General features: G+C 40.9%; 3 long non-coding RNA genes across 8 annotated transcripts; 2 read left to right on the top strand and 1 right to left on the bottom strand.

Annotated features, from left to right (window-relative positions):
* Positions 1 to 42,582: 42,582 nt before the first annotated feature.
* LOC115289470 lies at positions 42,583 to 83,883 on the top strand. The gene is made up of 3 exons (XR_003907645.1): positions 42,583 to 42,692; positions 83,441 to 83,511; positions 83,779 to 83,883. It is a non-coding gene; the product is annotated as an uncharacterized LOC115289470 (long non-coding RNA).
* A 2,232-nt stretch (positions 83,884 to 86,115) lies between these two features.
* On the bottom strand, positions 86,116 to 110,018 carry LOC115290526. Of its 5 annotated transcripts, none has more exons than XR_003908170.1 (7): positions 109,965 to 110,018; positions 107,018 to 107,185; positions 97,871 to 97,955; positions 96,212 to 96,296; positions 93,231 to 93,310; positions 91,827 to 91,940; positions 86,116 to 86,484 (listed from the first exon to the last, which is right to left on the bottom strand). It is a non-coding gene; the product is annotated as an uncharacterized LOC115290526 (long non-coding RNA). The 5 variants fall into 5 exon arrangements; XR_003908172.1 differs by having other exon boundaries at positions 96,212 to 96,262; XR_003908174.1 differs by lacking the exon at positions 96,212 to 96,296.
* On the top strand, positions 92,648 to 99,828 carry LOC115290525. 2 transcript variants are annotated; one of them, XR_003908168.1, is made up of 5 exons: positions 92,648 to 92,854; positions 95,487 to 95,645; positions 97,186 to 97,307; positions 97,747 to 97,858; positions 99,643 to 99,828. It is a non-coding gene; the product is annotated as an uncharacterized LOC115290525 (long non-coding RNA). The 2 variants fall into 2 exon arrangements; XR_003908169.1 differs by lacking the exon at positions 97,186 to 97,307.
* Positions 110,019 to 144,179: the final 34,161 nt, after the last annotated feature.

The raw sequence follows: 144,179 nt of genomic DNA, 5'->3' as shown, positions 1-144,179 counted from the left end.
CTGAAGGTGGGAACAGGTGCCCTGACCAATTCTAGCTCTAGAAAGGACCCAGTGATGACCCCACCTGGAAGATCCCAGGTGGTGATCCCTGGTGGCTGCCCCTGCTTCTCTGTCCCTATGGTTCAGAGGCGGCTCCTAGCTCCACTGCCCTTGTCCCTGCCCTCATCATGGCCCAGAAAAGACCGCGCAGTTTTTTGACTTCAGAAGCTGGAAGGCAGAGCGATGAGGGCTATCCTGCCAGTAGGAGTTGCTTAGACAGGCAGGTCCCCTGGCAAGCTTGCTGCTGAGTATGGATGCCAACAGCCCCCTGGGAAAGGTATGGGCATGGGTCAGACCTCTCACACACAAATCCAAAAAACGCTCTTACTTTGGTTGGCAGCATAGACATCCCTTGGTGTAGTGCAAGTTCAGCAAATTACTGGGGAGGTAGGTGCCTCTTTTATTCCAGTTAATCAGATTATATTGACTGATTAAATAGGATTTGTTAATAACATTCACTTATGAGCAGTGGAGAGCTTTATTAATAAGTCATTATGTTGGGGACTTTAAATACCCAGCATTCAAAAGCAATTCCAAATACTTTTGTATTGCAAACTTCTGGACTGTCTAAGAGCATAGCTTATACCTGGTGGGTTGCATTCCTACAGTGCTCAAAGACGTGGTTGAAAAAAAAACCAGAAAAATGTCCCAAGCCTTTACAAAGTAAGCCATTGCTTTGCTCTGAAAGGTATGTTTTTCCATTTTGCTTAGTGTTTTTTTCCAAACTGTTCCTTAGAAGAGTTGCAGTGCTAACTGGTTCTTGGTGAAGAATTGCATAATAAACAAAAGAGGCTCCACTGGGTGGTAGATGGATATGTGTGGTCTGTTCTCCTCATTTTAGAGACAGAAAACCTGAGGTACACAAGAAATGGTTTGCCTAACAGGCCCCTTCCTACAGAGAGGGAAGAGTTAAGGAACTGAATGAGTAGATTGGAGTCCAGAGGCCTCAACTCCTAGTCTTCCCCATGATTTTTCCAATTTAATCAATTCCTTAGATGTCCATGGCTGATGGTGGCAGCTGACTTGGGTGTGATTATTGGTCACAGGCTGTAAAGTCAGAAGGGGTTGGAGTCCTGGGTTTTCCATGTGATGAATTTGGCCTAACTTTGTGATTCAGTTTCCTCATGTGTCCCCACCTGATTGTGTTTTGGGATTAACTAAGCTATCACACATAAAGTGTTTAGGACAGAACCTGGCACATATTGGGAACTCAATAAATGGCAGTTAATATAACACGTACAGTTCCCATTGTGGCTGTGAGGAGGTGGGGCAGCAGGGAGGTATCCTTACCTAGAGTCCTGCCTTCAACAACTTCACTGTGTGATGGGTTAAGAACATGAACTCATAGAACAAACTTACAAGGGCACACGAACTTATAAGAGTCAGGGGTCAAATACTCAGAAGCATTCAAATCCAAGTAGGCTACTTAAGCAAGAGAAGTGGAAGGTGTAATGAGGCACGAGGGAGGCTGAGACACTGAAATGCAGGTCTGTTTAAAGACATCCAAATTCAATTGTATTTTTTATTTTTTAAAGTTTATTTATTTATTTTGAGAGAGGGAGAGAGAGAGGAAAAAAAGCATGAGAGGGGGCGGGGAAGAGAGAGAGAGAGAAAGAGAGAGAATCCCAAGCAGGCTCTGCACCATCAGTGGAGAGCCTAATGTGGGGCTTGAACTCACGAATGGTGAGATCATGACCTGAGCTGAAACCAAGAGTCAGTTGCCTAACCAACTGGGTCACCCAGATGCACCTCAAATTCAATTTTAAAAACACTCTATGGGGTATACCAATTACAGTTAAGGGCTATATCACTCCCAGAAGCTAATGTAATTTGTGAGTTTTGAAGTGAACAGGCAAACAGGATGAGTTAAAACCAATGAGAGAAGAACTGAAGAAACCATATTATGTCCAAAATGAAGGTGAAACCTCCTGCCCTTTGGACCTGGGATGGTCTACCCAGTCCCCATTGGGCAACCCAGATGACAACCCAAAGATGACACTGGGCACCTCTCCCCTTCCCCATGGTAGCCACCTGTACCCAAGGCCGCCTCTTGTTTTGTTTCCTCTTCCTTCCTCCATTTCTTCCTGACCTCCCTTCTTTTATCTCTCCTTGTCTTTTTTCCCCCAAATTTGTCATCTCCCTTTTCCTTACCCGAGGCCTGGCATGGTGCCCCTTGGTACATAGGGCCACTGTGAAGATTCAACAGTGACACTCTGGTTCATTGGTTTTTATACTAGACCACATGCATTGAAGAATATTCACATTTTATTTTATTATTTTTTAAATGTTTTTTAAAATGTTTATTTATTTTTGAAAGAGAGAGAGAGCATAAGTGGGGAAAGAACAGAGAGAGAGGGAAACAGAATCCCAAGGAGGCTCCAGGCTCTGACCTGGCAGCCCAGAGCCCAATGTGGAACTCAAATCTGCAAACCCTGAGTTCATGACCTGAGCCAATGTCTGACGTTTAACCGACTGAACCACACAGGTGCCCCTGAATATTCATATTTTAAAGTGTTAATTCTGGGGGTGCTGGGTGGCTCAGCTGGTTAAGCATTGGACTTTGGCTCAGGTCATGATCTCGCAGTTCATGGGTCTGAGCCCTGTGTTGGGCTTTGAGCTGACAGCTCGGAGCCTGTGGTCTACTTTAGATTCTGTGTCTCTCTGTCTGTCTCTGCCCCTCCCTTGCTTGTGCTCTGTCTCTTTCTCTCTCTTAAAAATAAATAAACATTAAAAAATAAATAAAGTGTTAATTCTGGGAAGAGATGTTAGCATAGCAAGGAGAAGGACAGAGTAGCAAAATACAAAACTTCAAGGTATAAAACCAGAGTGCCAATGAACTTAAATATTGAATCATCCCAGCGTTGACCAGAAACTAAATACTCAGAGACAAAAACTAATTTTCTGTATTCTAGAGAAGGCACCCAAGAAGTAATTTCTTGTCCTTAGCTGTTAGTCCATGATAAAGCCAAGTTTCTTATATTCTAATCTGCTACATTTCTCCAAATAGTCCATAAGATATTATTTGTTTGAGTTACATTGTCCACAAACATTGGTAAGAACTACACCCTGATCATCTGTCAGTGATATGGATCTTGACTAATTGAAGAACCAGAAGTTAAGGAAACAAGGCAGCATAGCGATAAAGAAAAGTAAGCAAATAGTCCAACAAGGAAAATAAGGAATATGAAGCACATGTTTCTGAGTATTAGTGTGAGTGAGGGGAAGTGAGGAACTGTGGGGAAAAGATAGAAGGCTGGTCAATTTTAAGTATAATATTAGAAATACAGCCCATGTGTGTTACATTAAGAATTTGGTCCAGGGACATTCTGACACAAGTTTAGTGTTAGAATGATTAGAGGGCAAATCTTGACTCTATCACTTACCTTTATAGTCTTAGATATGCTACTTACCTTCTTGTGCCTCAGTTTCTTCATTGGAAAAGTGAGCATGATAACATCATGAGGATCAACTGAGTTAAGTGTTAGTGAATTATTTATACCAGCACTTAGATGCAGTCTGGAAATGACAGCTATTTTTTTTTTTTTGGTAGGGCAGATAAAATCACACAATGTAGTAAACTTTGTTTAAATATGGTTTCCTATTGTGAGGTGTTCTCTCCTTCTCTGTCATTCAGTTGCATTCTGCTTCACTTTTTAGGAGAGACAGCTGAGTTTGGGGCATCATATCTTGTCCCCTTATCCTCCCCTTAGTTTATGCTCTTTGAATTTTTGTGGCAATAGTTGTTCCTTTTTTTTAATATATTTTAAAAAATCTAAATCCAAGGTAGTTAACATATAGGGTAGTAATAATTCTAGGAATAGAATCTAGTGATTCATTACTCATATATGATACCAAGTGCTCATCCCAACACATGCCCTCCTTAATACCCATCACCTATTTAGCCCATCCCCCTCCTAAGACCCCACAAACAACCCACAGTTTGTTCTCTGTATTTGAGTCTCTTATGGTTTGTCTCACTCTCTGTTTTTATATTATATTATTTTTGCTTCCTTTACCTTATGTTCATTTGTATCGTAAATCCCACATATGAATGAAATCATATGATATCTGTCTTTATTTGGCTGACTGATTTCACTTAGCATAATACACTCTGGTTTCATCCATGTTTTTGCAAATGGCAAGAATTTCATTCTTTTTGGTCACTGAGTAATACTCTATTGTATATATGTACATCTTCTTTATCCATTCATCAATTGATGGACATTTGGGCTCTTTCCATTCTTTGGCTGCAATAGTTGTTCCTGTTGTGACACCTCTTCCTTAAAATTATTCCCTGCGTCTAGGGGATACAGGCACCTATGTTTCTCTTCTTGAAACCTCAATAATGTGATAGTATTTTATATTACATAACCTCAACAGCAATGAAAAGATAAGGGCAACAAGTTTTGGAATCTGGTAAGCATATGGATAAGTTTTGACCAAGTTGGCTGACCTGTGGTTGTGGAATTCTACACCAGTAGTAGGGAGAACAGAAAAGCAGCCTACTTTTTTGGGACTTGGGAATCCATGATACAGTATCGATGGAACTGGGTTTGAAGGTGAAACTAGAAACATGAATATTGATTAAAGGTTCATTTAAGAGAGAAATTCAATTTCCAAATATCTTCTCCCACCCTGTGTAGCCCAAGGATGGCTCTTTACCTGTTCCACCAGAAGATGAGTATTGTTTTCTAGAGAGGCTAAAAAAAGGGGGTGGATGGCCTGAGGAATACCAGCCACAGTTGACAATGAGGATGTTATTTAAAAAGAAAAGAAAGGAGACTGATTTCCCAGCTCTCTTTCCTTCCTAAGCTTCTGGAATATTGACAGGCCTATAATCTCCAGGCAGGAGAGAAATTCCCAGAGAAATTTCCCAGAGAAATTCCAAGGCTTTACTCCTAAAGGGAATTTTTCTGGAAAATTTGATAAGCTCAAGAGTAAAGACCTAAAGATACTAATATCAGAGTTTCTCTATGGGAGTGGCCCAGCCGGACTATCTTACACTGAAGCAGACATCCAGTAAGCCCCATCCATGTGCTCAGAACTTCCAAGCAGAGTTTAAATACTTTGTTCTTGAATATGATTATATAACCAAAGGTTACTAGACAGTTGAAGTAAAACTTCAGAAATATAGATGGGGACCAAAACAAGCAAACCACCAAAAAAAACCCCTTGAAGAACTTGAAGAAACAAATGATATGAGAAAAAATTTACAAATATAGTTAATATTCCCAGAAAAAGCATTCATGAAAGAAGAACAGGATGCTATTTAAAAAAAGTCAAGAAAAACCATTAGAAGGGTTGGAAAATAAAGTTGTAGAAATATCTCAGAAAGTAGAACTCAAAGCAAAAGTGATGGAAAAAATAGAAAAGGTGAAACTAGAAAAGTAGAAGGGATGGAATGATCACTAATTTGAGAAATTTTCACAGAATGAAGCACCAGAACTGTGCTGGTGAAAAAAAAAATGCCATGTTAAGGTATATAATCATGAGTTTTTCAGACCACTGGAAATAAGAGAAGTTTCTATAGGCTTCCAGAGGAGAAAACCAAGCTGTGTACAAAGAATTGGAAATCTGAATGGCTTTGTGTTTCTCAACAATTCTGAAGTCTAGACAGAAGTGGATCATTGCTATCAAAATTCTGATGTAAAATTATTTCTAGTCAAATATCAATCAGTGAGAGGATAGCATAAAAACAACTTCTGGCTCACAAAATGTTTAATTCCTAAGCACTCTTTGTTGAACATCTCCTGGGAGAATTGTCAAGAAAAAGCATGATTTTAGGGAACAGAAGATCTAACAGGAAGGAACTCCTCTGGAGGTGAGATGGAGATATCGGTGTGAGGCAAGAAAACAGCTGGATCAGACTAGAGCAGTTGGAATTCCAGGAGAGATGGGTTCAGGATGAAAATGATGGAAGAGTTGGGGAAGCTGGGTGTCTCAGTTGGTCAGGCAGCCAACTCTTGCTTTCGGCTCAGGTCATGATCTCCTGGTTTTGAGCTGGAGCCCTGCCCTGGGCTCTGCACTGGGCATGGAGCCTGCTTAATATTCTCTCTCTGCCCCTCCCCTGTTCTCTCTCTAAAAAAAAGAAAGAAAGAAAGAAAGAAAGAAAGGAAGGAAGGAAGGAAGGAAGGAAGGAAGGAAGGAAGAAAGAAAGAAAGAAAGAAAGAAAGAAAGAAAGAAAGAAAGAAAGAAAGAAAGAAAGAAAGGAAGGAAGAAAGAAAGAAAAAGAAAGGAAAGAAAATGAATGGAAGAGTTTGATACAGCTGAATGTTCTGATTCAGGCAACTGAATGATTTGCCTAAGGTAGTGGAGAGGTACACACAGAACTAAGTAAACAAAGAAAAAATGATTGCTTCCAAGGAAAACAAAATTGTTCAGAAAAGTAATCAGAGAGTATTATTAAAACAATGTGATCACTGATTATTGATCTAACCAAAATTACACACACACACACACACACACACACACACTGATGGATAATGTGTTGAGAGGCTGCATGAGTATGTGGATGGGAGTGAGAAGGGCTAAATTCTCATCTTTCATGGTGGAAGGTCAAAGATGATTTAATCTGAAAAGATGATGAAGTAATCTCAAAAATCCGATTTAAAAAAACACTAAAAAATAGCATATAATTAAGCTATTAGAAATATGGAGGTAAATGGCAAGAGAATCTGCTAAGCAGATAAGAAAGTGGTTGCCTCTGGCAAGGGGAAAATGAGAGACAATGTGCCGACCCACAGCTGTTTTCCATAATCAGCCTCATAAAACTATTTCACTCCTTAAATGTACGCATGCATAACATGGATAGAAAGAAGCCAACAGAACCAAATGTGACTCTCACATGACCAGCTGTTATCTTTGACAATTTAATCTACACATGTTGCAATTTTACACATTACTCGCTGTAAATAATGCATTGTTTTTGCACAGGGTACCTGTGTCTCTTCTAATTGCGCTACCTTCCTCGATGGCATTTGCTTTTGGATGTGTTGGAAATTCAATTTGCAATTATATTTTAGTAACTTCTCTTGAGTCTCTCCATTAACATCAGCCGAAAGCTCATTTCTCTGTTTGGCTTTTCAGGAAATAGCTCATCTTTGGTCTGGCTTTACAGCGCTCCTTAACAGCTTCCATTTTTGATATGTTTCTGGGTCTGCAGGAGGCATATTTGTTCTTTTTGTTTTATACCTACATTTGTGTTATTGTTTGGTGGTGAAATGACACCTAAATAAACAGGATCAAAGGAAGAACTTGCAGATTGCCAAAAATTAAAAGTTTGTGTGTATGTTAATGAGAGGAAGTAAACTTGCAGGTAGTTGTCCTAAGAACAGTCAGAGATGAAGTTGAAGATTTTCACATAAAGAAGTCCATCCAAGCCTTATTTGTGACAGAAAAGTACCCCTAACGTCTACGTGGAGAGGATTATAATACATTCAAATGATGAGACTGTATATAGCGATTCGGTGACATATTAAAGAGTAAATCTATTACTTTGGAAACATATTTGTATTTATATCTAGCTAAGGGAAATAAATAGATCAGTAAACAAAGTAGTATGTATCAGCATATCACTTTTGTAAAAACAATAGTCTATCTATGTAAATATAAAAGTAAGGAAAGACATTTATTAAAATGCTGTTAGCTATCATTGCTGCTAGCAAGTGAGATTATAAGTAACCTTTACTTTGTTATGTTTTCCACTCTTTCCCCAGGAAGCATGAACACATTTTGTAATTAGGGAGAAAGTGCCATTAAAAAAAATCAAACAAAATGCATAGCTTGACTTATTTTTCTTGCCACTGAGAAGAATTAGCTTTGCTGGAATTGAGATTGTTGGAGAAAAACAGTAGAAATCCTTTTGATCGATGCTTTCTTTTCCGTGGTTCTGGGTTTGGAACGCTTAACATATTTTGGGGAGTTGTGTTATTTGTTCTGGCCATGTGAGTAGACTTGTTTCTTATCTTACCCTGGATTCCTCAGATTACTGCCATTTTAAAGTAGTTTGTAACCGTTGGCTACTCAAGCCATTTTAAGGTATCAGATTTAATAGATTTGCTATTTGACTTAAATCAAAGGTTCTCTAATTGGAGAGCTAGGTAACCTGCCAGTTCCTAGGCAGTTAGAAGATTAGACTCCCTATATGTTTTTCCCCTACATGCTTAGACAAGAAGCTTTTTGTTACCATATAAATCTTTAATGCTATACTTGAAGCAGCGATTACAAGGATACTGAAATTTGGTAAAACACTCACACCAGGCTCCAGAGGGGAGGGTGCAGAAGTGGTGTCTGTAACAGCAGTTGAAACAATGCCAGTGTAAGTGGGCTGGAAATGACAGCTGACACTTATAGAACTGTCATTAAGATGCCCATGTCCTGGACTGGCAGGAGAGTGGCCCAGGGGGGCCAGAGACAGGATGGTTCACTGAATTGTTACCTTTGATCTCCAATTTTATTTACTTTTATTTTTTTAAGCTAATTTATTTGTTTTTGAAAGAGAGAGAGAGCCTGAGCACAAGCAGGAGAGGAGCAGAGAGGGAGGGAGAGACAGAGAATCCCAAGCAGCCTCTGTGCTATCAGTGTAGAGCTCAACATGGGGCTTGAACTCATGAGCTGCAAGATCATGAACTGAGCCAAAGTTGAATGCTTAACTGACTGAGCCATCCAGCTACCCCAACCCCCAATTTTAGACAGAAAACTTTATGAGATAGAGGATGGTAGCTGGATCTTAGGGCTAAGCCATCTGAACCCTTTAAAAAATTCCCTTTGACACACAAGGCTGTGTTAGGCTTAGCCAAGCATCCATAGAAACACATATGCAATGACTTGAAATCAATTGAGAACTGACTCTCCCTTATGGGACAGTGGTATATCTGAAAGTTTAAAAACAGTTGCCACAGTGGTTTTTCACTCTCAATCTCATCAAAAGGGTTGTGTTTGTGGGGCCCCAGGAGAGGCACTCAGCAACAGACAGGCTCTCCAGAGCATACAACATGAGGAAGCATGTACAAAAATTGTGGAGACAAGTGAATCAAACTAGCCACAAGGCAAACACCAATAAGTATTTACATTGTGTAGCTACCAAGAGGATTAAGTGCTTGCAAAGAAAGAGTGGTGAGTGGAAGAAAATTCTTAGGACTGATGAACCACTCACAGTATACTGAAGAGTAAGTGCTGAGCTCTTGGGAAATGTGTGAATATCCGTGGTGTAGTGTTCCTATGTGGATGCATCTGACTCTTTCGGCCCTGTTAGTGTCTCTTCTGCTGTGTATGGAACTTGGTCCATTTATTCACCCTGTACGGAGCATAATCTCCATTGTCTGAGTGTCTCTTCTTCTGCCATCTAGTCCTGGATCCCTGATCTTGTGTCTCAAGTCATGGATGTTCATCACAAGATTAGAGAATTCCTTGGAAATTCAACATCAAATTGTGTCTTTGTATGTGACCCTCAAAGGGATACCCGACTCAAAAGAAAGTGAAGAGCTCCTGGTTTATAAGGGTGCTACACTTGGAATATAATTTTTAAATTTTTTTATGTTTATTTATTATTGAGACAAAGAGAAACAGAGCATGAGTGGGGCAGGGACAGAGAGAGAGGGAGACACAGAATCCAAAGCAGGCTCCAGGCTCTGAGTTGTCAGTGCAGAGCCTGACATGGGGCTCAAACCCACAAACTGTGAGACCATGACCTGAGCTGAAGTTGGTCACTTAGCCAACTGAGCCACCCAGGCACCCCTCACTTAGAATATAATTTTTGATTTGCTGCATATTAATATATAACATCCATTTATTGAAAATATACCCAGCACCATGTTTGGCACTTCACTGTATATTCATTTCATCACCATTCAATCTAGGGTGAGTTCATAATATCCTTAATGTTATCCTGGAGGTACCGTATTCACAGTGATGAAGTGACTCACCTAGGATCTCATCACTAATGTCAGAGTTGTGTTGTGGTGGGCCTCCCTCTCCCTTGGGATGCAATGGTTGGTCTTCCCCAGACGTCAGTACAGAGGGCCAGGCATGGCACAAAGCTGTCTTCATGGTCAGTGATCAAGATTTGCTGATTGCCTGACTGACAGCCCAGGATGGTGTATATCAAGTATGGGTGAGGGGAATATATCCATTAAAAGATTCAATCTCTGCAGGCTTTATGAAATGTAAGGCCCTCAAGAATCTCTACCATCCACCCAACTTTGCTCTCCCTCTTATTCAAAGGATCCCTAATAAAACTGGTATTAAAAAAAAGATGGCCTCTTATATTATTCAGGTGAAAGGGAGGAAGTTCTGACACATGCTACAACCTGGAGGAACCGTGAGAACGTCAGGCTAAGTGAAATAAGCCAGTCACAGAACACCCAATGCTATAAGATTCCACATATCTGAGGTACCTAGAGTTGTCAAACTCATCGGGACTGAAAGTATCAGGGTTGTTGTTGGGGGCTGGGGGTGGTCAGAACAGGGACTTATTTTTTCCTGGGCATAGAGTTTCAGTTTTGCAAGATGAAAAGAGTTCTGGAGATCAGTTGCACAATAGTGTGAATGTCCTAAGTGTTGCTGAAGTGTACACTCAAAAGTGGTTAAGATGGTAAATTTTGTTATATGTATTTAACCACAATTTAAAAATAGAAAAAAAATGCAGCTTGTGAGGTCACTAACAGCAAATTCTGTAGATGCATGGTTATGTGTGTCTGTTGATCGTTCACTCTACAGCAAGTGGGAGAGTAGAAAGAGCAAGTGCCCCAGAGGAATGGGGGTGAGTGTGAGGCCCTCCCAGATTGAGCCCTGGGCTGCCCTCCTGTCTACACCTCCGTTCCTGGTATACGCTTCATGCACTGCTGGAGAAGATAGCTTCCAATTGTCCTTGTCTTCAGGTTTGCAGTTCATCTGAGCAGAATGAGGAGCTGTTCATAATGAGACCCTCTACCAAATTCTGTTCAAGTCTCCCACTTTTTATCTTTAACTACATAGTGGCATCTGGGTGGCTCAGTCGGTTAAGCATCCAGCTTAGGCTCAGGTCATGATATGCAGTTGATGAATTCAAGCCCCAAATCAGGCTCAGTGCTGTAAGCTCAGAGCCTGCTTCAGATCCTCTGTCTTCCTCTCGCTCTCTCTCTCTCTCTCTCTCTCTCTCTCTCTCTCTGCCCTTCCCCTGCTTGCGTGCATGCCCTTCCCCCCTCAAAAAGAAACGTTTAGGAACAACAACAACAACAACAACAACAACAACAACCTAACAAAGCAAAAGCAGCAGATTTCCCCCAGCTAATGCATACAATGCACAGGCTCCGAGAAGGAATCCTGCCAGGTCCCCTCACTTTCAACACCAATAATGCTTGCTCCTTGATCCCAGAAGTCTTTCCAAAAGTCATCTGACCCATTGGCAGGCCAGGGCCCCTGGGAAACCTCGACCCAGAGAGGACCAGGCTCATCAAAATGAATCGCTGATTCTCAGAATTTAAAGCCCAAGGTTACAAGAGCCCCATGCGCAAGGCCACTCTGAATGAATTCACAGCTGCACTCGGGCAGCCCTGGAGCTTGGATGTGTCACAGCGGTGAACTGGTGGTTCTCCAACCCAAACAGATTTGTAACAGTGGCACAGGCGGCCAGGACTGCAAGAGCAGCATTTGTGTCCGACAAATGAGGCCTCTATTGGGACAAAGGGGGCTCTTAGGACTCATTCTGCTTTGGCTGCTTTATACCCAGCAAGAGCCAGGGGACTTCTTTTGTCAGCATCAGGAAACAAAAGTGATTCATTTCATCACGCACCCTCACCAGGGTCTTTGTGGTCAACCAATGCAGTGAGGCTTTGCAGCAGGCAACCCTTACTGAGGGCCTACTAAGGGCCAGGGATTATTCTAGGTACTGGGCACATGTTGCCTAACTTAATCCTCCCAACAATGCTATGATGTAGGGATTATCTGCACTTTTGTCATGTGGAAACAGAGATGTGAAGAGGGGAAGGTCGCCCAGCTAGTTAACAGCCGCAGAGCCAGCATTCATACTCAGGCCTGGCTCACTCTTGGCTGACCGCTGTCCTCAATATGTACCTGGTACTAATGTCTGATAGACCAAAGGTAGTCCCCTCCTCTAACCTGTCCCCTCCAGGGATATTGATCTGGAAGGCCTAGAACGTCCCTGATATTTGACAAATACTTAAAGCAAATGGAACACAACCCAAATGATATGTGAAGATTGAGATTGACAGAGACTGTCTTCTAAAAGTCACAGAAAATATGTCTACTCAATACAGGGATGTTTACAGAGGCTTTGTAAAAAGTGTTAGGTTAAAAAGGAATGGAGGTCAAAGTTTCTATCAATAATTGACTCATCAGAGTCCCCTACCTCTTATATATTGATCCTAGAAAGGCCAGAAGCTCCAGCTGAACACTTTCCTCATGGTTTCTGATTAGTTTCAATCTCTTGTTATAAACTTCACATGTTCAGTCAGCCTTCTCTAACCAGATGTACCAATTCAGCATTTGTGGCCTTGCCTAAAGAAGGGCCCAGGGCAACACTTGCTATTTCTTGTCTTTATGAGTCTGGCCCTTCTGACAGGAGTGAGGTGATAGCTCATGTGTGGTTTTGACTTGCATTTCCCTGTTATGGGATGTTGAGCATCTTTTCATGTCTCTGTTGGCCATCTGTATGTCTTCTTTGGAAAATGTCTATTCAATTTCCTCAACTATACTTCAATAAAAATTAAATTTGGAAAAATCTTAAAAAGAGAAAAGAAAGAACAAAAAGGAAAGAAAAAAGGAGGGGGAGGGGCCAGGGCACCAGGGCAGGTGACCTCTCTTTTCTTTATCATTTCATTATGAACCCAGAAAATGAGACAGCCTTCAGCACAGCTTGTCAGCATGTTAAAATGCCAAATGAGAAACTCTGGCACAGTGTGTATGAGTCCAGAATCCCCCTTCGCAAGTATGGCTTATTCTCTGTTGTGGTCCATCCATGCCAAATGGGATGTACTGCTAATTTACCAGTTCGTTGACTTCCATACACATACATCTCCCCTCTCACCAACCCCTGTGTCACCTTTTCCACTGACATTTGGGACAGAATCCAAACCCTGGCTTAGGGATCAGATATCTGGGTGCCCCAAGTTTCCAATTCTAGTTCTTTTCAGGGTTAGTGATGAGTAACCATGGCTAAACCTTTATCACCTCGCTTTTCTGTTCCTGGAGACAACTGGGTAGCAAGATCATAAACCAAAGGCTGAAGAGGCAAAAATTTAAGAAAAGAATGGAGAGAAGGGTGACTGGGAAGAGAGGAAAGAAAGAGTGGAATTTCTTCAAAGCTGAAGCAAAATCTATTCCCTGTGCATCAGTTCTCTTTTTTGCCCCAACAGATTTTCGTTGAGTACCTACTATTTGCTGAAATGCTAGATACTGAAGACCCAGTAGTGTATCAGTCAGGGTCCCAGCAGAAAGAAAGTACCCTTGGGAGTTAATGAAGGGACTATCTGCAAAGTTGTAGGTAGAGCTAAAGGAATGAACAGAAGATGAGGAGAACCCCAGGAAAGCAGTAACAGGAAGCTTACTACTGCTAATCCTAGAGAGGCAAGAGGAGGCAATGAGTAAAGGAATCGGGCCAAGAATGTAGCTATAGGAATGGGGCTTCTAGACAGCAACTCTGGCCTTTGATAGATGAATGCAGTTACTGCCAAATTTTGGCCCAGTGCTGAGGAATCTGGGGTATTAAGTACTCCCAAATATTGATGGACCCAAATGGAAGCCAGAAGGTAAGAGTCCAAAGATGCAGTATTTAGAGTTCTAATAATATGGTATAGTGCAGGGTGGATAATGGAGCTGGTTGGGGGGGGGGGGGGGGCAAGCAGAGACCATCCAGCATAAAGTGGTCAATGAGAATGAGATGTTCCAGGTCAAGAGCTACATATAGGAGCCTGGGTCCAAGCCTACCAAGATGTCAAGTCAAGGGCTCTTTGGTTATAACAATAAAGTCTCTATTTGCTGAAGTCCTCATTGCAGTAGAGCCTTCAGTTTAGCTTCTCAGGATCCAAGGATACAAGGTCAGTTGACTCTGGGTCCGGGGCCCTCCCTGGGCTGAGTCTGACAGCATCTGCCTCAGCCCTTTGACACTGGCTCTGCCTGATGGGTGAGAATCAACAGCCTTCCCTGAACTGAAATTCTCTATAACCACCATCTCCCCAACAAGCAAACAAGACAAAAGGGAAATTCTTTCATGAATAAAAAAGCAACAACTTTCAAGCCTGCATGGGGATTTACTATAGAAAATGGAAAGCTAATTTCAAAACATACTAATTTATTCATTAAAGCAGATCCCCCAAGGAGTCTCTCCCAAGCAGTACTTTGTTGTCACATTTTGTATTTCATGCACACGTGAAAGTCATAAAATCACAATGTTAAAGCCATCCTGTAAATCCTAGTCTTTTCAATTTCTTTCTGATATTCCCTACAATCAGTCTAATGCACTGAGATTTCTATGATTATCTCTACAAGATAGGCAAGCATGCAGAGTCCAGATACCGGTAGGTAGGGGTTGAGCCTTAGGAAGTGAACCCTGCCTCTTGATTTCTTCTTGCAGTCATGAGGGTCTCCTTTGGGAAATGCAGATGGTGAGAAAAACCAGAGGACACAAGGGTTTGGAAGGTTGACTTTTCTTCTGTTTAATGGAACGGAAAGTGAGATGAATTAGTAGAAAGAGCATTGGCTTTGGAGTGAGACATGGGTTTGAGTCTCACCTACATCTCTCACCATGGGCAAGTATCAAACAGTCTTTTGTTTCCATTTGCTCATTTATAAAATGGGGGTAGTAACAAATACCTCCTAGGGTCAGCTAAGGAGCAAATGGGATGAGGAATATGAAATATCTAATACAGAGTCTGCTACCCTTAGAACAGTTTCCTTCAAGAATTTGAGGTCCAGGGTCTTGGCAGAACACTAGCAATATGGAAGAGCCCCTGCCTGAGAAAGATGACTGGGGGCAGGGGTTGTGTTAGTTTCCTGGGGCTTCTGTAGCAAAGTTTCACAAACTGGGTGGCTTAACCAACATAAATTTTTTATCTCATGATTCTGGAGTCTGGAAGTCTGAAATCAAGGTGCCCATAGGGTTGGTTCCTTCTGAGAGGTATGAGGAAGAGTCCTAGTTTCCTGTGTTGTGGGAACTAGAGGAGAGATCTATGCAAGATCGTTGTCTGTCATGACTTTGGGCTTGAAATCTCCATAGGTCAAAGGCTGGAAGTTGGGAAGGAAAGCTAGGTAGGAACTAGGAAAGGGCAAGAGCAAATAGAAGCCTTTGAAGAAAATCTGAAATGCTCAAGAACAAACTGGCCCTCACATCTGTCTTTCACCACCTCTGGGGTTGATAATGTAGGAGGCCTACAGGAGGGTGGGTGCCTTTGCCTCAGAGCTGCACGTACACCTGGCCCTGCCCTTGGCGAAGCTGAAATATGAGAGCTGGTGGGAGCTGGAGAGAACTACAAGCCAAGAGCCAGATGTGAACTGTCACATCTGGGCCTATTCTGACTTTCAGACCATAAAATATATGGTGTCTTTCCTGCTCCTACCTTCCAAATATTAAGCAAACTTCTCTTGTGGGCAACCTCATTCTTGAACTCTTTGGAGAAGGGAATCAGGGAAATATTGTTTCATACTAGCTAAATTAACTCAGCGTGAGCTCATCACAGGGTTGTGTAGGCAGCGGAAACATGGAAAGTTCTGATGAAGGCAACTATTTGACAAAATTGATATTTTGAGGAAGATTAATTTTATATTGTATATGATAGTGGGTTGGAGGAAGATGAAAATGGAGACAGTGTAGTTAAAAGTTTATTGTAGTAGTCTGGGTATGAGATTATAGAGGCCTGAGAAAGAGCTGCAGGCGACAAAATGGAAATTAGGTGCTAGATTTAGAAATGTTCTAAAGGAAGAATTGATGGAGCTTGCTAAAGAATTGAAGAGTGAGGGCATGAATGCTTTTGAGGGATTGAGCCTGGGTGATGAGGAGGATTGTGGTCCTTAAAAGGAAATTATTTGTTTAAAAGCTATTCTATTTCTACAGACTAGTTATTTTATGCATTATAATATTCAGGGAATTTAAAAAGTTTTGGACATTTGAATAGTTTGTAACTGCAGAACAGCAAAGAAGTGAATGACTGCCTTAGAGTCCTGACAAAGAGGGAGCAGGAAACTCTACTGAGTTGTTAGTAAATTTGGCTGCCAACAATTTCTGTTTGGTAGAAGGTCGTTGAGCCCAGAGGTCCTCTGCAGAGGGCTGGCTATTCCTCCCTATTGTACATTAGACCCTAAGGAAAGGAAGGAAGAACTATTTATGGCGGGTGTTTTTGTCTTTAGAATAAAAGTTCTTAATCTGGATTTCTTAAACTTATTTGAATTTCAGGGAGCTTGTAAAGTTTCTGAAGTTTTCCACAAAAGTTCTCGTGTTTTGTGAGGACATGGAAGGACTGTGGCTTTCAGCAGATTTTCAACAAAATCTGATTTCCAAATAAGTGAAGAATCTTTGCATAGAGAGAGAGAGATGACTGAGTATAGTTACTGGCTCAATCCACACTCAGCTTTGTTCTATGTCCAGTGTTGCCCTAGTGCCTGGGACCTGTGGGCACATGGAGAGAGAAGGGGTAAAGGGAAGAGGATTCCAGACAGAGCAAGGAGCCAGATTCTGATAGTTCCCTCCTTTTCCTCTCCTATTAAGTGAAAACAGTATGATGGTTTGAGACAGAGGTCTCCTGATTTTGTAGTTGTTTCTTGTGCACCAGGTGCATAATCGGTGTGCACTAAGTACTTTTCGGGAAGCTAATTGATTGAGAACTGTTTCCAAAATTTCTGGTTGGTGGGGCGCCTGGGTGGCTCAGTTGGTAAAGTGTCCGGGTTCAGCTCAGGTCATGATCTCATGGTTTGTGGGTTCGAGCCCCGTGTTGGGCTCTGTGCTGACAGCTAGCTCAGAGCCTGGAGCCTGCTTCAGATTCTATATCTCCCTCTCTCTCTGACCCTCCCCTGCTCACGCTGTCTCTCTCTGTCTCTCAAAAATAAAAATTAAAAAAAAAAATTTCTGCTTGGGACTCAAACATGTAGACCATGTACAAGCTAGCAAACTGCTTTTTCTCAGATGTTGCTTCCTATAGCTGATTGTAATTCCCTGTGCCAAGCCTACTAATTAGCTCGTTTGCCTTGAGTCTACTGTATCCTAAGCTCTGACCAATTCCATAAATAGCAGGATAGTTCCAAAAGGACTGCAGTGCATGATTGCTACTTTTTGACTTCCCAGAATCTGAATCCACATCCTGGTTGTGGGGAGTCCCCCACTGTGGTAGCAGAGATGGGAGGCAGGCACCCCCTTCCCACAAAGGAAGCCAGAATAGAAGGACAATGTTTCCTCTCTCATCCTTCTGGCATCAGGATGAAGGCATATAGCTTGCTTACACCAGATGGATACTCCCACTAAGGACATCATCCTTGAATGAGGGACAGAGAAGCAGATAAATGATGGGATCCAATTCATACCCATGGCAGTTATGTGGCATCCAGTGGTGGGGACTATGTATGATTTGGTGGTCGTAGAGCCCTGGAAAGCTCATTTATACTCTCTGGATGACTTTACCAATCCTTCTATCCATGTTGTCAATGATCTGTTATCCTTCCAACAGATACCTTTTTGCATGAGTTAATCAGATTTTATTTCTGTTGCTTACAGTTAGGAACCCTGAGAGATATAGGGAAAGAAGAAAGATAGTCTCTCAAGCCCTTTAAATCACTTTTACTGGGCAACAGGGGTTGAAATAAAGGTCCCAGCCCTTGAAATGACTCCTGTGATGGTTAATTTTATCTTTCAACTTGACTGGGCCATGGAGTGCTCGGATATTTGGTCAAACATTATTGTGTCTGTGAGGGTGTTTTTGGTGAGATTAACTTTTAAATTGGTAGACTGAATGAAGCAGGTCATCCTCCATAATTGGGGTGGGCCTTGTCCAACAGAACAAAAAAGACTGAGACTCCCAAGGGTAAAAGGGAATTCTTCCTATCTGACAGCTTTTATACTGCAACATTGGATTTTTTCTTGTCTTTGAACTCAAACTACACCATTACCTCTCCTGGTTCTTGGAACTATAGACTTAGACTGTCATTAAACCTTTGGTTTTCCTGGATCTCCAGCTGCAAACTCACCCTGCAAATCTTGAGACTTGCCAGCCTCCATAACCACATGAGCTAATTCCTTATAATTAATCTCCTATCTCTTTTTCTATCTCTCTACCTCCTATTGGTTTTATTTCTCTGGAGAACCCTCATTAATGCAACCCCCCATTGGACTAACATGAAGACCTAACAGTCCAATCTAGGGGCACCTTCTGGTGGATAGGGTGTAAAATTCCAGATTGAGGTCTCCCCTCTGATAGGAAATGGGCCATTTGGGATAAAGTAGGGTTGTAGTTCTGGCCTTGTGGCAAAATGGTTTCTCTCTCTCTCTCTCTCTCTCTCTCTCTCTCTCTCTCTCTCTCTCTCTCTCTCTCTCTCTCAGAGGTACTATGTGGTAGAAGATTTTTGTGCAGATGTCTTCCTGAAAATTTGTACTGTTTAACAAGAAGTGTTTTCTCCTTTGGGCTTAAAGCATCTATATATTTTTATCCCTTCTTTTTGAAATAGATCTCTGAAAAAAATGACAAGTTCTAACTGTGTAAAAGAATATTTCAGAGACTCTCACAAAGAAAATAAAAATTACTTGAATATTTTAATTGCAGATATATCTTTCTAAACATAATGAGAGTTTATGTATGTAAACTCAGAGGATTGATGTCCAACAACATAAAAATGGTCCTTGGTTCTGCTCCATGGAGCTAATGGTCTATTGGAGAAGACTGACATTAATCAAAATGTGGCTCTATCTCCCACACATATGGACACATAGGGAAGCAGCTTCTAAAATGGATCTCTTCTTTCTAGCACTGCAAAATATTACTTCTCAAGTACTTATTAGGTCTTATAACACTGGGCAGCAGACCAAGATTAGTATTTTCTCTTATCTTCTAGATTTTTTTTTAAAGAATTTCAAATGTGTGTAAGATAGTAAGACTCTCAGTAATGTGATCTCCACACCTATATTCTGATTCACCCCAGGCCCCCTGTAGGTTTGTTTGTTCCTTTGTTGCAATGGTCCTGGCCAGCCAATTCAATATTGAGTAATGTGATCGGGGCCCCTGGGGCACTGTTCCCAGCTATGATCTGAGAAGGTGAGCTGTCTGTGAAGGTGCTCTGTGCATGTTCTGAACTTCTTCATCTGTAGCTAATGCTTACCAGCCACTGTTCTATGCTGCATGCAGGTCTCCAACTTCAGCCCAAAGCCGCACATCCAGAAGCCTCTATCAGACATAAAAATTAAGAGGGAAATCATTGGAACAAATAAAAATACATTCAAATAGGACAATGGGTCCCAATATAGACTTAATCCCAATTCTGAAAATTTTGAAAGTTAGCAATACCATCCTAGGGCAAAATAGTAAATTTTTTTTTTCATCAAATGATTAAAACTTATGGTGAGTTACATTCTCAAAACAAGAAGTCCTTCTATTACTAATTATGCTTCTAAAATGATCTGAAAAAAAACTACACTTCAGAGAGAAAGCATAAAGCATCAGGAATTGGGAAATTAGGATTCCAGGGCCAGTAATAATTTATTTTGTGCCCATAACCAATTTATATTTTTGGTAACTCATTTGTTTGGCCCCACTTCTAGAATGAGAGTACCCATTGTAGATATCACCATGTTACTTTTACCAGAGGTGATGACAATATATAGAAATTTGGAAATGATATTATGATAGCACTTGAAAACTAAAAGTTTTAAACCAAATAGTACTATTTGTTGTACCAGCAACATTTTTAGACAATTATTGAAACCTAGCTCTTATCCAGCATGTGACAGAGAACTCAAAATTGTTTTCTGCAAGGGTTCTAGTCTTTTTTGGATCCTTGATGGAAAATTGCCAAGTCCTCGGAGAGGCCACATATTCACTTGAATTTTAGATATAAGCGGGTCATTGTGGCTGTGTGTTCTTTTCTCTGGGAAAATACGAAAGTAAGGAATTTGGCCTACTATATAATTTTTTTTAAATCAGTATGGACTTAGAGTCAAAACCCAATTCCCACCATCTTATTGGCTGTATTATCTTGGACAGGTTATTATTTAATTTCTGAGTCCCAGTCTCTTCATAATAGAAATAAAAATACCTTCCTTAGAGATGGTAAGGAGGACTCACTGAAGTCATGTTTATAGATATCTGGTGGTCTGCCTGGCACGTACTGGCGCACAGCGCCTATTGGTTCCATTTTCCTTCCCTGTATGAATAATTTTTAACCCACACCCAAGACTCAAGCAAGGATAATAGAATTATTGGTCTATGTGTAGAATTAGGTGCAATATATGAATCTGTATCTTAAAAGAAAATGTGATCTCAAGTAAAAGTCTAATCATAGTAACATTCTAATATTGACCAAGAAAGAATAAAATTTGGATCACAGTCTATATTTCCAGAAATTCCAGAAGTTTCTAAAAATAAGGGTGGTGGGGGAGAGGTTACCTTTTGATTACATAGAACTAAAAGTTGGAAGCTACATATTTTTTCTGGTTTGTCCACCCCAGGTTTCACTGAACTGCCTGGTAGCCAGACAAAGTCTTTACTTTTCTTAAATTAGCTTCCCAATGGGGGAATGAGGAATTTATTTTATTTTTCTGGGCAGTCAGTGCCATGTGCTTAGAGATTCTTGGATGAAAGATGGAGTCCATCTGAAATATTGCTGTTGACAAAAGTAAATCAAACATCAAAACCTCCAATGCTCTGCTCATCACTTCCAGAAAAGCATTAGGGCATTTCTGGGGAAGTAGAACATGTAACCCAATGCAAATTATTTTCATAGGATAAAATATTATTTCACTGTGACTGTCACCCTTATTTTAGCATTTTACTTGGAAGACAGCCCTCAAACCTACTGACCAAAAATATCAATTGCTCTTTTTGGTTAGTTAAAAAATAAAAGAAGCAGAAATAAAGGCAAAAAATGACTCATGAAGAAAGACCACCGATTACCCTCCCAAATCTTACTTGAACTACAAAGATTATCAGAAATGTTTGGGTTTGTGGGACGTCAGATAAAACCACATAGTTCTCTTTTCTGGATATAGTTACTTCAAATATATAACTTCAGACTCTTCTCAGCAAAAAGCATAGAAAATGAAAAATGAAACTACAGCTTCTCTGTGTGTACCAGCCTCTACCTCCAACCCCACCCTAGCAGAGTGAAGGTCTTGCAAGCCAAGAAGACCCTATTGGAAGTGTCCATACCCACAGGAACACCACCTAGAGACTGCCCCACTCCCAAGACCTCAGGCATTTTGGAGCTAGGGGATGTTCTGCAGACCATCCCTCAGAGAAACATTGGATCACCACATCAGCATCGTGCTTCCCCAACTGTGGAGTCCACAATGAAGAAGATGGAAGACAAGCCCATGCTGGCATTGATCAAAGGATGACCAGGCCAACAAGTAGGAGAGCGAGCATGAAGAAGCTGGTGGTGAGGCAGTAGAAAGAAGATGGTAGACCAGTTTGAACTATATATATCACACTGGGTCTCATCAACAAAGGTAATAATGAACACAGCTGGCTGGTCCTAAATATTATGGATTTTTCCAACGGTGGAAGTGGGAGAGATGACGTCAACGTAGACGATACACTAAAATAAAGCTTAGCATGCTTAACAGACCTGAAATTTCTCATTGCTGGCCAAAGCGAGTGGCCGGAAACTTCAGGAGGAAACAAGAAAAAACTGGCTCAAGGTTCTTTTATGTATTCACTGTTACTTAGTTAACTGTAACCAGACTGTAACTTTCAAAGTCGCATCATTTATCCAGAGCTGATTGAGTGATAAGATAGCTAAAAAGTCACTGGAAAAAAGCAGTCCATGTGATCTGGGACCAGTGTAGGGAAGGCGAGAATGCCTGAAACTTTCTGGTCAAGTAGTGCTAGCAATAAAACACCAGGAGTCATCTGACCTGCTTTTTCCACAGTGAATTTCACTCCCGACAGAGAAAGGCAATACTGTGGGGTACCGACATCCTTCACTTCCCTCTATCATCCTTTTTTCTTTCAGGGCTAACATTTCAGAGCTCCCTTATTAAATCCCAGGCCCCGCGAGGTGTGCTTTATATGCATTACCTCATTTAATGCATTGTCACAGCCACCTTGTGAGGTAGGTGCTAGAATTCATTTCATTTTTAAAACAAGGAAACAAGGCATAGAGGAAATTAGGCCCTCACCACAAGGGGCCCAGGTAAAGGGACAGACCGAGGACTCCATCCCAGATCTGTTTTATTCCAGAGCTTGTGCTTTCAATCTCCAATTGTATCGCCTCCTACTCACTGCTTCTTAATTCTGAATTGAATAGAAATCTGATCCAAAGTAAATGAAAATAGAATGAAACAACTGTGAATGTGAACTTGAAGTGTAGTGCTGTTAGTGGGCTTAGGGGAGCAAGGGAGGAAGGAGGAGGTCTGTGAAAGATAATGCCTCAGTGATTTTCCACGATGATCTAAGAGGAATCAGAATTGTTAGAACAGTCACCATCAGAGAGGTGCCAGCAGCTGCAGAGTGAGCTATGAAAATCGGGGTCAGGACCTCGGACGCCAGGTACCCCAGGGAAGACACTCTCCTTTTCTCACTGACTGCTATCTCCCTCATTTACCTTCTTCTCCAGTTTTCGTTTAGCCATCTTGGCTGGTCCTCATCTTTGACTGCTGTCATGCAGACTCTCAGCTATCCTGTGCGTGGTGCAGGAGTGGCCCAGGACTTGCAGGCAGATAGCCTAACTTGGACAGATCTACCTTTGAATCCCTATGATGCCACTTAACTCACTGTGTGCCCTGGGGTTGGTGTCTAAATTTCTCTGAATTAGTCTCACTACCTATAAATGGCAACAGTAATACCAGCTTTACTGGGCTGTTGTAAGGATTAAAGAATATCATGGATGTAAAGCATTTAGCACAGGGCCTGGCACACTGTGTACTCTGAAATGATAGCCACTCTTATATAGAGCATTTTTCCTTTTAGTTACTGCTTGTCATATATTTTTTCTCTTCACTATAGAATTCCCTACTGAAGAATGGATTATTTGCCTTTGTGAAAAAGCATGATGCCATCTATGTATCAGTTGTTTATAACTGCATCACAAAGTATCATAGAAGGAGACATCGGTTCTCTGATTCCAATAGACCTAAAATAAAAATCAGTAACAAAAAGAAATATGGAAAATCCTCTAATATTTGGAAATTTAACAGTACATTTCTAAATAGCCCCTGTCTCAAAAAAGAAATCACAAGATACATTAGAAAATATCATGACCTAATTAAAAGGTGAGAGCAAACAATATCAAAAAATTAAAAAAATTTTTTTAAATGTCTTATTTATTTTTGATACGGAGAGAGACAGAACATGAGAGGGGGAGGGGCAGAGAGAGAAGGAGACACAGAACCAAAAGCAGGCTCCAGGCTCTGAGCTAGCTGTCAGCACAGAGCCTGACGCGGGACTCAAACCCACGAACGTGAGATCTGACTTGAGCCAAAGTTGGAGGCTTAACCGACTGAGCCACCCAGCCGCCCCCTAATGATGTCATTTTAACTCATTATCTCTTTGAAGGCCCAATCTCCAAATATATTGCATTTTGAGGTACCCGGGTTTAATACTTTAACATATGAGCTTATGTTAACTTAGAACATAAATTAATTGGGGGAAGGGATGGCACAATTCAGCCCATAGCAATCAATAAAGTATTTTTACCAAAAAAATCACACATCAAGTCAAGGAAGGACAGGACCCAGAGAAGCATGTTTAAAGTACCATGGAGGAATTTATTAGCAAAATCTAGGGAATAAAAAATTGTACAAGACACATAGCTGATTTCTTCAACAAATAATTGTCATAACAAGGCAAAAGAAAGGGCGGTGGACCCTAAAGCCTAAAAGAAACTTTATCCTCAACATCACTCATCATCAGGGAAATACAAATCAAAACCACAATGAGATACCTCCTTACACCTGCCAGAATGGCTAACATTAAGAATTCAGGCAACAACAGATGTTGGCGAGGATGCAGAGAACGAGGAACCCTTGTGCACTGTCGGTGGGAACACAAATTGGTGCAGCCATGCTGGAAAACAGTATGGACATTTCTCAGAACGCTGAAAATTAAACTACCCTATGACCCAGAAATTGTACTACTAGGTATTTACCCAAAGGATACAAAAATACTAATTCAAAGACACACATGCATTCCAGTATTCATAGCAGCACTATCAACAGTAGCCAAATTAGGGAAAGAGCCCAAATGTCCGTCGACTGTTGAATAGATAAAGAAGAGGTGATATATAGATAGATAGACAGATGTAGATATAGATATGTATATATAATGGAATATTAACCATCAAAAAGAACAAAATCTTGCCATTTGCAATGATATGGATGGAGTATCTTATGTAAATGAAGTAAGTCAATCAGAGAAAGACAAATATCGTATTTCACTCACATGTGGAATTTAAGAAACAAAACAGATGAACATAGGGGAAGGGGGAGAAAAAAAGAGAAAAAGGCAAACCATAAAAGATTCTTTACTATAGAAAACAAATTGGAAGTTGCTGGAGGGGAGGTGGGTGCAGGAGGGGCTAAATGGGTGATGGGGATTAAGGAGGGTACTTGTTGGGATGAGCTCTGGGTGTTATATGTAAGTGATGAGTCACTAAATTCTACTCATGAAACTAATATTACACTACATGTTAACTAATTAGAATTTAAATGAAAACTTAAAAAAACTTTAGGGACCTATCCACCAATGGATCTTAATTGGAACACACCAACTTCAAAAAAAAAACAAAAAACAAAACAACAACAACAGCACAGCATTATGAGACAAAGGGATTTAAACATCGTCTAGATTGTTAATGATATAAAGGGATTACTGATTACTGTCAAGTTTTTAGGTGTATTATAGCATTCTGGACTTTTCTTTTATAAGATCATTATCTTTTAGAGAGACCTGCTGAAATATTGACAAATAGTGGTAAGAGCTCTGGGACTTCAGTGTGATGTAGGGAGGGAGATAGGCATGATGACAGTTGGAATAAGATTGGCCCACTGGATGAAGGGCTTGTTATATTAATAATCTCACTATTTTGCATATACTTGAAACATCCTATTATAAAAAGGGTAAAATACATAGAAAACATTTTTCTATGTCATTAAATATTTTTCTACAACATGAAGTTTTCCATGTAGCATTCCATTGTATAGATGTATCGTTAACAACGAACTTTGCGTTCATTGACACAATTTCCATCGTCAAACTGTTAAGTTTTTGGCTTTTTTGGCTATTAAAGATATGTAAATCACTATACAATTCCATTTCTTGAGGTGCCTGGGTGGCTCAGTTGGTTAAAATTCTGACTTCAGCTCAGGTCATGCATGATCTCATGGTTCACAGGTTCAAGCCCTGCATCAGGTTTTGTGCTGACAGCGTGGAGCCTGCTTGTGATTCTCTGTCTCCTTCTCTCTCTCTCTCTCTCTCTCTCTCTCTGCCCCTCTCCTGTTCTCCCTCTCAAAATAAATAAATACGCTTTAAGAAAAAAAAAAAAGCTTTAAACAAAAAAAAAGAAGACCACAATTCTGTTTCTTTAGAATAGACTCCTATGCATGAAACTGGTAGGCCCAGAGTTAGGCTTGTATTTAAGGTGTTGGTTCCAGGTTTTCAAAATACCCTCCCTCAGTAACAGCCCTTTTGCTTTCTCCTTTTGTGACACGGTCCTGCCCTCCTCTCGCATTCCCCTGGCTAGCTGTAGAGGACCTACATGCCAGGCTCCAGAATTTATGCTGCTGGAGGGCAGTTCCAAAACCTCCTGAGGATCCCCTGGAAATCTTCCACATTTGCTTAATTTTTCTTTTCCTAAAATATGTTGTAAACATCATGCATTGGCTTTCATCTAGAACCTTCATCATGAGAATGGCAAATCAACAACCAACCAACCGAAAAGACTCTCTTGTTTGATGCAGTAAGAGGATAGGGAAGAATACAGAAGCCAAAAGGACCTTGCTTACATTCAGTATAAAGGGCTAAGGTGACTATACAAGAAATAAGACTAGATCATTAACAAGATCAGCAAGCATAAAACCTGGTGTCAGCCTAAATAAAGAGTAGGAGGGATTACACACCCTAGCTGAGGGAAAAAAAAAGTGAGAAACAAAATATCAAAATAATCTTCCCCAAGTCAGACGATGACTCAGCCACATGACCATGCTGGTTCACTCAGTTGGCTAGAGGTACCTTAAAGAGACAGATCTGAAGCCTCCTTTATACACCCTGCTTCCCTTGGTGTTTTCTGAGAATGCAAACGACCAGAAGAAGCTGGAATATCAGGGATTTTGGTGTCTTGTGGACCTGAGGTTAAAGCCCTGCTCCACCATTTATCATTAGCTGTGTGACCTTGGCTAAGCCACTTACCAACTTCAGACCTCATTTCATTTATTTGTAAATATGGATCATGAAACCTGCTTCATAAAGTAGTTGTGAGGTTATTGTAAATTGCTTAGCACAGTTCTGGGCACTTAGAAGAAATTCTGGAAATGCTAACTATATAAGGTGAACTGTTTTGCCTTTTATGTTTCCAAAGCATCCCAGATGGCATTAAAGTTGTATTACATTGTCTTATAATTATTTGTGTCTGTGACATTATCTCATTCATTTATCCTTGGGGGCACAAGTTTCACAAAACTTTCTGCTGACTGAATAAACCTCAAATTCCAGCGTCCACATCAGTTAATATCTAGTTATTGCCAAGTGACCTAGATATTACAAGTGAGCTTAAAAAGTTCAGTCATGTCCAGCTATTCAGCATCTAATTAATCAAGAAATGTTTTTGGCTTACTTATTTGGGAGGTAATATCCAAAAGTAGTGAAAAGTATGATCTTTGGGACCAGACAGACCAGGGTTTCACTCTTGGCTTTGCTCTTTCCCAGCTGTGTGATTTGGGGAAAGTTCCATAACCTTTATAAGTTTCAGGGTTTTTTCCTCCTCTAACAAGTAGGTCTAATAATAGTGCCTGCCTCACTTGGTTAGTGAAAAGATTGAACAGGATAAATGCAGCAAAGCATTTACAATATAGGATACTGGCATATAGTAAGTGAATGCACAGTAGTGTTATTTTGAAAAGATATTAACTGAAATATTACTATGGGAAGGAAATGAGGTAGGTGTTGTGAGAAATTAAAAAAGGAAGTATGGGGGCGCTTTGGTGGCTCAGTCAGTTAAGCATCCGGCTTCAGCTCAGGTCATGATCTCATGGCTCGTGGGTTCAAGCCCCGCATCAGGCTCTGTGCTGACAGCTAGCTCAGAGCCTGGAGCCTGCTTCAGATTCTGTGTCTCCCTCTCTCTCTCTGACCCTCCCCTGCTCACACTGTCTCTCTCTGTCTCTCAAAAAAAAAAAAAAAAAAAAAAGAAAGTATGTAACTTGGGTCTTGTCCTCAAAAAGATTGCATGCTTATTTGTAAAATAAAACAAATATGGGTAAATACAAGTCAGTCTCTGGTTAGGTGCTTACTAAATAGAATAGACAGAGAATTTTAAGTCCTGGGGCACTGATCAGTGAAGCAAATTTTTAACATCTCCTGCTCACTCTCTTCTTGGTTCTCATTCTTGATGACAGTCATTGAAGGTTGACCAGTCTTTCTTCCTCTTTCTTTGAATTTTTGGGATATAAAACCAAAGGTTTAGGTCAGTAGTTACAAGCTCAAATGCCGTCATGGGTCCATGACAAGAGACGCAAACACGGGAAGCAACAATAAATCATGATAGAGTAAATGCCAGGTCTAAGTATAAATCAAATTCATACATTTATTTTATTTTTTTAATTTGTTGAGAGAGAGAGAGAGTATCCTAAGCATGCTCTGCCCTGTCAGCCCAGAGCTGGACTCGGGGCTTGAACTCACGAACTGTGAGATCATGACCTGAGGCAAAATTAAAAGTCGGACACTTAACCCACTGAGCCACCCAGGAGCCCCACAAATTCATACATTAAAAAAAAAAAACAAACCACTGTGTTGGCTAAGCGCAATTTAACCTATAGGTCACTGCTTGGAATCTTTTGTATGGAGAGTTTCCAGTTTATCACATACTTTGAACATACTGGAAATAGCATAAAAAACTACTACTCCTGAATGACTGACATGTATTGAATGCTCACTGTGTGTCAGGTATTGTGCTAAGTACTTTACTCTTAATTCTCAAAGCAAGTAATGGACTACTATTATTTATTATTACAGATAAGGAAGCTGAGGTTCAGATGTCACATAACTTGTCCAAGGCCACAGAACTTAAGTGGTAGAGGCCAGACTTGACTCAGGTATTTTTGATTCCACGTTCTTGACTACTGTTCCACAAGAGGTGGATTTTGGTCAGAGAAGGCTTTAAGTAAGATTTGAGTTGTTAAAAGTAGGATGGGCAGGCAGAAAGAATTTTCTATGCCACATTTTCCTCTTCCATTCATACGTTTTTCTTTTTCTTGGTAAGAATAAAATATTACAACATCCTTTAAAATGACAACCAATTGAATTGAATATTCTGGTGAAGTTAAAACATGTAACACAATAATAATGTCCTAAAAAAGAACAAAAGTAAGATGAATGTGGCCTTGGTTGAAGCTTTCTGTGTGCATCCTGGAAGGATCCCAGGATGCTAACAAGTAGTGGGTATTTTCTGATCCTTTGCTTTGTTATTATGCACAACTCATTTGCCAGAAGTCACATAGAAAACATCACCTTCCAGGATGGAATTTGAAATTAAGGGTGTAAATATTTAGGTACTATCATTCTAGCTGTCTCTATGAGACTGACCACTGTAGTATCTAGGTGTATTTATAATGTTTCCAAGAATATTTTGCTAAGGCTTCTTGCACCAAAAGCAATATAAGAGAATTTTTGGTTTGAGTTTTCCAGGAGCAGACTTCTACATGGAAATATGCAGTTTGGCTCATTCAGATTTCACTCACTGAAAGGCAGGATCACACTATGTAATTCAAGCAAAAAGTCCCAACTATCTAGTTGATATTTGTAGTCAATTTTATGAGTTTCAGTTTAAAAAAAATCCTTCAGATGTTATTTACTTCCCAAGAACTATGCTTCCAATTCAGGTAGCTGCCATCATTGATTCACTAATTGCTAACCTTGCATTAAACAAAAAGCAACTTAGAGTAAGATATAAAGACAAGTATTTAACATTAATACTTACCATTGCTTCATCTAATAGTGGCTCTCTATGAGACCTACCTTGTTAGTTTACCTTAATTTTGTTTTTGAGTCAAAAGTCTTTGGAAGAAACATTCACCTTTGTCTCTAGCACTTTGGAACTCTAAAGCAATTAAGCTTTTTATTTCTCCATATCAGGTTAAAAACTTTGTCTCATGATTCGCAATTTGTTGAAGAGGAAATTTTATATTGATCTTTTGAACATTCCTACTTACTTTCGGGGTGTTAACACTTAACTCCTTCTCCGTTAGCTTCTTATAGGATAAACCTGTCTACCACTCCATCCAACTTGGCTTAGCTGTAAAGAGACCTTCTGGTTGTCTGCTTCTCTAACCCTCCCGACAGTGGTCATTTCTCTGATGGTCTCTGATGATAACTCATAACAGTTTTCTTCTCAGTTTCCTTCTCCAATGTATACATATTTATTTGGCTAGGACTACTAATTTAGGATTGTTTAATAATCTGTGTAAGCTTCCATATGTTTTAGGAAAGATCTCAAATGGGATAAAACCTTCTATCATTTCAAAATTTCTAAGTACATTTAAATAAACAATTTCTAAAGAGAGTTTTACAAGTGGTTTTCTTGTTACCTTTCTGACACATGTATGTGCATATGTATGTGTGTGTAAAACTAACTGTAGATATATGTACTAGGTGTGTCATAGTCTGATGTAGCCAGACCGAAAATAAAGAAATTAAGATGCCTGGAGAAACTTCTTTGATTTGGAAAAACCTTGACCTTTTCAGACTCACTTCTCATGGTTTTTCCATTGGCAGTGGTTAGAATTAAGATGGCATTAATAGTTGCCTGCACTGAATTACTTTTTAATTTCTTTTTTCCATGCTCTACATTCAGTGTTTATCAAGTGAATCTACTTTATATTGGGAGGAAAGTTCAATTTTTATATTCTGATGACAAACTATTTCAGGCTTTCTTGGGACTGCTAGTGTAGGATGTGAACCTCACCGCATTACATTAGGATCTTCCTTTTTCTCTCTTCTTTTAAGTATACGATTGAGGCACAGACCCCAAAGTAACAGAAGAGTTTCTTAAATCTCTGCACAAGCTCCCCAAATCAAGATGGAGTAATAGCTCCTTCTGTAATTTCTGCCAATTAATCCACCCCCACACCACAAACCAAAGATTCCACAATAAGTTAAAGAGCAGTGTTAGTGACTCAGATGGAATGATTTCACCCATATGGTCCTGCTGCAGTGGTTTTTCACATGCCACTGGTATTTCCCTTTGTACTAACAGTGACATTTACCTGGGGAAATTGATGGGGGAATAGATGACATTACTTTCCCAGCAACTCTGGCAGTCAGAGTCCATGGCCTCAGAAATGGAGGGAGCAAACCATGCCTCAGGGGATTGGAACCCATGAACTCATGATTTTCCCTGTCAGTGCCTTTCACTGGCTCCCCATACACACAGAATAGACCCCACAATATAGTGGGACAGTCAAGGCCTTCCCCAATCTGCACTAGTTTGTCCTTCAGCCTTCTTTACCTCAAAGCAAATAAACTGAATTATTCTAGTTCCCCACAAATGTCACATCCATGTCTTTGCTTCCATCTCTGGCTTGTGCTGTTGTTCCTCCCTGGATTGTCTTTCCCCTTTCTCAGCTCCAGAAAACCAGATCATATTCATCTTTTAAGGCCTATGAACCTTTTTCATATACCATCTCTTATTTTTCCAAAGATATGTACCTCCCTCAAACCACTGACCTCTTCTGCCTTATAATCAGATTATTTGTGTACATTTCCTGTAAGTTTTGAGTAGGAGACATCTGCTGCTTGTCTTTATGTGTTGGACTCTGTTTGGCAGTTTTTGCAGGGACTCAGTAACTGCTTATTGACATGAATCTCAAACCCAACATTTGAACTCAGGAGCTCTTTTCTCTGCACTCATCCCAGCCTCCTCCAGAATTTCCCACCCTGGTGATGGGTGCACCATTCACCTCATGCCAGAGTACTTAACATGGCTCTTTCCCCTCTGTTCTTCAGTCCCTTGACCTTCATCTAACCAATGACTGCATCCTGTCAACTCTACCCTTTGAAATGACCTTAGACTTGTACCCCTGTTCTTTCCTGCCATGGTTTGGTGACTTTGGATACCTCACCTGGAATACCACAGCACCTCCTAACTGATCAGTCAGTCTCCCTTTTGCCCTCCCCATCACTCCCACCCAAAGCCATTATTTTCCACAGCATATCCAGTGTGATGTCTCTAGAATGCAGACCTTATCATACCACTCTCTTGCTCATGATTCTCAGAATCTAGTTCAAACCCTTTAACATCTTGTATAAGATTTTTTAGAATCTGACCCCTTCTTTCCTTTACCATTTGTATATCTCTCCTCCTCGATCCCAAACCCAAACTCCACCTATATGGTTCCCATAGATTTCTTGGAAGGCTCTTTAGGATTTCTATAGATATTTGGTTCAAATTTATGTTTTAAATCTATTTCAACTATGTAAGAAACTATAATAAAAACATTCATCTAAATGTGTTAGATATCACAGCCCTGCATGTGGAGAGCCATCAGTACATTAATTTGGACCACAAGTTAATTCAGGGTGCACAGTCTACCTTCTTTGATATATACTTGAAATTCTGCTGTGTCATTAATTCAAAAAGTTGGTAGTTTTGCACAGGCTTGTTAAATTTTTTTTAAAGTAGGCCAAGTGAAAAACTCTGCTCAAATAAAATTCGTGCATGTGTATCATTACTATAGAGCACAATTAAATATCAAACAAGGCTGAGGCTCAGAGTCTTGGCACACATGTCAAAGTATCATATATTATTAGAGATATTTTAGCACTTAAGGTTGGGGTGTTTGCTGCTGACTTATCATGAGAAGAAATGCAATCCATCATTCAATATTATTGTAGTTAAACTTTGAAACTAAAATCTCTTCAACATCTTGCCTAAGTTCTTAGATTAGTTCATTTGAAGGTATACTATGATTGAAAGGAGGGCTGTTTAAAAAAAAGCATATGTTCCTTTTGCATCAACTTCTCTGTGTGAACTAGGATTTTCTAATTACTTGGAAATACATACATTTTTTTATTTTTTAATTAAAAAAATCTTTTTTACATTTTATTTATTTTTGAGAGACAGAGACAGAGCGTGAACAGGGGTGGGGCAGAGAGAGAAAGAGACACAGAATCTGAAGCAGGCTCCAGGCTTTGAGCTAGCGGTCAGCACAGAGCCCAACGCGGGGCTTGAACCCATGAACCGTGAGATCATGACCTGAGCCGAAGTTGGATGCTCAACCGACTGAGCCACCCAGATGCCCCCATAAAAAATTTTTAAAATGGCCCAAACATAACAATAGACAATTGAAATAATTTGAATGCAGAAATTGATCTGAAGGAAAGTGTAACACCCAATTTCAGATATTTATGTTCATCAAACTTATCTTGCTGGTTTTGTGATTTTTATTTTAAACATTTTTAAAAAATCTATTTATTTATTTTGAGAGAAAGAGCGAGCACACCGGCAGGGAGGGACAGAGAGAGAGGTAGAGATAGAGGATCCAAAGCAGGCTCTACACTGTCAGTGCAGAGCCCCATGGGGACTTGAACTCACAAACCATGAGGTCATGACCCGAACTGAAGTCAAGAGTTGGACACTTAAGTGACTGAGCTATCCAGGAGTCCTTCTTGTTGTTCTGTTCTTATTGATGGATAAGCATATACTAAAAATATAAATATTTACAATGTGTATTTGTAAAATATCATATATATCTGTTTATATAATTGAGCTTCAAAAAATATTTTTCAGTTAAAAAGACAGGTTCTAGTGCTTAAAAAAAGTGAAAACCATTAAAGGCCCAGTAAGACTGTTTCTCTTGATCTTAGTAAGGTATTCACAATATGTCCTCCTAAGCATTAGAGAAAAGAACGACCAGATGTCCATAGGCAAATTTTCGGTTCCAGCCAAGATCAACTCTATTCCAAATGGAGAACTGTCCTGTTGGAATATATGTTCTCAGGGCAAAGAACTAAAGTATGGCTGACTTCCTGAGGGAATGTCCCTCATCTTCAACCCATTTGCCCCCCACTTTTCTCAGGGTCATGTTTTTGAGAAGCCTCTTGGGGTTGAGAGTATGACCATACATATTCTTTCCTTTTGCTGTGCTTTCTTGGTCTCCACATCTCATAACACACACCCAACACTGTACTATTTCCTACTACTCCAAAGAACAGAATTTGCTCTGCAAAACTACTAAATTGCTACAGTGCCAGATAATGCCTTGCTATGTGTGTCTTTTCAATAAGAAGCCACCATACCTCAATGTGGGATTATATAATTTCTAGAACTTTAGACTCTTCCTTACCCAGTAAGGAAATATGTTAGCATTTATTGCTGTGGAAGTTTACCTCCCTTCAGAATACTGCATTAATGGCATGTTAGGTGTTTGTGATCAGCATGTTATATGCCAGTTGGACTGGTCATGTGCTGATATGGTCTAGCTGAACCCATAAAGCTTGGACGATGGTGATGCTAATTCCACTGGATTAAATTCCACCAAGAAGACAGGTGCATACAGCTGCCCAGAATGGCATTGAGAAATATGAGTTTGTCCTTGTCCTTTCGAACTCCATACTGGTTGGATTCCTGAGATCTTTAATTGTCACCCTGTGAACAGAGCTGGTCTTTGGCTTGGTGTTTATCAGCTCCAGAGCCGAGGAAATTGGGTTTTATCTCTTTCAGATTAGATCACTACAAGCCTCATTGGGTAAAGCTACTAGGAGGAGGGGGGGGGAGGGTACAGCACTTACTCCCTTTACTCGAAATGCTTCTGCAAAGCCCATACCCTTTATAGAACCAAGTCCCAGGACTTCCCCTCCCTCCCCCAACCCGGCACAGGATAACTAACTGGGGTTTTGTTTATTTACTTCTTCCAAGGGCTTTTTAATTAGTAAACCTTTCCCCTAACTAAAACGCTGATCTCTTTAAAGATAAAGCACTTTGGGCCTCAGGTTTCTACTTCTCTCTTTTCCATTTGCTTCAGGTTTTATTAACTCTGTAGCCAGGCTGAGGGTAGTGGTTTGTGGGATCAGGCATCTGGCCCACTGAGGAACTTGGTATCTTCCCCTGCCTGCCACAAGGTTCCACTCCATTCTTTTCTATGGAAGAAAGAGAGAGACAGAGACAGAAAGAGAAAGGAGGAAGGAAGAAAAGAAACAAGAAAAAGCCTCCCTAAACTCTGCAGTTGTTCTATATGATCCTGATTTTAGGTGGAAATCTTTCCTTTGGCTTGTGTTCTGGCTCAGTGTTGACAGTGTTCCATGGCTCAGAGGCCCCTTGGGGTGCAGAAGCAGGGCCCCAGGGATGCTGTCACAGGGGCACAAACTTCATCAAGCAAAGGTGACAAGTCTGTGGGCCTCTGACCCTCAACTTAGCTCCTTCTGAAAGGCTGTGGCACCTACTCACCAATTATTGTCCCTCCTCTAACGCCCTGTTCTTTGACCTCCAGTAACAAACAACTTCCTGATTACTGTAGCCGGGCCCCACCCGCTTCCCCTAGCCACGATGTCAACTAAGAACTGTGCAGGACCTTCATTGAAATTCACGGATCCACTGTGAAGTTACCTCCCTGGGCATATTTATCTTCAAGGCGAGCTGGCTGCTTTGGAGCACCTCGTGACTAACTGTTTCTTCTTTGCTTTTTTTTTTTTTTTTTTAACCCATGCAAGGGCTGAGAAAGGAAAATCCCATCCTTGCTACTTTTACAGTACTGGGTCAGTACATGGGGAAAATTGGGAGTCCTCAATAGGAAGTGGAAGAAATAAGATCACAGGATTTCTGAAACTCAAGTCAGCTGCATTCATGAGCAAATCAGCCGTCTTCTGGTTCTTGACCTCCTTTGGGCATTGTGAGGGCTGATGAGCTCATGCTTGTAAAGAGTGCAAGCCTTTAATTGAAGTATAATTAATAATCATCTGATAAGTGAATAACAATAATAATGATGATGTAATCCCCTTCCCCCACAGCTCCATTCCTGTTTCCTTGGGTAGTAACATTATGACATGATGTCCTAGTGTACTCAATTAGATGAATGACTGTAGGTGCAGACGAATCATCACAGCTATGTGCTTGCTGGCACAGCTCAGGGTTGGCCTGCCACTGAGAAAGCAGAGGGCACAGAACAATGCAGCAATGTTCTGTAAGTGTGCCGTTCAGATAATGGACAAGTTCAAGCTGTTTCATGACTCAGGTACTAAGAGAACCTACTCCTTTCTAACCTGGTGGCCCTTCCAAGCAGGAGAGCTGAGTCTGGAAGCCTTACTGGGAATGGCAGTTACTTATTTCTCTTGCTTCTCTGCCTTCTGCTTTCTACAGATCTCTGTATGCAGTGAGATGAATGAGTGAGTCTCTGAACAGGAGTGATATGAGTGGTTTTTCTACCAGCCTCTACACCAATGATTATCAGAGGGACATTTGGATTAGTCAACATGACCAAGATTTCTCTTGAGTACCTAATGGGATAAATGGAGAAGCAATGGGTTTTAGGAAAAAAAAAGAAACTTTTTAGTTCTTAGGCCTCTCACAGTTTAATCTATAAAAAAGAGCCCTTAGGAGCACCTGGGTGGTTCAGTTGGTTAAGTGTCCGACTTTGGCTCAGGTCATAATCTCAAAGTTCATGAGTTGGAGCTCTGCATTGGGCTCTAACAGTTTAATCTAAAAAAAAAAAAAAAAAAAAAGAAAAGTCTTTAAAGTAGACACCAAGCTTAAAAGAAGTGCTTAGAATGGGAAGGTGGGGGGGGGGGCATATGAAGGAGGCAATTCATCACCCACTTTTACCCTAAAGTCTTCTCAGGCTAGAAAGCTGAGGTCGGCAGAATGGAATCCCCAACTAGAAAAGATAATAACACCTTTCATTTGCAAACAATTTACAGTTTACAAAGCACTTTCACATAGCATGACCTCATCTGAGTCTCACAATATTCCTGTAAGGTTGGTTAAGTTTATAATCACCAGTTTATAGATGAGGAAACTGAGGTCCAAAGTGGTTCAGTGACTCATTCGCCCAGAAAGAAAGCAGCAGAGCCAGAGCCAAACCCATGTTTCTGACAAGATGCTAAGACTTCCTCCACAATGAGCCGATTCCACAATCTCTCTCTCCTGGGAAGATCCATATTGGGTTTATTCAACAAATAGATAATGAATGATCACCACTCTATGTTGGGTCCTGTGCTGGCTGTTGAGGAGACAGCAGTGAACATGACATACAAGATTGGTTTCATAACATTTACACCACTGTATTAGTTTCGTGCTGCCAGCATCTCTAGGCCGTGATATTCCTTCAAAGAGATCTACAGTAAGGTCCTTTTGCTGCAACAGTAAAAGTCTGATGTGGCTGATGTACAAAAGGAAATCTATTACAAAGATTGTGGGTGTCTCGGTGAATCTAATCAAATGTTAGTCCATCCCAAGCTTTGAGATGATGAAGAACCTTTCCAAAATTCCCAAGGTTGGAGAAGGGAACTTTTCAGGCATTTAGCAGCAGAATTGAGGGGATGCTTTTCTTCAGTCTGGCTCATGTTTTTCTGCTTTCAACTTCAAATCCCCAGCAGTGGGGATCTCACTGGCCCACCTTGGCCTAAGTCTCTACCCTTGAAACAACCCAACTCATGTGGGCAGACATAACTGTTGGAGAGCTCTCTGTGGGTCTCAGAGTACTTTCCAGGGTCAGGAAGCCACTGGAGGAGGCTGCCAAAAAAAGTGTTCAGTATAATATGCCCACCCCAGACTTTGGATGACCCCCCCCCCCGAGGATGAAGCAGAGAGGCAGGAATGAGTGCCCAAAACTCTGTCATCACCTTCCTGAGGCCCTTCTCTCTTAATTTTTCTATTTAAATTCTCAATATTTCAGAGAGAAATTTCTGTAAAAACCACAAATGAAATCATCTTTTATAAATATATTTTTTAATATTTATGGGGCGATATGTCTGGGATTTTTCTTTATTCCCAGAAAAACGAGGGGTGGGACTTGCTAAAACAAGAAACGTGTATGTTGATACTTGCTGAAGCTGCATGGTGGGGACATGGGGGTTCATTCGATTATTCTCTCTACTTTTCTCTATTTTTGAAAATATAAAGCAAGTTAGAAAAATGCAAAGGGATTATTCTGTGTCATCATATTCCTAACTTGAGCCTGTTTTAAATGCATGTATTTTTCTGTATAGATTTGGGGGGGGAACTCCCTCCTTGCTTCGTCATCTCCATTATTTGATGTTTCCTGAAGGATGGAATTATTTAATCAATTTTACAAGTAAGCATGGAGGGCTTCCTATAGGCTAGGTGGTCTCTCTTTCTTCTAGATAAGCTAAAAGCACCAGAAGTTTTGCAGCATTTGCTTGGGTATTTCTTTCACCATCAGTCTTTTGCATGGACGCCACAAAATTTTCTGGGGACTCTGATTTCTGAGATGGCTCTGCCGACCCTTCTGTGCTGCCTCTGCTGTCTTGGGACAACACTGGCCGAAGGAAAGATCAAAATAAGAGTTTGGGAAGCCCCTGGGGCATTTGCAGCTACTGCAAGGGGCCTTTCTCCCCTAGCATCTGATACCCAGCTCACCTTCAGACACTCACTGATAGCTCTGGGGTCAGGCCAGGTTCTAAAAAACATTCAGGAACAACCTTTATTTTGACCCAACAGGAAAGAAGAAAAAAGAGAGACAGCCCGATCTGGCCCTAGCTCAGGTGCAGTGGGCCAGGTCACGTGACTTGTAGCAGGTGCCCAGTTATATCTGTTTCCAGCAGTTCCATTAACACTTGGCAAGTTTCACTCACCTTCAGCATTTGTAACATGCAATTGTTGACACAACTAATATTACCTCATGCTCTTGGGCCTTTATGTGTTCCCTTGCCATTGTAGTCAGGACGCAGGATCTAGGGGGTTCATTTTCTCTCTATACCAATTTTGCAGGTGGCAGGGAGATGGTGGGGGCTGTCCTCTCCAGCCTTCCCACTAAAAAACATGATGCCCTCATTTTTCCTTTCTGGATTGATGTTAAGCACTTAAAGTAATTGCCTTGCAGGAAAAAAAAAAAAAAAGAGCCAAAGATGTACAGTCAGCCACACCATGGCCTCATATTTCAAAACCAGCCAGGCTTCTTTTTAAATGCTCCTTTACAGGGTGTGAAATCAGTCACGTTGGGTCCCCTGTGGCACGGGGGAGCCAGACTCTTGTCTTACTCTAGAAACATAGCCAATGACTTGATTCCTTCTCCTTCTTTAGCCACCCCCACCTACCCTCAGTCTTTCATCCTACAACTTCCCTGTTGGCTTCTCTTCAGTGGGCTTCCTCTTTCAAGTTGGCGGCTTGCTCTGTGATTCTCATCTGCTCTGTATAAGAAACCATAACCAGACCGTTAACAGTCCACTCTCCTCCCTCATGTCAGCCTGTCCCTTAACGTTGGCCTCTGCTTCCTATAGAGCAGTGATGTTCACTCTAGTTACTTTCTCAGAGTGAATCGGTTCCTGCGCCTTGGCCATTTTCTTTACACTCCCCTTTACTTGCTTCCCCCTTGAAATGCCTTCTTTTTTCTTAGAATGGCCCTGGCTTAATGCATACCCATGTTTACCTTCCCTCAAGCAACACTCTCCTTTACCCTGTACAGCACTATTGCAGAAGTGGGGAAATGACAAAGCTTTTGACTTTGTTCCTGCTAATCTATTGTACTAGAGGGTGGGGCTGGGAGGAAAGTAAAAATGAATCCTGTAGTTAGACAAATAAATAAACCAACAGCTAAACTAATGACATCCCATTGTTGGCTTGGAGTAACAGTTGGCAACTAAATGTTATAGTTTACTTCTACTTGGGGCTCACCCATTAATGGAGAAGGATTGAGGCTTATATTAAGAAATTGTAGGTGAGGAGGGGTGCGTGACAAAGGGGTAGGATAATCTATAAACCAGCCAGCCAGCCCTGGGCTGTACTACGTTCTGCTCACTTCCTGGCCCTGCGGAATCATTTCACTGCTGCTCAGGGTGAACCAGACCATGTTCTGAAAACCATTCCTTGCCTCTGTCTGTTCAGCAGTAGATTTCCTCTTTTTATGTGTGTGTGTTGTGATACCCTAGGGGGTGATGCTATGGTTATTATTGCTTCCTAGCCATCCTGCTTTGTAGAGAAAAATCAAAACACACCAGTTTGCCCCTCAGTCTGACCTGTTCATCCCTGCTTTGGTTTGCCCCGAGCCCTTTCCTATATGTACACACAAACTCATCCGCAATGTGGTGACCTGCCATCTCTGTGTACCTCCTGGCTAATAACTCAAAATCTGAATGTGATACCTCTTTTCTCCATGTCATGGATCAGAGTTTTTGATGGTTTGTCTTGTCAAGGTGCTTATAGCTGGTTCAGAATAATGACTATAAATAAGATTGTGCCAAGAAGATCTAGATACCAGGCTACAAAAAGCAGACTGCCATTTCCCTTTGGGGGATTTCTTGTTTCCCTAGAATAGTAAGCTCGGCTCTTAACTTGGAACAGTTATTGTCTGTTTCTTCAAAGACTGTTTGTCTTGTAGATTAGCTTTGATCTTTGTCTACAGTTAAAATGCTGGGAAGTACATGTGCACCTTGGTTCAGTTGGTTGAGCATCTGACTTTGGCTCAGGTCATGATCTCACTGCTTGTGGGTTCGAGCCCTGGGTCAGGATCTATGCTGACAACTCAGAACCTGAAGCCTGCTTTGGATTTGGTGTCCCCACCCACCCTTGCCTCTTCCCTGCTTGTATCCTGTCTCTCTCTCTCAAAAATAAATAAACATTAAAAAATTTTTTTCAATCGAACTATGTTGAGTGGAAGTATGAGAAAAGATACATGACGCAGAAGCCCGAGATATGGGTACCCTCCCAACTCCAATTGCCTAATCACAGGCCTTCGTAACTAGAGACCTCTAACCACCCAGTTATCCATTTCCTAGGCCGATATGCAGAGGGCATAGTTTAAAGGTAAATAAGGCAGATACCAATCCTGCCCTCATGGAAAATACAGTCTAGTGGGAAGACAGACTTAAATAAATAAGAATAAATAATGTAAGACTATCATTAATTATATAAGATATAAATGCAAAAAAAAAAAAAAAGGTGCTGTGCTGGTATACAGTATATCCCAGGCTGGAGCATTTGGGAAGATGATGTTTATGATTAGATGTCAAGGATGAGGGGAGGTGGTGGGAATCGTGGGCAGCAGGAGAGGGCACAGCCCATAGGTGGCCAAAGCACATAGTAGCAGTTGGGGTTGTATTTCATGGCAATTATGATCTCGGCAGAAATTTAACATCTTCAGATCCCTTGGGAGTTAATCATAAGTAAATTTGGCAAGTATGGGTCTAATTATTAGTGATACAACAGTAGCACTTATTAAATGCTTACTTATGTGTAGATCTTATTCTAAGTGTCGAAGGTCACCTCAGTGAGGCTGTCCCTGGGCACTCTAAAGAGCAATCCCCCACCTCCTATTTCCTTTACTGTTTTTATTTTCTCTTACAGTCCTTACTGCCATCTGACATTGTTTATTGTCTGTTTCTTGGGTTGGAATGTAACCTCCACGAGGGCAGACACTTTCGCCTGTTCTGTTCACTACTGTTTTCTCCAGAGCTTAAAACACTGCCTGGTATATACTTGGTGCTTGAGAAAATACATATTTGTTAAATGAATGAATGGCTATTATTCATTTAATCCACAGATTGTCTCTATCAAGTAGGTGCTATTTGCTTTACACTGTAGATGAGCAAATTGGCACAGAGAGATTAAATAATTTACCAAAGGTCACTTAGCCAGTGGAGTAGTAGAATCAAGATCTATGCCCAGGCTGTCTAACTGCAGGGTCTTGCACCACAGGCCCGTGTGCAAAATGGAAAGAGTTGTGAAAAGAATATGCCAATCTGATTTATACCTTTTCTCTGGTTAAATGGCATTCTGTTTAAAGCAATCCAATTCAGTACTGCAGTTCTAGATACGACTGATTTTATAAAACAGGGATCATTGAGTGGTATGTGAGGACAATCATTGGTTAAAGAAGTCTTGTGCCAACCCAGGGAATTTGCAATCCAGATAAGATAAGGAAGTACTGAGTCACACTTTCAGATCCTATAATATCATCTGAAGCCAGTGTTCCTGGAATATTCCTTACGACTGACGTCTTAGTAACTTAACCCAGTCTGGTTACTAGGGATGTGAAATATGGAAACATGACTTACTCTTTGACTTGTTCACTGAAACTAAAAGCTTAAAAGTGGCTGTTGTGTATGTATGTATGTGGGTGTATGTTTAAAAAACTAAGAGTTGGAGTACAGAAAATAAAAATCTACCCCATAAATCTGTACAGTAGACAACAAGTTCAGTCTGGATGTGACTTTTTCACCACATCTCTTTATCACTTTGGGCAGAAATTGTTACAGCCTCTGGAATATAAGACTTGGTCCTGAGGTTATTTTGAGTTTTTCGTCTGACCAATTATTTTTCAGGAATGCAGCTATCAATGGTTTGGTTTTTTCCTTGCCAAGAAGGATTTTAATTTTGTGTGTATGTATGAAGTTGTCAAAGAAAGGAATCTGGTTTTGATCTCAGAAACTTCATCATTTCCTTTCTGCCCACGTATCCCTGAATCACTTAGCACTCCCTAACCTCTTCTTCTAAGAAAGCTATTTAGGTGGTTTGGCATTTATTTTGTTATCTCTTTGACCATTTACCATGTCAGAATTGGTGAATAATTCTGTTTCTTTTCACACATCTGTTTTTTTTTTTTTTTTGTCTTTCTGGGTCCATCTCTTTGTGCCCTGTCTCTGCTCCTTTCTGTCTCAAACATACCATACAGTCCCCTGCACACACACATACACCAATTTAGATTTACAAGAACTTATGAATTTACAAAGAGAGGGTTGGACTGCCTCAGACTCCTTGAACTACACACTGAAAATCTGTACATCTTTTTATACATAAGTTATACCTCAAGAAGTAAAAGAAGTTTGTGTTTCCAGATTTACAGCACATCTAATGAGAGTTTAAGCAGTGGATTTACGTACTGGTCACCGCCCTACAGTATCTCGATTGGTATTAGTGTTGTGCGAAGACAATGCTTGTTGCTATGAGAAATGCCATAAGCAACCATTTTGCATAGGTTATGAATGCTCAAGTTTTAACTTTTATAATTTCCGTATGTACAGTTAGAGCCACTGGAGACCCATTACCACCACGAACTTGAAAACGCTGGAGCAGTTTCATTGCAGCAAGGAGCCATGTAGTAAAGAACGCATGAAGATCCCAGCAAACACCTTCTCAGGGGATGCCTAAGACAAGTAAGTCTCTCATCCTCAGAGTCCTTACCTGCAAAGGAGAATAACGCTTGCCCTGCTTTAGCCCAAATGTTGTTATGAGGATAATTACATTTAAGCCAATGAAGCATATATTTAGCGCCCACTCAACCAAGTTAAATTCTGTGGGCACAAAAGAAGGAAAAGACATGCTTCCTGCATTCATGGAACTTTTGGACGAGGATAGAAAGGAAGACCAGTACATATATATTTACAGTAGAAAGTATCACATCATCCTGGTGATGGCTGCAGTGAGAGCCAGACTCAAGTGAAAGAAACTTTAATTCTGGTGCACGCCATTGGGGAAGGCTTCATGGAAGCACAAACTTGTGAACAAGACCTTGAAGGAGGATGATTTGGAAGACTTTCCAGGTAGAGGGACAACAGGGACAGAGCACAGAGATAGGTCTCCATGACAATCAAATGAATCTGTGAACTGTAAAGCATGATTCAGTTATTAAATATTACTGGCAGCTCTTTCTGCCCTTGGGTCCTGTCCCTGTGCTTCAATAAAACCACCTTTTGTTCCACCAAAATAAATAAATAAATAAAATAAAACAAAATATTTCCTCTCCTGGGACCACTACTCACCTTTCCCAGCAGACCTGGCTTCTCTAGGTAATAAAATACCATGGGGATTCTAAGAAAAGGCCAGTTTGCCAGCTTCCAGGACTTTGGTGGTATGGGGGGGGGGGGCACAATTGACTTTGTGATATCCTCAGCTCTCGAAAGAGGTTATGATCCATCTCAAGTCCAGCTCAGAAGAATAAACACCAACCAAAGGTTAACAGTTAAATTCTCTTTCCATCTTTTATTTTTATTTAAAAAAAGTTTTTTAATGTTTATTTTTGAGAAAGCGCGAGAGATAGAGCATGAGTGAGGGAAGGACAGAGAGAGAGGGAGACACAGAATCTGAAGCAGGCTCTAGGCTCTGAGCTGTCAGCACAGAGCATGACGTGGGGCTCGAACCCACTAACCCCAAGATCATGACATGAGGTCATGACCCAAGCTGAAGTCAGATGCCCAACTGACTGAGCCACCCAGACACCCTTTTTCCATCTTTTAAGATTTACCCCCCAAGTCCCTCTCGGGTTGGCCTCCCCTCCCACCCCCACTCATCACTATATTAGCCCTCTCCCCTTAACGAGGATCAGAGCAGGCTCTGATTTAGCGCGCCACACTCAAACCCTATGGTGTTGATTTCTAGCTATGTTGTAGGAAGCACCTTCCTTTAATCTATATAAGACTTAAATTTTACATCAGTGAAATGGGGATGAAAATAATAGTACCCACTTCGTAGCATTGTTGAGAAGGTTAAGTGAAAAAAGTACCTGATATGTAACACTCAAAATGTTATGTATTATATTATCATCTGGAGTAGGCGTGGCTGTGGGCCAAATCCAGCCATGTCCATTTGTTTCTGTATGGTCCAAACAGTTTCTGGTGCAATAGTGGGGTGGCATAGTGTGATTGAGACTATATGCCCCACAAAGCTAAAATACTTACTGCCTGACCCATTGCAAAAGAAAGTTTGCTGACCTCTGACCTAGAAAGCCAAGAAAGAAAACCTGCTTATGTGATGTTTGCAACCAGTTAGATTTTGTCCTTGGTAGGCTTTACGTCCTTATTGGTGGTTCCTGGCATCTGATGATACATGGGATGCACTCCCCTGTAATGGAGAAGTACTCCTGGAGATCCCCGCATCTCAGTATTGTGGGCATTCCTGGGATCTGTTTATATCCTCTGGGAGCCCAGTATTAATAGACAAGAACTACATAGCAAATGTGGAGGAAGATGGGTAACAAGTCTCAGCTCCGATTAATGATGGCATAATCTCAAAGGGAAACTGCAAAATACTCTAAGGTGAAAGGGAAGTTAGTGTTACCGGGTGGCAATATAATCACTGAGCAGAGGGAAGCAACAACATGGAACAAGAGGCAAACCATGGTGAGTGGTTTGGAGTTTCTGCTGACCTCTTACTATGTGCCTTAAACTAAGAGCCCTGGAAAGTCCACTCTAATTCCATTTAAATCTCCCTCTCTCACAGAGAGAGAACATGCATATGGGTGTGTGCAAGCAGGGAAGGGGCAGAGAAAGAGGGAGAGAGAGAATCCTAAGCAGGATCCATGTTGGGCATGGAGCTTGGTCTCATGACTCTGAGATCGTGACCTGAACCAAAATCAAGATTCACTGAACTGACTGAGGCACCCAGGAGCCCCTAAATATCTCTTGTTAAATCACCTGCAACATCATTGCTATTATAAGATGTACAGAAACCTGAGTAGATTGGGATTATCCATCAAGAGCAGTATTTCTAGTGTTTCGTTATTTGGATATTGAGAAGAGCACTGGAAGTGATTCCAGAAAACATTGCCATGGTCAAGTATTTACTTGTCCACACTAGTGATCCAAAGGCATACATTCCTAAAATCATTGGCCAGGGGAATTGTCTCTTGTCAGTGAAAGAGGACTTTTCTTAATTGAATAACAATCAGATATTCACTAATTTAAAAAATTCATTAAAAACACCAACATCCATTGAGCTGTCCCTTTTCCTACGCACTGTAGTAAGTGCAGGGGTCAGCAAGAATGGACAGTCCTTGTAGCTTAATAACCTCAGGTCCAGCCTTCAAATACTCCTTAAGAATTCTGTTCTGAAAACATGTTCCTTTATTTTGTTACAGCCAGCCACAATGGTGAGGCTCTTCGATACCCTGTCCCATGCCACCCTCACTGTCCTTCCTCCCAGTGTTGACTGTGTCTCCTTCCAGTTTCCATTTACTCTTAGAGCTTCTTCCCTCAGTAAAGTGCAAATGACTATCAACAGTTGAGATTTTTCTTCCTGGAGAACTTACCTTGCAGTTCAATGTCCTCCCCATGGCACTTTTCCCTGCTAAACCTGGATTTGCTCTCAGAATCCATCTGTCATTACCCGTCAAGGCTGACAGTTAGATGACAACAACTCATTGTGGTTTAAGCCAAGGCTGAAATTTCAGGAATTGGATAGCAAGCATTAGGTTCATTTCTTTGGTGGGGAAAGAAGGGAATAAAGGCTTCATGTTGTTTTTTTTTTTCTCCAGAGCCCTGCAAGGAGAGATGATAGAGATAAGGCCTGCCCCTGTTATATGTAAGGTCTCAACCTAGCAAAGACATTGCCCAAGTGTGACAATTATCCTGCAAAAATGTTCTCTACCAAGAAGAAAATCAGAGATGTTCTTTACTGAAAACCTTGTCATTGTAGAAAGTGGGGATTTCTACATCTATAATGGCATTTATACCATTATAAAGGCACAGCCACTGAAAATACCCATAGTGCATGGGCAAGTCAGAGCACAAGCATTGTAGCTAGAGAAGGCCCCAGACATGCTTTAAGGTACCTAAGTGAACAGCTGGCCTCAAGAAGAAACCAATTGAATATTGTAGAGCAATCCTATGAGAAGCTCTATTCTAGAAAGTTCTACCATCTTAAGCACCATGTATAACAGCAGCTAAAATTTAAAGAAGAAAAACGAACACATTTATTAATGAGGATTCAATGTGTGGTTGTAGTGTTAAAAGGACTAATAGTTTAAATAATATCTTATAGCTTTAACAGTATTTAAGTGTGAAAATAGTTATTAAACTTGGGTACCTCTTGGGATATAATAGATTGTAAACATTTCCATATAGTTATAGAACTTCAAATTCAACATTATGCCCTCATGATAACACTAATAAATAAAATGCAGGAGAGCTTAGTTCAAATAGACACATTACTGGAGTTGAGAACAGAAGTATAAACACCTCCCTGACTAATAGGCATGCTCCATACAGATCTCTGTTGGCAAAGGACCCAAATGGTATAGTCTGGGCTCTCTCAAGAATCTCTCTCTCTCTTTTTTTTTTAATTACTTATTTATTTATTTATTTAATTTATTTTTATTTTTTGGGAGAGAGAGTGTGCAAATGAGGAACAGAAGCAGAGAATCCTATGGAGTGCAGAGAGAGAGAGAGAGAGAGGGATATAGAAGGCAGAGCCCAGGGTGGGCCTCAAGCTCACCCAAAGTGGGGCTCGAACCCACAAACCTTGAGCTTATGACCTGAGCCAAAGTCAGATGCTTAACCAACTGAGCCACCCATGTGCTCCAAGAAGCTCTCTATGATGCACTGGCTGTGAATGTCTGAAACTCTTCTACAGTGGTTAGAAAGTATTTGAATCGCTTGTCTACAGGTACATGAGCATGATTATATAGCTATCTTAATAATCTGCAGAAATATGCTCAAAGTTATATTTCTGCCTGACATCCCATTACCAATATAAAAATATCACCTACTGTTTTGGTCATTTTCATTAATAATTAACTAGAAGACTTTAAAATTCCTATTTCCCTCAAAGCTACATTTTTATAAGTGCTTGATTTTTTTTTTTCTCTCAATGATTTTGTAAAGGAGTTTTCAGGGTTTTTACCAAATATGTATCTTTTTATATAACTTATGAATGCACACAGACATAAAAGTATAAACAATTAAGAGCTCATAAAATACCACTATTATTATTATTTACTTTTTACCCCTATTATTTTTTTAAATTAGATTTTATTTTTTATCTTAAAAAACTTTTTTAATGTTTATTTATTTTTGAGAGAGAGAGAGAGAGAGAAAACAAGTGGGGGAGGGGCAGAGAAAGGGAGAGAGAGAATGAGAATCTGATAGCACAGAGCCTGTTGTGGGGCTCAAACCCATGAACCATGACATCATGACTTGAGCCAAAGTTAGACATTCAACTGACTGAGCCACCCAGGTGCCCCTTAAATTAAATTTTAAACATGGGCTTAACATTGTATATATACACAACCTTGTGGTTATCTTGACCAGCAAGATTGACCTTGAACTACTCCTTTAAGATATTGTCTCATTAGATGTCCCTCCTTAATATCTCATCGATAAAGAGTCAAACCTTCTGTAGTGTTTGGAATCATCTTTTCCCCAGATGCAGTTGCAGTGGAGTAAAGTAAATAGTAGGTTTGGAGGCTGGGTTTATGCCCCAACTCTGTCAACAACCCACAGTACCTGTTACTAAAAGGCCCTTTTGTGTAAGCTTTCAGAGTCTCAATGATGCCATCCTTAAAATGAAAATGAGAATATTTTTTCTTATAAAGTAGCTAATTTAATTTGAAAATATTTAATAACATAATCTTTGAGAAAAGCACTGGGTAAAAACTCTAACGTTAAATAAATACAAGACCTTGTAAGACATGCTGTCATGTTTTACCACACTATGATTTTATCAGTCCCTCTGGTTCTACCAATGCCAAACATTAATAGTCTTTGGTCACTGGAAGTGGACATCTTTTTTTTTTTTTTGGCTCATCCAAAAAAAAATTACAGCTTCTTCTGATGTTAGTAAAAAAATTTTCCATGGAGACACCTCTTTCTTACTTCTTAATCCATGTGACCAGAGAGGGCCCGCCAACATGATATAAGTGGCCAATCAGAGTACCAAAGCCCTCTAGATGCAGTGATTGGTTCAGGAATGATTCTTGAAACCAGTGTAAATAAAAACTTGATTCTGGAATTTACTGGGTAGGGACTCTCTTTCAACTAGAAGAAGAAAGGACATTAGGAAGTAAGTCTGGAAGTGGCCAATGGTTATCATACCACCAGGCAGACTGACTTATTGCAGCTACATATAAACTAACTATTGAAACTAACAGAAAGAACAGCAGGAGGTGAAGAAGAACACATCCTAGATTACATCATTAGAATCCCTGGATCCATCACCCCTGAAGTTTTAGTCGTATACTTTTTAGTTTATCCAGCCCATGGCTTTCTTTTTCACTTTAGACTTTGGAGTTGAATTTCTGTTACTTGCAGTGAAAAGAGCTTTGACTGATTCACTTACTTCTCACTATGAAGAAGATGCTCTATAAAGAATCCATGGCCAAGTTATGTATGACTCATGCTTCCATCAATAGACACAGAGTCCTAAATGCCAGTGATACTGTTGTGTGATGGCCTTCACCCTATCTTCTGTGTGTAACTAGACCACCTAATAGACTTTGAGCCTGGATCTTCAGGATCTAGGTTCTTGGTCAGCACCGCAGCCTACCTAAACCCAGCCAACAGGTGAGTCTGCTTTTTATGTAAGATTGACACCACAGCTTTTAACCCTAGGGCTAGGATATACTTCTCATAAATCCTTGTAGAATTTTTTCCGATGACTCAACTCCTCCCTGATTCATTTGAGATTTCTTACTGCCCACAGAAGCTTAAATACCACCTGAATTGAACCCTCCCCCAAATCCTCATTGGCTCTCTCGAATTTTGGTGCCTGGATTGGATTTGAGCTTGCTCTGAATTATTCCTGAATGTAACACCAAATTTGAACTCCTTACCGCCATCCTCCTCTACCAGAAAAAGACCAAACTTTCTCAGTTTTTCCTGGCTCTGGGACAACTCTTACTTACCCTGCTATCACTCTTTGGGAGGAATGAAAGCAATTTCATTTATAGATCTCTACACTTAGATATAGTGAGGCTATATCAGGATCTTGAATGCACTTTTTAAAACTAAATGAGGTTCTCAAGTTTTCATGTACTGAGTGCCTATCCCCATTGCCCCCAACCCTGAAAGCAGAACTCATGCTGGCCAGACTCTACTTTGGAAGCCAGCCAAAGGGGATCTCTGCAACAGATTGGTCCAGTCCCATTTATGGCAGAGTACTTGGGGTGCACATCACTCCAACAAAACAAGGCCTGTTCAGAGTCATTCAGCACATCCTCATGCTGGCCCTGTAAAAGCAGGAGGAATGGAAAATGCCCACTGAAGACAGGAGAGACAACATGCTCTGTACCTGGAATTGCCTCTGAACTTGTCCTAGAAGTGGATGTTGGGTGCAGATCAAGAGAACTTAGATGATTGTTGGTGAATTTGGGAAAATGGGTCCTTTGGCTAGACTACTCCACTCATTCTCAAGTTGGTGCACTAGTCTCATGTCATCTGAAGTGATGAATGCTAGATTCCCTGCTTGGATATGGGAATCTAAAGACAGAGCTCCCAGACCAAGTCTACTATAAAGCCAGGGAAAGTTGCCTAGGCTTGGGTAAATGCAGAGTGGTTTTGAACATATGGTAAGTGCTTGACAGATTCGTTATTCTGTAAAAGTTTATCATGCTCTTTTCATTTGTCTTCTTTTTTTTGTAATTCACTTTCAATTAACTTCTATATATGACACGTAGAATCCTAATAACAGACATCCTTAAAGGTGCACAATCCATGTCAGTGTACCTTAAGCTTTCCTTTCCTTTGAATAATATTTGTTGAATATATAATTTGTTGGGGCACCTGGGTGGCTCTGTCGGTTAAGCGTCTGGCTTCCGGCTTCGGCTCAGGTCATGATCTCACGGTTCGTGGGTTTGAGCCCCGCATCGGGCTCTGTCCTGACAGCTAGCTCAGAGCCTGGAGCCTGCTTCGGATTCTGTGTCTCCCTCGATCTCTGACCCTCCCCTGCTCACACTGTCTCTCTCTGTCTCTCAAAAATAAATAAAAGACATAAAAAAAAGAATATATAATTTGTTGAATATATAATATACACATTATATATAAATATGTACTATGTACAAAATTTGTTTCTTTGAGAGTTAAGTAAAACTTGACTCCATTTCAAAAAGTTGGTGATAAGGGCAGCAGGGATAAAGAATTTCAACAATTTAAGTTTAAGGTCCTGGGAAAAGTCCAAATGGAGAATATTTTCTGATTATGAGAAGTTAGCATTTTTATTTGATTATTTTGTACAGAGTCAGAAATACCCCGAGGGCAGTCAGGGAAGCGGGGTGACCACTCAGTAAAGAAAGCAGGGACACTATCCCAAGACTGTGAGGCACCACGTGCTCTGCCTGGCTCTCTGTGAAGGTGGCTCAGCTTTGGCGATGGTTATTTGGATGGTTATTCAGGCCCAGTTCTTGAATTTCAGCATATTTTGCTTCTGAAAAGACAAAAACCAATTATTGATAGTGATGCTGACCTCAGATATGCAGGTTATCTTGGTGAAATGATCTTTTTCAACTTTCTTATTGCCAGTTAAAGGTGACCCTTAACTTGTTGATATAAATTTAGTGAAAAAACAAAGCTAAACGCAAACCCAAGAAATAGATATCTTCCATGAATTTTGTTTTCAGTCACCCATGTGATTTTAATCCCCCTCATCCTTTTGGCCAGCCAAGCTCTCTCTTACCAAGAAGTCCTTCATAAGATCACTCCAACCTCCACTGGGCATCACTATGAGAGCGAGTTAGTTATGTAGTTAGCTGTGACCTACCACTCATCTTGTGTTTCCCAAGGGGACTCAGCCATATCTGGCTCAACAATCTACCTTGTGTTGGGTCAACAAGTGTTTTGAACAGAGGAGATGCTCAATAGCTGTACTATGGAACTTTGAATTTGAGCCGAACTAGACCTTGCAGCCATCAATTCATAATTAAAACAAGATTTAGATTAGAACTTTTTCCTTTCCAACCTCAGGGCCTTGCCTTTGAGAAGGGTCAGAAGCATTGAAGTCAGGGCTTCTGATATTTTAGGACATCCATAAATCATAGTCATATAGCTACCTTTTTTTTGAGGATCTGTTATGTTCCAGATAATGTACTGTACAAGTTAAAAACCTATTATTTAGTTACTTTGCCTCAAGCAAGAAGAGTGATTCCCTTTGCTAATTCCTTGGTTTAGACAGTGAAGATCCCTGATTTAATGAAGCTCACGTTCCTATGGAAAAAGAGAGATAACAAACAAGTAAACAAAGGTTATTTCAGATAGTGACTACACAGTGAAGGAATTACAACCAGGTTATGATGTAGTTAGCGCCGCTTTAAATATCAACGTCAGGGGAAATCTCTCCAAGGGGTTGACATTAGTGCTGAACCCGGAATGAGGTAAAAGAGACTGGTAATGTTAAGAGCATTCATGCACAAGGACCAGTTATGGGCAAAGCCCTGAAGAAGGTATGGACATATCACATTATTAAGTTATCTATGGATCTGTGTTCTATGCTAGAATCTGAGCAATATCCTAGTTCACCTACACACTTGGGAAGGACTATTCTTTTCTTGCTAGTGAATGGGCTTTCCACCCCCAGCGTGCCCCCAACTCAGCTGGGACACCCTATTATACCATAAGCACCTTCTCTATCCTTCAAGATATAGTCAAAACCCCACCTCTGCTTTACCATCTTCATGTTCAGTGAATTAATTTTGTGTTTGTTTTTTCCTGGTTTATTTTGCCATATGAAACATGGGGTTTCACATCTGCCTAGGCACCTCCTGGCACCTGTGAAGCTCAAACAATATCATTCATGCAACAGATTTCCTAAGCATCAACCTTGTGCTGGGCCAGGGCTGAGGCCTAGAACCAAGATGAACACAGGTTAGTAACTGCTCTGTGACACATATATGCTTTGATAATTAGACTTTCATTATAAATAACTCGTTCCAGCAACAGTGTGGAGGACTGATTAAAAAGCAACCAGTTTGGGGCACTGGGGTGGCTTTGTTGGTTAAGTGCCTGACTCTTGATTTTGGCTCATGTAATGATCTTGTGATTGTGAGATGGAGCCCCACAGGGGGCTTCCTGCTGGTGTGGAGCCTGCTTGGGAGTCTGTGTCTCACTCGCTCTCTTTGCCCCTCCCCTGCTCGTGCAAGCTCTTGCTCTCAAAAATAAACATTAAAAAAAGGCAACCAGACTGTATATAGGGAAACCAATAAGTATGTAATATGCGCATGAATGTGTGTATGTACATATGTGTGTACTGTATCATAGATAGCTGCCGTTCTTGTAGCATTAGCACCCATTCCCCCTTTTTTCCTGGAATGAATACCCTGTTTTCATTGATTACCCACCCCACACACCATTACCCCTGTTCCATGAAGTTGGGTGAGATTGGTTCCACCTGTAGGTTCCAAAGTGGCCATATCATAGGTCCTGGCCAATCAACCCAGGTAATCCTGATCTTTTGGTTAGGAAAAAAAATGAGAAAAGTTTTCTTACCTCTGGAGTGGTTGAAAAGCTAGGGTATAAGACTGGAGTTCTGGAAGGTATCTCACCACCATGGGGAGGAGCCTATGGAGAGTAGAGCCCCACACAAAGAAAATCCACCATGCGATATAAGGAGGAACTGCCATGATGAGCTCCTAGATCTAACTGGACACCCTTAGCAGTTAAATGAACCAAAAAATTACCTTTTCTGTTCAGGTTGAGTTGAGTTTTCTGCTATGTACAAGTCAAATATTCCTAAATAATATAGATGAGAAGCCTAAGGCACAATTATATTAGTTGCCAAGATCCCACAGCTAGTAAGCAGTTGTCTTTACTTTAAACCCAGGAAATCAGAGTGTCTGGGTGGCTCGGTTGGTTAGGCATCCAACTCTTGATCTCAGCTCAGGTGTCAATCTCAGGTTCATGAGCCCCACTTTGGGTTCTGCACTGGGTGTGAAGCCTACTTAAAGAAAAAAAAAAGAGACAGGAAATCAATCTCTAGACCTTTGCTCTAGATTGCCTCTTAGATCAGGGCAGGAAGGGAGAGAAGCAGATGGACTTGAGGAGAAATGTTTAGGTGGTTGGAGCTGTAGAACTTAGGGATAGGCTGAACATGGTGATTCAGGGAAACATGACTTATGTGTCAGGGAGATGATGGTGCCACTCACAGAGAAATAGGAAATACCAAACAGAGGACATATTTAGGGGTGGAGAAAAGTTGGAGGTGAGGTGTTGTGTTCTGGATATTTTGAGTATGAGCTGTCTATGGGGAATGCAAATAGAAATGACAGAACTGAAAAGTTCTAGGTTAGATTCACTCAGTCTTTTAACAAGTACTTATTGAAGGTCTGCTGTGTGGGAGGCCCTGACCTAGATTAACAGGATATATGGGAGAACCCAATAGTCATGGAAATTTTTTGGACTCATGAAACTTATATTTAAGCCTGAGTCGTCAGTGTATAAGTGATCTTTTAGGCGATATGGGTGAGTGAGGGTACCCAGCAATTGTATATAGGGTAAGAATAAATGAAAACTTAACTTCTGTATTTCAGTTTACTTGTCTACAACTACCCTCATAGGATTGTCACAAAAGTTAAACTTTTGGAACAATGCTGTACATAATGAGCCAACTGTATATCTTAGCTATGATGAGTGTGAGGATGTTGCTATTAATAATGAAGACATTGTAAAGAGCAAAGAAACTGGGGCAGGAAGTGTCAGAAGTTGGGGTAAATGCATAATTTAATTAAATTTAAATTTAAATGAATGTGCCAATTAGCTAGGTGCCAGGGATACACATACAAACACAAATGTGATGTTGCCTTTTTCCTCGATGAAGTTTATGTCCTTGTGACGATCTTTAGTGTCAACCAACTTCTTGCCTACACTGAGTTCTTACTCTTTGTACTTGTAGCCATTTCTTCACCAACAGACAAGAATTAGGCTAAACATGGAACTCAGCCATTATTCTTGATTTACATACACACTTACAAATGATATTAAGTTGAAGCCTTTGCAAGATGACTTGACTAAAAGCTTAGAGAGGCAGATGAGATCTACTTCAGTCATCCTTTCTCTGTCCACTCAGAATGCCTTCAAATGGATACTGTTTTTCTTCACCAAAGCAATACCACTCTCTTGAGCCTCTACCCCAGAGCTACTTTCAGAGCTGTATTTACACATCAGATGCTTTGAGGTTTCACTTTAGAGAGTCTGAATAAGTTCTTAGACAAGGGTTGTCTTCTTCCCTAGTCTCTACCTATATCTACTTAGATATAGATAGACTGTGGGTATATGTAAAATACTTATACAAAACTTACATATACATGCATTTTCAGTAAGAAAAACAGCATTATGCTCTACATATTTTTTGTTGTTGATTCTTGTTCAATTATAAATATATTTTAACATTTTCAGTGTTAATACCTCTAATCTAGAACATAATTTTTAATGACTACATATTACACTGTCTTATGCCTATAATGTACTTTTCTTTTTCTAATTTATTTTTTTAAATTATATCCAAGTTAGTTAGCATATAGTGCAACAATGATTTCAGGAGTAGATTCCTTAATGCCCCTTACTCATTTAGCCCATCCCCCCTCCCCCAATCCCTCCAGCACCCCTCTGTTTGTTATCCATATTTAAGAGTCTCTTATGTTTTGTTCCTCTTCCTGTTTTTATATTATTTTTGCTTCCCTTCCCTTATGTTCATCTGTTTTATATCTTAAAGTCCTCATATGAGTGAAGTCTTAGGATATTTGTCTTTCTCTGAGTGACTAATTTCACTTAGCCTAATACACTCTACTTCCATCCAGGTAGTTGCAAATGGCAAGATTTCATTCTTTTTGATCGCCGAGTAATACTCCATTATATATATATATATATATGTATACATACACACACACACACACACACACACACACACACACACCACATCTTCTTTATCCATTCATCCATTGGTGAAGATTTAGGCTCTTTCCATACTTTGGCTATTGTTGATAGTGCTGTTATAAACATTGGGGTGCATGTGCCCCTTTGAAACAGAATACCAGTATCCCTTGGATAAATACCTAGTAGTGTGATTGCTGGGTTGAAGCATATTTCTATTTTTAATTTTTTGAGGAACCTCCATACTATTTTCCAGAGTGGCTGCATCAGTTTACATTCCCACTAGCAATGCAAAAGAGATCCTTTTTCTCTGCATCCTTGCCAACATCTGTTGTTGCCTGAGTTGTTTCTTTTATCCATTCTGACAGGTGTGAGGGGGTATGTCAAGGTGGTTTTGATTTGTATTTCCCTAATGATGAGTGATGTTGAGCATTTTTTCATGTATCAGTTGGCCATCTGGGTATTTTCTTTCTAGAAGTGTGTATTCATGTCTTTGGCCCATTTCTTTACTGGATTATTTGTTTTTGGGGTGTTGAGTTCTTTATAGATTTTGGATACAAACCCATTATCTGATATGTCATTCACAAATATCTTCTCCCATTCTATCGGTTGCCTTTTAGTTTTGATGATTGTTTCCTTTGCTGTGCAGAAGCTTTTTATTTTGATGAGGATCCAATAGTTCAGTTTTGCCTTTGTTTCCCTTGCCTTTGGAGACGTATTGAGTAAGAAGTTGCTGCAGCCAATGTCAAAGAAGTTTTTGCTTGCTTTCTCCTCTAGCATTTTGATGGCTTCCTGTCTTACATTTAGGTTTTTCATCTATTTTGAGTTTATTTTTGTGTACGGTGTAAGAAAGTGGTCCAGGTTCATTTTTCTGCATGTAGCTGTCCAGTTTTCCCAGCACCACTTGCTGAAGAGACTGTCTTTATTCCACTGGATATTCTTTCCTGCTTTGTCAAAGATGAGTTGATCATACGTTTGTGGGTCCATTTCCGGGTTCTTTATTCTGTTCCATTGATCTGAGTGTCTGTTTTTGTTCTATATAATGTATTTTTCTTATGTAGTTTTGACATTTAAGTTGTTTTCCATGTTTCACTATCATAAATAATTCACTGGAAAGCATCCTTGGGTCTATATCGTGTGGTATATCTAACACTTATAACACCCTGGCACTTAGTAAATATACACTAAAATATTTGTTGAGTGGATGAGTGGACATGTCAACTCAATTTCCATTCTGGGCACTAGTGTTTATTTTCATACTCTGTATTATTTAAGTCCAGACTTTTCTTTTTAATAATAATGGGAGTTATCACAGGACTGTGCAAATTAATATCCTGGCTCCAAAATGTAGTTTCAGTTGACGTGATGCTAATGCAAAGTGAGAACTTCTTGGATTACTTTGTTTCCTTAATTCAAAAGCAATGAGTGTTAACTTTAGACAATTTGGAAAGTGCATATAAAGAAGAAACATGAAATCACCCATAATTATATATGTCACCTATATATGTATATATGTGTGTGTATATATGTATATATATTTCTTGTTAATCTTTTTTGTGTGCTAATATGTGGGGCTTTTTTTTTTTTTTTTACAAAAAAGGGGGGATAATAATGTACATACTGTTAAGTAACTGCTTTTTTTCACTTAATATATATAGATTGTGAATAACTCCTCATGTCATTAAATATAGTTTTCTTTTACATGGTTGCTATCAGGGTCTTAGGGATTACATTTTATGGATGAACTACAGTATTTTTAACTAATCTCTCATTGTGGGTGAAATGCCTAGTTTTTTTAATAAACCATGCAAAAAATTCTAAAATCTAATTAATTTGGTTTTTTTAGTTTTCAAATGTTGTAGTATAAATGAATATTAATTTTTTAAAAACCAGAGATATATACTATACTATATATTATAGTATAATTTTGGAAAGTAGATTAAAGAAAAAGTAGGTGGAACTTTTTCGTGTCTTTCTTGATATTATTTCTATGTGGTTTGAAAATTTTACCAACAATGTATTAATTTGATAATTAAAAAATAATAAAAAGTATTTTAAAATTTTATTATTTTTTTAATTAAAAAATTCTAGGGGGAACATTATGCTTTATATAATTTTTTGTTGTTGTCTGCTCTTGTCCAGTTATAAATATATTTCAGATATTTTCAGTGTCAATAACTCTGACCTAGAAATGACTTTTGGGGGGCACCTGGGGTGGCTCAGTCAGTTAAGTGTCCAACTTTGGCTCCTGTCATGATCTCACGGTTTGTGAATTCGAGTCCTGTGCCAGGCTCTGTGCTGGCAACTCAGAGCCTGGAGCCTGCCTCAGCTTCTGTGTCTCCCTCTCTCTCTCTGCTCCTCCCTTGCTCATGCTCATGCTCATGCTCATGCTCTGTCTCTCTCTCTCTCTCTTAAAAATAAATATACATTAAAAATATAAATTAAAAAAAAATTATAAAGTATGCCCCATACCCAATGTGGGGCTTGAACTTATGACTCTGAGATCAGGAGTTTCACGCTCTACCAAATGAGCCAGCCAGGTGCCTCTGTTTTTAAATTTTAATTTACACTCAACCCCCAGATCTTGGTTTCTAATACCATTTTCCAATAAAAGGAACCTGGGCTCCTTGAAAAAAAAAATGGCTAACTCTACGGCTAGAGCAGAGAGATTCAAGATGATTCTGGAGCATTTTGTCATGCCAGAGACTAAGAAAAAGCTCAAAAAACAAAAAATTGTGACATATCGAAGAGACACAGGTACTGACCTGAAATCTCTGAAAGTGGCCAAATCTGGAACAAATGAGATGTGGCCAAATGAGATGTAAAATAAATGGTATTGGGTTATAACCCAAAGTATAAAATAAATATCCATGAGTTTCTAATGTGATATAAATAATAATCATAGTAAATAATATAAATATAATATAAATAAGTGATTAAAGAAATGGGGGGTGGGGTAAATGACAACTTTTCCTTAAAGAAGTCCAAGTAATTTACATAGATCCCACCCAACCTCCAGGAAGCTGGAGCTTAACCAGTCAAAAGAAAAGAAAAACCCACATACTTTGGACATGGTGAGCTGTGTTTAGTGAGTGCAGTATAAGCAAATCTGAGAACAGTAACTTTACAGCGGCAAGCACTTCCTTGGCAGGGTGACCACAGTCAACATAACAGTGGTAAGTCATGTTGAGAGCTTGTTCCTTTGCTATGACATGATGAAAATGGCACTTTAGGGGTACCTGGGTGGCTCAGTTAAGTGTCCAACTTTGGCTCAGGTCATGATCTTGTGGTTTGTGAGTTTGAGCCCCACATTGGGCTCTGTACTGACAGCTAGGAGCCAGAGCCTGCTTCAGATTCTGTGTTTCCCTCTCTCTCTGCCCCTCCCCCACCTCTCAAAAATAAACAAACATTTTAAAAAATTTTAAAAAAGAGAGAAAAGAAAATGGCACTTCAGGTCTTGGTCTTCCTCACTGAAAAAACCCATGGTCCAGTCTGATCTTGAGAAAACATCAGACAAATCTGAACTGAGGGACTTTCCACAGAACGCCTGACCAGCACTCCTCAACTGATAATGTCATCAAAAACAAGACAAAGTCACAGCCCCAAGGAGGTTAAGGAGAAATGAGGGCTAAATGTGATGGGGCATCCTGAACTAGATCCTGAACAGAAGAACATTAGTGGGAAAAAACAGTGAAATATGAACAAAATCTAGAGCTGAGTTAGCAGTGTTGTACCAATGTTGGTGTCTTACTTTTGATAACTGGAGCACAGTTGTGTATGAATGATACATAAGGGAAACTCTATGAGGGTACACTGGTGCCTCTGCACTATCTTTCTAACTTTTTGGTAACTATAAAACTATTATAAAATAAAAAGTTATTTTAAAAAATTTAAGGGGCGCCTGGGTGGCTCAGTCCATTAAGCGTCCGGCTTTGGCTTAGGTCATGATCTCATGGTTCATGGGTTCAAGCCCAGCATCAGGCTCTGTGCTGACAGCTAGCTCAGAGCCTTGGAGCATGCTTCGGATTCTGTGTCTCCCTCTCTCTGACCCTCCCCTGTTCCCACTGTCTCTCTATGTCTCTCAAAAAATAAATGAAAACAAAAAACAAACAAAAAAAATTTAAAAATGCTTCCATCAACAAAAATGTCTATCACCAAGTATCTTGCATATTAAAAAACCACATTACTGGGCACCTGGGTGGCTCAGCTGATTAAGCGTCTGACTTTGGCTCCAGTCATGATCTCATAGTGAGATCAAGTCCTGTGTCAGGCTCTCTGCTGACAGTTCAGAGCCTGGAACCTGTAATAGGTTCTGTGCCTCCCTCTCTTTCTGACCCTCCACTTCTTGTGCTCCTCTCTCTTTCTCTCAACATTAAACATTAAGCATTAAAAAAATAAAATTACTGAATTACTTCTAACCCTTTAAATTATACGTAATCATGTTACTACAAACACCATGAGTTTGGGCACCTGGGTGGCTTAGTCAGTTAAGTGACTCACTGTGGCTCAGGTCATGATTTCACAGTTCATGAATTCGAGTCCCGCGTCGAGCTCAGTGCTGACAGCTCAGAGCCAGAAGCCTGCTTCAGATTCTGTGTCTCTCTCTCTTTCTACCTCTCCCCTGCTTGCACTCTGTCTCTCTCAAAAACAAATAAACATTAAAAAAATAATAATGAACACTATGAGTTAGAATCCTATTTTTAGGCCCACCCAGTCCAAACCCTATATTTTTTGTTCTTTTTTTACTAGGGCTACCTTAGACATGCCTGTGAGACATGGCTCTGTCTTTAATCCTGCCCTACCCCTGGGCCAGGGGCCCCATCTTCTGTCCTGGGTCTTAACCGCCTGGGGTCCCCACATGCTAGAATTAGCCTGGGTGGATTTTCTGGGCAGCCACTGATAACTTTGGATCTTTTGCCTTTCAGTCTATCTTCTCACAGTCAATCAGGTCTTGGTAAGGATAAGAGCTAGTTTTGTTAAGGATTTTAGACTATTCTAAGGGCAACAGGAAGCTTCTGAAGATTTTAAGTAAGAGAGATGCATAATCTGCAGAATATGAACGAAGAGGGAGTGAGGGAGGAAGAGGGACTCTTAGAGTGACTATTCTACAGTCCCTGAGGGGGACGTGGTGGGCTTCACCAGGGCGCTGGCTCTGCGGGTGAGGACTTCCGACACCAGGGCGGTGAATGATCACCCCACAGGTTCACATTCTCCTGGGGAGTTTATGCTGCAAATGCTTTCACATTCTTTGTCAATTAATGTTTACAACCCTGGGTAGAATTTCCATTTTGCAAATGAGAAAAACTGGAGCCATAGGAAATTAAGTGAATTGCTCAAGGCTAAGTAGCATAATTTTAACCCAAGCATTTTGATTCCAAATCCAATGGGCTTTCCAGTGCCCGGCAACAAGATTAAGGGGGAGATATATGTTAACGATTTGGTCTCTTGCTCTTGGGGTTAATGGCTTTCAAAATTACTGTACTTATAAGCTTAAAATACAGATTCCTGGGCCCAGCCCTCAGAGATGCCACTCGCTGTTTGTGGAGGGGGCCTGGCCTCCGTAGCACCCCTGGCGGGTGTAAGGAAAGGGGCTCGGCACACTCTGAAAACCAGAAATGCTTATTTTCCCAATTCCCATGGGCAGGTAACACTCACGGTGGCGGGGGGTGGAGGGACACACATGTTCTCCGAGTCCATGTTATGATGATTCAAAACTGGATATAGATTTTTTAAAACTATTATTTGGGCACTCATTCTTCTGAATGTGACTAGCATTAGCAAACCTGGCTTTGAAACTATTTTTGCTGTTTCATGACCACCTTGTTCTTTTTGTTCCTGTCCCTCAAGCCTCTCTAGTGATTGCCCTGTCCAGGCCGGTGGCTCCCCGGGCAGCAGGCCTCAGGCCACGACAGTGTGGCCACAACCCGCTTCTTCAGAGCAGAAGGCTTAGCCCTGCGTAACAGGATCAGAGCAGGGGGCTTCATGGCCACAGAGAGACGGGGAGGGAGAGGCTGGTGAGAGTATTTTCCCATCCTACGCAGTCTAGGCCAACTTCAGGTTGACTTGGGCGTGTCGTTTTTCCTTGAAAATAGTGAAATTGTCCATAACCACTCCCTTATTTGCCCTGAATAACAGATTTTCTTTCTATTTTGTTTAGATTTCTGCTACTTCCAAGATCAGATGTCCTTCTTTATGTAATTGCTTGTTTGTTACTATTTTATTTGAAGGTCATATAAGGCGGGAGGCTCACTATTTATGAATTTTATCTACTTTTCGATCATTACATGAGAATAAATACTCATGGCCTTGCATCTCAGGTTGCAAGAAAGGGACCCCCAGCTAGCACGGTGGAGGTGCTGTGAGAGCAAACCTGCAGGGCCCCCTCGGTGGTTTATTCACCCAGTTTTCCTTAGCCTCCACCGGCCCACCCTACGGTTCCTATCTCCTCACTTTTCACAGGAATGTTTTCCTGGAAGGCCGAGTCAACCCGGGGAAAACTATTCTGTCCATGTGGTGATTGCTTCTCAAGGTCTCCCCAGAGGCACGGCCTCAGCAAGGAGTGTGGGGGGACAGGTTTCCACTTTGCCCAAAGGAGCTCCAGGCCACCACCCATGCTAGTCGCCGAGCCCAGGGCGTGTGTCAGCTGAGCGGCCTCTGATGGGGAGACGAAGCATGGATGTTTATGCAGTGCCATTATGGACCAGACCCCACAGAGTTGCTTTGGTCAGTTACAAACACCTCCTTCTTTCAACCAGGTGGGACCCCATGTGCCATGCATCAGCTGTGGCTGTCTTGGTGGTTGGTACTCTTTGGGGTGCCCCCTCAGCCCTTGGGGAGCAAATGTCCCACAACCTGGCCTTGGCAGGGTTTCCTGATGGGATTTCCATCACAAGTGGATGGGAAGGATCACAAGTCCTGCTGGCTGTGTCCATTGCTGGGGGCACCTGGAAACTCTTCAGCAGGACACACACAACTGGTACAGCCCCACAGTTGTCCTTGCCCCCAACTTTGGTTTATCTCAGAACTGGTGCAAACTGAAAACCTCCTTCAGCAAGCTCCTCGGGGCAGGAAGTATTCCCACTTGCTCAAAGATACCCCTCACCTTAAAGGGGACCTCGAGGAGATCTTGTCTCTGTGTTTCCCTCTGAGGGGGTACATGCCCAGTCTCTGCACAGCAGCATGGCCAGGTGGAGCCGGCAAACTTTGTTCACTCCAGTGCAGTAACTTTGGACCTTTTTGAATAATCCGTCCTGATTCTGCTTGTGAGATAGAACAATAGTCCTCTCCATAGTCACTGCCTCACAAACAACCCCCCTGATGTTAGGAGGCCTGGACATGTCCTCCACATGGGTGTCCTTCAAGGAATGGTGAGACCTTCCTGTGCGTTTGTAACCCTTTCAGACAGTTGGCCCATAGAGAACAGGGAGGATTCAGGATTGGTCCAATCTGGTTTCTAAGGAGGACAGCCTAGAAACTATCTACTCAAGGTTTGGTGAAATTGGGGCTCATCTTCCATGGTGTTTAATCAGACAGCTGGAGGCATGGGATAGTTAGAGTGTCTGCGCAGAGAAGCATCCACAACAGGCAAGTGGCCTCACAGAGGCGGGGCCTGTATGGGCCTCACGGTGGAAGCAGGACCCCTCAGAGCAGCTGGGGGAAGGGAGGATGACAAGCTTCAGCCCTCCAGAGGGAATGCAGTAATCTGGCAAGGCGTGGGCAGATTGTCAGGCCCCAAGCCAGGCAGCTGTGGTTTGGGGCCAGGTTCCAGGGCCAGGAACTGGAGAGCCAAATGGGAGCTGAGCAGGCGCCCAGTCATATGGCAGACTTGGCCCATGGGGTAGGTTTAGACAGTAACACCCAGGCTGCAGGGCACCTGGGTGCCAAAGAGCTTTCCTCATACATGTGGGTCCTTGGCTTGGCATGGTAAAACTGATCAATCCCCTGCCCCCTGCTAGTGGCCAAAGACCCCGAATTATAAAACGATAAGCTTGAATAGAATCAGCTCAGCTATCCAGCAGGATAGAGTAAGTGTGCTGATGTCCTATGGTTATAGGGTTACCTTTATCCCCATCCCCCCCAGCAGATTCTTCCTTTGAGAGGCAGCCATTCCTATAAACTGAAACAGATGAGTTCTTGCAAAGATGCCGCATAGATTTTTTTATCTCTGAAATTCACACACAGAGAGACTATAGATGATAGATATGTACATCTATACATACCCACAGACACACTCATGCATACAGATAGTTCTTACATACATAGTAGATGCATCCCTAAAAAGTTGTATTTAAGTTCTGTTTTATAAATAATCCCTACTTAAAATTATCAAGGCAGCATCTCTTGATGGATCTGCCTGCTCTCTTTAATTAAATAATAGGACATATGCAGCCTAACTTTTTTTTTCCTTTTCTAGTTTTTTTTGCCAGGAAACTCAGAGCTGAACTTTATATTTAATTTCATTACTTCCTTAGTTTGCTAGAATCATTTTCTTCTCTGAACCCATTTTGTTATGTAACTTCTAGATATAGGACGTTGATGTAAGAACTTCATAGGCATTTATCAAATGTAATTTTCAATAACTTTAGAAGTGCATAATGAGTAAGGAATAAATAAATGGGTTGAGTCTTCTAGAATCTTAAAAATATGTACCAGGGAAGTTGGTCAACTGATGGATTACTAAACTCTGGACAAGCAGAACTCTACTGCAATGCACAATATCCTATTTTGGAACCCACCTGGATGCAGTTGGGCATGTGGAATTCACCCTCTGCAGTTGCGTGTGAAAGTGGGTACCTCTGTGTCAAGGGATTAACTGGAAAGACCTGTAACAGGAGGGGCCTGCCAGTCTCTGCATACGGGCGTGATTTGCCAACATCACTCACTTTGCACCTACTCTCTCAGCCATATTTGCAAACACACCTAGGAATGTTGGCTACATCCTCCCTAGGCAATTGGGACAAAGCTTTTGCAGTCCTTTATCTGACCTACTTGGTCAACAAGGCGCCTTGATTCAAAGATAGCAGGGAGGAAAAAGGCCTGCAGTGTCACTGAGTCCATTCCTGAGGGTGGGGCAGGAGGGGGAAGCAACCTGATCGGCCCCTGTCACCTCTGGGGAGAAGCAGGTGGTGAATTCTCCCCTTTATACCCAGAGCGAGCCTCGGCACTGGCCATCTTAGGAGTAACCAATTTAGTTTCTCATTCTGGCATCTCTCATTTACTTATCGTCATCCTTACTGTGTTCTTGGAGATAATGTGCTGAAGCAGGAATGTGTGTTCAGAAAATCTTTCACAAACACGTATGGGGCCAGTAGCTGATGTACTACTCCCCAGCTCTGCTTGGTAGAGGCTGGCATCTGGAAGGTTCTGCTGATCCTCTGTGCTGTGGGGTGAGTGGGATGCACAGTCCTGCCCCTAGGAGACTGAGAAGATGAGCCACTCTCTAGGCCAGTTTTCCAGGGCAGGGAGCCACTGGTGTGGAGTGAATGGCATTAAGGATCCCCTGGGTGCTTGAGGCAGAGTATGGACAGATGGAAGGTATCTCCCCTCTGAAGCAGCTCCTCGGGCACAGAATATCATTCTCAGGCCTCATTTCATAGGTCATAATGGAAAAGTCCTAGGGAAACCTGGAATTGTCCTCAAATAAGTGACAAGAGGGAAGGGATTCACCTTATTCTGTGCAAGTTTTGAGGGGCTGAACTCTAGGACCTATGAACACAAGTTAGAAGGAGACCGAACTGGGTTCAAAATGAGGAAGGTTTGAGGGGCACCTGGGTGGTTCAGTTGGTTAAGCAGCCGACTTCGGCTCAGTTCATGATATCACAATTCTTGAGTTCAAGCCCCACATTGGGCTGTCTGCTGTCAGCAGAGAACCTGCCTCAGATCCTCTCTCTCTCCCTCTCTCTGCCTCTCCCCCCACTCCTCTTTCAAAAATAAACATTTAAAAAAGTGGATTGGATCTATCCACAGATAAATTGATAGAGAAAATATGGTGAATACACGCAGTAGAATATCATTCATTCTCAAGATGGAAGGAAATTCTGAGGCTCACCTCAGCATGGATGAACCTTGAGGATATTGCCAAGCAGGAGATGAAGGGTTTGGTGCGTGGGTGGTGGTGATGGTTGTGCGGCAAGTGAATGCACTTCATGCACCGAGCTGCACTACTTGCAAATAGTTAAAAGGGTAAATTTTATGTAATGTCTATTTTATCAAAATAAAAAATTAAGTAAACACCATAGGAGATTAAAGGACCTTGTGACAGTGCATGAAAAGTGGCTATTAGCAAGCTCGTCACATTAGCATGAGTGTGCACCCCTGGTAAGTGCCACTGCTTTAGTTTTGGGTGGAACAGCCCCCAAAACGACAATCTAGTATGGAGAGGAAGAGGCTAATTACTCAGAGTTTTACAGACAGTTAGACAACAGAGGCAGGAAGGCAAGTTTCCTTAGGAAAAGGACTCATTTGCCTTCCTCTTGCATGCATGTGTGAAATGGCAGTGGTGAGGTACCCATTAGCTGTTGGGATATAGCAACAGGCACTGTGATGTGGAAGAAAGATTCTTTCTAGACATTTTAGGTTTTAGTTTTGTAGTTATTTCACTTCTTGAAGCTCACTTTCTATATCTGTAAAATGGGAATAACCTATTTTTTGCAGAAATGGAAAAGTTTTCTCTGAAAGTACCACATAATGTTCATTATTATTGGTCTCCCTGCAATATTCATTTTTTTAATGTTTTACATTTAAGACACATTTTACCATGATTTGTCTGTCAGTGATGTGGTTCTTGCCAAATTCATCTTAGCAACCGGGGGATGGAGTTGATACTGCAAAACACATTATGCTAATTCTTACTGACAAGGCAATATAACCCTATGCTATTTTGAACATGCTGGGGTGTTTTACAAAAGGAAGGGTGATTATTTGTTTTGGTTTCATTGAGACCTCCCTAGGGGTCCATCTGCGGCAAGACTGAGATGTGACCCCTTGACTAGGAGACTCTTGGCCCCACTGCATGGCCCACTTAACTATCCTCCAGCTCTCACCCAAGTGCCTAGATCAGAGACCCTTCTGGAAGAAGTCCAAGAGATACCTCATCAGCATTCTGCACCTCTGTCAAAGGACAACTGGGAGAGGAGGCCAAAGCCAACCAGGGGAAATGAAGGCAGCAATGCTTTTTCCTAATCCGTCCATCAGCACTGAGGCTGTGGGGTCTTCCTCTCGCCTAGCCACCCTGATATGTGCCTGTCTGTAGTTCCCAGGGCTTGACCTGATAGACTGGTAGACAAGAGGGAAACCCCACAAAGACTCAAGGAACAGAAACACTGCAAAATGTGAAATAACCACTATGCCTTATTAAGAGCACTTTGGGGCACAGAAAGGGAAATTCTGGTCTGTGTTCAAGTCAGCATGAAGTGCCTCTGCGCATTTTTCCACCCCCATTGAGGGACATTTGGCACCACTTGAAAGTGTCAAGACCTCAGAAGCTGCAGTTGTCCAACCTTGGTCCTCCAGTGTTCCAGGTGGACTTGGGATTTTGCCTGATCCTGAGGCTCAGCTGTCTCAGATGGGGTAATGGCAGCTTGTGGGGAGAGGGGTCTACATTGTAAGCTACCAATTGTCTTGACATGAGCCTCACCATTTTCCCTATACTTCAATCCCATCTTGGCGTTTGATATGAAAGATTGCCTAAACCCACTGGTGACCATAACCCAATTAAAACTAATTTAGGTAAAAATGGGAAATTACAGGCCTTGGAAAATCTAAGGGTGAATCTAGGTAGCTGACACTCAAAGAGCCCATATTGTGTCCTCATGACAGTATTTTGTGCTCTCTTTTTTCTATGTGGCTTCCATTGTCACTTTCCCTCCCTGGTAGCAGAGATGGCCACCATGATCTCCAACTTTTTACCAGCTTCACAGCTTCAGAGCATAGAGACAGTACCTTTTAATAAACCATTCCATTGTCAGATGATTTTCTAAACACTGGTGAAACACCAAAAATAAGATTTAGTTCCTGCCTTCAAGCTTCTTGCTTGAAGTGAATGGGTTAAGCTTATGAGATCACTGGAGTTTGACTGGTTTATAAAAAAGAAGAAAATATAATAATTTTGAAACTGGATGTATCTATATGTGAAGCCACTAGAGAGAATTTTGGAGAATCAAGGAACTAAGTGAATGCCACCAAGTGCCTAAAGTTGAGGAGTAGGGGCTCCAAGACATGGAAGAAGAAAAAAAGAACATTTGAGAGAATTCTTGCCTTTCACAACTTTGATTAATAGATTATTTCCAACAACTATAATCAGTTTCTGATTTCCAGATAATCATGATTTGTGGTGACCTAAACATGAAAATAGTGATCACCACATAAAGTGTATATGAATGAATTGGTGAGAGTCAACCTGAGACACCAAGGGTTTGACTCCACCTTCTTTTAAGGATCTGGCAGGTGTCAGGAAGGGGATAGGAGCCTGCTAGAGAGAGAGAAAACATGTTTCTCTGACCACAGACATTCCCTGTTGGAGGTCAAAGACTTCTGCATCATGGCCAAGATGGAGTAACAGGGAATGAATTCAGCCTCCTGCCTTCAATAACTGGAATACTAGACAAAATACATTAAAAAATTGTTTTCAGTTATTAAACAACAGGCAGCTTGAACTGTGGCCTTGATAGGGGGGTGGGGAGGTGGGGAGAAGAGGTGAATTCTACAGTTGTTGCAGCTTGTTACCCAGAGGCAATTTCCAGACTGTAGTGCAGGTAGGGAGGAACAGAACTATATAGTCTTATTGCAGTGAGGAACCAGAGATCCAGGTGAAGGATGGTTGAAGGCACTAGAATGTATGGATCAGGGTGTGAGAAAAAGGAAGCTACAGAGAGAGAGCAAACTCCAGAGGTCTGCAGAGGGGTCACTTCAAAACTTTAGCTTAAGTGAAATAAGTCAATTAGAGAAAGACAAATACCATATGCTTTAACTCCCATGTGGAATTTAAGAAACAGAACAGATATGAACATAGGAGAAGGGGTTGGGGATAGAAAGGGAAATATACCACAGGAGACTCTTAATGATAGAAAACAAACTATGGGTTGATGGAGGGAAGACAGTGGGATATGGGCTAGATGGGTGATGGGTATTAAGGAGGACACTTATGATGAGCACTGCGTATGGTATGTAAGTGATGAATCACTGAATTCGACTCCTGAAACCAATATTGCACAGTGAGTTAATGAACTAAACAAACAAAAAAAATCAAATAACAACAACAACAACAAAAAACCCACTTTATTTCAGTACTGATCTATCTAGACACAAAAGGAAAGTATCTGAGAGGAAAAACCACCTGAAAGCAGCAGGCTGAAGGTTTCCTGGGGCTCACTTAGTAGCGGGACTAAATAAGTCCTGAACTAAAGATTGCACTGGACCCACCATAACAAACATTAAAATCAAGCTTGTAAGGATCCAATTGCTCCCAGGTAACTTAACCCTGTGCCATAATAAAGTTCAACACTATTTAAAAGAATACAACAAAATCCAACAAACAACAATAGAGAACTACAGTGTCAGGCATCTAGTAAAAAATTACCAGGCATGCAATGAAGCAGGAAAATATTACTCATATCCCAGAGAAAAACTGATCGATAGAAACAGACCCAGAAATTATAGAAATTGTGAATTAGCAGATAAGAACATTAAAACAGCTATTTTATTGTATTTTATTTTTTAGTATTATTTATTTTGAGAGAGAGAGTGTGAGTAGGGGAGGGGCAGAGAGAGAGGGAGAGAGAGAATCTCAAGCAGGCTCCATTCTCAGCATGGAGCCCAATGCAGGCTCTATCTAATGGCCACCTAGATCACAACCTGAGCCACCATCAAGAGCTGGATGCTTAACTGACGGAATTACCCAGGCACCTCCAAAACAGCTTTTTTAAATTTGCTACCCATAGGGGCGCCTGGGTGGCTCAGTCGGTTAAGCCTCCGACTTCGGCTCAGGTCAGATCTCACGTTCGTGGGTTCGAGCCCTGCGTCAGGCTCTGTGCTGACAGCTAGCTCAGAGCCTGGAGCCTGTTTCAGATTCTGTGTCTCCTTCTCTCTCTGACCCTCCCCCTCTCATGCTCTGTCTCTTCTGTATCAAAAATAAATAAAACATTAAAAAAAAATTTTGCTACCCATGTACAAGAAAGTAGAGGAAAACAGAAACAGGATTAGAAGATAAATTGATAACATAAAAAATACCTGGATGGCACATATATAGATGAAGAATGCAGTAGCTGAAATGAAAAATACTGGGTGAGATTAATAGTTGATCAGATACTGCAGAAGAAAGTATAAGTGAGGTTGAAGACAGAGCAATAGAGACCATCCACATGGAAACATAGAAAGAAAAGAAACTGAAAAAATTAAGAGAGGTTAGTGACTTGTGGGCTATACATGTATAATCCAAGTAGACTATGTCTGTATAATTAAAGTGCCAAGAAAATGGTGTGAGAGGTGGGGAGAGTATATGTGAAGAAACCATAAATAAAAGTGTTTTAACTTTGGTGAAAACTGTAAATTGACAGATTCAAGGAGCTCAACAAACACCAAGCAGAAGAAGCATTAAGAAAACCATGCCAAGACACATTGTAATCAAATTGTTGAAAATCCGTGGTAAAAAGAAAATCTTAAAGAGGAGGCAGATAAAGAGGGACAAATCACATACCTAGAAACAAAAATGACAAAGCAGCAGCCTTCTTGTTACAGACTGTAATCCAGAAGACAATGGAGCAACATCTTTAAAGTGATAAAAGAAAAAACTGTCAATCTTGGATATCATGCCCAGAAAAAACATTTCAAAAATAAAAGTGAAGCAAAAGCTTTTCAAACAAAGGAAAGAGAACTCATCACTAGAAGTTCTTCACTGTAAGAAATATTAATAGAAGTTTTTTAGGTAGGATACCACACAAGAAAAGGATCAACTTAAATGACTGAAGAGTGCCAGAAATGGTAAACGCATGCATAATTTACTTAAATGGTGATTGATTTTTTTAAAGCAAAAATAATCACAGTGTATTGTGAGATGCATAACACATGTCGAAGCAAAAATGTATGAAAATAGCACAAAGATAAGGAAGAAATCAAAGTACACTGTTGTAAGACTGCTTTACTATACGTAAAGTGGAATAATATTCAAAGTTAGACTGTTATAAGATAAAAAGTATAGTATGTACCCTATTGGGACCAAAATATGTTACACAGATCAAGTCCTGTTAAAAAAAGAAAATACTCTGAGGAGCTATTTCGGTAATTTTATCATTCTCAAATTTGTTTCTTTCATTCTGACTTTAATTAGTTATAATGGCATTTGTAATTTCAAAATTTAACCTGTCTCTATAGTTCAACATCTGCTCCTCTTCTATTAAACATTGCCAAGTAACAGCAAAGGAAGTATTTTCAGCATCGTGCTGGTCTCGGCAATCTAAATATGGTACTGTGGAATTTGTTGGTGAGGATAAACTATGTGAGAATTCCTATGCTTGAAGTAATGCTGGCATCTGGCCATTTCTATTTAAATGATGGGTTTGGAAAAAATAACTGTGTTTACCAACTGATTCTGCCACTTACAAACTGTACTACCTTCTGTGGGGGAAAATATGTAAGGTCTCTGACTTGGAGGTCCCACACATTGCACATAGCAAAAAGAAGAATATATGTTTCTCTGGTGCCCTTCCTTGTTTACTGTAGAATGAATAAGACTTTTGGAAACCATGATGGAAAACTTGCTTACTTAATAACTAACCATCCTTGTCAGATGAGGAGAAAGTAATACTGACTGACCTCATTAGTTTTTCCACCAATGTGTCTCCCTGGTCAGGACTACACTTGGCTTATATTTGAAACTATGAGCTTAAATAAGATCTATTCCTTAGTGGCTAGATAATTTGATAGTGGTATAGCCTGGTAAGTAGCAGTGGATAGCTTAAAGAAGAAAGGTATATAGTTAATAAGTACACCTAGACAGAGGCCCAGGCAGCCTCACTTGGTTATAAAGAACAAATAGGGGATTCAGGAGATCTGGACAACATCCCAGTTCTGCCATTAGCTAGACCTAAAGCAAGGCCATATGACCTCCCTGGGCCTTAGTTTCTATTTGTACCAGAGTAATGCTTTCCTAAGTGGAATGCATACCCCTGGTGGTCCACAACACTTTTTCTTTTTAGAATATATTAATGTATCTTTAAAAATATAACTGTTTTAGAGAATATAACCATATCCAACCATAATTTTAGAAATATTATTGGTTAGGATGAGTAAACAGGTAAAACTCAAGTCAATATAAAAACAACTATTATGTAAACAATAGTCCAAACAATACCAAGAGAGAGAAAAGAAAAACTAAAATGATTATCAGTCTAAAATGCTGAGTTTAGAAAGCATTTTTAAAGCATTTAGAACAGCATGTAATTTGCTTATAATAGTATAAATAAAATGAGAGAAATATCCTGGCAACAAAAGTGTGGAAAGTAGATATCAGATGGACTTGGGGTAATGGATGAGCTGGACCTGAAGCCAGCAGTGGGTGAAGAGGAGAGATACCCTGATTTACATTCCAGAACCTCCGAGAGACCTAAGAATTTGTAGCATCAGTTCCCTCTGGGAGGAGAGGTGGGGAACTAAGGTTAAACACAGGACAAGTGTGCTTGACAGTCTGTCGAGGAAGAAGCAGGACACCCTTCATCCCACTGCAGAACCAGACACCAGCGCCTTCTCACTCAGGGAGTCAGAGGACTCCAGAAGAGAACGTCATGGGCATCGCTGCTGAGGGAGGATTTATGCAGCTCGGAGAAGTCTGGAGATACATTTGTGAAATGTGTGGAAAAAATCTTACCAAACCATAGTGCTGTTATTATTTATTTATTTATTTTTAATTTTAGAGAGACAGAGAGCACGAGCAGGGGAGGGGGCAGAGGGAGAGAGACAGAGAATCTTAAGCAGGCTCCACACAGTGTGACCTGATCGTGACCCTGGGATCATGACCTGAGCCAAATTCAAGATTTGGATGCTCAGCTAACTCAGCAACCCAGGCACCACTACAGTGCTGTTATTAACTATGTAGAGGGTTTCCCAAGGAAAACGAAGAGCTGTGCAAACAAGGAAAACTAATCACAGTTTCCTGTTTGGCTCAGATGGCACTAGTGGTTTCACCATTAAAGTCATGTCAGCTGAATACTGACTGAAAGAATGGGAAAGGTGGAAAGTGAATGTGGACAAGGAATATTGAAATTAAACTTAATCTGAGTCCTCCATTGATGGAAGTCAATAGATAATGCTAAAATTAAAAAAAAAAAACAAACAAACCAGAATCGAAATCTCCAGGTGTGCTTTTAAAAATAAAAAATTGAAGGGGGCCTGGGTGGCTCAGTTGGTTAAGCATCAGACTCTTGATTTTAGCTCAGGTCATGGTCTCATGGCTCATGAGTTCAAGCTCTATGTCGGGCTCCACTCTGATAGAATGGTGCCTGCTTGGGATTCTCTCTCAAAATAAATAAATTAAAAAAAATAAAGAATTGAAGGCAAATATGAAAATAGTCACTTAAAAGCACTGAAAGTGGTAACTTCAAGAGGTAGAGTGCAGCTTTATTTTTGTAACAAATAAATACTGTAGAACTATTTGACCCTTAACTATATGCAAAACAATTTTGGCACAATTTCAAAACTTCCCTTTAAAAAGTTATGGAAGTGTTATGCAAATGACAGAACTTTGGAAAATACTGGCCTGCAAGACTTTAACCTACCGAGTCTGTGAGTTGATTCTCCGTTGCCATTCGTTTGTTGTCACGATACCCAAGTCATACGCATTTATTTATTTACATTATAGTGGATTATTCTGGAGACAGTGGTGCAGAGGATTAAAACATGGAGACATCAAAAGGTTTTATCACTTCCATGGCTGGAAGTACTTGTGACAACTGAAAAACTCTAAGTACTCATTTATAAGGGTATATTTATATGGGTTTGCCTAGCAAATATGACTCCCCAACCCCTTTTCTAAGTTACAAATGATTTGTAGAATGGCTGGGACCAGGAAGCATCTACCACAGCTGTCGGGCTTTACTGGTTCCGATTCATGACATTTGTTACCTTGGAAATATGGGGAGTGGGTAGTTGTCTATTGTTAAATTAGATAAAGCATGCAAAATTCCAGGCACTGAATAAAAATGTGTTCCCCTCTCTTTCATGCACCACCATGGGGAAGAAGATTAACTGGCAAGCACTCAAACTAATCATTTCTTGGGTTCCTGGAATCTGGAACTGGAGAGATGGTTGGGATGTGAAGGCTTCTTTTATATAGCTGAGTCCGATAGCTGAAAGAGTCTAGACACATATCAGAAAAAAGAAAAAATTAATAGGAAATGACTAGATTTTATACCCGATCGTTTGGAACATTCCAAAGCCAAGAGAAGCCTTTCTTGTCACACGTGATTTCATGGTAATTAGGGCCAGCTGTGTCTGGGCAATTCAGGTCAAGACAGATGCCAAACCCAACTCAAACACTTACAGGAGGATCCTCCTCGTCAAGAGCCTCCAAACATCCTGCAGAAAATCGGAAGAAGGTAACTTATGTAATCTTTCCCCATTCTGCCTAAATGTTGTTCTTCTGACTACTGACAACTGGTTTTCACTTATGTTTTATATCTGAAGACAATCTGCCTGCTGATACATGGTGCATACATGGGAGAATCCTTAAAGTGGGGGGGGGGTACCATTAACAACTTTTCCATTCTGCTGGGATTTGTTTTTGGATTGTTGCCCTCACCCAGAAGCCAGACCAACTCACCATAAGTCACATATTTGTGAGCCAATAAAGATGAGCTGTCTCAGCATCTCTCTGAACCAGGGATGGTTTGGAAGGAGAGAGACTTTCACTCTATGTTCTACTGTAACTTTTGCATTTAAATGAAGAGGTGTATGAGAATGTCCTATTCAAAGAAGTAAATATGATTTAAAAAAAACTTTTTTTCCAGTGGAAGAATATGTTGATTTGCTAACTGGCTCACCTTAGCTGTAAAAATTCTGGTTGACACAAACCCTACTTGAGAAACCGTAAACTTCTTTTCCACCAGGTCATGTCAATTATATTCTTTCTGTTGAATTGTGGATTTCTTGAAGTATTTTAAATTGTCCTTTTATCTCCTGTTTCTTTTACTTCTACTTAAGGACTATTTTTTTGAACAGCTATAGCTGAGAGAGATTCCCAATAAAGCCATATAGTGCTTCACTTCCCTAGAAGGAAAGTAGGCCAGGCCTGAAAGCAGTGTCACGGCTTACTTGGTCTCAGGGCTCCCTGCTGAACTCCAGCTGGCCTGCTCCTTCTCTTAGGTCCCTGCTTCCATGGGTCACTTTGTTGCAGCTGGAAAAGAGGTGGAGCAAGAGCCAGGGCAGTGCTGCTATTTGCCAGGGTGCCTGACTTGGGGCTGAATGGAGAATTCACTGCATTCCTGAAGTTGACTCACTTCCACCCAAAACCCTTGGGTTGAGGTTGAAGTTTAACTCAGGCTTTCTAGGGGTTGTTCCTGTGAGCTGGCCTTGGATGATATATATGGGCCAGCCCAGGGCTGTTCTTCGTCTTGGGGACCTCAGTCCAGCTTGTTCTGTAGCAAGTTGATTTTTAAAAATGGCTTACGGGTGCCTGGGTGGCTCAGTTGGTTAAACATCTGACTCTTGACCCCAGCTGAAGTCTTATTCTCAGGGTCCTGCGTTCAAAGCCCCATGCTGGGCTTCATGCTTAGCGGAAGCCTTCTTAAAAAGAAACGGCTTAGATATCTAGAGATGAGAAAGAGAATTCTGAGAAGAATATTCAGAATAGATCTAGGCTTAGCTTTGTTCTATGACCAGTAGAAGCTCAACAAAGTAACTCCTCCAGCTGCCCTAGATCGGAGCACGCGTGTCAAAAGTACGGCAGGAACCCGGTGGTCTCCAGAAGTGCAGGGAGCTGGCGCTTACTTGGATTCCCTGCTTCTGTTACTGACAACCACACTCCTAGAATCTTTCAAATCCTGCAGCAAGACTAGTATAGAAATGCAATAATATTGTTCTTGAAGGCATTTTAACCTTTTTTACTGAATAATTCAACAATATGTAATAGAACTCATTGGCCCCAGGATTCCCCGTTTGGGAGAAACTGACTCTATAGATCAGTGGTCCCTAAAATAAACTATTTGTACCTAGTGGACATGCAAGACAATCTTCCAGGGAAAAATAAGAAAATATTTGAACCTAGATTTATCTTTATCTAAAATAAAACAGAAATTAAACTTTACTAGTATTTAATAAATGAATTGACACTTGTTTCCCTATCTTAGCCCAGATATCAGAAGGTCAAGTGTTCTAGATTATAGAGGAGAAAACCTGAAGGAATCTTATAATGTGGAGAGATTAATAGCATCACATAATTTTATTTTTAATATAGTGGGACACACTGCAGTTTTTGCGTGAAAAGTGAATCACAGGTTTTATAATCTAGTTTTGGTAAAACTAAACCTTTTAAAAATAGGCTAATAGCATGAAAGTGTGTCTCTAATGTAATCAGAGAATAAAGCTAATATCAAAATACAAACAAACAATAAGAATATGGTCGGGCAGACACCTCTCTTATTCATGAGGTAAAAATATGGTAAAAATAAGGACAATCTATTTCATCACATGGTCCCAACTAAAAATACTAGGGGGAGCAGAAATATGATTATTTTATCTTTATCTCATCCTTTTGAAATTCCTATTTTTGCAACTTTTTAAACATGCATGGAATCTATAATTTTGTAAGTAGATAAACGTTTCATGAGTGAGTATGCTCAAACATTTTCTTACTGATGGGATAAGCAATCAAAGTAGTTTGGAGACCACAGTTTAAGAGAGGCAAACTAAAGCAGAATAAGATTCAATTATTTCTTGTATTCAGAAAGCAGGTGAGGGAGAGTCAGAAATAAGTTCTGACCTGCTCAAATCAAATCAGAACAGGATCCCACCTCAAGGTCTATGTGATTCTCTAAAATGACAGTTTCTTAAAATATTATTTCTGATATTGTGCATGGATTAAATCCACGAGGTAGTAAGACAATACTGTGGAAAGAACGAAAGTTCTGGCGTCAGGCAGCCCTGGGATGTAGTCCAGGCCCTGTAATTCACTTGCTCTGTAACCCACACAATCTCAATTCCCTCATCTGTCACTTGGGGGTAAATGACCTCACAGAAATGTGAGGATTACATCAATTAAAAAATACAAAGTGTTTGCACATGGTAGCCTTCCATCCCCCTGCATTATAACTATAATTCATAATTATAATTATATAATTATAAGTGTATTTTCACTATAATTCATGAAATTTAATAGTGAAGTTAGTCCTCATAATTCCATCTGTCAGAAATCCCATGGAAATAAATCATTTACTTTATCTCCCATGTGCTCATGCAAATTCTATTCTACACAATCTGAGACACCTGCACTGAAATCCTCCAACACTCGACACGGAACCCTTCTGGCACCTTTGTGCTGCCAGAGAGCATGTTTCATTTCCATAACTCTCTTAGTATTACTAAAGGACTATGTCATTAGGAGACAGAGTACTGAAACCATATCCTCTAGGGAGTCATATCAGAATCCTAGGAGTGGTGATTAACAAAGTAGATCAAATGAAAGTAAACTTTCATATCTGTAGATTAAAAAATGCTTGCATTTTTTCACACATATTGTGAGCAACAAGTCATGTTGGCAGGCGGAGATAGCCAGAGGAATCTGTGATTATATGGCGGAGAAGGGTAGAGTGAGGGAAGGCTCCGTAAGTGGGCATTTCAAAAACAGGAGAGGGTGTGACAGTTTTATGTCCATAAAAGGAGACATGTTTTTTAAAATAATGAGCAAAAGGATAGGCAAAATGGACACCTCACCAACGAAGACATATGGGTAGCAAATAAGCACACAGAAAGATGCTCAACATCATTGGTCATTAGAGACATCCAAACTGAAATCACAGTACTATCACTACATGCTTTCAGAATGGCGTAGAAAAAGAAAAAGAAAAAAGCTGGAAACCCCAAGTGCTGATAAGGATGAACACCTATATTTTACTGGCAGGAATTCACAGTGGCACAGCCACTTTGGAAAAGTTATTTAGAGTTAAATATAGACTTAACTACACAGCCCAGCAATCCACTCCTAGATGGATACCCTAGTGAACTGAAAATTTAGGCTTCCACACCACCTATACCTGGATGTTTACAGCAGCCTTACTCATAGACTGGAAACAACTTAGATGTCCTTCAGCTGCTGAATAAATAAACAAACTCTGATATATCCATCTCATGAAATACTACTCAGAAATAAGAAGGAACAATTGGTCCATACAACATGAATGCATCTTAAACACGTTTTGTGTGGTGAAAGGAGCCAGAACCAATAGGCTGCATATTGTTTGATTCCATTTACAGGACTTTCTCAAGAGGGCAAAACTATGAGGATGGTTTCTAGGGGTTAGGATGGGAGAAGAGCCGATTACAAAGGAATTCCGAAGGTGACAGAACTGTCCCGTATGTTCCTGCAGTGGAGAATACAGGACTCTGCATCTGTCACAATCCATAGAATTGTATCGTCCAAAGAATGAATTTTATTGTATGCAAGTAAAAGGAAAATCAACCAGACTGTCCAAGGCTCAAGATGGAATGCAGACTGTGGCAAAAGAATGTAATGGTGTTACAAGTGAAAGACATACCCATGCTTGAGGGGGAGGGGCAGAAAGGAGACAACTCACATAACTTCGGCAACAGTGCTGTGAGTGGCTAAAGACAAAGTGGCTTGTAGGAAAATTAGATTATGCTCTAGTGAGTAAAACTGTCTCCTACAGGGTATGAATTACCAATTTTGAAAGTACATTACCTGCATACCAGAGTTGACCAAACAAGTAAACGTAACATCGATAATGACAGCCAGGTTTCTTTCTGTTGGAGGAAGGAGTAAGAAGCAAAGGCCTAATCAGACACTGTAGGTGTCAGAGGCATCAGCATGAACTCATGTATGGTGTACTTTTAATATATGTTTAGAGAGATAAGGCTTTTCAACCTTAGCACTATTGACATTTTGGGCTGGATAATTCTTTGTTGCTTGTGCCTGTGCATTGTGGGATATTTGGCAGCATCCCTAGCCTTTACCCATTAGGTCCCACTAGCACCTCCCCTTGAGTTGTGATACCCCCAAATATCTGCAGACAGTACCAAATATCCCCTGGGGTACATGTGCAGGACAAAATTGCCCCCAATGGAGCACCACTGAATTAGATATATTCAGAAGCACATACAGATGTATGTGCATGCATGGGTTAGTATACATACATTATTTCCTAGTTCTGTTCATTGAGGGCTTAGAAACAGTAACACTCCAATAAAAATGAGCTCACCCACTCAGATCTTTGTTCCTAAGTACCATTCTCCAATAGAAAGAACAAGGGCTCCTTAGAGAAGTAGTTGGTTCCAGGGCTGGAGTAGGGAAAATACAAAATGAGCCTGAAACATCTTATGGTGCTACAAAATAGGAAAGTGCTCCAAAAAGCAGTGTGTGGGGGCTTCTTGAAACTTGAGTGAACTTCCAATTGCCAAAGCTGGAATGATTTGAGGGGATTATAATGCAAGGAACAAAATAAGTAGCCATGAGTCTATAGGGCTGTCAGTCAATAGAGGGAAGAGAAATGACAACTCTTTTCCCCAGAATTCAAATCGGTAAATGCAGAGTGAACAAAGGAAACCAGAGACTAATTTGAATACCACAGGAATAATTGCAACAGGAAAGAAGCACTTAATGAATGCTAAAATTAGTAGGTGAAAGTTTAAGGAGAAATCTGGCAGACACTGTCCTGACCAAATGATCAGTGCCAACATACCTGGCAATGAAGACACAACAATATCATCTACTCCCCAATAGGATGCAATGACAAGGGCACCTTGCCTCTGACATTTATGATGTTTAAATTACCAGAAGACAACAGACAAATCTGTATTGAGAGATATTTTCCAACATGCCTAATAGTCTTCAAAACTGCCAAGATCACAAAAGACAAGACCAAGAAACTGTAACAGATTAGAAAAAACTAAGGAGGCTTGACAACTAAATGCACCATGACACTCTGGAATTTTAAAAAATGACATTAAATACAAAAACTTGGGAAATCTGGTTGAGGTTTTAACTTAATTAACTGTTTTTGTATCACTGTTAATGTCTTAATTTTGCCAATTGTATCATGATTAGGTAAGATGCTGACATTGGATGAAGCTGAGTGAAGACAATATGGGAACTCTTTGGATTGCAAATTTCCTAAGTCTAAAATTATGCAAAAATAAATTTTTTTAAAGATGAGAATCTGAAACAGTTAAAAAAATAAAAGAGTAAAAGGAAGTGCGCCTGGGTAGCTTAGTTGGTTGAGTGTCTGACTTCGGCTCAGCTCATGATCTCAGGGTTCATGAGCTCGAGCCCAGCATCGGGCTTTTTGCTGTCAGCACCGAGCCTGCTTTGAATCCTCTGTTCCCCTCTCTCTCTGGCCATCTCTTGCTTGTTCTCTCTCTCTCTCTCTCTCTCTCTCTCTCTCAAAAATAAATAAACATTAAAAATAATAATAAAATAGAAGAATCATGGAGGTACTCCTCAGCATGACATACTCAGTTTAATCATAACACATAAGTTATATTCCAAATGCTATTCACTAGCCCTAAAAATGACTGTGTTTTTGAGTAACTGCTACCAAAGGGTTCAGGGAGATAATTAAGTAACCTCAGTAATTCTGAGAACTCTAAGAACCTGCCATGTATATTCTTTGGCATCAATTACTTCTAGGGAATTGAATGTTCAGTCCTATTTTTTTAGAGATCTATAAAACATGTCATATTTTTCCTATACATCATGAGTTTGCTATAACCTTAAAAAGAGAATGTGGCTTCTAAGTGGTTGTTCGAATCATTTTGGATGAAAATGAAAAGAGCTGGACAATTGACTTCTTTTCCTGGTGAAGCCACTTCTCTTCCTCCTCTAAGTATTTCTCACAAGGTTTCCATCTGATCAACCTGAAACGTGCAACATTAGGGGGAGCTGGTTGGAGTGGGGACCTGGGCCTGCCAAGGGAGCAGGGTAGAGAGTCAGACCCTATGTCGGAGACGGAAGCATCGAAGACAGTTGAGAAGAACTTCTCCTTTCTCACTTCTGCTGAGCATTCAGCCTATGCCAGACACTAGTCCTCACAGCACCCTGTGAGGTGCTGTGAGCATTGTCCAGTTTAGTAGATGAGAAAACTGGAGGTGAGAATGGCTAAGCCAGTTGCCCAAGACCACACAGCTACAAGTAGCAGAGCCAGAGGTCTTGGAACCAAACATTCTAATGCCACGGCCAACACCATGGCCACTTTTCAAGTCCAGAAAGTGGTTGCGGAGGTTAAGCAGTCTTAGGGTGAGATACCAGGAAGTCCTTGCAGTCAGAAGACAAGGCTCTGGCAGTCAGACCGGCTGCCATGGGTCAATGCCGGCAGAGGTGCTGGAGCTAAGTGGTCAAGAGAGTAACTCCAGTGGCAGGAATGTTAGCTCCGTGGACTTTATTTTTCCTGCTGGGGTAGGAACTGAAGGTGGGTGTGAGCCAAGCTGATCTATGGTTGTGTGAGGAAGGAGCCAGAATGGGCGGAACGGGATTAGACTCACACTAACAGGATGTGAGCCTACCTGCTGGATGACATTGGGCAAAGATCTTATGTCTCTGAGCCTCAGTTTCCCCATCTGTAAGAGAAATCATAATTGTGAACCAGATCATGTCATTTTTCGACTCAAAATCCTCTAGCGGCATCTTATCACACTCAGAACAAAATCCCCAAACCTGCAAGGCCCTGTGTGACGTGGCTCCTGGATCCTCACCGACCCCTCAGCAATCTCCTCCTTGCTCATGTGGCTGCAGCCACACCGGCCTCCTCACTTCTCCTCCTGCTCTTACCTGCTCACTCACCTCAGTAGACAGTTTGGAGCCTAGTGTGCAGGTTGTCTTTCATCAGGTGTTACTTTCCCTGGAATGCTCTTCCCCCAGATCTGTGCATGGTTCATTCCTCTATTAATCCAGGCCCCTCCTCGCCTCCCTTCCCCTCATCATCCTCCTCTGTCCCCTTCACCTCTTCCTCTGCTTCATCCTTCCACCTTGTTTTCACGACTACCTGGCATGATGTCACAGAGCCGTGCATGTATTTGCTGTTGTCTTTCTCACTTGAGTGTCAGCTCAGCTCTACAAGAGCAATGGCTTTGTCGCTTCTCATCACTGTAGTCCCACTGCCTACCTCATAGTGCTAACTCAAATATTAGATGAACTTGTGAGACTGTGGTGAAGAATAAAATTAGATAATGCATGTAAAATGCTTGTTAGTGCTTGATATTAAAGGGTGAGAGAACAGAGAACGCAGACATAGTTCGATGCTTGCTGAATATTGGGTAAGAGAGCTAGGAATAGAGGCGGTTCTTACCTGTTGGCAAGGTAACTAAAACATAGACACCAACGTAAAAGTTTATTGTTAAAAAGTTCTAGAGAAGGCACTGTGTCACATATAGAGAGACGGTGACCGTGGCTACAAAGATGGGGCATTTGATGATATGAAAAAGTCCCCACATTTCTTTTATTTTTTCTAGTTCTCATGCCTTCTTGTAACCAAACGCTAGTGCCACATTTTGACCCTGTCTCTTGCTTCCCTTAATGAGCCATCTCAGATTATTTCCCGAAAGCAGGGGATGGAGCACATTTCTGAACCCTCTGTGGAGCACTATTGCCTACTGAATAGTGCAGAAACTCCTTGCTGTCCCACTCCCGGCCTTCCACAGTCCACCTGCAAGTGCCTTTCCAGGCCGCTCCCCCATCCCTCTGCAGCCTCGGTTCCCAGGCCGAGGGTACCGCTACTGTTCACTGCTCCTTAAGCGGTTATCTGCATTCGCACCCGTGTCCTTATTCCCGAAGCCGAAACTTCTCCCTTCCGCCCGGCACTCACGCTGCCATCAAAGTTCTGCTCAAGGCCTAGTTCAAGCCCACATTCCTGTGACTTCTTTTTTGAACACAGGGCTTTCCAGCCCCCTCTCATGCCCTTTGCTTGTTCTTCAATTATACACTTAATTCATTTTGCATGTTTTAGTTGATGTTTTGTGTCTATCTTTTCTACTACCGTCAAGGTTTGGGAGGACAGAGACTGTGTCGCATTCTTTTTGGTTAAACCTTCAGGTTGTACAAAGTGGGTGATCCATGGAGGTCTGATGAATGCATGTTCCCTGGGTAGTTGAGCTTAGCCTCTGTGGTTGGTTTAATATTTACAGAGAGTCCACGGTGAGGAAGACATGGGACAGCGCTCAGCAGGGTCTGCTCTGCTTGATGTGTAACAAAACTGATTACATGAACTTGGTTTTAATTTTTTAGGTTAAATTTTTTGATGAAAATATAGGTAAAATGTAGCAGCTGTCTGAAGGGAGAAAATAGGCCAAAACACCAGACAACATATAACAAATGGTCTATTAATCCCTTAATATCTTTTGATTTTTTATGACATTCTAATGTTCATATTCATCCCCTCATTTGGCACAGCAGTTACCCAACTAGCACAGAGTTGAAGTGTCATAGTTAAAACAGGATTGAGATATGGTGGTGCATTTATATAACTGAGCTTTAAGCAGTGGGGTGGGAAGGAATAATTAGGAAAGTTACCTAATGTTAATTGGAGGTTATTTACATTTGTGTGTGTGTGTCTTTTATTTTTTGATTTTGAGAGAGAGAGAGAGAGACAAAGCATGAGTGGGAGAGGGGTAGAGAATGAGAGGGAGACACAGAATCCAAAGCAGGCACCAGGCTCTGAGCTGTCAGCACAGAACTTGATGCAGGGCTCAAACCCACGAACTGTGAGATCATGACCTGAGCTGAAGTTGGAGGCTTAACTGACTGAGCCACCCAGGCGCCCCTGGGGGTTGTTTTTATAAAACAAAGAATTGGAAACTACCTAAATGTTCATCGATTGGGCACCCATTAAATAAACTGGAGTAAATACATACGTTGTAACGCATCGTACATTTTTTGTAAATGTAAATAAAAAACATAAATTGTGTATATACACATGCACATACATATACACGCACGCATACATTTATATATTTTTTTTCTGGAAGAATATGTACACTAAACTGTTAGCAGCAGTTACCTGTAAGAAAACAAATTGGAAGGGAAGCCCAAAGTGGGGGAAAGGGAGGAACAATGTTCAGTTCTAATTCTTTATATTTCTGTGTTATTTGAATTTGTTATAATGAGTGCATGTTATGTTTGCAATTAACAGCAACAGCAGCCGCAGCAGCAGCGAATCCTTTGAAGAAAGCAGACACTTGCTGGGCAGAAGTGTGTTGGAATGTGAGTAAACACAGAGGGCCTCAGAAATCTAGAGAGCAGCAGCGGTCAGGGGGCAGCACACAAGCCGAAGTCACTGTCCTCTGTAAGGCTGGGTCCCCCGCTGCGGAATGTGCACCGGTCACTACCAACCTCACAGTAACACAACCCCAGAAAGTCAACATGGCTCCTGAATCGGGTCACATGGTTTTCTCTCCTGTTGGAAACCCCTTCAGGACAGGGTTTGAGCTTGGGGGTGCAGGCTGAAATCCACTTACCGTTCTTTCCCAGGTCTACGCCACGCCACTCTGGCCATATTTCACTGTGTTCAGTCCAGGTTACATTTGAGCCTCCAGAAGGGACACCTGATCAATACCCTTGTTTTTATAAGCATTCATAAACAATTTTGAAGGATATACTTAAGTTACTCATCGGTTCTGTTTTTTAGGTAAAATTGTCTCAGTTCATCTTTCCTCTTAATATGTGTCTCAAATAGTCCCTGCCCAAAGCCAGATCTCATTGGTTGTTTCTGTGCCAGGTTGGCATAGGAGGGGGGCAGGGTTGTACCTGATGATGTCCAGGGTTGTTCTATGCACTGACATTTATATTCTGATCTATGAACCTTTGAACGAACATACGCCCTCTGCCCAGGGCTGTGTGGGTCATGGTGAGGCCCACAGACTTACAGTATAAATGACTTGCTCAAATCCTTTCTCTTTTGACTGCTCCTCTGTCCTTCTTCAAGAGCAAAAGCTAACACCGCATTGTGCTATGGTCCAGTGTGGAATCTGACCAAGTGGCAAGCACAGAAAGCAGCAAAACGTTACATAAGGATAGACACCCATTCTGTCATGTTCAAAGACAAAGGCCCATTGGTCCAGCACCACATCTGGCACCAAGAAGGTGCTCAACAATTGCTTGGAACAAATAAATCAGTGAATAAATGATAGCACCAGCTGACAGAAAAGCTAACTGGATCCGATCTGATTAGAGGAAGGCTGGGACTTCCTGGAGTGGACCTTGCAGGCCAGTCTGAAGTTTCTCCTGGAGCCCACCACACTCTGACAGGCTTGAGTGGCCTTCTCTTCCTGGGGAAGAATTCCCATTCTCCAGAATGACAGACAGTTCCCTGAGGTGAAGCAAGTGAGGAAGAGAAAGCTCGCTCGTCACCCTGAGACTGGCTGTCGCCTCCCCACAGAATGTTCTTCAAGAAAGGATTTTGCTCCCTCACCAAATAAGGCCCTATATTCCTCATTTCCAGTTGGGAAGTGAATTAGCATAATTGAAGAGACGTAAATGAAAGTTTTTCTGGGTCTGCCTGAGCAAGTAGATGTGGCTCAATTAAAAACGGCACAGTGCATTAAAAAATTAGAGCTCAAACTATGCTTCAGAGTTAGTTTATTATCTCAAGTAGGTTAAGATAATTTGTCGATACTTTTGTTTACCCCTTAATTGGTTTAAGAAGTTCCCTCTTCAAAGACAGCACAAAGATAAATTTCAGCCAACTTGAATGATCACAAATGCCTAAAATCAGCCATTCAAATTAACTTACTGGGAAAATTCTTTGTTAACTTTCACAGCCAACTTTCCAGAAGCTTCTTCTACCTACTTACTTGTGGTGTCAATCTTCCTTGTCATCTCATATTTTTCTGTAATCTCTCTGATTTCTGAATCTTTTCTTTTTCTGCTTACCCTTTGTTTCTGCTAGATTTTCTAGTTTTCACTCCTTGTAACATCTCATTGCCAAATAACACCAAGCGTCACTGCTCCTGGTATTTCTGTAATGTTGAGTTTTCTCCCCAAATGTGTGTGCTCCCAGCAAATCAACACACATGAAGAAGGATCCAAATGTGGTTTGGGCTCTTTTTAATAGTTTTTGAATCCTGGTTAAAATGAGAGAACCCAGCAATGAAGCAATGTGGCCTAGGACGTGAAAAAAGCTTGACTTAACAGTCAGTAGAGGAGGCCTGTGATTGAAGGGACATTGGTTCACCTTTCTGGGCCTCAGTTTCCCATTGCAGAAAGAGGCTACTGAAGCTGCCTGGCCTCTGTGTTTTGGGTTTTGACTTTCCACTGTGTTGTGAGAGGCAGCATTTGGAAGTAGTTGGTATGATTTACAAGCCATTTTAGGCCAACCAGAAAGGGATAATGTAAATCTTGAGAAATACAACCACCAGGGTGCCCATGAGACTCATGTAATCACCTCTCTTCCTGGAGAGATTAGGAAATTGTGGTTGAAAAACAAAAAGCCCTAAGTTGCAGGCTGTACTCATTGAATTAAAAAAAAAAAAAAGCTAAGTCAGTATGTTCCTTAAAAAAATGAACCATAAACAGTATGTTTTGAGGTGAAAGAAAAGTAAACAAGGATGAAAACATGTTTATTAAAATTCTAAAACTTTCGATCACATGACTGTTCTGGAACACAAAAGCCTCCCCTGTTTTGGTTACTGAGTGGCCTGTGATTTAAAGCTCCTGACAGCACCAACCGCTCACAATGACACTGTCCCCCTTTCTTCCCGCACGGTCCTCCCAGACGCTCATTTGTATGTATGGTTTCAGCCTGTCTGCAGTGTCTGGCCAAAGGGACAGATACTAATGGCATATGTTAATTACTATCCAACAACTTCCTTTCATTAGAGTGTTTATTAACATTCTCACTTCTGCCCATTGAACCCGCTGGCACGAGGGCACCCTGGCAGCCCCGAGTTCACGTGCTGTTTTTCTCTCTGGGCTCACACAATAGAATAGATTTTTCCTTTTGGATAATGAAACTTTTTCTGTTTCGATCTCGGCCGAGAGCTTTCTGAGATGCCCGGGAGATGACACCAAAATAGTAACTTGGAAACAAACGTCTGGCTGTTGTGGCCCACCTTCAGAGTTGTTCTAGATGTATTTTGGTACCGTAACTCGGGAGGTATTCATCCGTCTGTTTGGTGGACATCTCTTCGATATCATTATTACTGGGCACCAAATAGCCCTTCTTCTAACTATATGTACCTGGAAGGTATGAAATAATTTATAAAATAAAAAAATTTTAAAAATAAAATAAAAATAAACTATTTTAGGAGGAATACCGGTCTTCTTTGAATACAACTCTAGACTGGATTGCTCAATAGCAGGACAAAACACAGTTCACTAAAATTTCAGGGCATGGGCACCAGAGAGTAGGGGGAAGAGTGAGGCAGCCAGGGGAAAGCTCTGTCCGGAAGGCCCAAACTTTGGACGGCACGATGAACTATGAACGGACATATTTTCATATTTAACAGTAACAGCACAATTAACCATAAAGAGCTCTTTAGATCTTTCTACTTGATTCGTTGCACATGTCCCTTGAAGGTGCCCTGAGGAGGGCAATGGATGAGTTGCCAGCAGAATGACGAAGCAGGAATGACACGGGTAAACAAGTGTTTTCCAGTGTTCTCACCCAGTGACATCCCTCCGTGGTCACTCCTCGCAGAATATCAAATGTAGGAGAGAGAGCAGAATGCTAAAGAGGCAGTTCTTAGACAGTTGCCTTGTTGGGAAAGCACAGTAGATTCCACCTTCAAGGGGATCAGAAGTTTCGTTCTCATCCAATCAGGCTGTCTTGCTACAAATATTAGACTAATGGGTTTTTGCTTTCATATTAGATAAAGCACAGCTTTCGAATACCACACAAAGAGCAGTGATTTTGCCAAAGGAGTTTCACAGTTGCAAAGGCTTTGGGGTCTTTGTAACTTTTTTTTTTTAATTAAAGCTAAAGCAAGCCTGTGCTTTGTATTATTAATCCTGTCAGGAGGCCACACTCCTTTTTCTTCTCACCCCTTGTATCCCAGCCACCAGACCCAGCCAGCTCCCAAGGTTATGTGACCTAAAGCCAAGGCCATGCTTAGTCACACTCTGCATGAGTCTGGTGTCAAAGAGCTGTGGGAAGGGAACTCTCCAGCATCACTGGGAGTGGGCAGATAATGAAGTACCACCAGCCATGGGGAGAATGATTTAATGAGAAGGATTCATTTAATCAACAAATATTTGTTACCTATAAACACAGCTGATATTTAGCTGTTATGCTCCAGTATGGCTGGATCTACTGGTTTTAAAAATATCAAAATATTTCCATACTTATGGGTAAAATGTCATTACCCTGAGCCTTTTCAGGGTCCCTATCTGCCCCCAGACCTATCAGTCACCTTTCACCCCCTGAATTCTCTAAGACCAAGTACCTACAAGATTCACGCTTGGCCCCACAGGACCTCCAGAACTCTGCTCCAGCACTGACCACTGACGGGTGTAAATAGCTAGACTGTCACCATTGCCTCTAATGTCCCAGCATGAAGCTGAGTATTGGTGATACACAGAAAAAGAAAACCTTGACCCATCTTCCCAGATCTCCCAACCTGGTGAAGACTATCATGAAAAAAAGCTCTGCACTAAATTCCAAAATTTTGAGCTGATGCCACTTTGATTTGCAGACTTAGAAACTGGACTTGGTCAACAAGCTAGAGTGGATCGTGTTCTCCAGGACAGAGTCACATCAGTGAAGCCTCAAGAGACTGCTTTACAAACCAAAATCACAATTTGTTAATTTGCAGTGAGAAAGAAGAACTTCTAGGCAGAGTGGATACCTGTGTCACCCTGACTAACATCTTCTCTCCCAGTAGGAAACTACATAGGAAGACAAATGGTAATAAGAACACAGCCTGCGTACACAACCTGAACAGGGGATATTAGAGGGATGGTTTTAACGTCAAAGGGTGTTACATTTTCTTAAGCTCATGTCTTCACTTCCTCTTGGGGGATGGACCTGCCAAGTAGAGGGCACTGGATGTTCCTGTCAGTTCCCCAGGCACTCTGTCCTGGCGAACTGTCCCCCTTCACTCACACTTTCTCTTTCCATGCAGACCTCCTCCCTTGGTTCACTCATTCTATCTTTAGATTTGTTAATACCTCCAACTAGGCTCTGGCCAAACCTTGGAAGCATTCTCTCTTTCAGATGCCCCATACAGATCCTGGTGCTCTGGTTGGGTTTTTGTCATTTAACTCACTGCCTCTCAGATTAGGCTAAACTTTGGAAGCACCTAAGAAATCTTTTAAAGCACTGATGTCTTATTCCACCCTCCTGCCCCCCAGGAATTCTGATTTAATTGATCCAGGGTGCAGTTTGGGCATTGGGCTTTTTTTTTTTTTAAACCTCTCCAAAATATAGAATGAGAAACCAGGGCTCCTAAAGAGTTGAAATTCAAAGAAAAGTGCTTTGAATTTGAATAAAGCTTGAGAATCACTGCTATAACTCTCATAGTTGGCAGATGTCTTGACCTGCGCCAGCTTTTAACACATGCCAGTGCTCTGGCTGTAGCCCGAGCTGCTGGTTTATTTGGTATCGGGTAGGAGCCAGGCATGGGCAGTTTTACAAGCCTCCCCATACGATTCCAATGTGCAGCCAGGGTTGAGAGTCAATGGTCTAAACATTAATTTTACTGAGTTTTTGGTACTGATTTCCCCTTGGACATAGCATTGCGCAGAGGGGGAGATAGAAGATAGATTGTGGGAATGGTCTGTAGAGGTGATTTTTTTTTCCAGAGGAACAGCAGGGGCTTATGTGTATAAGCCCTATGGCACCAGCAGAAAGAACACATGGGCAGGAGGTAGTAGAGAAGCTCAAAGTAGGTTTCTTTATATCTATACCAAGCTTATGATTTCCCTGCCATGGACATGGATTGGGATATAGACTCTTAGGGCCATTTTGTGCTACATCTTTGAGTAAATTCAATAGAAGTCACTGAAGTAAAAGAGTGTACTTAAGAAGAGTCTGGTTTACCGAATACTTTTCTATAGGAACCTGACTGGCTTGTATTCTTTGAGTACTCTTTTGGCTGTTCCTCTGTGCCCTTCAGCTGAGCCCCTGGCTTTCTGAACATCACCATCTTGAAAGACGTGTAGCCACATTTTGGTCCATAGTCTCCTTAGCAACAGCTACATTTAAGCAGAGAAGCAAGAGAATCCCAGCCTGTAGCCTCTTCCTAAATAGGTTAAGGATTTTCCATTTTCCTCACAATTCCCAGATTTCCTGTTGTCATTTTTAACCTTTCCAATGTGCATTAGAATTCATTGGGCTTTCTGGGTGTTTGTTGCCTTGTCTGATTGCAAGGCATCTGGGAAAGCCATCAACTCCACTTTGTCAGCAACTTAAAAACAAAACGCATTCCTAGGAGAGGAAGAGGCAATGGGCTGGGCAGAGGCCTACTCCAGTGCCCCCCCCCCCTCTTCCTTCTCCTGGGACTGTCAGTCTCCTGGGCCTTGGAACGAAATGATTTTGAGTAGGGACTCGGGGACAGAGCAGGGCCGCTGTGCAGATGACACAGCACAATTCTAAGGGAGCCCCTGACACAACATTCTGTGATCTCAGTGTTCACAGCCACCTTCCCCCACTGCCCTGCTTAGCAGTCCTGGCAGAACACCGTTCTTTGAATTTCACCTCCTCTGGGGCCCCAGATCCCGGGTTGCATTTGTGCTTCTGACACACGCAGCACCGGAAAAGTCTCTTGTTTTCTTTGAGCATTGTTTGTTCATCTAGAAATTGATAGGTGTTTTCCAGGTCTCAGCCTTATTCCAAAAGTCCCTTTCTTGAGGCCTGTGGGAGCCCAACCCCAGCATGACTGACCAATTTGCATATAATCTCTCTGATAGAATAAAGAGAACATTAGTTTGAAGACTTGGATAGCCCGATCTGAGGCTGGATTCTTCTGTCTGGCCCTCCATTTTACACACTTCAGATTAGGATCCCTTGAGGCTATTTCCTAGTTTATTCAAATGAGAATCCAGGATCTCTCAGAAAGCAGCAATGAAAGAAACCCCCACTAAAAGGCATCTCTCTGTATCATTCAAACAGCAGCCACACTGAGCTCTTTATAATCTTATAAATATCCATAATTCAACATGGTCAGATGAAATAGCCTTCTCTCACAGCATAACTGATAAGCTACAAATCAGGATTGTCTTTGTCTTCGGAAATCAGCAGTTTAGGTGCACAGAGTTTTGTTTTACTGCATTTGCACAGTCATGTATGTATCCCTGTCTCTCAGATCCCATCATTCCCTGGTCACAGTGGGATGCTTTCCCAAACTTTCAGACCCTGTAATGAAAGAGAATTGGATCCTTCTGATATTGATAGATATCAGATAGACCCAGTGTGATGCATGTGTGTGTGGACCTGTGACAGATCCTTCCGCTTCCCCATTTGATGACATTTATTTGCTCATTATTCAAAGTAGCAAAAACTTCCAGGAGGCAACTGTCCTGGGAGCACTTTGTCTTTGCCTTGTTTCATGCCCTCTTTTCTAAAAAGAATCTCTTGTAATTGCTTGATGTTACCCTGGAAGACCCATAAAGATGTTCAGTTAGAACTGTAGAATTTTAGAGTCAGTAGACACCTTAGGCATCATCTGTCTGGTGCTGGCACCATGAGAAAGCAGAGGTGTGAAGTCACGCAGCAAGTCTGTCACAGGTAACACCCAGGTCCCTTTGACTATGTTACCCCCTGAGAACCTCAACCACGCCCCTGTCCCCACTCTATCATTACAAACATAAGCCGTTCTCCCCACACCTCACCTTCCTGCAGCTGGACTACATTGTGAGTAATGAAGCAGATTTCACTAGTTCATGCCCACCAGCTCAGCCAAAATACCCTCAGTCCTCTGCAACATGTGTCCCCCCTCTTCTGGAAGTCTCCATATACTCATGGACAAATTTACTCTGTTGGGTCCACTGGGCCACCCTTTCCTGCCAGGCAACTGTAGGTACTGCTGTCCCATGCCACCGCACTGGGAAGCCATGGAGTTCCCAGAATGCTAGAGTTGCAGTGGCTCTGGTCCCACCTCCTCTAAGGAAAGGTTTCCTTCACCTTCTGGTTACGCAGAGGCCTTAGTGAGGCTGCTTCCTTGGTGGATCTGATCTTTTCTGTAAAGGACTCACACGTGAGTCTTCGGTGAGTGGCAAGTGACGAAGTGTGGATGTGTGTCCATGAAACAAGAGCTAGTAACAAACACTCTACTGAGAACTTTAAGGACAAAGACTTACCACTGATCAAGCTGCCCAAGAGAGGTTCCTACTCCCCTTAGAATGAGTTCTTTCCCAGAAGGCTCCTCTGATCTTCATGCAAATAATGTCTTCTAGGCCTCCCCCACAGTTTAGGAGTTAGGTCCATAGTTGAACTCTAGCCTACATGCAAGGGTGAGCCCTAGTATACTAGTAGTTTTCTTCTTCAAACTATGTAATGATATTAGTAAAGGATTCAGTTGGCTTGAGGGCAGAGGGTGTGATCTGACCTTTGCTGTGAGTGTGGTCTAAACTAAGACTCTTACTTTCTGTTCCTCAATTCTTCCATCCACGGTAGCTTTGCCCCATTTGCTCTGCCGGTAGACAGGGAAGGATCCAGGCTTTGTGGGGCCTGAAGCTGATACGATTTTTGGCACCATCTTTAATTTAAAAAAAAAAAAAACAACAAATACAAAGTCAGTACAAGAATGAATCTTGGTTTAGAATGAGTAAAGAAATCACAACAAATTTTAAAATTTAAAAAGTTGGCCGGTAACTGGGACACCTGGGTGGCTCAGTTGGTTAAGCATCGGACTCTTGATCTCAGCTCAGGTCTTGATCTCAGGGTTGTGAGTTCAAGCCCAGCATTGGTCTCTGCACTGGGCATAAAGCCTACTTAAAAAAAAAAAAAAAAGAAAAAAGAAAAGAAAAGAACAAAAACTGACTGGTAACAAAACCTAGAAAAATATATTTTTTGGTGTTTAACTGCCTGGTATACCTAATTCTTTGTCACTACTTTTTTTTTTCTGTGTACTTATTAATTGGTTCTTTATTTTACCTGGATTGTGTAGTACCATTTTTTATAGTGATAATACCTAAAATAGTCTTTCCCTTAGCATGGTTGATGGTAAGTTGTATCTTATTACTAACAGTTAGAAAAGTTTCTTTTGGCTTCACAACATGTTATTGGTCATGTCCTGTAAACTTTTAGGGTTGGGAGAACCTCTATCAATTTTCTTTCCTATATGAGCTTTCAGGGCAGTTCAAATGCGCCCTGTAACTCCTCTTCAACACTCTTTCGATTGTTGACTAATCTAAATTCCAAATGGAATGGAATCCAAATTCCACTAACTGGAATCATGAGGGTTCCATGCAAGTGAAGCATCCTGAAGCTGAAGCCTCCTTTACCTTCCACCCTGGCTACTCTGGAGGAGTAACATGAGGAGAAACATGCCCACCGAATCCACGACTCCTCCTCAGGCTCTCCCGCCGCTATGCTTGGGCTGGCCCTGCAACCATTGCTCAGAGAGGACTAGAGCCTAGAATGTGTGTGTATCTGACAGCTGTGGCCGAGGTAAGGGATCTGGTCTTGGGGCACCTGGGTGGCTCAGCTGGCGGAGTGTCCGAATCTTGATTTTGGCTCAGGTCATGATCTCAGGGTTCACAGGACTGAGCACAGAGCCTACCTGGGATTCTCCCTCTCCCTCCCTCTGTCTCCCTCTCTCTCTTTCCCTCTCTCTCTTTACCCTTCCCCCACTCAAGCTCTCTCCTTCTCTCTCTACATATATACACTTAAAAAAAAAAGAAACTAGTCTCAAGCTCACTTTTTTTCTGATGCTTGAAGCACTTCCAGCTAACAAGTGGACACATTTATGTTGGATTAAATCACTAAGGAAATGTTAGGAATGAATTAAAGTTCTTGGGGTGTCACAGTGGGGTGTCACACTTACTGTCTTTCTTCTGGAACCCAGCAGTTTTCAAATAGTGCTGCACAGACCCCTAGGTTTCCAGGGGTTCCACCAGGGACTACCTGGAACAAGGATGGGGGAAGGTGGTGGGGTGCTCATGGCAAGGGGGCACTCAGTGGGCAGGGCCCTGAGTTCCCCCTCCACCCTTTGCCCCCCATCAACCAGATTCAACTGTTTATACACTGAAATATTTCCATGAAGCTTAAAAGTTTGAAAATTTTTACCCATCAGTTCATTTTCATCAAGCAGAAGCATTAGGCACCCAAGATATGTATTCTTTGCCATTTAGAAATATTAGCCATTCATTTGCCAATGATTGATTCCTAGTTAAAACACTTGCAATTAAATGATTTTCCCTGTTTTGTGTTTCGCTACTACATGTTCCTCTAATATGTAGGTCAGTTTGTTTCAGGATTGGATTATTTTTGTTTTACTTTGCTTTCAATTTTCTGTTCAAAAGGCAATTGATTGAATAAAAACCATTTTGTTTCAATTACTTAACACAGATACTTTGGGAACACCAACAATTTCTTGGTACAGCAGGGACACATCCACTGTTGGCATTTAATAAGGTGGTTTTTTTTTTTTTTTAACTTTCCTTTTTAGCTCTCAGAGTTATTCCTGTATTCACTTGAGGTTTGCCCTAGTATTTTTCTCTGGATTTCTTTATCAAGCTCTACATTTTGCCAACTCTTCCATTTAGGTGTTTGCTTTTGTAAGATAATTTGGGAATGAGAAATGATTAGCATTTTTCAGATGTTGTTTGTTACTTTTGTGCTATATCTTATTCTCTTTTTTATAAAGGTCAGAGGACAAGTATTACCTTTCCCTCTTTATTCTTCCTTATCTTCAAGAACTGGTCAGGAATTACATACCTTAGGCAATTAGTAAGTCAATTTATACTTGAACAAGTAGATACTTGAACAACTTGGTATTTCTGATTCCAAGTTTTCCTTCCTGGCTTTTTCCCCCCTCTTCTGTGGGTTCCTTAAGAGTGGATTTTGGTTCCTTCTCATATTCCACATATGAGAACATGAGCCATATGAGATTTCTGCCTGGGAAATCCCACCCACAAGCACTGCTCTAGCATCACATGTGCAGGAACAATGTCTGTTCATCTCTCAAGCTGTCTCTACCCTCCTGAGTTCAAGACCCATATCTGGTTTGTTTCCAAGAAACTCCCTTTAGATTTTTAGATTTTTATTATTGAAGTATAGTCAACACACAAAATTGTATTACTTTCAGGTGCAGAATTTGACAATTCTGTACATTGCACAGTGCTCAACATGTAAGTGTGGACACCGGCTCTGACCCAGTAATGTCATTACAATATCATTGACTATACTCCCTGTACTGTACTTTTCACTTCCATGACTTACTTATTTTATAACTAGAAGTTGTACCTCTTAATCCCCTTTATTTCACTCATGCCCCCACCTACCTCCCCTCTGGCAACCAACAGTTTGTTCTTGGTATTTAAGGGCCCATTTTTGTTTTTGTTTGTTCATTTTTCTTGTCTTTTAGATTCCATGTGTAAGTGAAATCATATAATATTTGTCTTTCACTGTCTGACTTATTTCTGCTAGCATAATATTCTCTAGGTCCATCCATGCTGTTGCAAATGGCAAGACTTCATTTTTTTAATGACTGAGTAATATCAAGACCCATACTTTTAATGGCTAATGAGTTATTCCCAGGAGGTCCCCTAAAGCTTCAATATTATACTTCTCCTTGCAATAAAGAATTAAGTTGCCTCCACATAATGTGATAAACCATTATGTTTGCTCTATAATGTTATTTTCTTTTGAGTGAAGTATAATGCCCCTTCAGTGAAATTCTCTTTTCAGGGTCAGCCAAATCCAAAATGGTAAGAGCAAGTTTAAAAGAAAATGGTTATTATTAGGAGTAATCAGTTATACTTTAATTGAAGTAGTCAAACCAAGCTATTCTCCATTGAGTTTGCCGGCTTCTGGTGGCCTAACAGCCAGTCCTCTGGAGGGAGCCAGCCACAGGCCCAAGCTATGTCATGAACCATATTTATACAACTTTAAAACATGGAATATAGTTCCTCTACTGGAAATCCCATTTTTGGAAAAAATATGAAAACCTGTCCCTTTTGATTGGAATTTGGAACAAAACATCTCTTCCTTTCATGTGTCTAAAAGTCTAGATCATGTTCTTTCCTTTGCAGTCATTCATTCAGCCCACATGTATTTGCTACATGCTTTCTTTTGGCAGGCACATTCTAGATGCCAGGAGACCTTGGAGACCAAGATAGGGAATTGTACCTTCAGGAAGCCAGTAAACAGATTAACACAGAAGCAACATGACTTGTGAAGGTTGGAAGATGAAGCAGAACAAGAAGAAGGAATGTGATGGGGAAACTAACTGTTTCAGGTAGAAGGGTGAGGGTACGACTCCCTGAGAAAGGAGCCTTTGGACAGACAGTTGAATGAGGCGAGAGGGAGCTCTGCACAGATTTGGGGGAAAGCATTCCGGGGTAAGAAATAGCAGGTACACAGGTCTAGAGGTGGGAATGAGCTTCGTGAGTTAAGGAAGGGTTATTAATTGGTGTCCATGGGTAGAAGCAGCAGTTCCTGAAGTAGAATGGGAAAGAAAATTACATCTCTATTTTTACTAACTTCTACCTGAAATTTAACATTTCCTCCACTAATGAATATGGGCAAACAAACCACAGTGTATTAGCGGCGTCTTCGACTCTGTTGTCGAAAGAAATCACTGACACTTTCATATTGCATTATATTTGTTGCAGATCTCTGCAAATGTCATTCGTGCTCATCACAACTTCAAAGTTCTGATAATTGTTAGAGCTGCTAGATCCTGTTATTTAACATGTTGATGAAGACACACATCTATTACTGTATCACAAACTTGATTTTTAATGTCCTAGTATCATATTTCCATGCAGTTTAGTCTCTTGTAATCTCATGTATTTTACTTACTGCATTTAAAAACTTGCTTCTGAAAGGCGATCTGTAGGCTTTATCAGACTGCTGAAGGGATCCATGGCACAGAAAAGGTTGAAAACTCACATGTTAGAAGAAACACAAGGAGAAAAGTGACTGAAGAGAAGTAGCAATTTAGTAGTTGAGTTTGACAGGGGAGGCAGAAGCCAGATTATTAGGGTTGTATAGACCACAGTCAAGAGTTGAGGTTTTGGGGCATCGGGGTGGCTCAGTCAGTTGAGCCTCCAGCTTCGGCTCAGGTCATGATCTCACGGTTCGTGGGTTCGAGCCCCGCATCAGGCTCTGTGCTGACAGCTAGCTCAGAGCCTGGAGTCTGTCTTCAGATCCTGTGACTCCTTCTCTCTCTGACCCTCCCCTGCTCATGCTGTCTCTCTCTCTCTCTCAAAAATAAATAAAAACGTTTTTTAAAAAAATTAAAAAAAAAAGAGTTGAGGTTTTATGTTAAGGGCAATGGGAAGTTAGTAGCAGCTTTTGATGAATTTTTTTTTGGAGTAAGCTCTGTGCTTAGCATGGGCCTGAACTCACCACCCAGAGGCCAAGAGTCACATGCCCTACCAACTGAGCCAGCCAGGTGCCAGTAGAGGCTTTGGAATAGGGAGGCACCATGATCTGACTTAAACATTAGGTCACTCTGGCTGCTGTATGAGGAAAAGACTGTTAAAGTGAAGATCCTTAAATCATGAAAAAGCCAACTAGAAAGCCAACTGGAAGATAATGGTAGAGATAGGGGTGCTTGAAGAGATTGCAGTTTGCAATGTATTTTGAAGGTGGGACTGATGATTTGGTGCCGGACTGAATGTGGATGTGTGAGGAGAAAGAAGAAGACCTTCAGGTTTATAGCAAGTGGGTGAATAGTGGTGTCACATGTCAGTATAATGAGGGCTGGGGAGGAGTAGGCTTGGGAGCACAGGGTGGGGTGGCTATGGAACCAAGAATCCTCTTTCGAACAGGTTACACTTGAACTGCCTACCAGCCATCCACGTGGAGCTCCCTGGCTAGCAGTTGGGTATGAGTGTGGAGCCTGGAAAGAGGAGAAAGGCTGGAGAATGAAGTTGGGGTGCTGGGTATCCAGGTGATTTGTGAAGTCATGGGACAAATGAGATCACCGAGAGAGAGAATAGGTTCCCAACATTTAGAGGTCTGGAAGAGAAGGAAAGAGCTGGCAAAGCTGAATGGAGAGCCCCAGCAACTGAGACAGGAAGGTGGTATGGATGTTAAAGGAAATACTGGGGAAGAAAGAAGTCATTTGGATCATAAGATATGCCGCAGTACAGATGCCACACAGTACTTTCAAAAAGGGAATTTTATAACACAAAGAATAATGGGGGAACAGAGTATGTTACAATTTCTGGAACTCCACTGCAAACTAGTTCAGTCATGAACAGGTCCTAGATTTAAGGACTGGGTATTTGTGATGTGTAGACTGTGGTTGGCCTGTGAGTATGTTATGTTCTTGGGCAAGCTGTTTGACTACTTTGCTCTTCTTTTCTTTTTTCTGTTTATAAATTGAGATCCATCTATATTGCTGACCTATTTCACAGGAAGATTGTGAAAAATTTCACGTATCCACAAGAGAAAATGGATCATGATTTGCTGAACAGTATCAAGGTGTTAAACATCAAGGTGGGACTTTACCCAACTGTGTGTTCAGTGTGGCTCCTTTTCAGATCCTGAGTTCACCAGTCTGTATCCTTATTATATGACTCTACTGGGCTCTGTTCTAAACAAAAATGTGGAAGAAAAATTAGTCTTTAGTTGTGCTGTCTTTTTTTAGGTACTTCTAGCCTTACCTTGTCAGGCCCCCAAAGGGTCTTCTGAGTCTGGCATCTTCAAGGGTCTCACCTGGTGACCCCCTTCCCCAAATCTCTTCCCCCAGTGTGCCATAAGCCTTCCCAGGCCCTCAGGGCTGTGCCCTAGACCTGCATGCTGCCAACTCCCTGGCCCAACATCTCTCACCAATAGGCACAGAGCCTGTGAGAGTTGTGGGAACAATCCAGTCCTTAATGGGCACACGTGGGGGCTCCGACTTCATCCCCTACTCTTCCCATTGTCTGTAACGCAGCGGTGTGTCCCTGTGCTGCCCCTTCCCTGGTGTATGGCTCATCCCACATCCCAGTCTCTTCCACCTGTGCCCAACTTTCTCATGTCACAAGATACAGATATAGAAAGGACTTTCAACTAGAGGTAAAAGGCCTGGGTTCTGATTCTGTGCCACTACAAGCCTTGAGTGGATCACCCTAATGCCAAGTCTCAGTTTCTGCTTCTGAAAAACCCATGGTCTAGATGAGCTCCAGAGTCCTTGTCACTTAACCCACCACAGCCTGATATAGGGGAGCAGAACCCTGGGAAAATGCTCGTGGACAGCAACTGGGGTAATATGTTTCCTTTTTCTGGTCATGTATTTGAACTTTACCTTGGGTGCCCTGAGGAATTTTTCCCTCCCTTAGTCCCAAAGGTTTATTTCAATATTGATAGCATTTAAATATTGGGGCAGGCCTATAAGAATACATTCTCTCAGATAATTGAGGCTCAAAAACACCTTCTCCATTTACATGCATGGACAGTCCTGGCTGTGAAGACCAGTTATTTTAATGAAAGGGATAAGGGGATGAGGTCTGTGGGGAACAATCTGATGAAAAGTTGTTAGGTTTCAGGCCTATAGAATATATCTTATTCCAGAAGAGATGGATTGATGGAAAAACAAAAGACTGCGGATAACTGCTTGTGACCCCACCCCCCTTCTCCACTGACGGAGGAATGGCCAGACAAGGGTCCTTCCTCATGGACAAGAGTGGAGAGTCAAGATTATAGGAAAGTATCACCAGACCTCACAGTCTAGCTCCCAGAGGGCAGAAAGAATACTTGGGTCTCTGTTACATCCAGAGGGATATTCTAGTTTTTCAGAGTCTACCTGTTTTGGTGTTGTGACAGTAAGAGTAGAAACATATTAACAGCAAGGATTTGCAAATGCCACATTATCCTCTCTACATTTCCAAAATCATTCAGGCTCCACTTGGGCCCTCACTGACCCCTGTGACCTTTTCAAGGCTGGATTCTGGAGCCATTCCCAAATGTGCAAAAAAAGATCTGGAGGGAAGCCCCACTGAGGAGGATGGGGGAGGAAAATGCCCCTCCACCTCCCGCTCCTCAAGACCTGGAAAAGGAATAGCAAGTAGAATTGGAGAATACTTAACAGTCTCCCTGGGGAGGAAAAAGACATCTACTATCTGACTGGCTTTGGACTTTGTGGGGGAGAGTCCAAGATCCGACAAAGGGTGACTGAGAAATAAGATCTATCACTTAAATATTCAGCTCTCCAAAATGTCTACAATTTAATTAAACAACAGGGTTGATCTTCTAGCTCTTGAGGAGCTCTTTTTAATTAAACTTTGTATTTCTTCTCTCAGCTCTGCAGAGGCATTCCAGGGTAACATTTGGCTTTGAATGAGCAGTCATTTTGGCCACCCACGATGGTTTGGAAAAGCCTCACTGCTGAGTTAACAAAATTCTTAAATGCGAATATCATTGGTTTTTCATTTTCACCGATATCCAGAAATGTTCATTAATGTTAATAAAACATGTGTGTTGTTTTATTTCTTTTGTGGCTGTCTGCAAAATATCTCTGTATAGAATTCAGATGCTGCCTAGGTTTCAGGCCAAATTTCAGTTCTTCCATCTGTAAAATGGTGTCACAATTCTGACTCTTAATACAAAATTATTTTACACTTTGGATAAGGAATAAAAAACTCATGGCAGTGTGTGTGGCATGACATCTAAAACACAGTAGCCAGAATTCATGAGAAGCCTGGATACCAGTCACCCTGCATTAAAGTGAGGAAGCTGCCACTGTAGAAATTGCTTAAATCTACAAGTTTATTTATTTTATTTGTTTTGAAAACATTTTTTTGAGAGAGACAGTTAGTTGGGAGGAGGTGGAGGGGCACAAGGAGGGAGAGAGAGAGAGGGAGAATCCCAAGCAGGCTCCATGCCTAGCACAGAGCCCAACATGGGGCTCGATCTCACAACACTGGGATCATGACTTGAGCCGAAATCAAGAGTCAGAAGCTCAACTGACTAAGCCACTCAGGTGGCCCTAAAGTATTGACTCTAAATGCTCAGGATAGGGTAAAAAGGACATTAAATTATGATGTAAACTTTATTCTCATAAGCTATTCAAGTAGGACCTAAGACAGGGCTCTGTGCACATTGAAGAAAACTGATTAACAAGTAGGACTGAGCAAACTGATAGGTAAGAAAGAAGAAAAAGAGATGAGAAAAGATGGGTGAATGAAGGTGAACAAAGTGGTCATTGCCTTCCTATAATGTTGACTGTAAAAATTTGAAATGGTGTTGTCATTTTCTGCTCTGTAGAAACATACTTCACAGGGCACCTGGGTGGCTCAGTTGGTTAAGCATCTGACTCTTGGTTTCAGCTCAGGTCATGATATCACTTTTCATGAGTTAGAGCCCCTTGTCGGGCTCTGTGCTGACAGTGCAGAGCCTGCTTGGGATTCTCTCTTCTTCTCTCTCTTCCCCTCTCCTGTTCATACTCTCTTTCTCTTTCTCTCCCTCAAAATAAATAAATAATTTTTTAAAAAAGGAACATGCTCAACAAAATACTATGTTTCAGCCCAATTCTCTACCACAGATATACATAATCTGAGTGTCTCCATTGAAATTATTGGAAAAAAATGAGTCAGAACAGCATTGATTTCAGACTAAAAACAAAGTACACCAAAGTAACTCAGATTAACCTTGATGGATTGGTGTTTAAAAAAATTACTGTAACCTTCCCAACAAATTTTGTTACAGAATGTTATTTTAGAGCATGGCAAAACCACTCCTAAAACTGATCATTGAAATTTTTTTTTAACAATTTGCAATCTGAGAGGCCTGGCAAAATTCTTTGTTGCTCTATGTAACCATTAATATATTGTATTTTTATATAATTTATTTTACAGCAAATGCTAATTGATCCAGAAGTATATAATACACACTGTAATGTGTTTATAAGAAAGAAATGTTTTTAAAAAAATTTTTAATGTTTATTTTTGAGAGAGAGAGAGAGAGAGAGAGAATGTGAACAGGGGAGAGGGCAGAGAGAGAGGGAGACACAGAATCTGAAGCAGGCTGCAGGCCTAAGCTGTCAGCACAGAGCCCAACAAGGGGCTTGAACTCACACGCAGTGAGATCAAGACCTGGCCGAAGTCAGACACTTAACCAACTGAGTCACCCAGGAGCCCCGAAACAAGAAATGTTAATGTTCTTTGGAAAGGGACCAAGAAGTTTTTCCAAGTTTGACTCTCTTCTTGAATACAACCATATGATACATTCCTCTTTTTGCTTTGAAAGCAGAGTAATTCTGGTTGCTCTGTTTTGCTGCCTTGAGTGTTTGTTTCTAATAACTAGTCATAAGCAATTTGAACATTTTTCTTTTTTTATTCTGAAGGGAAAGCAATGGGCACTGTAACATGTGCTTTGCTTCAAAACTGACTAATGTTAAGATTATCTACATCATTGATGAACACAAGTGGCTTGAAATATTATACAGGGCAATCTGGTTTTCTTAAGGGCAGGACCAGGAGCATAGCAATGGGGAAAAGAAATCTATTCATAATAACAAATGGACAACCATGGAAGAAAAGAGCTGAGATCTCTTTCTAGCCCAAGACAAGAAACTAAACTATTGAAGGAAAAAAACTATTGGTTGTCTTAGAACCCAAAATATAAACTTGATCTTGAGCCTCACTTTCACTGTAATTTTCCCAACCTTTGGAAAATTGACTTTTGAAGCTGGGCATGCTGAATGCACAAATATAATGGACTTTACTAAGTAGATGCAATTAATGTTATGATTACTCATCCACATCTTTAGATAGTGGAAGTTTGGGTAACATTTTATATAGGTCAAAGGCCATTAAAAATAAACTCCTGGATCTCATAACAAAATACATGTGAAAAGCTTTTCAACTGTTTAAAAAATGCAGGGCCAATGTAACGAAGTATTATTTTATGTGATTATAGGTAGAACATATGGCAAGGGGCCATTTTTAGATGGAAAGTTCATTGATAGTTATTCTAAATGAAAATAACCAGTACATGTATCCTTTGCCATTGAATTTGAAGAAGGAGAAAAAGGAGGAGAAAAGAAATAGAAATTTGTATTAGTTAGGATTCTATTTTCATATAACAAGAACCCAACACCAACTAAATAAAGGAAATTTATTGGCTCATATAAAACTTAAAGTCCAGATAGGGAATTGGACCCAGAGATATAAGTATCATTTGGCCTCACTCTTTCTCTCTCTCTCTCTCTCTCTCTCTCTCTCTCTCTCTCTCTCCCTCTCTCTCTCTCCCTCTCTTTCTCTGTTGGCCTCATCTTTTCCACTACCAATGTTCTTTCTTCAAGACATAAGATGTTATATTAGTCAGGGCTTTCTAGAGAAAAAGAAAGCAATAGGATTTGTGTATCTATACTTGTCAATATAGAAAGGGATTTCTTTAAATTTATTTTAAGGAATTGGCTCATACAATTGTGGATGCTAGTATGTCCAAACTCTGTGGGGTGGGCCCACTGCCTGGAAAGCCAGGGAAAAATAAATGTTACAGTTCAAGTCCAAAGGCCATCAGGTTGGAGAATTTCCTCTTTCTTGGGGTACATTAGTTCTTTTACTATTCAGGCCCTCAAATAACTGGATGGGTACCACCCACATCAATGAAGGTCACTCTGCTTTACTCAAGAGCAGCTATTTAAATGTTAATATCATCCAAATCTCTCTCACAGAAACTTCCAGAATAATATTTGACCATGTATCTGGGCATCATGGTTTGGGCCAAGTTGGCATATAAAATTAACCATTACAGATATCTTCCAACAATCCTAGGCCTCAGCATTCCAAATTAGCAATTCAAGTAAAAAAAAAAAAGTAAGCTTTTTTTTTCTCCTAGTATCCATATACTGAGCCCAAAGAATGACCTTGGATAGACATGCTTCTATCCCATGACAATCCCTGAGCCAGAAATGCCACTACTGTGGTTGACAGACCCATCAGGACCTCAAGGAATGTCAAAGGGGCATTGTATGTTAGCCCTTTGTAACTGTTCGGCTGTATTATTCACTGAACACGTGACCGTCTGGGACGTACTAAGCCGTCTTATGAATGGGTTGGTGCTATGTAAATTCTCATCATGTACAGAGTACACATTTTGGGAAAAGATATATGTAGCTAAATGCTGTGGGATAAGACATATGTGGCGGGGGTAGACAGAGAAGAGCACTTCTTTAAGTATGGGGGAAGGAAGTTTCAGCCATATAATCTATGACCTGTTCATTGATCACTACCTAAATTCATCCCATTAGGAGCACACTTGACAACATTGAATGCCCTTCCTAAATTAGATAAAGTTGTTTGGAATGTTCGTTAGGTAATTATAGGGCTCCCCAGGTTTCAGCATGTGGATATAAGTTGGGGTGTAGTTATAATTATTTGTTCTAATTCCACTAGTCGTATATATAATATATATGTATATATACTTAGACATAATCTATATTTAATCTCTATTTATATATATAATCTCTCTCCCTATATATATATTTTTTAATTTTTGTTAATGTTTATTTATTTTTGAGAGAGAGACAGTGACAGAGCACGAATGGGGGAGGAGGAGAGAGAGGGAGACACAGAATCCAAAGCAGGCTCCAGGCTCTGAGCTGTCAACACAGAGCCTGACACAGGGCTCGAACTCACAAACTGCAAGATCATGACCTGAGCCTAAGTTGGCTGCTTAACCGACTGAGCCACCCAGGGATCCCTATATATATCTGTTTAATAGTGATATAAATATTGATAGTTTTATTTCTAGTTATTTGTATTTGATCTCTAAAATATGTTTATGCCCAAGTCAACTGCATAGGAAAATCTATACATACAGATACCCATGCAAAAAATTTTCCCTCTCCATTTCAGATATGCTTACACATCTGTTGAACAATTGATTTACTTCTGTCTTAAGAACTTACTGTTTCCCTGCTTCTGTTGTGATCCACCCCTTTCATTCATTGATTCAATAGCTACAATGTCCTAGGCTCTGTGAAAGACGCTAAGCGTTTGTGGATGAACGAGGTGGGCGTGGTTCATAGATATCGTATCAAGAAAGACAAATTGAAATGAGTCATTCTATGTGTGACATTGGGCCTTTCAGGCCATGCATTTGAGTACGAACTTCACTCAGGCTCTCTCTGACTCTCATACACTTATTTTCCTTTGCTCTACGCCTCTCATCCAGTTTATTTTTCTTTTATCTTGTAATGTTTTATTTCTATTTGAAAACTACCTAAATTCTGCAGAATATGAATGAACTAACAGTTCTTACTTGGCAGTGCAAGTTCAACTATTTTAGCCAGGGGATTTTGTTATCTTTGTAAAATGGCCCAGTAGGGAGCCCTCTCAAGGCATGTTAACAGATGTGGTAGATACATGAACTACACAGAATGTGCAGGACCCTTCCGTCTAGATTCTAGTCCCCAGGGCAAGCAAAATCAGATACACAGCCCTCTTATAGGGATGTTTCTCAAATTTAAATAATGATAACTTCTCTATTAAAAGAAAAGAATTGGGGCACCTGGGTGGCTCAGTCAGTTAGGGCATCCGACTTTGGCTCAGGTCATGATCTCATGATTTGTGAGTTCAAGCCCTGCATTGGGCTCTGTGCTGACAACTCAGAGCCTAGAGTCTGCTTCAGACTCTGTGTCTCTCTCGCTCTCTGCCCCTCCCCCACTCATGCTCTGTCTCTCAAAAAAAAATAAATGTTAAAAAAATAAAAATATATATAAAAAATAAAAGAATTATCATAAACGTCCATTATTGACTTAATTTTATTATGTTAGTTACATATGTAAAGTCATAAAATAAGATGTGAGCTTCTTATGTATGTAGTTATTATATGCCTATAAAGTCAAAACAAATTTGCTTATTGAATACAAGTAAGGCTACAAATACGCAAATCAACAATTTTAATGTGATAAAAACACTGTTTTGCTGCAATGAAATTTCAAGCACAGCCTCATAGCTGATTTTATATCTTTTTTGGTTTCTTTTTTGTGACTTCTATAATACTAATGTGACTTCAACAATACTACTGCTCATACCTATTCACCTAGGTTTACTGATCGAGGCAGTATTAACATTTTTAAGATGGTGTTCTTTTAGTTCAATAAAATCTTACACAAAGCAAAACTGTCAGTGAGAAATCCAGGAATTTAAATCCAAATTTAAAAGCAGCTCAGTAAAACTGTCCTGTTCTCTTGAAGATAAAGTTAACATCACAGTATAATTGGAATATACATTAAATGAATAACAAATCCAATTAGTGCTTGAATAAGGAACAGAAACATGCTTCACTCTATATGTGCTGTTATGCTTGCTGCTAGTGAATTTTTGCAAGTTGGTACATATAATGATGGGATCTGCTTACAAGAGGAACACCTCCTGTCTGCAGTAGAGCAGATTCATTTGAATGTAAAACTTTGACCATTGGATTAGTGAATAACTCTCTCAGCACTTTCCTCTTTTCAAACTCCGGCAAAATTTTTGTCCGCATAGCTTCCTCATTGGAAGTACAAGTACTGCATGGATATACTCAGAGTTCCATGTGATTCTGATAATCCTAATTCTTTTTTAAGATTACCATTGAAATAAGAACCTAATATTTTTAAAAATCCCCAGACCCTAAGAGAACATGTGCAGCCCATAGCTTATGAAATGCTACCTTGCAGAAAGCTTTCATAGCGGGCTGATCCCAGTGAGATAGAATAATAGCCTCATGGGGTTTGGACAGAGAGGTCATCCTAACCAAGTCCAGGCTTCTTTCTCTTCTTTTCCTCCTTACCACTTGTCATCATTTGCCTCCATCTGTGGATGGACCAATCCGTGGCCCCTCAGCTCCTGCCCTAGATGCAGAGAGTTCATCATTTGCCTTTACCAGATGGTCTGACACAGAGGGCTCAGGAGCTGTCGGACAGCGCTTCTCTCACCTTAATGTGCACACGCAACCCTGTAGAACTTGCTCAAATGCAGATTCTGACTTAATAGGTCTGAAGTGGGGCCTGAAATTGCATTTCTAACAGGCTTCCAGGATCCATGCAATGCCCTTGGCTTATGGCCCACACTGGAGAAGCCCGAATCTATGGCCTTTGGGTTCCCTTCTACCATGCGCCTTTGAGGAGGCAAGTTTTGCATCTTCTGCCATAAATTACTGAAAATTTGCCTTAATCCTCTGTTTTGTTTGGGACTATGGTAGTTTGGCTTCTAAACATGAAGCAATGACTTATTAAATAGATTAAGTGGATTATAAGAGTCTTACTGTAATCCAAGAGAAAGCAAAGTTTCATCAGACCCAAAGGATCTTTATATTACAGGAATTTTTCATACCACTTGTTGGTATGAAGTTTCTATAAGATTAATAGCCAAAGAACCAACATATCAAACTCTGGAAACCCTGAATTACTTATAATTCTTAGAATAATTTAAAAGTGAATTGAGTGATTTTATTTTCCTTTTGGGTTGGATTTCACTGACTGCCGGATGGCTTTAATGTGCCATTACATAAGCCTATTCCCAGATTGATATTCATGGTTAGGAAGTATTTTGATTTTTAATTAAACGCTATATATTACTGGAAGAAACTCAGGACAAAACTATCTTCCTTCTGTGAAACCTATGAAAATCATCCTGTATCAGTTATACATGCAGATGGCTGTGAGTGGCAGAGAATCCAACTCACTGTGGCTTTAGCAGATGGTGGGTTACTTTTTCTCACAAAGCAAGACTCCTGGAGGTAGGTAGCCTTGCTGGTCCAGCAGCTCAGTGATGTCAGGATCAGTATCTTGGCAGTTCTCCTGGTGTTTTCCTCCTCATTACAAGATGGCTGTCTCTGTTTTAGGTGTCAGACCTGCATTTAAGGTAGAAAGAACGCCAGCATCGTTTTAACCAGTACAACCAAACATTTCCCAGAAACCCCCAGTGGACTCCTGCTGATGTCATTGGCCAAAACTGTATCATGTGACCACTCCCTCTCCAACCCCCAGTAATGAAGGCAAGAGAGGAGTCTGAGAATAGATGAGGAATCAGCCATCCAGTTATTTTTTTTTTAATCTCCAAACTTCCCTTTAACTGAAAAGCAGAATATTGTTTATTTTTTTATTGTTTGGTTTGGTTTTAAATCCTACCTCTCCGTGGGGAGAAATTGTGGTGGTTTAAGAAGTATAACAGATACATGAAATTCCTGAAAGGAACCTCAGGGCACAAAGATTTCTAATTAGTACTAAAAGTGGAACATGAAAGAATCCCACTGCTTGAAGCTCATTCTAAGACCCTGTGAATTTGTCCTAAGGTAAAAAGGTCATAGGGTCTTCAACAAAGTCATAGAGGCATTCTTGTGGTTCCATCCCCCTGAGTCCACCAAGACCACAGAACTTAACAGGAAAAGATTCCCTTTCCCTCATTTAGAGCAGATTTGGAGTTTTTAATAGGACAGCTACCGGAAACATGCTAGTGCTCTGGTCACCCAGCTCCTTTGTCCTTCCCTGGTTTTGTCACAGCAGGCTGCTGTTCCCAGGGGGTCCACATCCGCTGGAGACCTCCTTGTAGCAACACTCCCCTTTCCTGCATGCCCCAGGGAGAGGCCATCTTCCATTAAGCAACTAAGAAAGAACATTGCAAAAATTCCAGCACTTGCTCAGTCTTGGATTTCTCAACCTCTTCTTTATTTTGATACTTTGATACGATCCAATAAGTCTTAGCATTAAACTTTGCATATTTGATATCTTTGTACTGAACTGGTCATGGATTCTTTATCCTTAATTTCAAATTACGCTTGTAAGCACAAAGGTCCTTAATGACTATTTCTAAGGAGGTGTTCACTTGGTCCTATGCATTTATCTGTGTGGAGAGTCTTTTGTTTTCCAGTGTTACTAAGAGTTCCCTGTTTCTTACCTTCTTGCAAAACTAAGATGGCAGCTTTACGATGTTAGACTAAACTATAAATGGATTTCTTCACTTATTTGTACTTTAGGTGCTATGGTACAGGATGGTGGTATTCTAGATCATAATTCTCCACCTGATTCCCCCACCCCCAATGTCAGCCTCAAACAGGATAAGAAATATTTAACCATATTTTGAGTCTTCTTCCCATTGTGTCTAGGAGTTATGTTACTGATATACCAGACTGTAATCACACAAAATTATAATTTCAATAGAAGGAGAAAGTCTATTCATACATATTCAAATATACAATAACATCTTTTTGAGACCTATGTTAATGAGTTATTCTTCCAGAAGTTTCTGTGTTTTAAAGAAGATGGGGGAAATAAAGAAGATGGGGAAAGAATTCAGAGATAGGACTCTGAATGCAAAGGGTTCATATCTTGGGGCACCCAGATGAAAAAGAGTTTTAAGCAAGGGGTGTTATGTGGACCCCCTCAAACTTTATGGTGTAGATAGGGTGGAGTCTGCATAGATTACTGGTCTTTACAAGGGTTGACCCCCGCCCCCGTGTGATTAATGAGATGTTGCCATGCAAGAGCCTAGTCCAGAACAGTCTGAAATACCACAAGTGTCTGGAGTGGGGGCTGAATTGCAATGGAAGGCACTGAACAAGGGAGTAAGAAACTCTAAAGAGAAACTGAATCTGCCCATCAGTTTTCCTTGAAGGCTGCCCCAAGTGTCTTTTGGTAAATACTTTCACAGGGTAAAGACTATAATTTCTGTGGGAAGAAAGAAAAAGTATGAATTACATATCAGATTTCATCCCAACATTCTGATGTAATAAACTAAGAAAAGACCAGATTTGGGGGTAAGGGGGACTCAACTTTTCTGCTTTACTTGGCCAACATAGAATGTCCCCATTTGATAAGTGCTTATGATAGTGGTCCTGGTGAAAATATAAGCACATCTTTCTGAGCAAAAAGCATTTCATTAGCAAATCCTTTGCAAAGAATATGAACCAGATATTAAAAGATTGAAAGAAACTTAGAAAGGGTAGTGTCATGATATTTAAAAATGACCAAAAAATGGATGACGGCTTAAATACATACAGTGACAAAAATATATGCTTGGTCTTTGGAGCAGCAAACAAAGAGATGTCAGTTTGTGGAACAAGGAAATGATGGGTCTCTAAACATACTATTTTGATGAGCCGCAGCTGGTGACTATGTTCTGTGTGTGGCATTTCGGAGAGTTTTTGTATGTGCATGTGCTAAAGTACCAAGAGTTGTGTGTAACCACCTCCTAGGGCTTGGAATTGACCTCCCTCCCAGTGGCTGCTTTTCCCCAACACTGAATCTCTGGTCACACAACTTGTTTTCACATTCCCTGATACTTTGGTTTGTGTTTTTTGTCATTTTTCCTTAAATATTCCACAATCTCACCACCTACCCTCCAGAAATGATATATCTTCCTTCTTTAGTAAGAAAATGGAAGCTCTTTGGTCTACATCTCTTCAGCTTCTACCCCCTCTGTCATCGAAGTTAATGATGTCTTTACCCATCCTTCCCTTCTTCCTGTCTCAGGGGAGGCAACATCCCTGATTCTTTCCAGGGCTAATCCATCTCCCTGTGGTCTTGATTCTCAATGTATCACTCATCTCCAATCTTTCCCTCTTTCTCTTCACTGGCATTTCTTTAATCCATATACACATTGAATTTCCACCATCCCTAACTTAAACACACTACCTTTCAACAGCCATTTCCATCTTTCTCCTTGCCTGTCATTGCTGATGATCAGACCTGGGGCCCCCATGTCCCTGGGAAATGGTTGCTGCCCTAGCTTCACCTCCTCTCTGTTGCTGACGTTGTGGAGACTCCTTGGTTCCGACAAGTCCCCCTTTTGCACGTCATAATTTCACTCAGAACACCAACTCTTCTTCCCTGCCCTGGGGCTGACCATGTCATTGTCTCCCTTGTCTCAGGCTTGACTTTCTCCCCTAGACCTGGAGCCTGCTCCTCATTTTTGAACTGTGCCTTGCAAAGCTGTTCTGCAGATCCAATGAGATAATGGCTGTGAAGCCACGTGAAAACCAGTTAAGAAATGGCAGCTCTTATCAGGGCTAACTTTCCCTGACTATACAAAAATGACTCTAACACCCTGTCTCCCTGCCCCCCAAGCCTGTCCTCCATTCCCTCTGTCCACCAGTAAGCAACCTGAGCTGAGGCTGCACGTGAAGCTCTCTCCTGACACACTGGCCTGTGTGACTGTGTTTAAGGTCCCAGCTGCATCTCCACCCTGCACCCTCCATCCCATACTTGAATTTCCATAGTTTCTGCTTTGTTGAAGTAAATGGACCACAGCATTGATCGCTTCATGACACATAACACCTCAAACCTTGGTTATATAGGTTGTGACTTAACAATTTATTCCTTAGGACCTAAATTCTTCAAAAGTAAAAGTCCACTCTCCAAGGAGCTGAGTCTGTTTCCTCTCTCTCTGTAGCACATCGTTCTGTAGACTGGCTCTTGGAATCTCTTTCAGTGTAACTAACTTCCCTCAAACTCCTTTCTCTGTCTTCCTTTTCCTGCTCCCTTGCTCTGAGAGCCCCTTTGATGTTGTATACCTTTCTTGCCTGAGTTGGCTCATGTATTCTACAACTTCAGCTAGTAACACCCAAATCAAGTGACATGAGTCTAGGATCTCCCTAACTCCTGACCCACAAAGCCTTCAAACTATACACTTCCAGCAGTCACTGGTCCTCTCCCTTCATCCTGCGTCCCCTAACTCTGTGAGTGGAACCCACCCACCTCCACTCAAAGCAGAAAATCCAGTTATCACCAACCCCACCATCACCCACTGTCCCAAGTGCAAATTCCATCCATCTCTGCATTGTATCCATTTGACTTCTATCACATCTTTTCACTATGTTTAGTTCACTATATTTAGTTCAAACTCTCAGGATGTTTTACCTGATTTCAATAACCTCCTGACTGTCCTCCCTTCTAGACACCCGCACTCTTGGGCCAGCTATCTTTAGAGAATTCACACTGCCACCCTGTTTAAATGCCTTTGACAAGCCTCCTTTGCCAAAATCATTAGTAAGGCATTCCATATCCTTCACAATCAGGTTCCAGTTTGTTCTTTTATGCTCACCCCTTGCCAAAAGCCCCCTGGACCCAGGCTGAGTGGGACGTTGCCTCTGTTTTGTTTGTTATTTCATCAACTGATCAACTAATTTTCACTCACAGGTTTTCTCCTCTGCCAAACAGCTCAGTTCTGCCTGAATTGTTTAGCATATGTAGATGATTCAATCCCAGAAAATTTCTTTCCATGGATATTTTTAGTCATCAAATGGCATAAACATTCTACACATTAATCATAGAGTTTATAAAATTCCAAAGGAAACCTATAACTATATGATGACATCTCAGAAATGTTTGAAAAAATTGTGACATAATGATATTAGCAGAACGATTCTCAAACTTTTCCCCATTAATATCAAACGTTCATTTACACAAGCTATGGGAAGGAAATAGCACAAATAACTCAAAGCATTAAGTATAGAAATAGACATATTTCGTTGTGTAACACATTGTTTTTTTCTTGCAGAGTGACTTTTCTAAGGCGGCTTTTGTTAGATTGAGAAAAATTAATTTCTAATCCCAGACATCAAGCAGCTAATGCTAAACTGGGGAGTGACTCAGAAACATGGGAATTTCAGGCATCGGGCTGACTGGGAGACTATATCTGTTAATAATATGAATTTTAATATGAATTTACAACTCTGATTTGGACTTCCAATGTGTTTTCTAGCCCCACTTGGCTATTGATTTGCTTTCATTTTATGCAGTAGTGTCTTATGCCTTAGCTAAAGACTGTCATTAATGCTACACCAGGAACCTGCTTCCTGAGGTATACTTTTATACTGCTAGGAATGTAAAAAGTTGGTGAGATTTTGTTTCTTGGTCATTGTGTGTGGGTCAGATGTAAAGCACATTCATACAGCGGAGTCTACAAAATATAGTCATTGTTGAAACGAGAGGTCATTCTATTTTTACTCACTTTCACTTTAATTGCAAATTGTTAGTGCAGGAATTTCCACAAAAGGGTTATGCAAGCATGCCCAAATTGCTTGAAATATTTTCCACTTCTCTGACTTCCCATGGGAAAAGCCACTAGGTTGCATTTGTGGCATCTCAGTTGGTTCAAGCAGCCTAATTGGGATTTAGAAGCTCTAAACTGTGAGGGTTTACAGAGGGACATCCAGGATTGGAACTCCTATCTCCATTTCCTCCTTCAAATCTGGAAAAGTGTCAATTACCCATGTAACATACCACCCGAATGATGGCAGCTGACACCCAGCTTTTGTTTGGTCACTGTCCTGTTTTTACAGGTCTTTAAAATGATTTAAAAAAAGGGAAAAAAAAGATTTGAACTGTTTACCAGGAATTTCATCAGGAAGCAAAGTACACTATTGCACTCTTTAAAAAAGGGGGTTCGCATCTCATATAGGAGAAATATATTCCTGGGCACAGGTAACTTTCCTTTCTCTTGGGCAGAAGTACCTAATCACTGCCCCATCTGTCAGAGCCACTTAATTGTGAACAGGGGCGCTTTTGCAACATAGTGAACTAAGGCAGAACAATTAATTAGAGCTAGAGGAAAAGTATTATTTAAAGGTACACACTCCCCTCAAGAAGTAGAAGCCTTACTGTGATCTTGCATTGATTCTCTCTTGCGCTAGCTTACGTACCCTCATCCATGTAGCCATGAAAATTTCATTTGTCCTACTTTTCAATTTCTGGTAACATTCAATGTGATTTAAACAAGTCAGGGAAAAGGCCAAAGTCAGCAGTTCTTTGTTTGCCTCACAAGTTTTGCTGTGCATATAAATCTCTGGGGGTCTTGTTAGAGAGCAGATTCTGATTTAGTGGGTCTGAGGGGGGCCCCAGAAGCAGCATTTCTAGTGGGCACCCAGAAGTTCTGCTGCTGCTCCCAGACCACAATTTTAGTAGGAATTATCTAGATTATTAGATACTATCCCCAGTGTGAATTGAGACTTCATCTTTTCAGGATTCCTGTGCACTCCTGTCTCAGTCTTACTGGCTTCCTACAATGGATGCATCCCAGATTACCATGCCGACTTCGCCTCTTCTCAGACCCACTTTCCTCCTTGGCCTCATTGCTGTTTCCTCTGGAATCCTTAAGGAAGCACATTGGTGTCTAGGACTCCGAGAGATCACACACAGAATATGTTCAAGATGTGTTCTCTCCTGACAGTTTTAGAAACAAAATGACACATGTCTTCCCCTCTCGATTATAACTGAACTGCGGCGAGGCAGAGCTGTTTGGAAAAATGCACTGGGCATGAGGAATGTGTCCAAAACTCCCCGCAGGTCTTAAGATTACGTGCCTCAGTTTCCTTCTCACTAAAAAACAACAAGGCTGAATTTGATGATCTCTAAAGCCTCCTCCTGCTCTAATTTAACCCTTTATGATTGTGACAGTTGGTCATTTAATCATCTGGAGGAATTCTTACTGGCCTAAACCAATGGGTGCTCTTTTAGGAGCGCCGGCCTATTACTATTGAACCCTCTTGAACTCATCAGATTCTGCTCCCATGAGGATATCACCCCACCCATAAGAATGGCATGGTGACACTGCATCCTCCTGAGTTTATACCCACCCACCTTTACGGCTAGACTCCGAGTGTCTGGGTCTAAACTCTTCATGGGGAAGGGAGGCAGTCATGAGGACTGTGCCTGGTTGCCAAGAGCACAGGGCTTGGCCAGACTAGGCATGAATTTACCCAAAGCACAAGAAATCAGCCTAACCCAAAATAGGAAGTAAGACGCGAATCTAAGAAGGAAAGCCAGAGATGATTCCTGGAGTGAGGTGAAACCATGGTCAAGAAAATAAGATGTGATCAGAAACTGGAAGGGTTGGGAATAGTTCAGGAAGCAGAATCTGAAAGGACATCGAGTGAGTGATTTGGGGAGATTGTGAATGACTTCAGGGGGTTAAAACTAATGTTTGAGTTGCTCCGTTAAAGGAACTACTCAGGGCTAGTCACAGACCTTTATGAGGGCAGAGCCTCTACTCATATTTTGCCAAATAAACACCTCTAACAGTTACCCGATCCAATACAAGAGATGAGCCTGTGAGAATGAACAGATGAATGAATGAATGAAACAAGTAAGTTTTCAGACCACGTAATTTATCCACACTCCTCACATCTATTTTCACCCTTTTCTTTACTGCCATACAAGTTCATATCCTCATTATTTCTCAAGCAAACCAAAGGGACACCCCAGTTCTCCAATGCCTCCCAATTTAATTTCATACTACAGACTGCAGCAGAATTAGTTCTCTTGTTTGTGCCTTAGTTATTCATATATTCTGTTCCATCAGAGAAAGTAAGTCTCTTGAGGTGAGAGGCAGTGTTCTACCAAGTTTTATACGTTCACTCCAGCTAACACTCAGTAACTTTTTGTTGAAGTGAACCATCGTGTTCATTATAAGTCATTATAAAATCAACATCCTGAACATTGAGGCACTGTCTTTCTTACTCTATTATTTTTTAATACTCAGATACCCGAGAGTTATACTTGACTAAAAAGTTCTTATAAAATCAACTCATTTAACCTTTCACACTAGTTATTACTTTAGAGTTAAATTAGTACTTTAAAAAAAATTTTTTTTCCTTAAATGTTTCATTTATTTTTGAGAGAGAGAGAGAGACAGCGTGAGCAGGGGAGGGTCAGAGAGAGAGGGAGACACAGAATCTGAAGACAGGCTCCAGGTTCTGAGCTAACTGTCAGCACAGAGCCTGATGCGGGGCTCGAACCCACTAACTGTGAGATCATGACCTGAGCCGAAGTTGGACGCTTAACCAACTGAGCCACCCACGAGCCCCTAAATTAGTACTTTTTTAAGTTAAGAGAACCTTTAATGAAGTAGTGATTCTTTACTTCTTTTTTAAAGTAGCAGATTCTGGGAGGTCTGGGTACTTTTCCCCACAAATGCACCTATTTGCACATGCACAATCTTGCATATGATTTCAAGGGGTTCAGGAGTCCTCTAAAGCTTTTTTAAGGCCCTAAAGTTGATGGAAGTGAATCCTAGAACTTCTGTTGGAGAAGAATAAAGGTTTTCTACCCAAAAGACTCTTCCTTGTTCCCCCTGTGCACCCCTCACCCAGACTTGCCGCCTGGCATTTAGGAATGCAGAGAACCATCCATCAATACCCATTCTGAAACTGAAAACAGAAAACAGACGGGAGGCAGGGTACAGTATATTTTGTACTCTTGTCAACAATGATCTTTATCATGGAATTATAGAAATCAAGGAATGATTGGCTGATGTGGCCACTCTTGGAGCCTGGAAACATAGGCAGGTGCTTTCGAAATTGCCAGCTGATGAAAGAGAGTGCACAGTATTACCCTGGGAGCTTCTAACCGTCCTTGAGGAAAGGTTGAAAGCAAGGAATGGTTCAGGGCCCAAAGATCAACCCCCCTCCTTCTTTTTTCTTTGAAGATTCCTTTCCCCATCCCTTCAGTTTCAAAATAGTGTGTTGGTCTGCCATATAGGAAAGGTTGCTAGGAGAAGGGGGATTAGGGCCTCAAAAATAAAAAATGGAGCTAACCTGTCAAATGTTAATTCTAGTTTAATTTCCTGACAGCTTTATCCCAGAAGCAATGGCTTCCAAGTTTCTGTTTCAAGAGAAGATATTTCCATATACTTTGAAATTTTGAAAGAAGAAATTTCTCTGATGCAAGTTGTCACAGCATGATGGAAGAGAACAGGAAAATCTGTTGAGATCTCAGGATTTGCTCACCTCTCGCACGTTTTCTACTCTCTGTTTTTGCCAGCCATCTATCATACAGGGTAGTTTCATCAGGATATAACCACATTTGAAACAGGATCCTCAAACTCTTTATAAGCCCATGAACCTTCCTTGGGCCCCCCCAGTTTCAGCTCATGATTGATTCTGCAACAGGTTCAGGGACAGATAATTTGATAAGCAGCATGTTGGTGCATAAGAAGCCCAGTCATTGATTATCAATTATGCAATAAAATTGTGGCTTGATAGACATCATCAATTTTGATTTATGTCACCAGAATAAGTAAAATGGTGGGGCAGGAATAGTACGTATTTCAGCTAATTAACCTGTGAAGAAACCAATCATTCTGTGGCAGGCTTCACATTCAGTCATTTCAAAATGAGATGGAAGCAAGTTGCAATCAGAATGACAGGTCTGAAGAGGTGCACATAAGTTGAAGACCCTACATTTGGAGGAATATGGATTTAAAGTTAATCCAAGCATCATTCGAGAATAGGGTACACAGTGTCTATGCATACAAGGAGTCGTGTTCTAGGAGCCTATTCCTATAACTTCTGCTCCTTAACTAATGCTCTTAATTAGACTCTCTTATAAAAATAAATCTTATGATTTATACCATTCTCAAACAAAGAAATTTAGTTTTATACTATAAAGGGAGGAATAGTATGTTTTCAGAAATGACCTATCTCAGTTACCTGTAGATGGAAAACCAGGAAGGATTCTGCTTCTCAAATTCTCGACCCCAGCTGTAGCGTAGAAAAAATCAGACACAAACTGCCATAAAGTTGATGCCACCAGACTAGTTGTTGTCTTCACCAATGAAGGGCAGGACATAGTAGTGTACGTGGGAGTTGAAGCAAATATGTGTGAGGTTTTCTAGCAAGCTTGTTGCTACTTAACTATGTGGGTTTGGACAGCACTTTGCATGTCTACATCCTGGTTCCCCATTTTTTAAAGGTTTATTCATTTTTTAGAGACAGAGAGAGACAGAGTGTGGGGCAGGGAAGGGCAGAGAGAGAGGGAGACACAGAATCCGAAGCAGCTCCAGGCTTTGAGCTGTCAGCACAGAGCCTGACGTGGTGCTTGAACTCACAGACTGTGATACCATGACCTGAGCTGAAGTTGGATGCTTAACCAACTGAGCCACCCAGGCGCTGAGCCCTGCCCCTGTTCCCCATTTGTAAAATAAAAGGATTATAATTATAGGACCTAGCAATCATTAACACTTTCACTGTGCCAAGCACTGTGCCTGGTGTTTTAATATAATGTCTTTACTCCCTTAAGCTACTTTCCGAAATAGATGTTATTATCTCTACATTACAGAGGAAGAAGTTGAGGCACAGAGAATAGAATTAATGACCAGAAGCAACATTAAGAGACAAGTGATGGATCTATGATTGGAACCCTCGTCTAACAGGACTCCAAGATAGTCCCCAAGGTGCTTGGACTAATTTGCTAGGGCTGCTGCCATGAAGTGTCATAGACTGAGTTTGTCATAGACTGAGAAGTTTGAGATCAAGGCATTGGCAGTGTTGTGCAGATATGCAGGAGGCAGTTCTAGGCCTCTGTCCTAGCTTCTGGTGGATTGCCATAATCTCTGGCATTCCCTGACGTGTGGCTGGATAGCTCCAGGCTTCACATGGTGTTCTCTCTGTGTTCATGTCTGTCTAAATCCCCTCTTTCTTATAAGAATACCAGTAATATTGGATTACAGGACCATCCTACTGCAGTAGGATCACATCTTAACTAATTTCATCTGCAACCACTCTACTTCCAAATGAGGCCACATTCAGAGGGGCTGGGCATAAAGGCTTCAGCATATGAACTGTCAGCAGGACACAGTTGAACCCATAACAGTGTTTATAGTCTTGTTAAGGTTCTAAGATAGAAGTACACAAAGAATTTATTAATAATAGGACCTAAGCAATAGTTGCAGATGACACTTTATGTCAGAGCGCATTAGTGTTTTCTTTGGTGGATAATGAGTGCTAACCGTTCAGAGACTTAAAATCTTACTTGGCTGGATGACCGGGGAATGCCATAAACTGCAAAGGGATTTGAACTGAGTGGAAATAAATGGCCTAGTCCATGGGGTCAATGAAGAGAAGAAAGAGGGCTGTTGCATTGGGTGAAACAGTAGGCATTTGTTAGAAGTTCTGAGATACATAAAGAAGGGATACAGTTGCTGCCATCAGGAAACTTACAGTTGAGCTTCAGCGGCACAAATCAAACTTGAGACAAGGAACTACCAAGGCAAACTAACACGTGATCTTCAACACATATGCGACAGCTGTGCAAAACGGTGAACTGCGGTGGCCGCATGAGCGACAGAGGCAGCCACAGTGAGCCCCGGCACTTTGAGCACCTTCATGGGTCAGTGGTGATGTGAGCTGGGATTTTTCTTTTAAGGGAGGGCTTTGTGTAGGAGAATAGCAGGAAGGGGTTCCCACACAGAGAGGAGGCTGATCTCTCCTACAGAGAGGGGGTAGTAAAGTCTGAGGCCTCTTTGAAAGCCGTCAGATGGGCCAGTTGGGCAGAGACATCAGGCTCTTATAAGGGGATGCTCTCAGCCTACCTTCGATTTTCCAGAATCCTGCATCTAAGCTACCACCTAAGAAGGCATTTGCCAGAGATGTGGTCAAAACCTGTGTTCTATAGGACATTGATAGGTGTTTCTTAATTTTTTCTAAGCAGTTGCAGGTTTAATAAATTTAGGAAATAGTGCATTAATTAATGGTAAGATTCCAGTCAGGTACTGGCAGAAAACAAGTGGCATGTGCCAAGTGAATCCTGTCAGGAGACTTTAGTAAAAGACAGGGCAAGGTTTGAGGAAACCACAAATGAAGGGACAGTGGCCCAGGGCTGGTAGCAGTAGGAAGCCATTAACCATTCCTACAGTGAAGGGTGAGGGATGGAAAGCACTGCACGTGCAGAGGGGATGAAGGACAGGACCTGTGTCCTTGAGCTGAGGAAGGCACCCAGCCGATGGTGACTTAGTCGGGCAGAGTCAGCGGAATACATTTCTCACCTTGCTTTCCCCCACCCAACACCTCCTTTTCAAACCTAGCTGATGCCAAAGTCCAGGGGATCCATTGATAGACGACACTGAGTCATGCTCTCGGGACACGAAGCAGGGCAGAGATGACACAAAGTGAAAGTAAAGAGACAGATGGAAGGTTTCCAGCACAGTTAAACAGTAACTTCACAGGATTAACATTTGATATGTTAATATGTTAATGACCCTACAAAGGAGGCTAAGGAAGGCAGTATTCCTAGACTAGCTTTACCACAAAATTTCTTTTCTGAAGGATCTCTAGGACCAGTGATCAAAGGAATCCAGATTGGGAATCTTTGATCTGTGGGATGAAATCCTTTCTCTTATATCAGTCAAGCTTCTTTCACATCAAAGCATCAGAAACCAATCTCAAGCTAGTTTAAACAAAAAGAAAATTTGTTTCATTTACATGTAATTAGTGAGTTGGGAGGGAACCATTGATTCAGGCATGGATGGACCCGGGAGCTTTAGCCAGGGTGGGAGCTCTGTTGCTCCCTTCACCATTCCACTCTGCTGGTCTCCTTCAAGCTTAATTCTGCATGCCGGCTCTCACCACAAAGTGAGCAGCACCTCTGACCGCCTCATGCCACATCCCCCCAGCTCAGCAATCCCAGGGAAGATGGGACTTCTCTCCCCCCTGCCCATACACAAAATTGAGTCCTCCTGCCTAGGTACAGTGTCCATCTCTAAACAGTACCTGCGATCACACATTGCAGTCCTCTGATTGACTCCTCCCAGCCCTTTGGAGTTGGGGAGGGGTGACTCACTCCATTTTGACAGACTCACCATATCACCCCAGGGAGCAGGTTAGGACTAGTCCAGAGAAACAAGAAAGAGGGTCATAAAAAAGTATGCAAACTTACTGCAAACTGAAACAATATCTTCCATGATCTACTACATTTCTTTATAGGGCATTCATGGCTTCCCCCAAATTTGGCCTCAAACAACGTATTTCAATGTTCTCTTCTATGACCTCCCTGCCCCAGCCAGACTAATTTACTTGAACACACCATAAACTCCCATAATTGTTCCTGAGACCCTCATCAGATTTGAATCCTGCCTCATCTGAATCAAATCTCAAGACTGCAACAGAATCTGCCTAGTGTGTCTCCTATCCCTCGCTACAAGCTGCAGTTCTTTGTGTTCTGTCCTCCAAACTCCTGGGGCATTAAAGTTCTACCCCCGCCTCTTGATCTTTATAACACCTCGCCCTTTCTTGTCAACCTGTGTGTGTGTGTGTGTGTGTGTGTGTCTTGTTTCACTACAGACGTACCTAGACTGTAAGCTCCTTGAACTCCATGAGATCATACCTTTGCACTCCATATCTTCATACCTTTGTACTCTGTACCTACCTTGCCTGGCATATTGTAAATGTTAATTAAATGTGCTTCGGTTGCTTTTTCAAAAGTTTGAGGTTAGCACCCCATCTTTTCTTGTTTGCCTGCATTGCCATCGGTCCTTTATGTCCTCCATGCCAATCTGTAGAGTGGCCTTGAGAAATGTTCTTGCCTTGGTAGAGTCTCAGTCTCCTGTCAAGTGGATTAGCAGTGTTGATATTGTGGAAAAAAATAATCCACTAATTCATATATTTATTCAGTTAGTCGCTTATTCAGCTCTTATTGATCACCTTCTATGAAAAACACACTATGGTAGGTGTTGTGGAACATACACAGATAAATAAAAAAAAAATAGAATTCCCTAAAGACCTTTAAAAACCTATAGGGAATATAAAATAAGAACAAAATTTCTAAAAGACACAGTAACATATTGTGTGTCAAAACATTTTACCTGTTCCCTGTACAGGAGATGTGGCAACATCTAACAAAACTACATATACATTTACCTTTAGCCCGGCAATGCTGCTTCTAGGAATTTACCCTGAAAATAGATCTCCATCTATGGGAAACACTGTATGTACAAAAATTTTTCATTATGGAAATTTCATAATAGAAAAATTTGGAAGCAATCTAAATGTCCATCCTTAGAAGATGATTGAATAAACTATAAAACACCCACATAATGGAATACTATATAACCCTAAAAATATTTGAAGAAGATTGTTATGAGTTGAATGATTTCCAATATATATTGCTAAGAGAAAATAGAAGCAAGGTACAAAAGTGTACATAACGTGCTAGCTCCTCTCTATAAAAGAAAGAAAAATATAAACGATTACAATTGCTGATTTTTGCATGATGAAACACACAATGAAAATGGTTACTTTCAGGACATTGGGGAAATAGATGGAAGTGATAAGGATAGAACAAAGCATCTAAAAGTTTTAACTTTTGAACCCTGTAAGTCTTTTACATATTCAAAAATGAAACTAAATTTAAAAGAATGAAAGAAACCAAGCATTCGAATTGGATGCAAATATAAACAAATGAACATAACTGCATATCAAATTGGTAACCTAGCCACAGAGAGAAAAGAAATCATCCAGGGTGCCTAGGTGGCTCAGTTGGTTAAGCATCTGACTTTCACTCAAGTCATTTCAGGGTTTGTGAGTTCAAACCCCATGTTCGGTCCTGTGCTGACAGCTCAGAGCCTGGAGCCTGCTTCTGCGTCTCCATCTCTCTCTGCCCCTCCCTACTTGTTCTCTGCTTCTCTCTCAAAAATAAATAAACAATAAAAAATTTTTTAAATAAATAAAAAAAGAAATCACCCAGGTATCCCTGAAGCCAGGACTCTGACTACACAGTTAGCAAGAAATATTCTAAGGACAAAGAGAAACAAGGAAATTTTAAATTTTAGTAAGTTTGTTGTCAGCAGTAAGATTGGTATTGTAATTATGAAACTGTGTTTGTGTGTGTGTGTGTATGTGTGTGTGTTATAGAAGAGAGTAAATGAGTAATTACACTAAGAGTGGGAACCAGAGAGCTCACACTGTGAAATAAGCAAGATTGATAACTATGAAATTGGGGAGAATGAAGGAAAATCTGTGGTATTGGGGTCGAATTTAAAATATTAGTATAAACTTTTTAATGTTTTTTTAAACTGACAAACCGCAAGATCATGACCTAAGCCAAAGTCAGATGCTTAACCAACTGAGCCACCAGGCACCCAACTCTTTTTTGTTTTTAATTAAAGAGATTTCCTAACCTGTCCACCAAAAGGGCCTAAAATTAGTGCTATTCTAGAAGAAATAAGCATATCCAACACCCAAATTTTGTCTCCTAATTACCATTCCACCACTCAAAGAAACCAGGCCTACTGAAGAAATGGCTCATTTCAATGCTGGTACAATAAAAGTTTAAGGTAAATATGGAGTATCTCATTCCATAAAACGAGAAGTATGCAACGCTAGTGGAATTAGTGTCAAAATATCACAGAAATGAACTTCAGAGTTTCCAGCTAGCCAAATCTGGCACAAATCAAGTATTAAAAAAATATGCATAACATGTTGAATTTAAAAAAATCAATGAGTCCATGCAGACTTTAAAGAGAGAGATACAGAATACCACCCAATAATAAAAGGGAACAAACTGCTGAAACCCATAACATAGATGAATCTCAAGATAAAGCAGAGTGAAAAAATCCAGACAAAAAGGCTTACAGACCATAGGATTCCATTTATATAAATTCTAGAAAGTAAAGACTAATTTGGTGTGACAGAAAGCAGAGCAGGAATTGCCCGTGGATGGGGCTAGAGGAAAGAGGGTGAAAAAAACTTATCTCTTAAGCAACTGCAGTGTGAGAAGCAAACTAAAAAGGAAAATTAATACATGAGGTCTGACCTTAGTTCTCTAAAATGGTAATTTGGAAGCGCTACCTGAGACCGGGAAGACCTCCTTTGCAGTAGATCTTGACATATGAACGGATTAAAAATGTCAGTCACACTCCTACTTATGGGATCCGTGCTACTGGTAAGAGGACAACTGAGCACACCCTCGTTCTAATACTGGGTACCATTCAATTGGAATATTTTGTTACTGGTGAGATTGAATTGTGTTTTTTTTTAAGTTTATTTATTTATGAGAGAGAGTGTGTGAGCTGGGGAGAGGCAAAGAGTGAGGGGGACAGAGGATCCAAAGTGGGTTCTGTGCTGACAGAAGGGAGAAAGCCCGATTCGGGGCTTGAACTCATGAACATAAGAGCTGAAGTTGGATGATCAACCGGCTGGGCCATCCAGGTGCCCCTGATTGTTCCTTTAAATAATATATAGTTGTTTTCAGATAGACTCTTCAATGATTCCATTTTTTCCACTAGGCATTGAGAAATAGAAGTTTCTATTCGACCCATGTACATACAAGTCATTACTTCCAATTTTGATGTTTTATCACATTGAATATTTACTGAGTTCTGTTGTAAATCATGAAGCACGTAAATACTGTCACAAGAGAACAAGATTATAAACTACCATTATCACAGAGATTCTACTGTGTGGAGAAGCCAACTCATCAGTCACTCAGGAATACTATGTATAAGATTTACGGTCTTTGCAAGTAGAGCTTTAGAGGTTTTCATATGTGATTGAAGCATCCCTCCATTAGTGCTGTTACCCTGTAAGTGCATAGACGCTGAGTAGAAATGTGGGCGGAGACCCCAAGGCACTTGCCTATAGAGGCTGGCATGTGGACTTGCCACACAGTGAAAGAAGATGCGGCCTAATTCAAGGATTGACACCCTCAATCAGCGTGAGCCCGTGCTGGAGAAAGGTTTGGTGTTGCTGTGTTTCAGTGTTTTGGATTGTCTGATGCCCTAGGAGAACACCATGTGCGACGTGACAGTGGCCACTGCCTTTGATCACATGCTTTGGGTAAAGGGCTCCAAGCTCTGTTGTAGCAGATGTGAGTCACCCACCAAGGGCACTTCTAGATCTTTCCTGTAGGGACCTGGGCTTTCGCCTCTGGGCATCTGTTTCTTCCCAGGGAAACACAGGTTCAGGCAGCAGCAAAGCACCTAGAGCCTTGTGGAGAAAACTGCAGCCTCTACTTCTGCTTCATCCGTCATAGCCCACCGCTCTCTGCGATAAGGTGTACCTTGCTCTTTCTTTCAGATTGCTGTTGCGTAAGGGATGTAAACCTAATCTTTAAAGTTTATCTTATTTAAAGTCTTTGGGGAGTGCTTGCTGTTTAACGAAATCAAGTAGCACCTCCTGGGAAAATGTGAATAATTGTAATTTACAAAATAATTACAAATGAAGACAACGATTACAAAATAATTGACTTATTGTGTAAATTTGCATCTTATTTCACTTAACTTTAAACATTGGGAGCTGGTGTGCACAGCTGCCTTTTTCTTTTATTTTTCAAAAGCAGAGACTAGATTATTCTTTTTTTCTTTTTAATGTTTATTTATTATTGAGACAGAAACAGCATGAATGGGGGAGGGGCAGGGAGAGAGGGAGACACAGAATCCAAAGGAGACTCCAGGCTCTGAGCTGTCAGCACAGAGCCCTACATGGGGCTCAAACCCACAAACCGTGATTGTGACCTGAGCTGAAGTCAGATGCATAATCGACTGAGCCACCCAGGCATCCCTGATTATTCTTTTTTCAAGGCGGCAAGTTGTTGATCAGGAGATCACAGTCACTCTGACTGGGGGCAGAGCACTCTCCTTACTGCCATCTGTTGCCAGGCATCTTCTTCCGGTGTGGGGCAACCATCCCCAGCTTCCTCACTTTTCCTCCTTATTACACTACACAGCCACTGAGCAACCTCCAAGAACTAATTTGGGAGGAGTTGAGGGAATTCCAATGGGGCTTTGTATTTATGATTCATTTCCACTAGCCTTACAGAGATGATGGATGTCACTGAATACATCCAATTTTTGAGGCTTGATATTTGCTAACTATGTAGCCAGGCCCCTTTGGCTCTCACTGAAGGGGAAACTTAAGCTATTAACTGAGACTAAGTGACTCATGTTGAGGTCAAACAATAAATCAGAGATAGAATAAGAATTAGAACCACAGCTCCAAAGAGCTGCAGAAAACAAACTTAAAAAGGATACAATTTAGGAAGATTGCTCTTTCTCTTCTGGCTACAGTGACAGACAACCTTGGGTACGGATTATTCTTAGAGATTAATAATTCATTTTGAACCTCAATAATGAATTGTAGTGTTCATGGGCACAGCATCTTTGTGTGACAGTTCTGTGCTCTGCTCTAGATGGAAATGGTTCACCAGTCTCTGCCCCTCTGCTGTCTGCAGGGTTGAAGCACTTCAAGCTAATCCACCCAATTTATGTAGCACACAATGCATTGTGTTAATCCTCTAAAACAAATATCAGAAATTTAAATAAGACCCAATCCCTGTCCATAAGGAACTTAAAGTCTAGTGATCTGTTCTTTACCTCAAATTATTATCTGAACCACTCTCTTTTTAACCTGTACAATCACAAGAAGAACAGAAATTAGACATTGACTCTAAAGTATCAAGAACACACAGTGTTCTTGAAGACACAATTGCTTATTTACCATTCGGCCAGGTGAACTGGAGAATGCCAACATGCACACATTGCCATCAGTTGCTGCCCTTCAGTTGTAGACTTGGAAAGCATATTCTAAATCCTCTAGTGAAATGTTTTGGCAGGGATTTCCATCCAGATATTATTAACAACAAAACTAAAACAATACACACATCGATTCTGACTCTCAGGGAGGTCCTTCATGGAAATTTAGCAATTGGAGTTCCAAGTGCTTTTGTCCAACCAAATCTTATTTCCCAATCAGTCATAATCTTTTAAGTAGCTTTTCTGTTTGGGGGTAAATAAAGTAGCATAGGCATTTCCTTGCCCAGCCATGTTTTGCATTTTTCATTACTGTGATATTTTTGGAGGGTATGACTGATTCATGACTTAATGACACAAGAATACTCTCAATAGCAAAGAGGCTGTTGGAAAAAATATCGTACAAGTATGCATACAAGTATGCAACCAACTAGAAATCTGAAGGAGCGTGGTCTGTGCAGTCCATTCACTCTACAAATATTTACTAAGCACTCTGCTAGACCTGGTATGTCTTAGACCCATGACTAATCTCTTTGGGTCTCAGCTTTCCTCATCTATGAAATAGGAATAATGATGCTTACCCCATAGAATGATGGTGGAGATGAAGGATAGCAATTATATGAAAGTTCCCAGCCCAGAACCTGCACAGGGGAGGTACTTGGTAGATTCGGTTTCCTGTCATTGCTAGGGGAAAACATATTAATGAAATTTTCCCAGTTTCTTCAAGTTGCCTTCCCCACATCTATCTTTACCTTTAACAGATACAACCTTGGAGACGTCTATACAAAGAAAATAGAGGTCATTTCTTGAGAACACCTTCACATTCCTATCTTCTGACCTCTGACTGCTCTCAGCCTTACTTATATGGTCTCAGAGCATCACCATCTTTCCTGCTGGCCAGATTAACTCATCATTCTGTGTTCTGGAGCCCATTTATTCCCAGTTAAGGCCCTCTTACCTTCCAAAACTTCTTTTTCTTCTTGTTCTTGGTTACTTTACTTTCTGTGTATAAAGAAGCTTGACTCTCCTCTTCAGCTCTTGAGCCCCACTCTCACCACAGCCCCCTCTTCTTTAAAGCTTCTAGAAGGACTGGAGATTGCCCACTTTCTCACCCACTGTTTACTTCTCAAGCCACTGTCCTCTGGCTCGTCTTTTTTATGCCACTGGGTAGCTCTTGCCAAAGTTATCATTCATTTACAAGCCTACTGAATTTTATTTCACCTATTCTTCATGTCTCTTTATAACTTTTGAAACTGCTTTCTCCTGGAAACTGCTACTCCCTTGGCTTTGTGGTATACAATATTGGTCCTTCTTTTCCTTCCTTGGCTGCTCCCAACAGCTCTAAGGGCTCCTCATCCCTGATGCCCGATGATGGGAACCTCAGTATGGGCAGGTAGTTTTCTATGCACTTTGCATAAACTATCACATGTTAGGCTTCACAACAAACCTTTAATGAGTACTAATATTTCCCCTTTCTATTCACAATGAATGTGAGGCTTCGAAAGGCTAACCCTACTTCCCAGAGTGACACACTAGTAAGAACTGAGGCCTTGCAGTAAAAGCATTTGACAAATTCAGCATCATTTCTTGATTTAAAAAAAAAAAACCCTCAAGAAAGTGGGGATAGACAGAACATACCCAGAACATACCTCAATATCATAAAGGCCATATGTGAAATATTCACAGCCAATATCATCCTCAATGAAGAAGAACTGAGAAGTTTTCCCCTAAGGTCAGGAACATGACAGGGATGTCCACTCTCACCACTGTTATTCAACATAGTGTTGGAAGTCCTAGCCATAGCAATCAGACAATAAAAAGAAATAAAAGGCATCCAAATCAGCAAGAAGGAAGTAAAACTTTTACTCTTTACAGATAACATTATACTCTACATGGAAAACCCAAAAGACTCCACCAAAAACTGCTAGAACTGATACACAAATTCAGCAAAGTTACAGGATACAAAAATCAATGGACAAAAATCAGCTGCATTTCTATATACCAATAATGACACAGCAGAGAGAAAAATCAAGGAATTGATCCCATTCATAATTGCATCAAAAACCATAAAATACCTAGAAATAAACTTATCCAAAGAGGTAAAAGATCTATCTATACACTGAAAACTATAGGAAACTTATGAAAAAAAATGAAGAACACACAAAGAAATAGAAAAACATTCCATACTCATGGATTGGAAGAACAAATATTGTTAAAATGTTGATGTTACCCAAAGAAATCTACATATTCAACGCAATTCCTATCAAAATGACACCATCATTCTTTACAGAGCTAGAACAAACAATTCTAAAATTTGAGTGGAACTGGAAAAGACCCCAAATAGCAATGTTGACAAAGAAAACCAAAGCTGAAGGCATCACAATCCCAGACTTCAAGCTGTATTACAAAGCTGTCATCATCAAGACAGTATGGTATTGGCACAAAACCAGACACATAGACCAATGCAACAGAATAGAGAACCCGGAGATGAACCCACAAACGTACGGCCAACTAATCTTAGACAAAGCAGGAATGAATATCCAATGGAAAAGACAGTCTCTTCAGCAAATCATGTTGGGAAAACTGGACAGGGACATGCAGAAGAATGAACCTGGACCACTTTCTTACACCACACACAAAAACAAACTCAAATGGATGAAAGACCTAAACATAAGACAGGAAGCAATCAAAGTCCTAGAGGAGAAAACAGGCAACAACCTCTTTGACCTCAGCCACAGCAACTTTTTACTTGACATGTCTGCAGAGGCAAGGGAAGCAAAAGCAAAAATGATCTATTGGGACCTCATCAAGACAAAAAGCTTCTGCACAGTGAAGGAAACAATCAGCAAAACTAAAAGGTAACTGATGGAATGGGAGAGGATACTTGCAAATGACATTATCAGGTAAATGGTTAGTATCCAAAATCTACAAAAAAAAAAAAAAAACCTTATCAAACTTAAACAACCAAAAAACAAATAATCCAGTGAAGAAATGGGCAAAAGACATGTATAGACACTTTTCCAAAGAAGACATCCAGATGGCTAACAAACACATGAAAAGATGATCAACATCACTCATCATCAGGGAAATACAAATCAAGATAGCACTTGATGGGAGATAGCACTTCCCACCTGTCAGATTGGTTAAGATTAACAACTCAGGCAACAACAGATGTTGGTGAGGATGCAGAGAAAGAGGAACCCTTCTGCACTGCTGGTGGGAATGCAAACTGGTGCAGCCACTCTGGTAAACAGTATGGAAGTTCCTCAAAAAATTAAAAATAGAACTACCCTATGACCCAGAAACTGCTCTACCATTTCAAAGGGGCACATGCTATAAACATGTTTATATTATACACAACACATGCTGTGTACAGCAGCGCTATAAACAGTAACCAAATTACGGAAAGAGCCCAAATGTCCATTGACTGATGAATGGATAAAGAAGCTGTGGTATCAAAAAAAAAAAAAAAAAGATGTGGTGTGTGTGTATATATATATACATATACATACATACATACATATGTGTGTGTGTATAATATGGAATAATACTCAGTGATGAAAAAGAATGAAATCGTGCCATTTGCAACAAGATGGATGGAACTAGAGTGTATTATGCTAAGTGAAATAAGTCAGTCAGAGAAAGATAAATATCATGTGATTTGACTCATATGTGGAATTTCAGAAACAAAACAGATGAACATACGGGGAAGGGAAACAAAAATAAGATAAAAACAGAGAGGGAAACAAACCATAAGAGACTCTTAAATATAGAAAACAAACTGAGGGTTGTTGGAAGGGTATTGGGTGGGGGATGGGCTAAATGGGTGTTGGGCCTTAAGGAGGACACTTGTTGGGATGAGCACTGGGTGTTACATGCAAGTGATGAATCACTAAATTCCATTCCTGAAATCATTATTACACTGTATGTAATTAACTTGGATTAAAGAAAAAAAAAAAAAGAACTGGGGCCTGATTCAAACCCCGTCAGCCAAGCCTCAAAAGTAACTCTTTAAAAAAAATTTTTTTTAGTGTTTATTTATTTTTGAGAGAGAGAGAGAGAGAGAGAGTGAGCAGGGGAGGGGCAGAGAGAGAAGGAGACAGAGGATCTGAAGCAGGCTCTGCGGTACAGCAATGCAAGCTTGAATCCACAACCGCGAGGTCATAACCTGAGCTGAAGTGAGACAGTTAACTGACTGAGCCATCCAAGCACGCCCAGAAGCCCCTCATGTCAGCACCTAATGTTAGCTTTCCTCTCACCCCTCTCTACTAAACACTTCAGTGATCTTTATCTCACCTGTGTGTTCTCCAGATTGAGCTAATTTATTCCCAGGTGTTAAAGACTGCCTAACTATATATTGATGACTCCTGGGTCAGTTCAGACCAAGAATCAGACACCAAACTGGAAATGGATGTGCAAGAGACTTTTTGGCAGAAATGCCTGTAAGGGATAGAGGGAAAGCCTTGGGACCCTAATGCCAATCACTCATTTGTGAAAATTGAGACAGGACAAAGGAGAAAGAATCAGGTAGGGAGAACCTCGGGTTGCAGTGTGGCCCTGAGAAAGCCAGTGTTGGGGAAATCCCCCAGGGTGATCCATGCTCGGTTGTCACCTGGTGGGAGTGGCCCAGGGAGGTGGGGATGGGGAGCTCTGCAGTGGGCGGCTGTGAAGGCGGGGGCCTGAGTGGTACACTTCTGTCCTCACCACAAAGCCCCCATCTACATTCAGTCCTAATCTGTCTTTGAATCTCAGTCCTGTACTACTGCTCGCTTCCCATATCTAGCCTAGTCCCGTGAAAAGTCAGGCTCAGCATGTCCAGCACTCACCCCATTGAAGAGCCTCACTCCTGAAAGTTCCATATTCTCTACATTCCTGACTTCAGTGTATAGTACTGCCACCTGCTCATCATCTGAAGCCTGCCCTTTCCCGCACATCTGCACATACAACGGTAACTAAGTTCTGTGGAGTTTGTGTCCTACATTTCTATTAAATTTGTTGGTCATCTTCAACAGAATGATCTTTTCCCCATGCACCCCATGGACTGATAATCACAGGATGATGTAGTGAGTGCTTAGAGGTGAGCCCGGAGTGCTAGGGACTTCAGTGCCTGCTGGAAGGGCAAGGAAGGCTTCCTAGAGGAAAGTACCCAGAAAATCACAAAGTAGATGACCGGCCCTTGTTTCAATAGAGGATTGTTCACTCAGCCATGATTGTTCAGGGCCAAGAAAGGTTTAGTCATAGGAAAGTTTCATGCAGCTATTAAAATAGCAAATCGCTAAAGGCAAATAAGGAAGGTGCTTCAATTTCCCTGAAATCTGAGGATCTTTAGGTTTGGGATTTCTGTCTCTTAAGTGCAGTCAACATTGACACATATCTGTTGGATGGGTTTCAAGTTCAGCCACCGACTGCCATAGTGCTCCCTGACCTCACCTCACACTTCCCATCTCCTTTGAACATGAGAGGCAAACTCATTCTTACCTCTCTTCAGGGAGGGATTGTTTATTGTTTCTTCGAAGAGAAACTTGAGAAGGCCAACAGTGTGGGCCTCTTTGCAGGTACAATGAATTCTTGATGGGTCTGAGAAACAACTGCCTAACAGAGTCTATTTCAATTTTCAAGGATATCAAAGACCTTTAGAAAATCACCCAAGGTTTGAGTAGTTTGAGTTTAATTTCAGGACATGTCAATAGAGATATTACTCGAACGTACTCTGGAGGATACTAGATATTTTGTTCCATGAACTGACTTGTGAAAATTTAATCAGCTAGCTTACACTTTCAGTCTCAGTCCATCCAGGATACAGAAATGAACACTATGAACACTGCTTCTTCCAGAAGAAATTTGTTTGCTATGAGACAACGCAATAGAAGCTCCGATAGATCACATCAACTGATATATGTGAAGAAGCGATAAACTATAAATAATGCCAAATATCAGCCTTATGATTTTGATATCTAAACAGAATTTCCCTAGAGGATTTCATTTTAATAACAAATAGTTTATGAATTTGCTTCATATTCATGTCTGTTTTCTAAAGGAAATGATCCCATTATCTTCCTTTTGACTATAGGAGGAGAGGAGAGACAGCAGGAAAAAGACAGCTGAAGGAAAGGTCATGGATATCGATTTGATTGTTCAGGCAGATGATTAACTTCCTCTGCAGAGGCAGCCCCAAGGGCCATGGAAACCATTTAAGACTTTCCCAAGTTTCTCTCCTTATTATTGAAGACTGATCTTCATTTCACAGGCGTACATCAGTAGCTTGATAACTTCATTTCGCAGTCTGTAACTTTTCCTCCACATTTAAGACTAGCAAAGCAGGTGATAGCTCTATGCACAGTGGTGCGGCTCCATGCTGGCATTTGTCTTTGCATGCCAAGGTGGGAAGCAGCAAGAGCTAGGAGAAGATGCCTGGAGAGACCAGACCTGAGAAGCGCAGATAATGAGAGGAGGGAGATATGCCTACCACCACACTTTGTGGCCACTCATTCTTTTCTAGAGTCCTGGATCAATGCCAGTACAATCAGGCACTTTCCTGGTGGGCCATACAACTGTTTTTCTAGAACCCAGTTAGCTGAGACATCTTGGGGTATCGGGATCAGTTGCAGAATACATGTCACCCAAAATACAACAAATAAAGTTCTCGTTTTCTTAGTAGCAACCATTATTGTTGTGAAATAAATGTGAGCACATTAATGGTTATTCTTAAAATAACATCTTTCTCACTCCTGTCCATTCCAATGAGCTTCCTGGAGGAGAAACTGAGGATGGAGGTGGTTACTAATAGGCCCAGGAGAACAGGAAATCACTTTATGGCTACTCTTCTCGGGTTTTTGTGCCTGAGCTCCTCATCTGGGTTGGGTGGCGTGGGGAGAATACAGTTGAGAATAGTCTAAATTTGGGGGGATCTCCGGGCCTCTAAGCTGCCTCATGCCCATCCTTATATGGCACTTTCTTCTCTCTGCCTCCTCACCCAGTAGTCTGACCACAGGTACTGATACAGTACAATGTTCACTCAGCTCTGATGCTTCAGATGAGCTCCTTCTGACACCTTTCAGTGAGCTGTCTTGGACTAGCCGGCTGCCTCCACCACGGAGCTGCAGCTCTGCCCTCATGGCTCCAAACATCCAAGGAAAAGAAGGAAACAGACCCTGTCACCTGGCTGTTCGAGGACACCATCACTGGGGTGCTGGGCACACCAGGAAAATTGGCAGCGTTTTCCCTTCTTCAAGTAATAAGCATTTAAACCCCATCACCATTTCACTACTGTGTGACTTTAGGAAAACTTCTGAACCTCTCCAACGTTCAGTTTTCTCACCTGGCAAGTGGGAATACAATAGGGTTCTTGTGAGGGTTCAGTGAGGTCAGGTGGCTGGAAAGAAAAACGTTTCTTCTTCTAACTTGAGTTCAGATTATTAGGAGAAAAGACAACACTTACTTACGTTCACAGGAGCCTGTAGATGAAATGGGTCCCAGAGCAGCAAGAGATAGGGGTTAATATATGAAACAGAGACAGGAAGAGAAAAAAGGGGCTTCTAGGGGAAACAGATGGGAGATATAAGAGTTTCAGATAAAGTTTGTAAAGCAATTACTCATCTAGGTGATAATATTAGACCGATTTCTGGCTATAAATCTCCTGGAGAGGAAACTTATGAGCTGTATTCTTTGGGAGGCCCTGCTTAAGTCCCCAAAAGTTTAGAGAAGGTTTATTTCTGAAGTGGCTGTTTGTTCAGATATTTTTAGTTTGAAATAATCTTTTTGCCACCGAGATGCATATTGGATCCCTTCATTGTAAGACACACTGTGCTACCCACGTGTTGGTGGTGTTACCGGATAGGTAAATCTTTCAGAGTTCAGGGGCATTACCAAGCAAGTGATACTGTCACTGTTAAGGTCAATGGCTCCCCCTGGGACTGAGGCATAGGATGGACCACAGAAGTCACGGTGGCAAAGGTGGTCATGAGAGTGCTCTGCCCATCTCAAGGGGAGAAAACAAATTTCCATTCTCCACTCTTTACCACAAACAAGATGAAGGGTTGACACCGCAAGTGTACCTCTTTTTTTGACTCCCAGCATGGGAAAGAATCAAGCTGAATAAAAATAATTTTATTTACCAAGTTTTTACTTCATATTACATAGATTTTCTATTTTAATTTCAGTTTTTAAGAAACTCATATTCCCTGTTCTGTTTGTGGTACAATGTGTGTAGCTGGGAATAAAGACACATTAGAAAACATTCATGTGGGGCGCCTGGGATGCTCGGTCAGTTAAGCGTCCGACTTTGGCTCAGGTCATGATCTCATGATTCGTGGGTTCAATCCCCGCTTTGGGCTCTGTGCTGACAGCTCTGAGCCTGGAGCCTGCTTCAGTTTCTGTATCTTCCTCTCTCTCTCTCTGCCCCTCCCCCACTCGTGCTCTATCTCTCTTAAAAATTAATAAACATTAAAATTTTTTTCTAAAAAGAAAACATTCATGTAATACACAGTTATATCAAATATAGTTGTTGTCCCAACACAAACTGACTTCCAATGAGAAACTTGCTTTAATTTTATTATTTATAATTTTTAAAGGCTTTATTAATTAGACACAGTGCAAAAGGCATTACACCAAATCTGTGAATGTTATTCTTTATTTACACAAATAATTTTTAAATGGATAAATCTGAGATTTTAACAGGGAAAATATGACAAATATTTTCTTCAGTCAGGTGGATTCCACCTCCCTCACTAACTGGTAATTAAATACAAACTAAGGAAAGTAAGGTACAATGGTGGTAAGGAAATGAATTTTCTTTATTTTAATATAAACACATACCCAACATTTTCTGGAGAGACTTAGTCACTGATGCCAAAGATGATCAATCAGATTAAGAACATGAAGTACATATTAACGAATAGGCATTTCTGGAATTATTTGAGGGGAGGTGACATTTTTCTTATTCCAAGAGGTACCCTGTGGGTCCCCATTCTCTTCCCTAGAGGCACCTGCTGTTGGCCAGTACATAAAAGAACTGTTCGATGGTTTTATTCATTTAAAAAAAAATCTTGCTCTCAGCATGTTGCCAGAATTTTTATCTGCATTATCAATTATTTTGGCTTGTAAATCCCAAAGCAGTAGCTTTCAGCTCTGGTGTCATGAGCCACTGATGTGTCATCATCTGTGCAAGAGAAAGAGAAGGATGGCAACTGATGGAGGGGATATGGTGGGACTGAGTAAAACTCACAGCCTGCCCTATAGCTGTGCCTAGACCCCTAACACATCTTGAGTGCCCACAGGAGCAGGTTCTTCATGCAAATGTCCTTTGTTAAATGTGCACCTTTAGAACAAAGGTTGTGGCCCAGAGCCCAGAGGGCTTTAGGTCATGTTGACCCACATGGTGCTGCCCAGCTTGGAATAGTGACACCACAACTGGGAATCTCATAAAGGCCCCTGATGATGATAGCAACAATGATGATGACAATAAAGGAGGTGGTGACGGTGATGATAATGTGCCTTTGTTCTCCAGTAATTCTCAATTGCCTCTACTTCATCCTTTCTTAGCCTAGACCCAGAAGACCTAGAAAGTGGACCAAAAGCCTCCTTCTTCCCAGAAAGCACAATGAAAGCTAAGAGGTAAGATGTACAAACTCTCCTCTGCTTTGTATACCTATTGGCCTGGATAAGGATCACAGCTGTTTTCCCATGTCTGAAGTCCTTCCAGCGTCCCATCAGTATAAAGTCAAGGTTCAGCATGGCTAGCAAAGAATAATGGGTGTTGCTCTTGTGGCAGACGCTGTGCATTGTGTACCCAATAGCCAGTTTGACCTACAACCCCTTCTGGTGTCTACACCCTTCTCGGCTCTGGGGCATGAAACATATCAATCAAAGGCAATCACAATAGTCTTCTCTTTGCCAGTAACTGACTTAGGCATTGACACCTTGACCGAGTCCTTACCTGAGAGTAAGTCTGCTTTGGAAAGACTGGGAAAGCTTTTCCTCATTAATTAAAAATAAAAAGTTGCACAGGAGGACATACTTGTTCCGTTTGCTGGACATCTTCATACCCGCATGTGATGCCTGGAGCTGCTGTAATCCCTGGGGGCCAGGAGAGGAGACACTGTCCACATACTGGGAATGGTAAACTGCTGAACAGAAAGAAGCAAAGCACCTGGGTCCTTGATGCCATCACAGTGCCACTATGCTAAGCTATCCTGGAGCTGCCCCTCTGTAGAATTCTAGTTACGGACGTCATAAGCCTATTATTGCTTACACCACTTTAAGGAAAGTAGGTCTTCTGCTGTTTATGGGAAAACTGCCAGATGCACCCTTTAGAAGAATAGCCAGGCTTGTGATCAGCCAGTCCATGATAGAGGCCATGATATTGGCAAACAGACCACAGGACCACGCACGTGAGCTGCCCCAGCCACCTCAGACAGTTGCTGGTTTAAAAAAATAATTGAAAACTATACTTCTTCAGACTTCTACATACATTCATTCACTCATGCAATAAATATTGTTAGCTCTTACTGTGGTTTTGCTGTGAAGGACGCAAAGAAATAGAGTTTTTGAGCAGTGACTAAGTGCTTGAGCATTCACCAAGAGCCCCACGTGCACTATCTGATGCCCACAAGAACTCAGTGAAATCAGTATTTATTAATCCCTTTTTCACAGATGAAAAAATCTGAGGCTCAAAAAAGATAGTCCAAATTTCCATAATCTGACTGACTCCAAATTCATGTGTTTTTCCCACCAAAATCTGAAATGTATCTTGCCCTCAGGAAGCTTGAGATCTAGAATTAGGGAGATGAAGTGTCGCTATGTTTAAAATGAAAAGACAAATAAACAATATTTATAAGTCCATGCAAACAGCTATTCAATGAATTTGATAGTAATAAGTAGTTAAGTACCAAATGTACAGGGTGAGAGCAAGAAACAGGAGAAACTTACCAATGTTGATGGAGAGTCAGTGTGTATGTTTGTTACAAATGGAAAATAATCTTTCCTACACAGGAACCAACAGCTGTATTGGAATCTAAAGTAATCATATAAAAACTACTATAATTTCATATAAGCAAAAAATGCATAAACTAGGTTTGTGTCTCTTATCAGATCTCAGTCACCTACTTTTGTCATTTGTAAGTAATTAATTCTAAGCTTAAAAGATTTGCCAGGTGTGCCATTCTCCCCCAAGCTCCACAGGTTTGCCAACCTAGAAGCTCTCTGGAATTTCATTCTTTGGATTTTTATGGAGGCCTCATTACATAAGTATGATTGATTAAATCACTGTCCATGGATTGAGCCAATCAGTGGAGGTGGGACTGACCTTCTAATTACATGATTGGTTCAACAGACAATCAGTCCCCTTCCTTAGGTTACCTAAAGGCATTCCAAAAGTCACTTCATTAACATAATGGAAGAGACCTAATCTCTCTTTTCACAGGAAATTCCAGGAGTTTTAGGAGCTGTGAGCCAGGAACCATGAACAAAGACAAATATATATAAGAAATAATTTTTGGTCATCTAAATGACCAAATATGTTTCTTATAAATCACAAAATTTTAGATACACAATGTTGTGTGCAGACAGACCATCTAATCCTTCTTCATGAGCCAACCTCTTATCTGATAAGATTCTACATTTGATGTGGTCATTATGATGTACTGCTTAGAAATAGACTTAGAGGTACAGAGAACAAACTGGTGTTTGCCAGAAGGGAGGGGATGGGGAATGAGTGAAATAGATGAAGGGGATTAAGAGGTACAAAATTTTAGTTATAAAATAGACAAGTCATGGGGATGAAAAAGTATATCATAGAGGGTACAGTCAATAATTTTGTAATATTATTATATGGTGACAGATGGAACTATACTTATGTAAGGAGCATTGTGTAATATACAGAACTGTTGAATCACTGTTGTATGCCTGAAACTAATATAATACTGTATGTCAACTATACTTTAATAATAAGAACAAAAAAAAAGTGGCACACTGTGACTTTCAAGACTTTCATAAGAAGTTTTAGAACTTCTGCTTATACTGGTGGGCATATTCTCTTATTGGAACTCTCTCTTTGGAGGAAACCAGCTGCCATGTAAGACCTGCAGCCACATGAACCTCCTGTGTAGAGAGAGTGATGCTGGCTAGCTGCCAACTGTTCTAGCCATCCCAGCTCAGGCACTGGGCCCGAGTCAAGGAGCCATCTTGGACTTTCTGTTCCCATCAGATGCCTCAATGAGAAGAAAGAAAGTTCCAGATGTATGGCCCCAGTAGAGACATCTCCAACCATTCGTGCCATTCCAGTGGAGGCCCCAGATTTCATGGAACAGAAAAAAGCCATTCCCAGTATGTCCTACTCAAATTCCTGACTCACTGAGTCATGAGCATATAAAATGCCTGTTGTTTTATGACACAAACTTTCAGGATGCAACAAATGATAACTGGAACATCCTTGGGATTCCTCACATCTGTAAGACTAAGCCATTTTATTATTATTATACATTCTTAAGTAGGTTCCACACCCAATATGGGGCTTGAACTGACAACCCTGAAATCAAGAGTCATATGCTCCACTGACTGAGCCAGCCAGGTGCCCCAAGACTAAGCCATTTTAAACTTTGGCTTCTCAGAACTTCATTTTAATTCTTTGAACATTATTATCACGTTGAGCCAATTCTCCATATCTCTATTATCCTTTTGCCAGACTTCTTGTTTTCCTCACTAGATCCAAGACTATCTGGTATAATTGTGGAGGTCATGCATTGCACAACAGTGTCAGACCAGAGGGTCAAGTAGTGGTTGAAGCAGGGATTTTTTTGTTTTGTTTTTGTTTTTAGTTCACATAAACATGTAGTATAGCGTAGTGGCTACCCTAAATGGGACAGTCTCCCAAAGTTTTCAGTCCATCAGTTCTCTTTGCTTATATTTGATTGCCTATGTAGTATAATCCAATCCTACCTTCACTCCCATTTTCATTTTGTTTTTGCATCCTTGGTGCCTTCAAGTACTATTCACTGTGCCTAGTGCAAGCCCTGTATTACCTTTTCTCTTCTTTCCCTATTAAGAAACTCTTTATTTTTTTTGTCTCTCAATTGAAGCAGCTTATTTTTCTAACTATATATAATATTTACATATTTTTTTTTAAATTTAAAGAATCCATAAAAGTATAAAGATTTAGGGGACCTATTTGGCTCAGTTGGTTAAGTGTCTGACTCGATTTTGGCTCAGGTCATGATCTCACGGTTTGTGGGATCAAGCCCTACAGTGGGCTCTGCATTGGCCTTGCCAAGCCTGCTTGGGATTCTCTCTTTCCTTGTCTCTCTGCCCCTGTGTCACTTGCACACATGCACACTTGCTCTTTCTCTCCTTTTCTCTCAAACTTGAAAAATATAAATAAAATATATTTGGGGTATATATTCAAGAAATTCTAAGTTAACACTGGAAATGAAGGGGCTCAGAGATTTATGTGGTAATGTCTTCTCTTTGTCCATATTAAGATCATAATTTACAGGAAAGGGGTTTTTATTCTTGGGAGAAGACGAATCAGAGAGTTTCTGATTTGGGAGTTACCAGGCATGGTTTAAGTTTGGGGTACCACGATGAAATCAGAGGATTAAGGAAAATCCTACAGCTTTTCATCCCACTGGCAGTCAGGCTGCCTTTTTAGTCAAGAGATCATAAGAGCCTTTTTAAAGAAATCTGACTAACCCAAAAGGAAAAGCCTAACTATACAGACAACAGAGGCTCCCTGTGCCAGTCAGGGATCTCCATAGTAACAGAATCAATAGGATAAATGCATAGTTACATTAAAGGATTTATTGTAAGGAATTGGCTCATGGAGTTGTAGACCGGTAGGCTGGCCACTCAGACAAGAATTGATATTGTGGTCTTGACCCTGAAATCTATAGGACAGGCCAACAGGTTTGAAACTGAGGCAGTATTTCTTTGTTACAGTCTTGAGGCAGAATTACTTTCCTCTGGGAAGCCTCCAGGAAGTGTTTTTGCTTTTAAGGCCATCTACCAATTAGATGAGGTCCACTCACATTATTGAGGACAATCTCCTGTAAAGTCAACTGATTGTAGATGGTAATCACATCTACAAAATGACTTCACAACAGTGTGTAGACTAGTATTACTGAACAACTGGACCAAGCCAAGCCTAGCCCAGGTGAGGCATAAAATTTAGCACCGCCCTTGTACTTCCCAGTGCAACTGCTCTACCAGATCACCCCAACTCCAAAGCCCGTCACCAGCAAGGCCCAGTCATGGCACAGACCTCCTAGTCAGCTTTTGAAATGCTCCATGCTGAGGGGCGCCTGACTGGCTCAGTCGGTGGAGCGTGTGACTCTTGATCTCAGGCTTGTGAGTTTGAGCCCCACATTGGGTAGAGAGATTACTTAAGAAAAATAATAATAAAATAAAAACAAAAAGATTTTCTAAATGCTCCATGCTAATGAAAGAATGGTTACTCAAGAATCAGTAGATACTGAGAAAAGTCCTTTAGAGGAAACAAAAACAGTGCAGGGTGAAGAAAACAACAAAAATCTATCATCAGTATCCTCAGGGAGATAATTCAACCATGAAACCAGAAAAACTATAGGAAAAAAAGGCTTCAGAGAACAAAAAGGAGCTCCTTGAAATGATAAAAAGTATAACATAAATTGAAAACTCAGTAAGAGGGTTATAAGATAAAGTTGAAAAAATCTCTAAGAAAGTAAAACAAAATGACATAAGGAGACAGAAAATAAGGGCGGTAAAGAGGTCATTTAGGAGGGTCAAATCTAAACAAGGTTTCCAGAAAGAAAACAGAAAATTGAGGAGGGGGAAATTATCAAAGGAATAATTCAAAACATTTCTGAGCATTAAAGGTCATGAGGTTCCAGACTGAAAAGGCTTACCAAGTTTCCAGCCTAGTAGATAAATATCTATCCACACTAAACTATTTCATCATGGAATTTAAGAAAACAGAGATAAGAGAATAAAGCTTGGGATGGGTAGGAGGGATAGATTACTTACAAATGATCAAGAATCAGACTGACTTCAGGCTTCTCAATATCATCAGCAGAGGGCAATAAAAACAATGCCTTCAAAACCCCGACGACAAATAATATTTTTACCCAGAATTCTATTTCCAACCAAACCTAGCAAATTTAAGGGTAGAAGAGTGAGGTTTTTGTAAATAAAAGTTCTCTACAATTCACTTCCCAGCCACATTTTCTCAGCAAGTAGTGAAGGATATATATCCTCCAAGAAAAGGAGTAAACAAAGAAAGGAGGATGTGAGATTCGGGAATCCAGGACCCTAATCAGAAAGACAGGCAAAGAGAACACCTAGCAGGATGGTGGAGTGAGATCCCGGGACACAGCTGCCCTACATGGAGAGAGCAGTCTGTCCAAACTGAATAAGGTCAGAGGATCCTGGACAGGCATCTCCAAGAACGTGAAATTGATATTGCACTTGGCAAATTTGAATATATTAAGAAGAGAGTTATACCTCATGAGGACTGTTTGGAGACAGAAAACCAAAGTTAAATATATATATATTAGGCAAAACTATAGAAACAAAAAGATCAGTGGTTGCTGGTGGAGAGGGGTAGGGAAGAGATGAATAAGCAGAAAACAGAGAATTTTTAAGGCGGTGAAAATACTCTATATGATATTATATATGTCATTATATATTTGTCCAAGCCCAAACCCATAGAATATAGAATATCAATAGTGAACCCTAAGGTAAATTATGGACATTGGGTGATTATGATGTGTCACTGGAGGCTCATCCTTGGTAAGAAACGTACCATTCTAGTGAGTGATGTTGATAATGGGGGAGATTATGCCTGTGTGGGAACAGGGGGTATATAGCAAACCTCTAGTTTTCTCTCAGTTATACTAAAATTGCTCAAAAAAATAAAGTCTTTAGGGGCGCCTGGGTGGCTCAGTTGGTTAGGCAACTGACTGTCTCAGGTCACGATCTCAGAGTTCATGAGTTCGAGCCTGGCATCCGGCTCTGTGCTGACAGTTCAGAGCCTGGAGCCTGTCTTCAGATTCTGGCTCTCCCTCTCTCTTTGCCCCTCCCCTGCTCACACTCTGTCTCTCTTTTCTTCAAAAATAAATAAACATTAAAAGAATTAAAAATAAATAAAAATAAAGTTTTTAAAAACATTTTTTGGGGAGTGCCTGGATGACTCAGTTGAGGGCCTGACTGCGGCCCCTCAGGATCTCGAGCTTCATGGTTTCGAGCCCTGCAGTGGGCTCTCTGCAGCACAGAGCCTGCTTCAGATCCTTTGTCTCCTTCTCTGCCCCTCCCCTGCTCTCTCTCTCTCTCTCAAAAATAAACATTAAAAATATTTTTTCATGTAAAATAATTTATATGTATAAATATATACATTAAATAAACAAATAAATACACATATGTTAATAAATATATATATATTAACCCCAGGAAAAGCAAAAGGTTTCTGAAGAAAAGAAAAGTTATAATATTAGTTATTACCACTTGGCTCAATTATAAGTAGTATTTACCTAGTCAAAATAATGTGAACAGTGAATACTGTTTAACAAAATCACAGGTTTTTGTGGAGGATGTATGTTATGTTTGTGGTGCAGGTGGGGAAGTGGAGACAGAGAGCTAAATCCTTATTGTGCATAATAAAAGTAGATAATATATAACACTGAAAAATCAAGCAGCAGTAGTTATTTCAGTAGCGGTCCAGCATGTTATTTAAAGATTTAGAGGTTAATTTAAAAAGAGAAACAATCAAGGAGTTGAAAGGGCTTGTCTCTGGGAGGAAAAAAAATAATGGCAGGGACATGGAGAGAAGCTAACCATTTTTCATGGTAAGTTTTGTAGAACTGTTTGGTCCTTTCTTGCATATATAACTTTGAAAATTTTTTTTTTAACTGGCAAACCTGTAGAATAAAACCCAAACTCTGGGCCGTCCAAGAGCTCACCGTATGGAGTCAGAGTGACCTGGATTCTCATACCAGCTTTGCCACTTCCCAGCTATGTAACCTTGGGCAAGTTCTCAAAGTTCTCCAAACTCCCTGGAAAGGGGATAATAATAGTTCTCATGGTAACGGTGCATACTGACTGATTCACAGCCCTGATTGTGAAGAATGAATAAAATAACCCACATCAAGTCTAAGCATTTGCCCGATGCACGCTCTGTGTTGTATAAACTTTCGCTGACATTTTTTGCTATCATCAGGCTGACATTCAAGGCTCTTTGTAATCTCTTCAGTCTGTGTTTCCAACCTAATGTCTTATTCCTCTTCTAGCCAAACTCTAAGCTTGGGCCAGGCAGTTTTCATCCTTTCTGAAAGACCATGCTCTTTCCTGCCTCCTTGAAATTGTTTTCCTATTCACCAACCTATTTGGGTTGTGATAACAATGGAAATGAAATGTTACACCCTGTAAATAACTGGACAACATTTGCTTACATAGGATTGAAATCCAAGATGTAAATATTTCCTCTAGGGGCTAAAAGCTGAAAGAAGGAGTTCCATTTTTGTTCAAGACGTGTTAATCTTGTCATTGCTCAAGGTTGCCATGGTTCCTGTTTGGCACTTCCGGGACTTAAGCTTATGCCATTACATCTGAACAAGAAGCAAGAACCGCATTTGATTGAGACAAGGAGACCAGCGGGCTAAGAATCTTGTGAAATGTATCAATGTTGGAAGTAGAAACATAAGCCAGATTTTTTGTGTCTCAGTTACACAATGATTCTGTCTGCTCCCAACACTGCACATTTCCAGCTTTGTTTTTTCCTAGGGAACAGGGAGTAATTTATTTTGTAAACCAGGGAGATACTCTTTTCCCTTTCTTGTGGCACAATTTAAGTAGGAAAAACCCAGGGACCATTTGCTGGTAGTTTCTTAAAAAATAATGTCTTTGATTTTGTAAGATATTTGTTAGAGCCAGTTATTTTATTGGAGACACTTTATTACAATATGAAAATAAATGAGTCCTAGCCTAAAAACTAAGGATTAAACCAGAGAAAATGAAGCTAATTAACTTGGACAATTCACATTCTTCTGTCAACCTCACAGTTATTTTCAAATTCACAGTCATAGTTAGAAAGGTTCCTTGGATAGAAATCAAAATGGTGTTTTTATGAGACTCACTAACCTATCCTTGGTGACATTTATGCCCTATGGTACTTTCTTGGTTCTTATCTAGCTTCTTAGGGACTTTTGGTCTCTGGTGTATATGGGAAATAAATATGGGAATAAATAGTGTTAATCACTCTTAATTGCTTAAAATGCTCATAAGAGTTCAAAACTTTATAAAGCATCTTATAAGATTTCTTTTGCAGATTTAAAGAGGAGGGGTAATATTATTTTCCTTCTAGCCACTGTTCGAAGGTGAATTCAGATAGACCATCCAGAATCTTATACAAATTCAACAGCATTTGTCATTTATTATCCTTGCCATCAGTATTTTGTTGACATTTGCTGACACTTTATGAATGTCCCTAAGGCATATGATACTAAATCAGTTGCTATAAGGTGTGCATCTGTGTAGACTAGGAATATTATCTTTCCTTATAGGGTAAATAATTCATGAAGGGCTGTTTCCTAGGAGCTGTATTAGTTTTTTAGATATATCAACAGTAAAGTGAGAAACGAGAAGATTTTAAT

Source organism: Suricata suricatta, chromosome 4, assembly GCF_006229205.1.
Source record: "Suricata suricatta isolate VVHF042 chromosome 4, meerkat_22Aug2017_6uvM2_HiC, whole genome shotgun sequence".
Lineage (NCBI taxonomy): Eukaryota > Metazoa > Chordata > Mammalia > Carnivora > Herpestidae > Suricata > Suricata suricatta.
This window is presented reverse-complemented; position numbering and strand designations above follow the sequence as displayed.